Below are 111,323 nucleotides of genomic sequence, written 5' to 3'. Positions count from 1 at the left end.
GAACATTTAATTTTTGGGCTTCAGTGGCGCAATGGTCAGCGCGTTCAGCTGTTAACCGAAAGGTTGGTGGTTCGAGCCCAAACGAGAGAGGTTTTGTGGGGTCTCAGATGTAGCGTGAAAAGTCAAACTTTTTCCATAATACGTGATAACCATTTATTTTCTGATCTGTCGTGGCTCAATGGTTAGCGCGTTCGGCTGTTAACCCATAGCTTGGTGGTTCGAGCCCACCCGGGAGCGGTGTTTTTGGATCTCAAATGTAACGTAAATAGCCAAAGTTTTTCCGCAATACCTGACGACCATTTTTTTTTGGGCGTCCGTGGCGCAATGGTTAGCGCGTTCGGCTGTTAACCGAAAGGTTGGTGGTTCGAGCCCATCCGGGAGCGGTGTTTTGAGGCCTCAGATGTGAAGTAAAAAGTCAAAGTTTTACCTCAATACCTGACGAAAATTTAATTTTTGGGCTTCAGTAGCGCAATGGTTAGCGCGTTCGGCTATTAACCAATAGGTTGGTGGTTCGAGCCCATTCGGGAGAAGTGTTGTGACGTCTCAGATGTAACGTAAAATGTCGGAGTTTTTCCACAATACCTGACGAACATTTAATTTTTGGGCTTCAGTGGCGCAATGGTCAGCGCGTTCAGCTGTTAACCGAAAGGTTGGTGGTTCGAGCCCAAACGAGAGAGGTTTTGTGGGGTCTCAGATGTAGCGTGAAAAGTCAAACTTTTTCCATAATACGTGATAACCATTTATTTTCTGATCTGTCGTGGCTCAATGGTTAGCGCGTTCGGCTGTTAACCCATAGCTTGGTGGTTCGAGCCCACCCGGGAGCGGTGTTTTTGGATCTCAAATGTAACGTAAATAGCCAAAGTTTTTCCGCAATACCTGACGACCATTTTTTTTTTGGGCGTCCGTGGCGCAATGGTTAGCACGTTCGGCTGTTAACCGAAAGGTTGGTGGTTCGAGCCCATCCGGGAGCGGTGTTTTGAGGCCTCAGATGTGAAGTAAAAAGTCAAAGTTTTACCTCAATACCTGACGAAAATTTAATTTTTGGGCTTCAGTGGCGCAATGGTTAGCGCGTTCGGCTATTAACCAATAGGTTGGTGGTTCGAGCCCATTCGGGAGAAGTGTTGTGACGTCTCAGATGTAACGTAGAATGTCGGAGTTTTTCCACAATACCTGACGAACATTTAATTTTTGGGCTTCAGTGGCGCAATGGTCAGCGCGTTCAGCTGTTAACCGAAAGGTTGGTGGTTCGAGCCCAAACGAGAGAGGTTTTGTGGGGTCTCAGATGTAGCGTGAAAATTCGTAACTTTTCAACAATACCTGACAACCATTTAATTTTTGGGTGTCCGTGGCGCAATGGCTAGCGCGTTCGGCTGTTAACCGAAAGGTTGGTGGTTCGAGCCCATCCGGGAGCGGTGTTGTGACGTCTCAGATGTTACGTAAAATGTCAGAGTTTTTCCACAATACCTGACGAACATTTAATTTTTGGGCTTCCGTGGAGCAGTAATTAGCGCGTCCAGCTCTTAATCGAAAGGTTGGTGGTTCGAGCCCACCCGGAAGAGGTGTTGTGGGGTCTCAGATGTAGCGTTAAAAGTCAAAACTTTTCCACAATACGTGACAACCATTTAATTTCTGATCTTCCGTGGCTCAATGGTTAGCGCGTTCGGCTGTTAACCAATAGGTTGGTGGTTCGAGCCCACCCGGGAGCGGTGTTTTTGGATCTCAAATGTAACGTAAATAGCCAAAGTTTTTCCACAATACCTGACGACCATTTAATTTTTGGGCCTCAGTGGCGAATGGTTAGCGCGTTCGGCTGTTAACCGAAAGGTTTGTGGTTCGAGCCCATCCGGGAGCGGTGTTGTGAGGTCTCAGATGGTAAGTAAAAAGTCAGAGTTTTTCCAAAACACCTGACGAACATTTAACTTTTGGGCTTCCGTGGCGCAATGGTTAGCGCGTTCAGCTGTTAATCGAAAGGTTGGTGGTTCGAGCCCGCCCGGAAGAGGTATTGTGTGGTCTCAGATGTAGCGTAAAAAGTCAAAACTTTTCCACAATACGTGACAACCATTTAATTTCTGAGCTTCCGTGGCTCAATGGTTAGCGCGTTCGGCTGTTAATCGAAAGGTTGGTGGTTCGAGCCCATCCGGGAGCGGTATTGTGAGGTCTCAGGTGTAGCATGAAAAGTCAAACTTTTTCCATAATACGTGATAACCATTTATTTTCTGAGCTTCCGTGGCTCAATGGTTAGCACGTTCGGCTGTTAACCAATAGGTTGGTGGTTCGAGCCCACCCGGGAGCGGTGTTTTGGGATCTCAAATGTAACGTAAATAGCCAAGGTTTTTCCACAATACCTGACGACCATTTAATTTTTGGGCCTCAGTGGCGCAATGGTTAGCGCGTTCAGCTGTTAACCGAAAGGTTGGTGGTTCGAGCCCAAACGAGAGAGGATTTGTGGGGGTCTCAGAAGTAGCGTGAAAAGTAACTTTTCAACAATACCTGACAACCATTTAATTATTGGGCGTCCGTGGCGCAATGGTTAGCGCGTTCGGCTGTTAACCAATAGGTTGGTGGTTCGAGCCCATCCGGGAGCGGTGTTGTGAGGTCTTAGATGTGACGTAAAAAGTCAAGGTTTTTACACAATATCTGACGAGCATCTAATTTTTGGGCTTCCGTGGCGCAATGGTTAGCGCGTTCAGCTGTTAATCGAAAGGTTGGTGGTTCGAGCCCACCCGGGAGAGGTGTTGTGGGGTCTCAAATGTAACGTAGAAAGCCAAAGTTTTTCCACAATACCTGACAACCGTTTAATTTCTGAGCTTCCGTGGCTCAGTGGTTAGCGCGTTCAGCCTTTAACCAATAGGTTGGTGGTTCGAGCCCACCCGGGAGCGGTGTTGTGTGATCTCAAATGTAACGTAGAAAGCCAAAGTTTTTCCACAATACCTGACGACCATTTAATTTTTGGGCTTCCGTGGCGCAATGGTTAGCGCGTTCGGCTGTTAACCGAAAGGTTGGTGGTTCGAGCCCATCCGGGAGCGGTGTTGTGAGGCCTCAGATGTGAAGTAAAAAGTCAAAGTTTTACCTCAATACCTGACAACCATTTAATTTCTGAGCTTCCGTGGCTCAATGGTTAGCGCGTTCGGCTGTTAACCAGTAGGTTGGTGGTTCTAGCCCATCCGGGAGCGGTGTTGTGATGTCTCAGATGTAACGTAAAATGTCAGAGTTTTTCCACAATACCTGACGAACATTTAATTTTTGGGCTTCCGTGGCGCAATGGTTAGCGCGTTCAGCTGTTAATCGAAAGGTTGGTGGTTCGAGCCCACCCGGGAGAGGTGTTGTGAGGTCTCAGATGTAGCGTGAAAAGTCAAACTTTTTCCATAATACGTGATAACCATTTAATTTCGGAGCTTCCGTGGCGCAGTAATTAGCGCGTCCAGCTCTTAATCGAAAGGTTGGTGGTTCGAGCCCACCCGGAAGAGGTGTTGTGGGGTCTCAGATGTAGCGTTAAAAGTCAAAACTTTTCCACAATACGTGACAACCATTTAATTTCTGATCTTCCGTGGCTCAATGGTTAGCGCGTTCGGCTGTTAACCAATAGGTTGGTGGTTCGAGCCCACCCGGGAGCGGTGTTTTTGGATCTCAAATGTAACGTAAATAGCCAAAGTTTTTCCACAATACCTGACGACCATTTAATTTTTGGGCCTCAGTGGCGAATGGTTAGCGCGTTCGGCTGTTAACCGAAAGGTTGCTGGTTCGAGCCCATCCGGGAGCGGTGTTGTGAGGTCTCAGATGTGAAGTAAAAAGTCAAGGTTTTACCTCAATACCTGACGAAAATTTAATATTTGGGCTACAGTGGCGCAATGGTCAGCGCGTTCAGCTGTTAACCGAAAGGTTGGTGGTTCGAGCCCTCCCGGGAGCGGTGTTGTGACGTCTCAGATGTAACGTAAAATGTCAGAATTTTTCCAAAACACCTGACGAACATTTAACTTTTGGGCTTCCGTGGCGCAATGGTTAGCGCGTTCAGCTGTTAATCGAAAGGTTGGTGGTTCGAGCCCGCCCGGAAGAGGTATTGTGTGGTCTCAGATGTAGCGTAAAAAGTCAAAACTTTTCCACAATACGTGACAACCATTTAATTTCTCAGCTTCCTTGGCTCAATGGTTAGCGCGTTCGGCTGTTCATCGAAAGGTTGGTGGTTCGAGCCCATCCAGGAGCGGTGTTGTGAGGTCTCAGATGTAGCGTGAAAAGTCAAACTTTTTCCATAATACGTGATATCCATTTATTTTCTGAGCTTGCGTGGCTCAATGGTTAGCGCGTTCGGCTGTTAACCAATAGGTTGGTGGTTCGAGCCCACCCGGGAGCGGTGTTTTGGGATCTCAAATGTAACGTAAATAGCCAAAGTTTTTCCACAATACCTGACGACCATTTAATTTTTGGGCCTCAGTGGCGCAATGGTTAGCGCGTTCAGCTGTTAACCGAAAGGTTGGTGGTTCGAGCCCACCCGGGAGAGGTGTTGTGGGGTCTCAAATGTAACGTAGAAAGCCAAAGTCTTTCCACAATACCTGACAACCGTTTAATTTCTGAGCTTCCGTGGCTCAATGGTTAGCGCGTTCAGCTGTTAAGCAATAGGTTGGTGGTTCGAGCCCAAACGAGAGAGGATTTGTGGGGTCTCAGAAGTAGCGTGAAAAGTCGTAACTTTTCAACAATACCTGACAACCATTTAATTATTGGGCGTCCGTGGCGCAATGGTTAGCGCGTTCGGCTGTTAACCAATAGGTTGGTGGTTCGAGCCCATCCGGGAGCGGTGTTGTGAGGTCTTAGATGTGACGTAAAAAGTCAAGGTTTTTACACATTATCTGACGAGCATCTAATTTTTGGGCTTCCGTGGCGCAATGGTTAGCGCGTTCAGCTGTTAATCGAAAGGTTGGTGGTTCGAGCCCACCCGGGAGAGGTGTTGTGGGGTCTCAAATGTAACGTAGAAAGCCAAAGTTTTTCCACAATACCTGACAACCGTTTAATTTCTGAGCTTCCGTGGCTCAATGGTTAGCGCGTTCAGCTGTTAACCAATAGGTTGGTGGTTCGAGCCCACCCGGGAGCGGTGTTGTCTGATCTCAAATGTAACGTAGAAAACCAAAGTTTTTCCACAATACCTGACGACCATTTAATTTTTGGGCTTCCGTGGCGCAATGGTTAGCGCGTTCGGCTGTTAACCGAAAGGTTGGTGGTTCGAGCCCATCCGGGAGCGGTGTTGTGAGGCCTCAGATGTGAAGTAAAAAGTCAAAGTTTTACCTCAATACCTGACGAAAATTTAATTTATGGGCTTCAGTGGCGCAATGGTTAGCGCGTTCGGCTATTAACCAATAGGTTGGTGGTTCGAGCCCATCCGGGAGAAGTGTTGTGACGTCTCAGATGTAACGTAAAATGTCAGAGTTTTTCCACAATACCTGACGAACATTTAATTTTTGGGCTTCCTTGGCGCAATGGTTAGCGCGTTCAGCTGTTAATCGAAAGGTTGGTGGTTCGAGCCCACCCGGAAGAGGTGATGTGGGGTCTCAGATGTAGCGTAAAAAGTCAAAACTTTTCCACAATACGTGACAACCATTTAATTTCTGAGCTTCAGTGGCGCAATGGTCAGCGCGTTCAGCTGTTAACCGAAAGGTTGGTGGTTCGAGCCCTCCCGGGAGCGGTGTTGTGACGTCTCAGATGTAACGTAAAATGTCAGAGTTTTTCCACAATACCTGACGAGCATTTAATTTTTGGGCTTCCTTGGCGCAATGGTTAGCGCGTTCAGCTGTTAACCGAAAGGTTGGTGGTTCGTGCCCACCCGGGAGAGGTGTTGTGGGGTCCCAGATGTAGCGTAAAAATTCAAAACTTTTCTACAATACTTGATAACCATTTAATTTCTGAGCTTCCATGGCTCAATGGTTAGCGCGTTCGGCTGTTAACTAAAAGGTTGGTGGTTCGAGCCCACCCAAGAGGGGTGTTGTGGGGTCTCAGATGTAGCGTAAAAAGTCAAAACTTTTCCACAATACGTGACAACCATTTAATTTCTGAGCTTCCGTGGCTCAATGGTTAGCGCGTTCGGCTGTTAACCAATAGGTTGGTGGTTCGAGCCCACCCGGGAGCGGTGTTGTGAAGTCTCTAATGTAACGTAAAAAGTCAAAGTTTTTCCACAATACCTGACGACCATTTAATTTCTGAGCTTCCATGGCTCAATGGTTAGCGCGTTCGGCTGTTAACCAAAAGGTTGGTGGTTCGAGCCCACCCGGGAGGGGTGTTGTGGGATCTCAACTGTAACGTAAAAAGCCAAAGTTTTTCCACAATACCGGACGACCATTTCATTTCTGAGCTTCATTGGCTCCATGGTTAGCGCGTTCGGATGTTAACCAAAAGGTTGGTGGTTCGAGCCCACCCGGGAGCGGTGTTGTGAAGTCTCAAATGTAACGTAAAAAGCCAAAGTTTTTCCACAATACCTGACGACCATTTAATTTTTGGGCTTCCGTGGCGCAATGGTTAGCGCGTTCAGCTGTTAACCGAAAGGTTGGTGGTTCGTGCCCACCCGGGAGAGGTGTTGTGGGGTCTCAGATGTAGCGTAAAAATTCAAAACTTTTCTACAATACTTGATAACCATTTAATTTCTGAGCTTCCATGGCTCAATGGTTAGCGCGTTCGGCTGTTAACCAAAAGGTTGGTGGTTCGAGCCCACCCGGGAGGGGTGTTGTGGGGTCTCAGATGTAGCGTAAAAAGTCAAAATTTTCCACAATACGTGTCAACTAAACTATGCCAAATAAACTTTGAAACTTTGATTTCTGAGCTTCCGTGGCTCAATGGTTAGCGCGTTCGGCTGTTAACCAATAGGTTAGTGGTTCGAGCCCACCCGGGAGCGGTGTTGTGAAGTCTCTAATGTAACGTAAAAAGTCAAAGTTTTTCCACAATACCTGACGACCATTTAATTTCTGAGCTTCCATGGCTCAATGGTTAGCGCGTTCGGCTGTTAACCAAAAGGTTGGTGGTTCGAGCCCACCCGGGAGGGGTGTTGTCGGGTCTCAGATGTAGCGTAAAAAGTCAAAACTTTTCCACAATACGTGACAACCATTTAATTTCTGAGCTTCCGTGGCTCAATGGCTAGCGCGTTCGGCTGTTAACCAATAGGTTGGTGGTTCGAGCCCACACGGGAGCGGTGTTGTGAAGTCTCAAATGTAACGTAAAATGTCAGAGTTTTTCCACAATACCTGACGAACATTTAATTTTTGGGCTTCCTTGGCGCAATGGTTAGCGCGTTCAGCTGTTAATCGAAAGGTTGGTGGTTCGAGCCCACCCGGAAGAGGTGATGTGGGGTCTCAGATGTAACGTACAATGTCAGAGTTTTTCCACAATACCTGACGAGCATTTAATTTTTGGGCTTCCTTGGCGCAATGGTTAGCGCGTTCAGCTGTTAACCGAAAGGTTGGTGGTTCGTGCCCACCCGGGAGAGGTGTTGTGGGGTCCCAGATGTAGCGTAAAAATTCAAAACTTTTCTACAATACTTGATAACCATTTAATTTCTGAGCTTCCATGGCACAATGGTTAGCGCGTTCGGCTGTTAACTAAAAGGTTGGTGGTTCGAGCCCTACCAAGAGGGGTGTTGTGGGGTCTCAGATGTAGCGTAAAAAGTCAAAACTTTTCCACAATACGTGACAACCATTTAATTTCTGAGCTTCCGTGGCTCAATTGTTAGCGCGTTCGGCTGTTAACCATTAGGTTGGTGGTTCGAGCCCACCCGGGAGCGGTGTTGTGGGATCTCAAATGTAGCGTAAAAAGTCAAAACTTTTCCACAATACGTGACAACCATTTAATTTCTGAGCTTCCGTGGCTCAATGGTTAGCGCGTTCGGCTGTTAACCAATAGGTTGGTGGTTCGAGCCCACCCGGGAGCGGTGTTGTGGGATCTCAAATGTAACGTAAAAAGCCAAAGTTTTTCCACAATACCTGACGACCATTTAATTTTTGGGCTTCCGTGGCGCAATGGTTAGCGCGTTCAGCTGTTAACCGAAAGGTTGGTGGTTCGTGCCCACCCGGGAGAGGTGTTGTGGGGTCTCAGATGTAGCGTAAAAAGCCAAAGTTTTTCCACAATACCTGACGTCCATTTCATTTCTGAGCTTCCTTGGCTCCATGGTTAGCGCGTTCGGATGTTAACCAAAAGGTTGGTGGTTCGAGCCCACCCGGGAGCGGTGTTGTGAAGTCTCAAATGTAACGTAAAAAGCCAAAGTTTTTCCACAATACCTGACGACCATTTAATTTTTGGGCTTCCGTGGCGCAATGGTTAGCGCGTTCAGCTGTTAATCGAAAGGTTGGTGGTTCGAGCCCACCCGGAAGAGGTGATGTGGGGTCTCAGATGTAACGTACAATGTCAGAGTTTTTCCACAATACCTGACGAGCATTTAATTTTTGGGCTTCCTTGGCGCAATGGTTAGCGCGTTCAGCTGTTAACCGAAAGGTTGGTGGTTCGTGCCCACCCGGGAGAGGTGTTGTGGGGTCCCAGATGTAGCGTAAAAATTCAAAACTTTTCTACAATACTTGATAACCATTTAATTTCTGAGCTTCCATGGCACAATGGTTAGCGCGTTCGGCTGTTAACTAAAAGGTTGGTGGTTCGAGCCCTACCAAGAGGGGTGTTGTGGGGTCTCAGATGTAGCGTAAAAAGTCAAAACTTTTCCACAATACGTGACAACCATTTAATTTCTGAGCTTCCGTGGCTCAATTGTTAGCGCGTTCGGCTGTTAACCATTAGGTTGGTGGTTCGAGCCCACCCGGGAGCGGTGTTGTGGGATCTCAAATGTAGCGTAAAAAGTCAAAACTTTTCCACAATACGTGACAACCATTTAATTTCTGAGCTTCCGTGGCTCAATGGTTAGCGCGTTCGGCTGTTAACCAATAGGTTGGTGGTTCGAGCCCACCCGGGAGCGGTGTTGTGGGATCTCAAATGTAACGTAAAAAGCCAAAGTTTTTCCACAATACCTGACGACCATTTAATTTTTGGGCTTCCGTGGCGCAATGGTTAGCGCGTTCAGCTGTTAACCGAAAGGTTGGTGGTTCGTGCCCACCCGGGAGAGGTGTTGTGGGGTCTCAGATGTAGCGTAAAAAGCCAAAGTTTTTCCACAATACCTGACGTCCATTTCATTTCTGAGCTTCCTTGGCTCCATGGTTAGCGCGTTCGGATGTTAACCAAAAGGTTGGTGGTTCGAGCCCACCCGGGAGCGGTGTTGTGAAGTCTCAAATGTAACGTAAAAAGCCAAAGTTTTTCCACAATACCTGACGACCATTTAATTTTTGGGCTTCCGTGGCGCAATGGTTAGCGCGTTCAGCTGTTAACTAAAAGGTTGGTGGTTCGTGCCCACCCGGGAGAGGTGTTGTGGGGTCTCAGATGTAGCGTAAAAATTCAAAACTTTTCTACAATACTTGATAACCATTTAATTTCTGAGCTTCCATGGCTCAATGGTTAGCGCGTTCGGCTGTTCATCGAAAGGTTGGTGGTTCGAGCCCATCCAGGAGCGGTGTTGTGAGGTCTCAGATGTAGCGTGAAAAGTCAAACTTTTTCCATAATACGTGATAACCATTTATTTTCTGAGCTTGCGTGGCTCAATGGTTAGCGCGTTCGGCTGTTAACCAATAGGTTGGTGGTTCGAGCCCACCCGGGAGCGGTGTTTTGGGATCTCAAATGTAACGTAAATAGCCAAAGTTTTTCCACAATACCTGACGACCATTTAATTTTTGGGCCTCAGTGGCGCAATGGTTAGCGCGTTCAGCTGTTAACCGAAAGGTTGGTGGTTCGAGCCCACCCGAGAGAGGTGTTGTGGGGTCTCAAATGTAACGTAGAAAGCCAAAGTCTTTCCACAATACCTGACAACCGTTTAATTTCTGAGCTTCCGTGGCTCAATGGTTAGCGCGTTCAGCTGTTAAGCAATAGGTTGGTGGTTCGAGCCCAAACGAGAGAGGATTTGTGGGGTCTCAGAAGTAGCGTGAAAAGTCGTAACTTTTCAACAATACCTGACAACCATTTAATTATTGGGCGTCCGTGGCGCAATGGTTAGCGCGTTCGGCTGTTAACCAATAGGTTGGTGGTTCGAGCCCATCCGGGAGCGGTGTTGTGAGGTCTTAGATGTGACGTAAAAAGTCAAGGTTTTTACACAATATCTGACGAGCATCTAATTTTTGGGCTTCCGTGGCGCAATGGTTAGCGCGTTCAGCTGTTAATCGAAAGGTTGGTGGTTCGAGCCCACCCGGGAGAGGTGTTGTGGGGTCTCAAATGTAACGTAGAAAGCCAAAGTTTTTCCACAATACCTGACAACCGTTTAATTTCTGAGCTTCCGTGGCTCAATGGTTAGCGCGTTCAGCTGTTAACCAATAGGTTGGTGGTTCGAGCCCACCCGGGAGCGGTGTTGTCTGATCTCAAATGTAACGTAGAAAACCAAAGTTTTTCCACAATACCTGACGACCATTTAATTTTTGGGCTTCCGTGGCGCAATGGTTAGCGCGTTCGGCTGTTAACCGAAAGGTTGGTGGTTCGAGCCCATCCGGGAGCGGTGTTGTGAGGCCTCAGATGTGAAGTAAAAAGTCAAAGTTTTACCTCAATACCTGACGAAAATTTAATTTATGGGCTTCAGTGGCGCAATGGTTAGCGCGTTCGGCTATTAACCAATAGGTTGGTGGTTCGAGCCCATCCGGGAGAAGTGTTGTGACGTCTCAGATGTAACGTAAAATGTCAGAGTTTTTCCACAATACCTGACGAACATTTAATTTTTGGGCTTCAGTGGCGCAATGGTCAGCGCGTTCAGCTGTTAACCGAAAGGTTGGTGGTTCGAGCCCAAACGAGAGAGGTTTTGTGGGGTCTCAGATGTAGCGTGAAAAGTCGTAACTTTTCAACAATACCTGACAACCATTTAATTTCTGAGCTTCCGTGGCTCAATGTCTAGCGCGTTCGGCTGTTAACCAATAGGTTGGTGGTTCTAGCCCATCCGGGAGCGGTGTTGTGATGTCTCAGATGTAACGTAAAATGTCAGAGTTTTTCCACAATACCTGACGAACATTTAATTTTTGGGCTTCCTTGGCGCAATGGTTAGCGCGTTCAGCTGTTAATCGAAAGGTTGGTGGTTCGAGCCCACCCGGAAGAGGTGATGTGGGGTCTCAGATGTAGCGTAAAAAGTCAAAACTTTTCAACAATACGTGACAACCATTTAATTTCTGAGCTTCAGTGGCGCAATGGTCAGCGCGTTCAGCTGTTAACCGAAAGGTTGGTGGTTCGAGCCCTCCCGGGAGCGGTGTTGTGACGTCTCAGATGTAACGTAAAATGTCAGAGTTTTTCCACAATACCTGACGAGCATTTAATTTTTGGGCTTCCTTGGCGCAATGGTTAGCGCGTTCAGCTGTTAACCGAAAGGTTGGTGGTTCGTGCCCACCCGGGAGAGGTGTTGTGGGGTCCCAGATGTAGCGTAAAAATTCAAAACTTTTCTACAATACTTGATAACCATTTAATTTCTGAGCTTCCATGGCTCAATGGTTAGCGCGTTCGGCTGTTAACTAAAAGGTTGGTGGTTCGAGCCCACCCAAGAGGGGTGTTGTGGGGTCTCAGATGTAGCGTAAAAAGTCAAAACTTTTCCACAATACGTGACAACCATTTAATTTCTGAGCTTCCGTGGCTCAATTGTTAGCGCGTTCGGCTGTTAACCATTAGGTTGGTGGTTCGAGCCCACCCGGGAGCGGTGTTGTGGGATCTCAAATGTAGCGTAAAAAGTTAAAACTTTTCCACAATACGTGACAACCATTTAATTTCTGAGCTTCCGTGGCTCAATGGTTAGCGCGTTCGGCTGTTAACCAATAGGTTGGTGGTTCGAGCCCACCCGGGAGCGGTGTTGTGAAGTCTCTAATGTAACGTAAAAAGTCAAAGTTTTTCCACAATACCTGACGACCATTTAATTTCTGAGCTTCCATGGCTCAATGGTTAGCGCGTTCGGCTGTTAACCAAAAGGTTGGTGGTTCGAGCCCACCCGGGAGGGGTGTTGTGGGATCTCAACTGTAACGTAAAAAGCCAAAGTTTTTCCACAATACCGGACGACCATTTCATTTCTGAGCTTCATTGGCTCCATGGTTAGCGCGTTCGGATGTTAACCAAAAGGTTGGTGGTTCGAGCCCACCCGGGAGCGGTGTTGTGAAGTCTCAAATGTAACGTAAAAAGCCAAAGTTTTCCCACAATACCTGACGACCATTTAATTTTTGGGCTTCCGTGGTGCAATGGTTAGCGCGTTCAGCTGTTAACCGAAAGGTTGGTGGTTCGTGCCCACCCGGGAGAGGTGTTGTGGGGTCTCAGATGTAGCGTAAAAATTCAAAACTTTTCTACAATACTTGATAACCATTTAATTTCTGAGCTTCCATGGCTCAATGGTTAGCGCGTTCGGCTGTTAACCAAAAGGTTGGTGGTTCGAGCCCACCCGGGAGGGGTGTTGTGGGGTCTCAGATGTAGCGTAAAAAGTCAAAATTTTCCACAATACGTGTCAACTAAACTATGCCAAATAAACTTTGAAACTTTGATTTCTGAGCTTCCGTGGCTCAATGGTTAGCGCGTTCGGCTGTTAACCAATAGGTTAGTGGTTCGAGCCCACCCGGGAGCGGTGTTGTGAAGTCTCTAATGTAACGTAAAAAGTCAAAGTTTTTCCACAATACCTGACGACCATTTAATTTCTGAGCTTCCATGGCTCAATGGTTAGCGCGTTCGGCTGTTAACCAAAAGGTTGGTGGTTCGAGCCCACCCGGGAGGGGTGTTGTCGGGTCTCAGATGTAGCGTAAAAAGTCAAAACTTTTCCACAATACGTGACAACCATTTAATTTCTGAGCTTCCGTGGCTCAATGGCTAGCGCGTTCGGCTGTTAACCAATAGGTTGGTGGTTCGAGCCCAAACGGGAGCGGTGTTGTGAAGTCTCAAATGTAACGTAAAATGTCAGAGTTTTTCCACAATACCTGACGAACATTTAATTTTTGGGCTTCCTTGGCGCAATGGTTAGCGCGTTCAGCTGTTAATCGAAAGGTTGGTGGTTCGAGCCCACCCGGAAGAGGTGATGTGTGGTCTCAGATGTAACGTACAATGTCAGAGTTTTTCCACAATACCTGACGAGCATTTAATTTTTGGGCTTCCTTGGCGCAATGGTTAGCGCGTTCAGCTGTTAACCGAAAGGTTGGTGGTTCGTGCCCACCCGGGAGAGGTGTTGTGGGGTCCCAGATGTAGCGTAAAAATTCAAAACTTTTCTACAATACTTGATAACCATTTAATTTCTGAGCTTCCATGGCACAATGGTTAGCGCGTTCGGCTGTTAACTAAAAGGTTGGTGGTTCGAGCCCACCCAAGAGGGGTGTTGTGGGGTCTCAGATGTAGCGTAAAAAGTCAAAACTTTTCCACAATACGTGACAACCATTTAATTTCTGAGCTTCCGTGGCTCAATTGTTAGCGCGTTCGGCTGTTAACCATTAGGTTGGTGGTTCGAGCCCACCCGGGAGCGGTGTTGTGGGATCTCAAATGTAGCGTAAAAAGTCAAAACTTTTCCACAATACGTGACAACCATTTAATTTCTGAGCTTCCGTGGCTCAATGGTTAGCGCGTTCGGCTGTTAACCAATAGGTTGGTGGTTCGAGCCCACCCGGGAGCGGTGTTGTGGGATCTCAAATGTAACGTAAAAAGCCAAAGTTTTTCCACAATACCTGACGACCATTTAATTTTTGGGCTTCCGTGGCGCAATGGTTAGCGCGTTCAGCTGTTAACCGAAAGGTTGGTGGTTCGTGCCCACCCGGGAGAGGTGTTGTGGGGTCTCAGATGTAGCGTAAAAAGCCAAAGTTTTTCCACAATACCTGACGTCCATTTCATTTCTGAGCTTCCTTGGCTCCATGGTTAGCGCGTTCGGATGTTAACCAAAAGGTTGGTGGTTCGAGCCCACCCGGGAGCGGTGTTGTGGGATCTCAAATGTAACGTAAAAAGCCAAAGTTTTTCAACAATACCTGACGACCATTTAATTTTTGGGCTTCCGTGGCGCAATGGTTAGCGCGTTCAGCTGTTAATCGAAAGGTTGGTGGTTCGTGCCCACCCGGGAGAGGTGTTGTGGGGTCTCAGATGTAGCGTAAAAATTCAAAACTTTTCTACAATACTTGATAACAATTTAATTTCTGAGGTTCCATGGCTCAATGGTTAGCGCGTTCGGCTGTTAACTAAAAGGTTGGTGGTTCGAGCCCACCCGGGAGGGGTGTTGTGGGGTCTCAGATGTAGCGTAAAAATTCAAAACTTTTCTACAATACTTGATAACAATTTAATTTCTGAGCTTCCGTGGCTCAATGGTTAGCGCGTTCGGCTGTTAACCAATAGGTTGGTTGTTCGAGCCCACCCGGGAGCGGTGTTGTGGGATCTCAACTGTAACGTAAAAAGCCAAAGTTTTTCCACAATACCGGACGACCATTTCATTTCTGAGCTTCCTTGGCTCCATGGTTAGCGCGTTCGGATGTTAACCAAAAGGTTGGTGGTTCGAGCCCACCCGGGAGCGGTGTTGTGAAGTCTCAAATGTAACGTAAAAAGCCAAAGTTTTTCCACAATACCTGACGACCATTTAATTTTTGGGCTTCCGTGGCGCAATGGTTAGCGCGTTCAGCTGTTAACCGAAAGGTTGGTGGTTCGTGCCCACCCGGGAGAGGTGTTGTGGGGTCTCAGATGTAGCGTAAAAATTCAAAACTTTTCTACAATACTTGATAACCATTTAATTTCTGAGCTTCCATGGCTCAATGGTTAGCGCGTTCGGCTGTTAACCAAAAGGTTGGTGGTTCGAGCCCACCCGGGAGGGGTGTTGTGGGGTCTCAGATGTAGCGTAAAAAGTCAAAATTTTCCACAATACGTGTCAACTAAACTATGCCAAATAAACTTTGAAACTTTGATTTCTGAGCTTCCGTGGCTCAATGGTTAGCGCGTTCGGCTGTTAACCAATTGGTTAGTGGTTCGAGCCCACCCGGGAGCGGTGTTGTGAAGTCTCTAATGTAACGTAAAAAGTCAAAGTTTTTCCACAATACCTGACGACCATTTAATTTCTGAGCTTCCATGGCTCAATGGTTAGCGCGTTCGGCTGTTAACCAAAAGGTTGGTGGTTCGAGCCCACCCGGGAGGGGTGTTGTGGGGTCTCAGATGTAGCGTAAAAAGTCAAAACTTTTCCACAATACGTGACAACCAATTAATTTCTGAGCTTCCGTGGCTCAATGGCTAGCGCGTTCGGCTGTTAACCAATAGGTTGGTGGTTCGAGCCCACACGGGAGCGGTGTTGTGAAGTCTCAAATGTAACGTAAAAAGCCAAAGTTTTTCCACAATACCTGACGACCATTTAATTTTTGGGCTTCCGTGGCGCAATGGTTAGCGCGTTCAGCTGTTAACCGAAAGGTTGGTGGTTCGTGCCCACCCGGGAGAGGTGTTGTGGGGTCTCAGATGTAGCGTAAAAATTCAAAACTTTTCTACAATACTTGATAACCATTTAATTTCTGAGCTTCCATGGCTCAATGGTTAGCGCGTTCAGCTGTTAACCGAAAGGTTGGTGGTCCGTGCCCACCCGGGAGACGTGTTGTGGGGTCTCAGATGTAGCGTAAAAAGCCAAAGTTTTTCCACAATACCTGACGACCATTTCATTTCTGAGCTTCCTTGGCTCCATGGTTAGCGCGTTCGGATGTTAACCAAAAGGTTGGTGGTTCGAGCCCACCCGGGAGCGGTGTTGTGAAGTCTCAAATGTAACGTAAAAAGCCAAAGTTTTTCCACAATAACTTACGACCATTTAATTTTTGGGCTTCCGTGGCGCAATGGTTAGCGCGTTCAGCTGTTAACTAAAAGGTTGGTGGTTCGTGCCCACCCGGGAGAGGTGTTGTGGGGTCTCAGATGTAGCGTAAAAATTCAAAACTTTTCTACAATACTTGATAACCATTTAATTTCTGAGCTTCCATGGCTCAATGGTTAGCGCGTTCGGCTGTTAACCAAAAGGTTGGTGGTTCGAGCCCACCCGGGAGGGGTGTTGTGGTGTCTCAGATGAAGCGTAAAAAGTCAAAATTTTCCACAATACGTGACAACTTAACTATGCCAAATAAACTTTGAAACTCTGAAACTTTGATTTCTGAGCTTCCGTGGCTCAATGGTTAAAGCGTTCGGCTGTTAACCAATAGGTTGGTGGTTCGAGCCCACCCGGGAGCGGTGTTGTGAAGTCTCAAATTTAACGTAAAAAGCCAAAGTTTTTCAACAATACCTGACGACCATTTAATTTTTGGGCTTCCGTGGCGCAATGGTTAGCGCGTTCAGCTGTTAATCGAAAGGTTGGTGGTTCGTGCCCACCCGGGAGAGGTGTTGTGGGGTCTCAGATGTAGCGTAAAAATTCAAAACTTTTGTACAATACTTGATAACAATTTAATTTCTGAGGTTCCATGGCTCAATGGTTAGCGCGTTCGGCTGTTAACTAAAAGGTTGGTGGTTCGAGCCCACCCGGGAGGGGTGTTGTGGGGTCTCAGATGTAGCGTAAAAAGTCAAAACTTTTCCACAATACGTGACAACCATTTAATTTCTGAGCTTCCGTGGCTCAATGGTTAGCGCGTTCGGCTGTTAACCAATAGGTTGGTGGTTCGTGCCCACCCGGGAGCGGTGTTGTGGGATCTCAACTGTAACGTAAAAAGCCAAAGTTTTTCCACAATACCGGACGACCATTTCATTTCTGAGCTTCCTTGGCTCCATGGTTAGCGGCGTTCGGATGTTAACCAAAAGGTTGGTGGTTCGAGCCCACCCGGGAGCGGTGTTGTGAAGTCTCAAATGTAACGTAAAAAGCCAAAGTTTTTCCACAATACCTGACGACCATTTAATTTTTGGGCTTCCGTGGCGCAATGGTTAGCGCGTTCAGCTGTTAACCGAAAGGTTGGTGGTTCGTGCCCACCCGGGAGAGGTGTTGTGGGGTCTCAGATGTAGCATAAAAATTCAAAACTTTTCTACAATACTTGATAACCATTTAATTTCTGAGCTTCCATGGCTCAATGGTTAGCGCGTTCGGCTGTTAACCAAAAGGTTGGTGGTTCGAGCCCACCCGGGAGGGGTGTTGTGGGGTCTCAGATGTAGCGTAAAAAGTCAAAATTTTCCACAATACGTGTCAACTAAACTATGCCAAATAAACTTTGAAACTTTGATTTCTGAGCTTCCGTGGCTCAATGGTTAGCGCGTTCGGCTGTTAACCAATAGGTTAGTGGTTCGAGCCCACCCGGGAGCGGTGTTGTGAAGTCTCTAATGTAACGTAAAAAGTCAAAGTTTTTCCACAATACCTGACGACCATTTAATTTCTGAGCTTCCATGGCTCAATGGTTAGCGCGTTCGGCTGTTAACCAAAAGGTTGGTGGTTCGAGCCCACCCGGGAGGGGTGTTGTGGGGTCTCAGATGTAGCGTAAAAAGTCAAAACGTTTCCACAATACGTGACAACCATTTAATTTCTGAGCTTCCGTGGCTCAATGGCTAGCGCGTTCGGCTGTTAACCAATAGGTTGGTGGTTCGAGCCCACACGGGAGCGGTGTTGTGAAGTCTCAAATGTAACGTAAAAAGCCAAAGTTTTTCCACAATACCTGACGACCATTTAATTTTTGAGCTTCCATGGCTCAATGGTTAGCGCGTTCAGCTGTTAACCGAAAGGTTGGTGGTCCGTGCCCACCCGGGAGAGGTGTTGTGGGGTCTCAGATGTAGCGTAAAAATTCAAAACTTTTCTTCAATACTTGATAACCATTTAATTTCTGAGCTTCCATGGCTCAATGGTTAGCGCGTTCGGCTGTTAACCAAAAGGTTGGTGGTTCGAGCCCACCCGGGAGGGGTGTTGTGGGGTCTCAGATGTAGCGTAAAAAGTCAAAATTTTCCACAATACGTGTCAACTAAACTATGCCAAATAAACTTTGAAACTTTGATTTCTGAGCTTCCGTGGCTCAATGGTTAGCGCGTTCGGCTGTTAACCAATAGGTTAGTGGTTCGAGCCCACCCGGGAGCGGTGTTGTGAAGTCTCTAATGTAACGTAAAAAGTCAAAGTTTTTCCACAATACCTGACGACCATTTAATTTCTGAGCTTCCATGGCTCAATGGTTAGCGCGTTCGGCTGTTAACCAAAAGGTTGGTGGTTCGAGCCCACCCGGGAGGGGTGTTGTGGGATCTCAACTGTAACGTAAAAAGCCAAAGTTTTTCCACAATACCGGACGACCATTTCATTTCTGAGCATCATTGGCTCCATGGTTAGCGCGTTCGTATGTTAACCAAAAGGTTGGTGGTTCGAGCCCACCCGGGAGCGGTGTTGTGAAGTCTCAAATGTAACGTAAAAAGCCAAAGTTTTTCCACAATACCTGACGACCATTTAATTTTTGGGCTTCCGTGGCGCAATGGTTAGCGCGTTCAGCTGTTAACCGAAAGGTTGGTGGTTCGTGCCCACCCGGGAGAGGTGTTGTGGGGTCTCAGATGTAGCGTAAAAATTCAAAACTTTTCTACAATACTTGATAACCATTTAATTTCTGAGCTTCCATGGCTCAATGGTTAGCGCGTTCGGCTGTTAACCAAAAGGTTGGTGGTTCGAGCCCACCCGGGAGGGGTGTTGTGGGGTCTCAGATGTAGCGTAAAAAGTCAAAATTTTCCACAATACGTGTCAACTAAACTATGCCAAATAAACTTTGAAACTTTGATTTCTGAGCTTCCGTGGCTCAATGGTTAGCGCGTTCGGCTGTTAACCAATAGGTTAGTGGTTCGAGCCCACCCGGGAGCGGTGTTGTGAAGTCTCTAATGTAACGTAAAAAGTCAAAGTTTTTCCACAATACCTGACGACCATTTAATTTCTGAGCTTCCATGGCTCAATGGTTAGCGCGTTCGGCTGTTAACCAAAAGGTTGGTGGTTCGAGCCCACCCGGGAGGGGTGTTGTCGGGTCTCAGATGTAGCGTAAAAAGTCAAAACTTTTCCACAATACGTGACAACCATTTAATTTCTGGGCTTCCGTGGCTCAATGGCTAGCGCGTTCGGCTGTTAACCAATAGGTTGGTGGTTCGAGCCCACACGGGAGCGGTGTTGTGAAGTCTCAAATGTAACGTAAAATGTCAGAGTTTTTCCACAATACCTGACGAACATTTAATTTTTGGGCTTCCTTGGCGCAATGGTTAGCGCGTTCAGCTGTTAATCGAAAGGTTGGTGGTTCGAGCCCACCCGGAAGAGGTGATGTGGGGTCTCAGATGTAACGTACAATGTCAGAGTTTTTCCACAATACCTGACGAGCATTTAATTTTTGGGCTTCCTTGGCGCAATGGTTAGCGCGTTCAGCTGTTAACCGAAAGGTTGGTGGTTCGTGCCCACCCGGGAGAGGTGTTGTGGGGTCCCAGATGTAGCGTAAAAATTCAAAACTTTTCTACAATACTTGATAACCATTTAATTTCTGAGCTTCCATGGCACAATGGTTAGCGCGTTCGGCTGTTAACTAAAAGGTTGGTGGTTCGAGCCCACCCAAGAGGGGTGTTGTGGGGTCTCAGATGTAGCGTAAAAAGTCAAAACTTTTCCACAATACGTGACAACCATTTAATTTCTGAGCTTCCGTGGCTCAATTGTTAGCGCGTTCGGCTGTTAACCATTAGGTTGGTGGTTCGAGCCCACCCGGGAGCGGTGTTGTGGGATCTCAAATGTAGCGTAAAAAGTCAAAACTTTTCCACAATACGTGACAACCATTTAATTTCTGAGCTTCCGTGGCTCAATGGTTAGCGCGTTCGGCTGTTAACCAATAGGTTGGTGGTTCGAGCCCACCCGGGAGCGGTGTTGTGGGATCTCAAATGTAACGTAAAAAGCCAAAGTTTTTCCACAATACCTGACGACCATTTAATTTTTGGGCTTCCGTGGCGCAATGGTTAGCGCGTTCAGCTGTTAACCGAAAGGTTGGTGGTTCGTGCCCACCCGGGAGAGGTGTTGTGGGGTCTCAGATGTAGCGTAAAAAGCCAAAGTTTTTCCACAATACCTGACGTCCATTTCATTTCTGAGCTTCCTTGGCTCCATGGTTAGCGCGTTCGGATGTTAACCAAAAGGTTGGTGGTTCGAGCCCACCCGGGAGCGGTGTTGTGAAGTCTCAAATGTAACGTAAAAAGCCATAGTTTTTCCACAATACCTGACGACCATTTAATTTTTGGGCTTCCGTGGCGCAATGGTTAGCGCGTTCAGCTGTTAACTAAAAGGTTGGTGGTTCGTGCCCACCCGGGAGAGGTGTTGTGGGGTCTCAGATGTAGCGTAAAAATTCAAAACTTTTCTACAATACTTGATAACCATTTAATTTCTGAGCTTCCATGGCTCAATGGTTAGCGCGTTCGGCTGTTAACCAAAAGGTTGGTGGTTCGAGCCCACCCGGGAGGGGTGTTGTGGGGTCTCAGATGAAGCGTAAAAAGTCAAAATTTTCCACAATACGTGACAACTTAACTATGCCAAATAAACTTTGAAACTTTGAAACTTTGATTTCTGAGCTTCCGTGGCTCAATGGTTAAAGCGTTCGGCTGTTAACCAATAGGTTGGTGGTTCGAGCCCACCCGGGAGCGGTGTTGTGAAGTCTCAAATTTAACGTAAAAAGCCAAAGTTTTTCAACAATACCTGACGACCATTTAATTTTTGGGCTTCCGTGGCGCAATGGTTAGCGCGTTCAGCTGTTAATCGAAAGGTTGGTGGTTCGTGCCCACCCGGGAGAGGTGTTGTGGGGTCTCAGATGTAGCGTAAAAATTCAAAACTTTTCTACAATACTTGATAACAATTTAATTTCTGAGGTTCCATGGCTCAATGGTTAGCGCGTTCGGCTGTTAACTAAAAGGTTGGTGGTTCGAGCCCACCCGGGAGGGGTGTTGTGGGGTCTCAGATGTAGCGTAAAAATTCAAAACTTTTCTACAATACTTGATAACAATTTAATTTCTGAGCTTCCGTGGCTCAATGGTTAGCGCGTTCGGCTGTTAACCAATAGGTTGGTGGTTCGAGCCCACCCGGGAGCGGTGTTGTGGGATCTCAACTGTAACGTAAAAAGCCAAAGTTTTTCCACAATACCGGACGACCATTTCATTTCTGAGCTTCCTTGGCTCCATGGTTAGCGCGTTCGGATGTTAACCAAAAGGTTGGTGGTTCGAGCCCACCCGGGAGCGGTGTTGTGAAGTCTCAAATGTAACGTAAAAAGCCAAAGTTTTTCCACAATACCTGACGACCATTTAATTTTTGGGCTTCCGTGGCGCAATGGTTAGCGCGTTCAGCTGTTAACCGAAAGGTTGGTGGTTCGTGCCCACCCGGGAGAGGTGTTGTGGGGTCTCAGATGTAGCGTAAAAATTCAAAACTTTTCTACAATACTTGATAACCATTTAATTTCTGAGCTTCCATGGCTCAATGGTTAGCGCGTTCGGCTGTTAACCAAAAGGTTGGTGGTTCGAGCCCACCCGGGAGGGGTGTTGTGGGGTCTCAGATGTAGCGTAAAAAGTCAAAATTTTCCACAATACGTGTCAACTAAACTATGCCAAATAAACTTTGAAACTTTGATTTCTGAGCTTCCGTGGCTCAATGGTTAGCGCGTTCGGCTGTTAACCAATAGGTTAGTGGTTCGAGCCCACCCGGGAGCGGTGTTGTGAAGTCTCTAATGTAACGTAAAAAGTCAAAGTTTTTCCACAATACCTGACGACCATTTAATTTCTGAGCTTCCGTGGCTCAATGGCTAGCGCGTTCGGCTGTTAACCAATAGGTTGGTGGTTCGAGCCCACACGGGAGCGGTGTTGTGAAGTCTCAAATGTAACGTAAAAAGCCAAAGTTTTTCCACAATACCTGACGACCATTTAATTTTTGGGCTTCCGTGGCGCAATGGTTAGCGCGTTCAGCTGTTAACCGAAAGGTTGGTGGTTCGTGCCCACCCGGGAGAGGTGTTGTGGGGTCTCAGATGTAGCGTAAAAATTCAAAACTTTTCTACAATACTTGATAACCATTTAATTTCTGAGCTTCCATGGCTCAATGGTTAGCGCGTTCAGCTGTTAACCGAAAGGTTGGTGGTCCGTGCCCACCCGGGAGAGGTGTTGTGGGGTCTCAGATGTAGCGTAAAAAGCCAAAGTTTTTCCACAATACCTGACGACCATTTCATTTCTGAGCTTCCTTGGCTCCATGGTTAGCGCGTTCGGATGTTAACCAAAAGGTTGGTGGTTCGAGCCCACCCGGGAGCGGTGTTGTGAAGTCTCAAATGTAACGTAAAAAGCCAAAGTTTTTCCACAATAACTTACGACCATTTAATTTTTGGGCTTCCGTGGCGCAATGGTTAGCGCGTTCAGCTGTTAACTAAAAGGTTGGTGGTTCGTGCACACCCGGGAGAGGTGTTGTGGGGTCTCAGATGTAGCGTAAAAATTCAAAACTTTTCTACAATACTTGATAACCATTTAATTTCTGAGCTTCCATGGCTCAATGGTTAGCGCGTTCGGCTGTTAACCAAAAGGTTGGTGGTTCGAGCCCACCCGGGAGGGGTGTTGTGGGGTCTCAAATTTAACGTAAAAAGCCAAAGTTTTTCAACAATACCTGACGACCATTTAATTTTTGGGCTTCCGTGGCGCAATGGTTAGCACGTTCAGCTGTTAATCGAAAGGTTGGTGGTTCGTGCCCACCCGGGAGAGGTGTTGTGGGGTCTCAGATGTAGCGTAAAAATTCAAAACTTTTCTACAATACTTGATAACAATTTAATTTCTGAGGTTCCATGGCTCAATGGTTAGCGCGTTCGGCTGTTAACTAAAAGGTTGGTGGTTCGAGCCCACCCGGGAGGGGTGTTGTGGGGTCTCAGATGTAGCGTAAAAAGTCAAAACTTTTCCACAATACGTGACAACCATTTAATTTCTGAGCTTCCGTGGCTCAATGGTTAGCGCGTTCGGCTGTTAACCAATAGGTTGGTGGTTCGAGCCCACCCGGGAGCGGTGTTGTGGGATCTCAACTGTAACGTAAAAAGCCAAAGTTTTTCCACAATACCGGACGACCATTTCATTTCTGAGCTTCCTTGGCTCCATGGTTAGCGCGTTCGGATGTTAACCAAAAGGTTGGTGGTTCGAGCCCACCCGGGAGCGGTGTTGTGAAGTCTCAAATGTAACGTAAAAAGCCAAAGTTTTTCCACAATACCTGACGACCATTTAATTTTTGGGCTTCCGTGGCGCAATGGTTAGCGCGTTCAGCTGTTAACCGAAAGGTTGGTGGTTCGTGCCCACCCGGGAGAGGTGTTGTGGGGTCTCAGATGTAGCATAAAAATTCAAAACTTTTCTACAATACTTGATAACCATTTAATTTCTGAGCTTCCATGGCTCAATGGTTAGCGCGTTCGGCTGTTAACCAAAAGGTTGGTGGTTCGAGCCCACCCGGGAGGGGTGTTGTGGGGTCTCAGATGTAGCGTAAAAAGTCAAAATTTTCCACAATACGTGTCAACTAAACTATGCCAAATAAACTTTGAAACTTTGATTTCTGAGCTTCCGTGGCTCAATGGTTAGCGCGTTCGGCTGTTAACCAATAGGTTAGTGGTTCGAGCCCACCCGGGAGCGGTGTTGTGAAGTCCCTAATGTAACGTAAAAAGTCAAAGTTTTTCCACAATACCTGACGACCATTTAATTTCTGAGCTTCCATGGCTCAATGGTTAGCGCGTTCGGCTGTTAACCAAAAGGTTGGTGGTTCGAGCCCACCCGGGAGGGGTGTTGTGGGGTCTCAGATGTAGCGTAAAAAGTCAAAACGTTTCCACAATACGTGACAACCATTTAATTTCTGAGCTTCCGTGGCTCAATGGCTAGCGCGTTCGGCTGTTAACCAATAGGTTGGTGGTTCGAGCCCACACGGGAGCGGTGTTGTGAAGTCTCAAATGTAACGTAAAAAGCCAAAGTTTTTCCACAATACCTGACGACCATTTAATTTTTGGGCTTCCGTGGCGCAATGGTTAGCGCGTTCAGCTGTTAACCGAAAGGTTGGTGGTTCGTGCCCACCCGGGAGAGGTGTTGTGGGGTCTCAGATGTAGCGTAAAAATTCAAAACTTTTCTACAATACTTGATAACCTATTAATTTCTGAGCTTCCATGGCTCAATGGTTAGCGCGTTCAGCTGTTAACCGAAAGGTTGGTGGTCCGTGCCCACCCGGGAGAGGTGTTGTGGGGTCTCAGATGTAGCGTAAAAATTCAAAACTTTTCTTCAATACTTGATAACCATTTAATTTCTGAGCTTCCATGGCTCAATGGTTAGCGCGTTCGGCTGTTAACCAAAAGGTTGGTGGTTCGAGCCCACCCGGGAGGGGTGTTGTGGGGTCTCAGATGTAGCGTAAAAAGTCAAAACTTTTCCACAATAGGTGACAACTTAACTATGCCAAATAAACTTTGAAACTCTGAAACTTTGATTTCTGAGCTTCCGTGGCTCAATGGTTAAAGCGTTCGGCTGTTAACCAATAGGTTGGTGGTTCGAGCCCACCCGGGAGCGGTGTTGTGAAGTCTCAAATTTAACGTAAAAAGCCAAAGTTTTTCAACAATACCTGACGACCATTTAATTTTTGGGCTTCCGTGGCGCAATGGTTAGCGCGTTCAGCTGTTAATCGAAAGGTTGGTGGTTCGTGCCCACCCGGGAGAGGTGTTGTGGGGTCTCAGATGTAGCGTAAAAATTCAAAACTTTTCTACAATACTTGATAACAATTTAATTTCTGAGGTTCCATGGCTCAATGGTTAGCGCGTTCGGCTGTTAACTAAAAGGTTGGTGGTTCGAGCCCACCCGGGAGGGGTGTTGTGGGGTCTCAGATGTAGCGTAAAAAGTCAAAACTTTTCCACAATACGTGACAACCATTTAATTTCTGAGCTTCCGTGGCTCAATGGTTAGCGCGTTCGGCTGTTAACCAATAGGTTGGTGGTTCGAGCCCACCCGGGAGCGGTGTTGTGGGATCTCAAATGTAACGTAAAAAGCCAAAGTTTTTCCACAATACCTGACGACCATTTAATTTTTGGGCTTCCGTGGCGCAATGGTTAGCGCGTTCAGCTGTTAACCGAAAGGTTGGTGGTTCGTGCCCACCCGGGAGAGGTGTTGTGGGGTCTCAGATGTAGCGTAAAAATTCAAAACTTTTCTACAATACTTGATAACCATTTAATTTCTGAGCTTCCATGGCTCAATGGTTAGCGCGTTCAGCTGTTAACCGAAAGGTTGGTGGTCCGTGCCCACCCGGGAGAGGTGTTGTGGGGTCTCAGATGTAGCGTAAAAATTCAAAACTTTTCTTCAATACTTGATAACCATTTAATTTCTGAGCTTCCATGGCTCAATGGTTAGCGCGTTCGGCTGTTAACCAAAAGGTTGGTGGTTCGAGCCCACCCGGGAGGGGTGTTGTGGGGTCTCAGATGTAGCGTAAAAAGTCAAAACTTTTCCACAATACGTGACAACCATTTAATTTCTGAGCTTCCGTGGCTCAATGGCTAGCGCGTTCGGCTGTTAATTAATAGGTTGGTGGTTCGAGCCCACACGGGAGCGGTGTTGTGAAGTCTCAAATGTAACGTAAAAAGCCAAAGTTTTTCCACAATACCTGACGACCATTTAATTTTTGGGCTTCCGTGGCGCAATGGTTAGCGCGTTCAGCTGTTAACCGAAAGGTTGGTGGTTCGTGCCCACCCGGGAGAGGTGTTGTGGGGTCTCAGATGTAGCGTAAAAATTCAAAACTTTTCTACAATACTTGATAACCATTTAATTTCTGAGCTTCCATGGCTCAATGGTTAGCGCGTTCGGCTGTTAACCAAAAGGTTGGTGGTTCGAGCCCACCCGGGAGGGGTTTTGTGGGGACTCAGATGTAGCGTAAAAAGTCAAAACTTTTCCACAATACGTGACAACCATTTAATTTCTGAGCTTCCGGGGCTCAATGGTTAAAGCGTTCGGCTGTTAACCAATAGGTTGGTGGTTCGAGCCCACCCGGGAGCGGTGTTGTGAAGTCTCAAATGTAACGTAAAAAGCCTAAGTTTTTCCACAATACCTGACGACCATTTAATTTTTGGGCTTCCGTGGCGCAATGGTTAGCGCGTTCAGCTGTTAACCGAAAGGTTGGTGGTTCGTGCCCACCCGGGAGAGGTGCTGTGGGGTCTCAGATGTAGCTTAAAAATTCAAAACTTTTCTACAATACTTGATAACCATTTAATTTCTGAGCTTCCATGGCTCAATGGTTAGCGCGTTCGGCTGTTAACCAAAAGGTTGGTGGTTCGAGCCCACCCGGGAGGGGTGTTGTGGGGTCTCAGATGTAGCGTAAAAAGTCAAAACTTTTCCACAATACGTGACAACCATTTAATTTCTGAGCTTCCGTGGCTCAATGGCAAGCGCGTTCGGCTGTTAACCAATAGGTTGGTGGTTCGAGCCCACCCGGTAGCGGTGTTGTGAAGTCTCAAATGTAACGTAAAAAACCAAAGTTTTTCCACAATACCTGACGACCCTTTAATTTTTGGGCTTCCGTGGCGCAATAGTTAGCGCGTTCAGCTGTTAACCGAAAGGTTGGTGGTTCGTGCCCACCCGGGAGAGGTGTTGTGGGGTCTCAGATGTAGCGTAAAAATTCAAAACTTTTCTACAATACTTGATAACCATTGAATTTCTGAGCTTCCATGGCTCAATGGTTAGCGCGTTCGGCTGTTAACCAAAAGGTTGGTGGTTCGAGCCCACCCGGGAGGGGTTTTGTGGGGTCTCAGATGTAGCGTAAAAAGTCAAAACTTTTCCACAATACGTGACAACCATTTAATTTCTGAGCTTCCGTGGCTCAATGGTTAAAGCGTTCGGCTGTTAACCAATAGGTTGGTGGTTCGAGCCCACCCGAGAGCGGTGTTGTGAAGTCTCAAATGTAACGTAAAAAACCAAAGTTTTTCCACAATACCTGACGACCATTTAATTTTTGGGCTTCCGTGGCGCAATGGTTAGCGCGTTCAGCTGTTAACCGAAAGGTTGGTGGTTCGTGCCCACCCGGGAGAGGTGTTGTGGGGTCTCAGATGTAGCGTAAAAATTCCAAACTTTTCTACAATACTTGATAACCATTTAATTTCTGAGCTTCCATGGCTCAATGGTTAGCGCGTTCGGCTGTTAACCAAAAGGTTGGTGGTTCGAGCCCACCCGGGAGGGGTTTTGTGGGGTCTCAGATGTAGCGTAAAAAGTCAAAACTTTTCCACAATACGTGACAACCATTTAATTTCTGAGCTTCCGTGGCTCAATGGTTAAAGCGTTCGGCTGTTAACCAATAGGTTGGTGGTTCGAGCCCACCCGGTAGCGGTGTTGTGAAGTCTCAAATGTAACGTAAACAGCCAAAGTTTTTCCACAATACCTGACGACCATTTAATTTTTGGGCTTCCGTGGCGCAATGGTTAGCGCGTTCAGCTGTTAACCGAAAGGTTGGTGGTTCGTGCCCACCCGGGAGAGGTGTTGTGGGGTCTCAGATGTAGCGTAAAAATTCAAAACTTTTCTACAATACTTGATAACCATTTAATTTCTGAGCTTCCATGGCTCAATGGTTAGCGCGTTCGGCTGTTAACCAAAAGGTTGGTGGTTCGAGCCCACCCGGGAGGGGTTTTGTGGGGTCTCAGATGTAGCGTAAAAAGTCAAAACTTTTCCACAATACGTGACAACCATTTAATTTCTGAGCTTCCGTGGCTCAATGGTTAAAGCGTTCGGCTGTTAACCAATAGGTTGGTGGTTCGAGCCCACCCGGTAGCGGTGTTGTGAAGTCTCAAATGTAACGTAAAAAGCCAAAGTTTTTCCACAATACCTGACGACCATTTAATTTTTGGGCTTCCGTGGCGCAATGGTTAGCGCGTTCAGCTGTTAACCGAAAGGTTGGTGGTTCGTGCCCACCCGGGAGAGGTGTTGTGGGGTCTCAGATGTAGCGTAAAAATTCAAAACTTTTCTACAATACTTGATAACCATTTAATTTCTGAGCTTCCATGGCTCAATGGTTAGCGCGTTCGGCTGTTAACCAAAAGGTTGGTGGTTCGAGCCCACCCGGGAGGGGTTTTGTGGGGTCTCAGATGTAGCGTAAAAAGTCAAAACTTTTCCACAATACGTGACAACCATTTAATTTCTGAGCTTCCGTGGCTCAATGGTTAAAGCGTTCGGCTGTTAACCAATAGGTTGGTGGTTCGAGCCCACCCGGTAGCGGTGTTGTGAAGTCTCAAATGTAACGTAAAAAGCCAAAGTTTTTCCACAATACCTGACGACCATTTAATTTTTGGGCTTCCGTGGCGCAATGGTTAGCGCGTTCAGCTGTTAACCGAAAGGTTGGTGGTTCGTGCCCACCCGGGAGAGGTGTTGTGGGGTCTCAGATGTAGCGTAAAAAGTCAAAACTTTTCCACAATACGTGACAACCATTTAATTTCTGAGCTTCCGTGGCTCAATGGTTAAAGCGTTCAACTGTTAACCAATAGGTTGGTGGTTCGAGCCCACCCGAGAGCGGTGTTGTGAAGTCTCAAATGTAACGTAAAAAACCAAAGTTTTTCCACAATACCTGACGACCATTTAATTTTTGGGCTTCCGTGGCGCAATGGTTAGCGCGTTCAGCTGTTAACCGAAAGGTTGGTGGTTCGTGCCCACCCGGGAGAGGTGTTGTGGGGTCTCAGATGTAGCGTAAAAATTCAAAACTTTTCTACAATACTTGATAACCATTTAATTTCTGAGCTTCCATGGCTCAATGGTTAGCGCGTTCGGCTGTTAACCAAAAGGTTGGTGGTTCGAGCCCACCCGGGAGGGGTTTTGTGGGGTCTCAGATGTAGCGTAAAAAGTCAAAACTTTTCCACAATACGTGACAACCATTTAATTTCTGAGCTTCCGTGGCTCAATGGTTAAAGCGTTCGGCTGTTAACCAATAGGTTGGTGGTTCGAGCCTACCCGGTAGCGGTGTTGTGAAGTCTCAAATGTAACGTAAAAAGCCAAAGTTTTTCCACAATACCTGACGACCATTTAATTTTTGGGCTTCCGTGGCGCAATGGTTAGCGCGTTCAGCTGTTAACCGAAAGGTTGGTGGTTCGTGCCCACCCGGGAGAGGTGTTGTGGGGTCTCAGATGTAGCGTAAAAAGTCAAAACTTTTCCACAATACGTGACAACCATTGAATTTCTGAGCTTCCGTGGCTCAATGGTTAAAGCGTTCAACTGTTAACCAATAGGTTGGTGGTTCGAGCCCACCCGAGAGCGGTGTTGTGAAGTCTCAAATGTAACGTAAAAAACCAAAGTTTTTCCACAATACCTGACGACCATTTAATTTTTGGGCTTCCGTGGCGCAATGGTTAGCGCGTTCAGCTGTTAACCGAAAGGTTGGTGGTTCGTGCCCACCCGGGAGAGGTGTTGTGGGGTCTCAGATGTAGCGTAAAAATTCAAAACTTTTCTACAATACTTGATAAACATTTACTTTCTGAGCTTCCATGGCTCAATGGTTAGCGCGTTCGGCTGTTAACCAAAAGGTTGGTGGTTCGAGCCCACCCGGGAGGGGTTTTGTGGGGTCTCAGATGTAGCGTAAAAAGTCAAAACTTTTCCACAATACGTGACAAACATTCAATTTCTGAGCTTCCGTGGCTCAATGGTTAAAGCGTTCGGCTGTTAACCAATAGGTTGGTGGTTCGAGCCCACCCGGGAGCGGTGTTGTGAAGTCTCAAATGTAACGTAAAAAGCCAAAGTTTTTCCACAATACCTGACGACCATTTAATTTTTGGGCTTCCGTGGCGCAATGGTTAGCGCGTTCAGCTGTTAATCGAAAGGTTGGTGGTTCAAGCCCACCCGGGAGAGGTGTTGTGAGGTCTCAGATATAGCGTGAAAAGTCAAACTTTTTCCATAATACGTGATAACCATTTATTTTCTGATCTTTCGTGGCTCAATGGTTAGCGCGTTCGGCTGTTAACCAATAGCTTGGTGGTTCGAGCCCACCCGGGAGCGGTGTTTTTGGATCTCAAATGTAACGTAAATAGCCAAAGTTTTTCCGCAATACCTGACGACCATTTTTTTTTGGGCGTCCGTGGCGCAATGGTTAGCGCGTTCGGCTGTTAACCGAAAGGTTGGTGGTTCGAGCCCATCCGGGAGCGGTGTTGTGAGGTCTCAGATGTGAAGTAAAAAGCCAAAGTTTTTCCACAATACCTGACAACCGTTTAATTTCTGAGCTTCCGTGGCTCAATGGTTAGCGCGTTCAGCTGTTAACCAATAGGTTGGTGGTTCGAGCCCACCCGGGAGCGGTGTTGTGTGTTCTCAAGTGTAACGTAGAAAGCCAAATCTTTTCCACAATACCTGACGACCAATTAATTTTTGGGCTTCCGTGGCGCAATGGTTAGCGCGTTCGGCTGTTAACCAATAGGTTGGTGGTTCGAGCCCATCCGGGAGCGGTGTTGTGAGGTCTCAGATGTGACGTAAAAAGTCAAGGTTTTTACACAATACCTGACGAGCATTTAATTTTTGGGCTACCGTGGCACAATGGTTACCGCGTTCAGCTGTTAATCGAAAGGTTGGTGGTTCGAGCCCACCCGGGAGAGGTGTTGTGGGGTCTCAAATGTAACGTAGAAAGCCAAAGTTTTTCCACAATACCTGACAACAATTTAATTTCTGAGCTTCCGTGGCTCAATGGTTAGCGCGTTCGGCTGTTAACCAATAGGTTGGTGGTTCGAGCCCATCCGGGAGCGGTGTTGTGGGATCTCAAATGTAACGTAGAAAGCCAAAATTTTTGCACAATAAATGACGACCATTTAATTTTTGGGCTTCCGTGGCGCAATGGTTAGCGCGTTCGGCTGTTAACCAATAGGTTGGTGGTTCGACCCCATCCGGGAGCGGTGTTTTGAGGTCTCAGATTTGACGTAAAAAGTCAAGGTTTTTACACAATACCTGACGAGCATTAAACTTTTGGGCTTCCGTGGCGCAATGGTTAGCGCGTTCGGCTGTTAACCAATAGGGTGGTGGTTCGAGCCCATCCGGGAGCGGTGTTGTGAGGTCTCAGATGTGACGTAAAAAGTCAAGGTTTTTACACAATACCTGATGAGCATTTAACTTTTGGGCTTCCGTGGCGCTATGTTTAGCGCGTTCGGCTGTTAACCAATAGGTTGGTGGTTCGAGCCCATCCGGGAGCGGTGTTGTGAGGTCTCAGATGTGACGTAAAAAGTCAAGGTTTTTACACAATACCTGACGAGCATTTAATTTTTGGGCTCCCGTGGCGCAATGGTTAGCGCGTTCAGCTGTAATCGAAAGGTTGGTGGTTCGAGCCCACCCGGGAAAGGTGTTGTGGGGTCTCAAATGTAACGTAGAAAGCCAAAGTTTTTCCACAATACCTGACGACCATTTAATTTTTGGGCTTCCGTGGCGCAATGGTTAGCACGTTCGGCTGTTAACCAATAGGTTGGTGGTTCGAGCCCATCCGGGAGCCGTGTTGTGAGGTCTCAGATGTGACGTAAAAAGTCAAGGTTTTCCACAATACCTGACAACCATTTAATTTCGGAGCTTCCGTGGCTCAATGGTTAGCGCGTTCGGCTGTTAACCAATAGGTTGGTGGTTCGAGCCCACCCGGGAGCGGTGTTGTGGGATCTGAAATGTAACGTAGAAAGCCAAAGTTTTTGCACAATAAATGACGACCATTTAATTTTTGGGCTTCCGTGGCGCAATGGTTAGCGCGTTCGGCTGTTAACCAATAGGTTGGTGGTTCGACCCCATCCGGGAGCGGTGTTGTGAGGTCTCAGATGTGACGTAAAAAGTCAAGGTTTTTACATAATACCTGACGAGCATTTAACTTTTAGGCTTCCGTGGCGCAATGGTTAGCGCGTTCGGCTGTTAACCAATAGGTTGGTGGTTCGAGCCCATCCGGGAGCGGTGTTGTGAGGTCTCAGATGTGACGTAAAAAGTCAAGGTTTTTACACAATACCTAACGAGCATTTAACTTTTGGGCTTCCGTAGCGCAATGGTTAGCGCGTTCGGCTGTTAACCAATAGGTTGGTGGTTCGAGCCCATCCGGGAGCGGTGTTGTGAGGTCTCATATGTGACGTAAAAAGTCAAGGTTTTTACACAATACCTGACGAGCATTTAACTTTTGGGCTTCCGTGGCGCAATGGTTAGCGCGTTCGGCTGTTAACCAATAGGTTGGTGGTTCGAGCCCACCCGAGAGCGGTGTTGTGGGATCTGAAATGTAACGTAGAAAGCCAAAGTTTTTGCACAATAAATGACGACCATTTAATTTTTGGGCTTCCGTGGCGTAATGGTTAGCGCGTTCGGCTGTTAACCAATAGGTTGGTCGTTCGACCCCATCCGGGAGCGGTGTTGTGAGGTCTCAGATGTGACGTAAAAAGTCAAGGTTTTTACATAATACCTGACGAGCATTTAACTTTTGGGCTTCCGTGGCGCAATAATTAGCGCGTTCGGCTGTTAACCAATAGGTTGGTGGTTCGAGCCCATCCGGGAGCGGTGTTGTGAGGTCTCAGATGTGACGTAAAAAGTCAAGGTTTTCCACAATACCTGACAACCATTTAATTTCTGAGCTTCCGTGGCTCAATGGTTAGCGCGTTCGGCTGTTAACCAATAGGTTGGTGGTTCGACCCCATCCGGGAGCGGTGTTGTGAGGTCTTAGATGTGACGTAAAAAGTCAAGGTTTTTACACAATATCTGACGAGCATCTAATTTTTGGGCTTCCGTGGCGCAATGGTTAGCGCGTTCAGCTGTTAATCGAAAGGTTGGTGGTTCGAGCCCACCCGGGAGAGGTGTTGTGGGGTCTCAAATGTAACGTAGAAAGCCAAAGTTTTTCCACAATACCTGACAACCGTTTAATTTCTGAGCTTCCGTGGCTCAATGGTTAGCGCGTTCAGCTGTTAACCAATAGGTTGGTGGTTCGAGCCCACCCGGGAGCGGTGTTGTGTGATCTCAAATGTAACGTAGAAAACCAAAGTTTTTCCACAATACCTGACGACCATTTAATTTTTGGGCTTCCGTGGCGCAATGGTTAGCGCGTTCGGCTGTTAACCGAAAGGTTGGTGGTTCGAGCCCATCCGGGAGCGGTGTTGTGAGGTCTCAGATGTGATGTAAAAAGTCAAGGTTTTTACACAATACCTGACGAGCATTTAATTTTTGGGCTACCGTGGCACAATGGTTACCGCGTTCAGCTGTTAATCGAAAGGTTGGTGGCTCGAGCCCACCCGGGAGAGGTGTTGTGGGGTCTCAAATGTAACGTAGAAAGCCAAAGTTTTTCCACAATACCTGACAACAATTTAATTTCTGAGTTTCCGTGGCTCAATGGTTAGCGCGTTCGGCTGTTAACCAATAGGTTGGTGGTTCGAGCCCATCCGGGAGCGGTGTTGTGAGGTCTCAGATGTGACGTAAAAAGTCAAGTTTTCTGCACAATACCTGACGAGCATTAAGCTTTTGGGCTTCCGTGGCGCAATGGTTAGCGCGTTCGGCTGTTAACCAATAGGTTGGTGGTTCGAGCCCACCCGGGACCGGTGTTGTGTGATCTCAAATGTAACGTAGACAGCCAAAGTTTTTCCACAATACCTGACAACCATTTAATTTCTGAGCTTCCGTGGCTCAATGGTTAGCGCGTTCGGCTGTTAACCAATAGGTTGGTGGTTCGAGCCCACCCGGGAGCGGTGTTGTGGGTGTAAAATAATGAGATATTTTAGGGGCGACCTAGAGGTTAGTTAATTTGTATAAAGTTTTTGATAATAATTTGAATGATTTTGTTAAAATTTTAAGTGTTTTGATTTAGGAATATTTTGTTGTAAATTTGCTTGTAATTCATTGAAAATCAATGCTTTAACTTGTAACTATTAAGTTTTTTTGAGAGCAATGTTCATTGTTAATATTTTAAAATTTGTCATGGTGCTATTTTTGTGCATTTCCTTTCAAGTCGTTTTCGACATTCCTTTTGTAAAACATGTTTTTTCTCTATTCGAATCGGTGAATAACCGTAAAAAACCCTTCAACGTAGGTAAAAAAGAAAATCCCCTACGTCAGTGCTAGTGCGGGTATGTTTGCCCAAAAACAGGTGTTTTTTAAAGATTTGAGCCCATAAGGTCAAAGCCCTTTGTAGAAAGGAATTGTGGGTCCAAAAATACACCTAAGAAAAAATAGAGTAGCTACCAAAAAAGAAAAGAATAAGCAGAATCTCTCGTGCAATCCAACAAGTAAGTTGGCTAAAATATTTGTAAGCGCGTTAGGCCCCCTTAAAAAGGCCCAAGAAAAAGGACTAACTGAGCAACCTGTAAGTGGTTTAAAGTTAAATTTTGTGCGAGCTTGGCCCTAAAAAGCCCTAGAAATAGAAGAAACTTAATTAATTAAAAATAATAAGAAAATTAGTGCTTTTTATAAGGAGTAATTTTGTGCGAATTTAAACCAAAAAATTAAAAATAAACTGTGCGTGAATTAGACATGAAAAATAAATCAAGTGCGATCTTTAATTCTTAAAGAAAGAATAAATCATTAGATTCTGTTAAGTTTTACCCGTTTGTACCGTTTTCTATTTTTTCACCTACCAACACCGATACGAACTCAACCGCGCTTATGGGACCGATGTTTCAGTCCGTCGGAACCATATCTTCAAATTTTTTAAAGCTCTCCCAAAGCTAAATCAGCTACAGTGGGATCTCAAATGTAACGTAGAAAGCCAAAGTTTTTGCACAATAAATGACGACCATTTAATTTTTGGGCTTCCGTGGCGCAATGGTTAGCGCGTTCGGCTGTTAACCAATAGGTTGGTGGTTCGACCCCATCCGGGAGCGGTGTTTTGAGGTCTCAGATTTGACGTAAAAAGTCAAGGTTTTTACACAATACCTGACGAGCATTAAACTTTTGGGCTTCCGTGGCGCAATGGTTAGCGCGTTCGGCTGTTAACCAATAGGTTGGTGGTTCGAGCCCATCCGGGAGCGGTGTTGTGAGGTCTCAGATGTGACGTAAAAAGTCAAGGTTTTTACACAATACCTGACGAGCATTTAACTTTTGGGCTTCCGTGGCGCTATGTTTAGCGCGTTCGGCTGTTAACCAATAGGTTGGTGGTTCGAGCCCATCCAGGAGCGGTGTTGTGAGGTCTCAGATGTGACGTAAAAAGTCAAGGTTTTTACACAATACCTGACGAGCATTTAATTTTTGGGCTCCCGTGGCGCAATGGTTAGCGCGTTCAGCTGTTAATCGAAAGGTTGGTGGTTCGAGCCCACCGGGGAAAGGTGTTGTGGGGTCTCAAATGTAACGTAGAAAGCCAAAGTTTTTCCACAATACCTGACGACCATTTAATTTTTGGGCTTCCGTGGCGCAATGGTTAGCACGTTCGGCTGTTAACCAATAGGTTGGTGGTTCGAGCCCATCCGGGAGCCGTGTTGTGAGGTCTCAGATGTGACGTAAAAAGTCAAGGTTTTCCACAATAACTGACAACCATTTAATTTCGGAGCTTCCGTGGCTCAATGGTTAGCGCGTTCGGCTGTTAACCAATAGGTTGGTGGTTCGAGCCCACCCGGGAGCGGTGTTGTGGGATCTGAAATGTAACGTAGAAAGCCAAAGTTTTTGCACAATAAATGACGACCATTTAATTTTTGGGCTTCCGTGGCGCAATGGTTAGCGCGTTCGGCTGTTAACCAATAGGTTGGTGGTTCGATCCCATCAGGGAGCGGTGTTCTGAGGTCTCAGATGTGACGTAAAAAGTCAAGGTTTTTACATAATACCTGACGAGCATTTAACTTTTGGGCTTCCGTGGCGCAATGGTTAGCACGTTCGGCTGTTAACCAATAGGTTGGTGGTTCGAGCCCATCCGGGAGCGGTGTTCTGAGGTCTCAGATGTGACGTAAAAAGTCAAGGTTTTTACACAATACCTAACGAGCATTTAACTTTTGGGCTTCCGTGGCGCAATGGTTAGCGCGTTCGGCTGTTAACCAATAGGTTGGTGGTTCGAGCCCATCCGGGAGCGGTGTTGTGAGGTCTCAGATGTGACGTAAAAAGTCAAGGTTTTTACACAATACCTGACGAGCATTTAACTTTTGGGCTTCCGTGGCGCAATGGTTAGCGCGTTCGGCTCTTAACCAATAGGTTGGTGGTTCGAGCCCACCCGAGAGCGGTGTTGTGGGATCTGAAATGTAACGTAGAAAGCCAAAGTTTTTGCACAATAACTGACAACCATTTAATTTCGGAGCTTCCGTGGCTCAATGGTTAGCGCGTTCGGCTGTTAACCAATAGGTTGGTGGTTCGAGCCCACCCGGGAGCGGTGTTGTGGGATCTGAAATGTAACGTAGAAAGCCAAAGTTTTTGCACAATAAATGACGACCATTTAATTTTTGGGCTTCCGTGGCGCAATGGTTAGCGCGTTCGGCTGTTAACCAATAGGTTGGTGGTTCGACCCCATCAGGGAGCGGTGTTCTGAGGTCTCAGATGTGACGTAAAAAGTCAAGGTTTTTACATAATACCTGACGAGCATTTAACTTTTGGGCTTCCGTGGCGCAATGGTTAGCACGTTCGGCTGTTAACCAATAGGTTGGTGGTTCGAGCCCATCCGGGAGCGGTGTTCTGAGGTCTCAGATGTGACGTAAAAAGTCAAGGTTTTTACACAATACCTAACGAGCATTTAACTTTTGGGCTTCCGTGGCGCAATGGTTAGCGCGTTCGGCTGTTAACCAATAGGTTGGTGGTTCGAGCCCATCCGGGAGCGGTGTTGTGAGGTCTCAGATGTGACGTAAAAAGTCAAGGTTTTTACACAATACCTGACGAGCATTTAACTTTTGGGCTTCCGTGGCGCAATGGTTAGCGCGTTCGGCTCTTAACCAATAGGTTGGTGGTTCGAGCCCACCCGAGAGCGGTGTTGTGGGATCTGAAATGTAACGTAGAAAGCCAAAGTTTTTGCACAATAAATGACGACCATTTAATTTTTGGGCTTCCGTGGCGTAATGGTTAGCGCGTTCGGCTGTTAACCAATAGGTTGGTCGTTCGACCCCATCCGGGAGCGGTGTTGTGAGGTCTCAGATGTGACGTAAAAAGTCAAGGTTTTCCACAATACCTGACAACCATTTAATTTCTGAGCTTCCGTGGCTCAATGGTTAGCGCGTTCGGCTGTTAACCAATAGGTTGGTGGTTCGACCCCATCCCGGAGCGGGGTTGTGAGGTCTCAGATGTGACGTGAAAAGTCAGGGTTATAAAGATGAAGGTTAATTTGTCTCACTTAATTTAAATTCGAATTTTTAACTAGCACTCTCGGCAACGGCCATATCTTAGGCCGAGTTACGTCGATTTTGAAAATGTTATTAAAAATCGAGGTACATTTTTATTTATTGTTCAATCGAGATGAAATCACTTTTAATGAGTGTTTTATTGGAATTACGCTACATATGAGACCCAACAACACCTCTCCCGGGTGGGCTCGAACCACCAACCTTTCGATTAACAGCTGAACGCGCTAACCATTGCGCCACGCAAGCCCAAAAATTAAATGTTCGTCAGGTATTGTGGATAAGTTATGACTTTTTACGTTACATCTGAGACCCTACAACACCTCTCCCAGGTGGGCTCGAACCACCAACCTTTCGATTGACAGCCGAACGCGCTAACCATTGAGCCACGGAAGCTCAGAAATTAAATGGTTGTCACGTATTGTGGAAAAGTTTTGACTTTTTACGCTACAACTGAGACCCCACAACACCTCTTCCGGGCGGGCTCGAACCACCAACCCTTCGATTAACAGCTGAACACGCTAACCTTTGCGCCACGGAAGCCCAAAAGTTAAACGTTCGTCAGGTGGTTTGGAAAAACTCTGACATTTTACGTTACATCTGTGACGTCACAACACCGCTCCCGGGAGGGCTCGAACCACCAACCTTTCGGTTAACAGCTGAACGCGCTGACCATTGCGCCACTGAAGCCCAAAAATTAAATTTTCGTCAGGTATTGAGGTAAAACCTTGACTTTTTACTTCTCATCTGAGACCTCACACCACCGCTCCCGGATGGGCTCGAACCACCAACCTTTCGGTTAACAGCCGAACGCGCTAACCATTCGCCACGGACGCCCAAAAATTAAATGGTCGTCAGGTATTGTGGAAAAACTTTGGCTATTTACGTTACATTTGAGATCCAAAAACACCGCTCCCGGGTGGGCTCGAACCACCAACCTATTGGTTAACAGCCGAACGCGCTAACCATTGAGCCACGGAAGATCAGAAATTAAATGGTTGTCACGTATTGTGGAAAAGTTTTGACTTTTAACGCTATATCTGAGACCCCACAACACCTCTTCCGGGTGGGCTCAAACCACCAACCTATTGGTTAACAGCCGAACGCGCTAACCATTGAGCCACGGAAGATCAGAAATTAAATGGTTGTCACGTATTGTGGAAAAGTTTTGACTTTTAACGCTATATCTGAGACCCCACAACAACTCTTCCGGGTGGGCTCAAACCACCAACCTTTCGATTAAGAGCTGGACGCGCTAATTACTGCGCCACGGAAGCCCAAAAATTAAATGTTCGTCAGGTATTGTGGAAAAACTCTCACATTTTACGTTACATCTGAGACGTCACAACACCGCTCCCGGGAGGGCTCGAACCACCAACTTTTCGGTTAACAGCTGAACGCGCTGACCATTGCGCCACTGAAGCCCAAAAATTAAATTTTCGTCAGGTATTGAGGTAAAACTATGACTTTTTACTTCACATCCGAGACCTCATAACACCGCTCCCGGATGGGATCGAACCACCAACCTTTCGATTGACAGCCGAACGCGCTAACCATTGAGCCACGGAAGCTCAGAAATTAAATGGTTGTCACGTATTGTGGAAAAGTTTTGACTTTTTACGCTACATCTGAGACCCCACAACACCTCTTCCGGGTGGGCTCGAACCACCATTCTTTCGATTAACAGCTGAACGCGCTAACCATTGCGCCACGGAAGCCCAAAAATTAAATGTTCGTCAGGTATTGTGGAAAAACTCTGACATTTTACGTTACATCTGAGACATCACAACACCGCTCCCGGATGGGCTAGAACCTCCAACCTATAGGTTAACAGCCGAACGCGCTAACCATTGAGCCACTGAAGCCCAAAAATTAAATTTTCGTCAGGTATTGAGGTAAAACTTTGACTTTTTACTTCACATCTGAGGCCTCACAACACCGCTCCCGGATGGGCTCGAACCACCAACCTTTCGGTTAACAGCCGAACGCGCTAACCATTGCGCCACGGACGCCCAAAAAAAATGGTCGTCAGGTATTGCGGAAAAACTTTGGCTATTTACGTTACATTTGAGATCCAAAAACACCGCTCACGGGTGGGCTCGAACCACCAAGCTATTGGTTAACAGCCGAACGCGCTAACCATTGAGCCACGAAAGATCAGAAAATAAATGGTTATCACGTATTATGGAAAAAGTTGGACTTTTCACGCTACATCTGAGACCTCACAACACCTCTCCCGGGTGGGCTTGAACCACCAACCTTTCGATTAACAGCTGAACGCGCTAACCATTGCGCCACGGAAGCCCAAAAAATAAATGCTCGTTAGGTATTGAGGTAAAACTTTGACTTTTTACTTCACATCCGAGACCTCACAACACCGCTCCCGGATGGGCTCGAACCACCAAGCTATTGGTTAACAGCCGAACGCGCTAACCATTGAGCCACGAAAGATCAGAAAACAAATGGTTATCACGTATTATGGAAAAAGTTTGACTTTTCACGCTTCATCTGAGACCTCACAACACCTCTCCCGGGTGGGCTCGAATACCAACCTTTCGATTAACAGCTGAACGCGCTAACCATTGCGCCACGGAAGCCCAAAAATTAAATGCTCGTCAGGTATTGTGGAAAAACTCTGACATTTTACGTTACATCTGAGACGTCACAACACCGCTCCCGGGAGGGCTCGAACCACCAACCTTTCGGTTAACAGCTGAACGCGCTGACCATTGCGCCACTGAAGCCCAAAATTTAAATTTTCGTCAGGTATTGAGGTAAAACCTTGTCTTTTTACTTCACATCTGAGACCTCACAACACCGCTCCCGGATGGGCTCGAACCACCAACCTTTCGGTTAACAGCCGAACGCGCTAACCATTCGCCACGGACGCCCAAAAATTAAATGGTCGTCAGGTATTGTGGAAAAACTTTGGCTATTTACGTTACATTTGAGATCCAAAAACACCGCTCCCGGGTGGGCTCGAACCACCAACCTATTGGTTAACAGCCGAACGCGCTAACCATTGAGCCACGGAAGATCAGAAATTAAATGGTTGTCACGTATTGTGGAAAAGTTTTGACTTTTAACGCTACATCTGAGACCCCACAACACCTCTTCCGGGTGGGCTCGAACCACCAACCTTTCGATTAAGTGCTCGACGCGCTAATTATTGCGCCACGGAAGGCCAAAAATTAAATGTTCGTCAGGTATTGTGGAAAAACTCTGACATTTTACGTAACATCTGAGACGTCACGACACCGCTCCCGGATGGGCTCGAACCACCAACCTTTCGGTTAACAGCCGAACGCGCTAGCCATTGCGCCACGGACGCCCAAAAATTAAATGGTTGTCAGGTTTTGTTGAAAAGTTACGACTTTCACGCTACATCTGAGACCCCACAAAACCTCTCTTTTGGGCTCGAACCACCAACCTTTCGGTTAACAGCTGAACGCGCTAACCATTGCGCCACGGAAGCCCAAAAATTAAATGGTCGTCAGGTATTGTGGAAAAACTTTGGCTATTTACGTTACATTTGAGATCCAAAAACACCGCTCCCGGGTGGGCTCGAACCACCAAGCTATTGGTTAACAGCCGAACGCGCTAACCATTGAGCCACGAAAGATCAGAAAATAAATGGTTATCACGTATTATGGAAAAAGTTTGACTTTTCACGCTACATCTGAGACCTCACAACACCTCTCCCGGGTGGGCTCGAACCACCAACCTTTCGATTAACAGCTGAACGCGCTAACCATTGCGCCACGGAAGCCCAAAAAATAAATGCTCGTTAGGTATTGAGGTAAAACTTTGACTTTTTACTTCACATCCGAGACCTCACAACACCGCTCCCGGATGGGCTCGAACCACCAACCTTTCGATTAACAGCCGAACGCGCTAACCATTGAGCCACGGAAGCTCAGAAATTAAATAGTTGTCACGTATAGTGGAAAAGTTTTGACTTTTTACGCTACATCTGAGACCCCACATCACCTCTTCCGGGTGGGCTCGAACCACCAACCTTTCGATTAACAGCTGAACGCGCTAACCATTGCGCCACGGAAGCCCAAAAAATAAATGTTCGTCAGGTATTGTGGAAAAACTCTGACATTTTACGTTACATCTGAGACATCACAACACCGCTCCCGGATGGGCTATAACCACCAACCTATTGGTTAACAGCCGAACGCGCTAACCATTGAGCCACGGAAGCTCAGAAATTAAATGGTTGTCAGGTATTGTTGAAAAGTTACGACTATTCACGCTACATCTGAGACCCCACAAAACCTCTCTCGTTTGGGCTCGAACCACCAACCTTTCGGTTAACAGCTGAACGCGCTGACCATTGCGCCACTGAAGCCCAAAAATTAAATGTTCGTCAGGTATTGTGGAAAAACTCTGACATTTTACGCTACATCTGAGACGTCACAACACTTCTCCCGGATGGGCTCGAACCACCAACCTATTGGTTAATAGCCGAACGCGCTAACCATTGCGCCACTGAAGCCCAAAAATTAAATTTTCGTCAGGTATTGAGGTAAAACTTTGACTTTTTACTTCACATCTGAGGCCTCACAACACCGCTCCCGGATGGGCTCGAACCACCAACCTTTCGGTTAACAGCCGAATGCGCTAACCATTCGCCACGGACGCCCAAAAATTAAATGGTCGTCAGGTATTGTGGAAAAACTTTGGCTATTTACGTTACATTTGAGATCCAAAAACACCGCTCCCGGGTGGGCTCGAACCACCAACCTATTGGTTAACAGCCGAACGCGCTAACCATTGAGCGATGAAAGCTCATAAAATAAATGGTTGTCACGTATTGTGGAAAAGTTTTTACTTTTTACGCTACATATGAGACCCAACAACACCTCTCCCGGGTGGGCTCGAACCACCAACCTTTCGATTAACAGCTGAACGCGCTAACCATTGCGCCACGCAAGCCCAGAAATTAAATGTTCGTCAGGTATTGTGGAAAAACTCTGACATTTTACGTTACATCTGAGACGTCACAACACTTCTCCCGGATAGGCTCGAACCACCAACCAATTGGTTAACAGCCGAACGCGCTAACCATTGAGCCACAGAAGCTCAGAAATTAAATGGTTGTTAGGTTTTGTGGATAAGTGTGACATTATGCTTTGTATTATTAGTAGGCCAGTTTATGAACAGCCCCATATTAGCTTAATATCTATTATTTATCTAATCTCTCGTGTATAAAAAGGCCCCCTCTCTGTGTTAAAAATTCAGTCTATCTCGGACCTCGATCATGTATAAATCATTGTAAATAAAACCATAGTTTTAAAGTATCAACTCCTGTGTAGTCGTACAAACACACAACATGGTGTCAGAAGTTCGTTAATGTGGTATTTAGTCGCGCGATATCACGGTTAGCTTTAATTCGTTAATCAGTAATCGACTAGATTTGCGGTCTACCTCGACACGGAAAATGCAGAACGCCGCAGCCTTTCAAGTGCAACCGCCTTGCCAATTCAACTTTTCGAATTCCAATGAGTGGCCCCGATGGAGGAGGAGGTTCGAGAGATTCAGATCCGCGTCCGGTCTTAGTTCCAAGACAGGAGAGGAACAAGTCAACGCGTTAATATACATGATGGGCGACAAAGCTGATGACGTATTCTTGTCATTTACGTTTGCCACCGATGCAGAGAAGTCTGACTTCTGCGTTCAGCTGTTAATCGAAAGGTTGGTATTCGAGCCCACCCGGGAGAGGTGTTGTGAGGTCTCAGATGAAGCGTGAAAAGTCAAACTTTTTCCATAATACGTGATAACCATTTATTTTCTGATCTTTCGTGGCTCAATGGTTAGCGCGTTCGGCTGTTAACCAATAGCTTGGTGGTTCGAGCCCACCCGGGAGCGGTGTTTTTGGATCTCAAATGTAACGTAAATAGCCAAAGTTTTTCCGCAATACCTGACGACCATTTTTTTTGGGCGTCCGTGGCGCAATGGTTAGCGCGTTCGGCTGTTAACCGAAAGGTTGGTGGTTCGAGCCCATCCGGGAGCGGTGTTGTGAGGCCTCAGATGTGAAGTAAAAAGTCAAAGTTTTACCTCAATACCTGACGAAAATTTAATTTTTGGGCTTCAGTGGCGCAATGGTTAGCGCGTTCGGCTATTAACCAATAGGTTGGTGGTTCGAGCCCATCCGGGAGAAGTGTTGTGACGTCTCAGATGTAACGTAAAATGTCGGAGTTTTTCCACAATACCTGACGAACATTTAATTTTTGGGCTTCCGTGGCGCAATGGTTAGCGCGTTCGGCTGTTAACCTATAGGTTGGAGGTTCTAGCCCATCCGGGAGCGGTGTTGTGATGTCTCAGATGTAGCGTAAAAAGTCAAAACTTTTCCACAATACGTGACAACCATTTAATTTCTGAGCTTCCGTGGCTCAATGGTTAGCGCGTTCGGCTGTCAATCGAAAGGTTGGTGGTTCGATCCCATCCGGGAGCGGTGTTGTGAGGTCTCGGATGTGAAGTAAAAAGTCATAGTTTTACCTCAATACCTGACGAAAATTTAATTTTTGGGCTTCAGTGGCGCAATGGTCAGCGCGTTCAGCTGTTAACCGAAAAGTTGGTGGTTCGAGCCCTCCCGGGAGCGGTGTTGTGACGTCTCAGATGTAACGTAAAATGTGAGAGTTTTTCCACAATACCTGACGAACATTTAATTTTTGGGCTTCCGTGGCGCAGTAATTAGCGCGTCCAGCTCTTAATCGAAAGGTTGGTGGTTTGAGCCCACCCGGAAGAGGTGTTGTGGGGTCTCAGATATAGCGTTAAAAGTCAAAACTTTTCCACAATACGTGACAACCATTTAATTTCTGATCTTCCGTGGCTCAATGGTTAGCGCGTTCGGCTGTTAACCAATAGGTTGGTGGTTCGAGCCCACCCGGGAGCGGTGTTTTTGGATCTCAAATGTAACGTAAATAGCCAAAGTTTTTCCACAATACCTGACGACCATTTAATTTTTGGGCGTCCGTGGCGAATGGTTAGCGCGTTCGGCTGTTAACCGAAAGGTTGGTGGTTCGAGCCCATCCGGGAGCGGTGGTGTGAGGTCTCAGATGAGAAGTAAAAAGTCAAGGTTTTACCTCAATACCTGACGAAAATTTAATTTTTGGGCTTCAGTGGCGCAATGGTCAGCGCGTTCAGCTGTTAACCGAAAGGTTGGTGGTTCGAGCCCTCCCGGGAGCGGTGTTGTGACGTCACAGATGTAACGTAAAATGTCAGAGTTTTTCCAAAACACCTGACGAACATTTAACTTTTGGGCTTCCGTGGCGCAATGGTTAGCGCGTTCAGCTGTTAATCGAAGGGTTGGTGGTTCGAGCCCGCCCGGAAGAGGTGTTGTGGGGTCTCAGTTGTAGCGTAAAAAGTCAAACCTTTTCCACAATACGTGACAACCATTTAATTTCTGAGCTTCCGTGGCTCAATGGTTAGCGCGTTCGGCTGTCAATCGAAAGGTTGGTGGTTCGAGCCCACCTGGGAGAGGTGTTGTAGGGTCTCAGATGTAACGTAAAAAGTCATAACTTATCCACAAAACCTAACAACCATTTAATTTCTGAGCTTCTGTGGCTCAATGGTTAGCACGTTCGGCTGTTAACCAATTGGTTGGTGGTTCGAGCCTATCTGGGAGAAGTGTTGTGACGTCTCAGATGTAACGTAAAATGTCAGAGTTTTTCCACAATACCTGACGAACATTTAATTTTTGGGCTTGCGTGGCGCAATGGTTAGCGCGTTCAGCTGTTAATCGAAAGGTTGGTGGTTCGAGCCTACCCGGGAGAGGTGTTGTTGGGTCTCATATGTAGCGTAATTCCAATAAAACACTCATTAAAAGTGATTTCATCTCGATTGAACAATAAATAAAAATGTACCTCGATTTTTAATAACATTTTCAAAATCGACGTAACTCGGCCTAAGATATGGCCGTTGCCGAGAGTGCTAGTTAAAAATTCGAATTTAAATTAAGTGAGACAAATTAACCTTCATCTTTATAACCTTGACTTCTTACGTCACATCTGAGACCTCACAACACCGCTCCGGGATGGGCTCGAACCACCAACCTATTGGTTAACAGCCGAACGCGCTAACCATTGAGCCACGGAAGCTCAGAAATTAAATTGTTGTCAGGTATTGTGGAAAAACTTTGGCTTTCTACGTTACATTTGAGACCCCACAACACCTCTCCCGGGTGGGCTCGAACCACCAACCTTTCGATTAACAGCTGAACGCGGTAACCATTGTGCCACGGTAGCCCAAAAATTAAATGCTCGTCAGGTATTGTGTAAAAACCTTGACTTTTTACGTCACATCTGAGACCTCACAACACCGCTCCCGGATGGGCTCGAACCACCAACCTATTGGTTTACAGCCGAACGCGCTAACCATTGCGCCACGGAAGCCCAAAAATTAAATGGTCGTCAGGTATTGTGGAAAAACTTTGGCTTTCTACGTTACATTTGAGATCACACAACACCGCTCCCGGGTGGGCTCAAACCACCAACCTATTGGTTAACAGCTGAACGCGCTAACCATTGAGCCACGGAAGCTCAGAAATTAAACGGTTGTCAGGTATTGTGGAAAAACTTTGGCTTTTTACGTTACATTTGAGACCCCACAACACCTCTCCCGGGTGGGCTCGAACCACCAACCTTTCGATTAACAGCTGAACGCGCTAACCATTGCGCCACGGAAGCCCAAAAATTAGATGCTCGTCAGATATTGTGTAAAAACCTTGACTTTTTACGTCACATCTGAGACCTCACAACACCGCTCCCGGATGGGCTCGAACCACCAACCTATTGGTTAACAGCCGAACGCGCTAACCATTGCGCCACGGAAGCCCAAAAGTTAAATGCTCGTCAGGTATCGTGTAAAAACCTTGACTTTTTACGTCACATCTGAGACGTCACAACACCGCTCCTGGATGGGCTCGAACCACCAACCTTTCGGTTAACAGCCGAACGCGCTAACCATTGCGCCACGGACGCCCAAAAATTAAATGGTTGTCAGGTATTGTTAAAAAGTTACGACTTTTCACGCTACTTCTGAGACCCCCCAAATCCTCTCTCGTTTGGGCTCAAACCACCAACCTTTCGGTTAACAGCTGAACGCGCTAACCATTGCGCCACGGAAGCCCAAAAATTAAATGGTCGTCAGGTATTGTGGAAAAACTTTGGCTATTTACGTTACATTTGAGATCCAAAAACACCGCTCCCGGGTGGGCTCGAACCACCAAGCTATTGGTTAACAGCCGAACGCGCTAACCATTGAGCCACGAAAGATCAGAAAATAAATGGTTATCACGTATTATGGAAAAAGTTTGACTTTTCACGCTACATCTGAGACCTCACAACACCTCTCCCGGGTGGGCTCGAACCAGCAACCTTTCGATTAACAGCTGAACGCGCTAACCATTGCGCCACGGAAGCCCAAAAAATAAATGCTCGTTAGGTATTGAGGTAAAACTTTGACTTTTTACTTCACATCCGAGACCTCACAACACCGCTCCCGGATGGGCTCGAACCACCAACCTTTCGATTAACAGCCGAACGCGCTAACCATTGAGCCACGGAAGCTCAGAAATTAAATAGTTGTCACGTATAGTGGAAAAGTTTTGACTTTTTACGCTACATCTGAGACCCCACATCACCTCTTCCGGGTGGGCTCGAACCACCAACCTTTCGATTAACAGCTGAACGCGCTAACCATTGCGCCACGGAAGCCCAAAAAATAAATGTTCGTCAGGTATTGTGGAAAAACTCTGACATTTTACGTTACATCTGAGACATCACAACACCGCTCCCGGATGGGCTATAACCACCAACCTATTGGTTAACAGCCGAACGCGCTAACCATTGAGCCACGGAAGCTCAGAAATTAAATGGTTGTCAGGTATTGTTGAAAAGTTACGACTATTCACGCTACATCTGAGACCCCACAAAACCTCTCTCGTTTGGGCTCGAACCACCAACCTTTCGGTTAACAGCTGAACGCGCTGACCATTGCGCCACTGAAGCCCAAAAATTAAATGTTCGTCAGGTATTGTGGAAAAACTCTGACATTTTACGCTACATCTGAGACGTCACAACACTTCTCCCGGATGGGCTCGAACCACCAACCTATTGGTTAATAGCCGAACGCGCTAACCATTGCGCCACTGAAGCCCAAAAATTAAATTTTCGTCAGGTATTGAGGTAAAACTTTGACTTTTTACTTCACATCTGAGGCCTCACAACACCGCTCCCGGATGGGCTCGAACCACCAACCTTTCGGTTAACAGCCGAATGCGCTAACCATTCGGCACGGACGCCCAAAAATTAAATGGTCGTCAGGTATTGTGGAAAAACTTTGGCTATTTACGTTACATTTGAGATCCAAAAACACCGCTCCCGGGTGGGCTCGAACCACCAACCTATTGGTTAACAGCCGAACGCGCTAACCATTGAGCGATGAAAGCTCAGAAAATAAATGGTTGTCACGTATTGTGGAAAAGTTTTTACTTTTTACGCTACATATGAGACCCAACAACACCTCTCCCGGGTGGGCTCGAACCACCAACCTTTCGATTAACAGCTGAACGCGCTAACCATTGCGCCACGCAAGCCCAGAAATTAAATGTTCGTCAGGTATTGTGGAAAAACTCTGACATTTTACGTTACATCTGAGACGTCACAACACTTCTCCCGGATAGGCTCGAACCACCAACCAATTGGTTAACAGCCGAACGCGCTAACCATTGAGCCACAGAAGCTCAGAAATTAAATGGTTGTTAGGTTTTGTGGATAAGTGTGACATTATGCTTTGTATTATTAGTAGGCCAGTTTATGAACAGCCCCATATTAGCTTAATGTCTATTATTTATCTAATCTCTCGTGTATAAAAAGGCCCCCTCTCTGTGTTAAAAATTCAGTCTATCTCGGACCTCGATCATGTATAAATCATTGTAAATAAAACCATAGTTTTAAAGTATCAACTCCTGTGTAGTCGTACAAACACACAACATGGTGTCAGAAGTTCGTTAATGTGGTATTTAGTCGCGCGATATCACGGTTAGCTTTAATTCGTTAATCAGTAATCGACTAGATTTGCGGTCTACCTCGACACGGAAAATGCAGAACGCCGCAGCCTTTCAAGTGCAACCGCCTTGCCAATTCAACTTTTCGAATTCCAATGAGTGGCCCCGATGGAGGAGGAGGTTCGAGAGATTCAGATCCGCGTCCGGTCTTAGTTCCAAGACAGGAGAGGAACAAGTCAACGCGTTAATATACATGATGGGCGACAAAGCTGATGACGTATTCTTGTCATTTACGTTTGCCACCGATGCAGAGAAGTCTGACTTCTGCGTTCAGCTGTTAATCGAAAGGTTGGTATTCGAGCCCACCCGGGAGAGGTGTTGTGAGGTCTCAGATGAAGCGTGAAAAGTCAAACTTTTTCCATAATACGTGATAACCATTTATTTTCTGATCTTTCGTGGCTCAATGGTTAGCGCGTTCGGCTGTTAACCAATAGCTTGGTGGTTCGAGCCCACCCGGGAGCGGTGTTTTTGGATCTCAAATGTAACGTAAATAGCCAAAGTTTTTCCGCAATACCTGACGACCATTTTTTTTGGGCGTCCGTGGCGCAATGGTTAGCGCGTTCGGCTGTTAACCGAAAGGTTGGTGGTTCGAGCCCATCCGGGAGCGGTGTTGTGAGGCCTCAGATGTGAAGTAAAAAGTCAAAGTTTTACCTCAATACCTGACGAAAATTTAATTTTTGGGCTTCAGTGGCGCAATGGCTAGCACGTTCGGCTATTAACCAATAGGTTGGTGGTTCGAGCCCATCCGGGAGAAGTGTTGTGACGTCTCAGATGTAACGTAAAATGTCGGAGTTTTTCCACAATACCTGACGAACATTTAATTTTTGGGCTTCCGTGGCGCAATGGTTAGCGCGTTCGGCTGTTAACCTATAGGTTGGAGGTTCTAGCCCATCCGGGAGCGGTGTTGTGATGTCTCAGATGTAGCGTAAAAAGTCAAAACTTTTCCACAATACGTGACAACCATTTAATTTCTGAGCTTCCGTGGCTCAATGGTTAGCACGTTCGGCTGTCAATCGAAAGGTTGGTGGTTCGATCCCATACGGGAGCGGTGTTGTGAGGTCTCGGATGTGAAGTAAAAAGTCATAGTTTTACCTCAATACCTGACGAAAATTTAATTTTTGGGCTTCAGTGGCGCAATGGTCAGCGCGTTCAGCTGTTAACCGAAAAGTTGGTGGTTCGAGCCCTCCCGGGAGCGGTGTTGTGACGTCTCAGATGTAACGTAAAATGTGAGAGTTTTTCCACAATACCTGACGAACATTTAATTTTTGGGCTTCCGTGGCGCAGTAATTAGCGCGTCCAGCTCTTAATCGAAAGGTTGGTGGTTTGAGCCCACCCGGAAGAGGTGTTGTGGGGTCTCAGATATAGCGTTAAAAGTCAAAACTTTTCCACAATACGTGACAACCATTTAATTTCTGATCTTCCGTGGCTCAATGGTTAGCGCGTTCGGCTGTTAACCAATAGGTTGGTGGTTCGAGCCCACCCGGGAGCGGTGTTTTTGGATCTCAAATGTAACGTAAATAGCCAAAGTTTTTCCACAATACCTGACGACCATTTAATTTTTGGGCGTCCGTGGCGAATGGTTAGCGCGTTCGGCTGTTAACCGAAAGGTTGGTGGTTCGAGCCCATCCGGGAGCGGTGGTGTGAGGTCTCAGATGAGAAGTAAAAAGTCAAGGTTTTACCTCAATACCTGACGAAAATTTAATTTTTGGGCTTCAGTGGCGCAATGGTCAGCGCGTTCAGCTGTTAACCGAAAGGTTGGTGGTTCGAGCCCTCCCGGGAGCGGTGTTTTTGGATCTCAAATGTAACGTAAATAGCCAAAGTTTTTCCGCAATACCTGACGACCATTTTTTTTGGGCGTCCGTGGCGCAATGGTTAGCGCGTTCGGCTGTTAACCGAAAGGTTGGTGGTTCGAGCCCATCCGGGAGCGGTGTTGTGAGGCCTCAGATGTGAAGTAAAAAGTCAAAGTTTTACCTCAATACCTGACGAAAATTTAATTTTTGGGCTTCAGTGGCGCAATGGTTAGCGCGTTCGGCTATTAACCAATAGGTTGGTGGTTCGAGCCCATCCGGGAGAAGTGTTGTGACGTCTCAGATGTAACGTAAAATGTCGGAGTTTTTCCACAATACCTGACGAACATTTAATTTTTGGGCTTCCGTGGCGCAATGGTTAGCGCGTTCGGCTGTTAACCTATAGGTTGGAGGTTCTAGCCCATCCGGGAGCGGTGTTGTGATGTCTCAGATGTAGCGTAAAAAGTCAAAACTTTTCCACAATACGTGACAACCATTTAATTTCTGAGCTTCCGTGGCTCAATGGTTAGCGCGTTCGGCTGTCAATCGAAAGGTTGGTGGTTCGATCCCATCCGGGAGCGGTGTTGTGAGGTCTCGGATGTGAAGTAAAAAGTCATAGTTTTACCTCAATACCTGACGAAAATTTAATTTTTGGGCTTCAGTGGCGCAATGGTCAGCGCGTTCAGCTGTTAACCGAAAAGTTGGTGGTTCGAGCCCTCCCGGGAGCGGTGTTGTGACGTCTCAGATGTAACGTAAAATGTGAGAGTTTTTCCACAATACCTGACGAACATTTAATTTTTGGGCTTCCGTGGCGCAGTAATTAGCGCGTCCAGCTCTTAATCGAAAGGTTGGTGGTTTGAGCCCACCCGGAAGAGGTGTTGTGGGGTCTCAGATATAGCGTTAAAAGTCAAAACTTTTCCACAATACGTGACAACCATTTAATTTCTGATCTTCCGTGGCTCAATGGTTAGCGCGTTCGGCTGTTAACCAATAGGTTGGTGGTTCGAGCCCACCCGGGAGCGGTGTTTTTGGATCTCAAATGTAACGTAAATAGCCAAAGTTTTTCCACAATACCTGACGACCATTTAATTTTTGGGCGTCCGTGGCGAATGGTTAGCGCGTTCGGCTGTTAACCGAAAGGTTGGTGGTTCGAGCCCATCCGGGAGCGGTGGTGTGAGGTCTCAGATGAGAAGTAAAAAGTCAAGGTTTTACCTCAATACCTGACGAAAATTTAATTTTTGGGCTTCAGTGGCGCAATGGTCAGCGCGTTCAGCTGTTAACCGAAAGGTTGGTGGTTCGAGCCCTCCCGGGAGCGGTGTTGTGACGTCACAGATGTAACGTAAAATGTCAGAGTTTTTCCAAAACACCTGACGAACATTTAACTTTTGGGCTTCCGTGGCGCAATGGTTAGCGCGTTCAGCTGTTAATCGAAGGGTTGGTGGTTCGAGCCCGCCCGGAAGAGGTGTTGTGGGGTCTCAGTTGTAGCGTAAAAAGTCAAACCTTTTCCACAATACGTGACAACCATTTAATTTCTGAGCTTCCGTGGCTCAATGGTTAGCGCGTTCGGCTGTCAATCGAAAGGTTGGTGGTTCGAGCCCACCTGGGAGAGGTGTTGTAGGGTCTCAGATGTAACGTAAAAAGTCATAACTTATCCACAAAACCTAACAACCATTTAATTTCTGAGCTTCTGTGGCTCAATGGTTAGCACGTTCGGCTGTTAACCAATTGGTTGGTGGTTCGAGCCTATCTGGGAGAAGTGTTGTGACGTCTCAGATGTAACGTAAAATGTCAGAGTTTTTCCACAATACCTGACGAACATTTAATTTTTGGGCTTGCGTGGCGCAATGGTTAGCGCGTTCAGCTGTTAATCGAAAGGTTGGTGGTTCGAGCCTACCCGGGAGAGGTGTTGTTGGGTCTCATATGTAGCGTAATTCCAATAAAACACTCATTAAAAGTGATTTCATCTCGATTGAACAATAAATAAAAATGTACCTCGATTTTTAATAACATTTTCAAAATCGACGTAACTCGGCCTAAGATATGGCCGTTGCCGAGAGTGCTAGTTAAAAATTCGAATTTAAATTAAGTGAGACAAATTAACCTTCATCTTTATAACCTTGACTTTTTACGTCACATCTGAGACCTCACAACACCGCTCCGGGATGGGCTCGAACCACCAACCTATTGGTTAACAGCCGAACGCGCTAACCATTGAGCCACGGAAGCTCAGAAATTAAATTGTTGTCAGGTATTGTGGAAAAACTTTGGCTTTCTACGTTACATTTGAGACCCCACAACACCTCTCCCGGGTGGGCTCGAACCACCAACCTTTCGATTAACAGCTGAACGCGGTAACCATTGTGCCACGGTAGCCCAAAAATTAAATGCTCGTCAGGTATTGTGTAAAAACCTTGACTTTTTACGTCACATCTGAGACCTCACAACACCGCTCCCGGATGGGCTCGAACCACCAACCTATTGGTTTACAGCCGAACGCGCTAACCATTGCGCCACGGAAGCCCAAAAATTAAATGGTCGTCAGGTATTGTGGAAAAACTTTGGCTTTCTACGTTACATTTGAGATCACACAACACCGCTCCCGGGTGGGCTCAAACCACCAACCTATTGGTTAACAGCTGAACGCGCTAACCATTGAGCCACGGAAGCTCAGAAATTAAACGGTTGTCAGGTATTGTGGAAAAACTTTGGCTTTTTACGTTACATTTGAGACCCCACAACACCTCTCCCGGGTGGGCTCGAACCACCAACCTTTCGATTAACATCTGAACGCGCTAACCATTGCGCCACGGAAGCCCAAAAATTAGATGCTCGTCAGATATTGTGTAAAAACCTTGACTTTTTACGTCACATCTGAGACCTCACAACACCGCTCCCGGATGGGCTCGAACCACCAACCTATTGGTTAACAGCCGAACGCGCTAACCATTGCGCCACGGAAGCCCAAAAGTTAAATGCTCGTCAGGTATCGTGTAAAAACCTTGACTTTTTACGTCACATCTGAGACGTCACAACACCGCTCCTGGATGGGCTCGAACCACCAACCTTTCGGTTAACAGCCGAACGCGCTAACCATTGCGCCACGGACGCCCAAAAATTAAATGGTTGTCAGGTATTGTTAAAAAGTTACGACTTTTCACGCTACTTCTGAGACCCCCCAAATCCTCTCTCGTTTGGGCTCGAACCACCAACCTTTCGGTTAACAGCTGAACGCGCTAACCATTGCGCCACTGAGGCCCAAAAATTAAATGGTCGTCAGGTATTGTGGAAAAACTTTGGCTATTTACGTTACATTTGAGATCCCAAAACACCGCTCCCGGGTGGGCTCGAACCACCAACATATTGGATAACAGCCGAACGCGCTAACCATTGAGCCACGGAAGCTCAGAAAATAAATGGTTATCACGTATTATGGAAAAAGTTTGACTTTTCACGCTACATCTGAGACCTCACAACACCGCTCCCGGATGGGCTCGAACCACCAACCTTTCGATTAACAGCCGAACGCGCTAACCATTGAGCCACGGAAGCTCAAAAATTAAATGGTTGTCACGTATTGTGGAAAAGTTTTGACTTTTTACGCTACATCTGAGACTACACAATACCTCTTCCGGGCGGGCTCGAACCACCAACCTTTCGATTAACAGCTGAACGCGCTAACCATTGCGCCACGGAAGCCCAAAAGTTAAATGTTCGTCAGGTGTTGTGGAAAAACTCTGACATTTTACGTTACATCTGAGACGTCACAACACCGCTCCCGGGAGGGCTCGAACCACCAACCTTTCGGTTAACAGCTGAACGCGCTGACCATTGCGCCACTGAAGCCCAAAAATTAAATTTTCGTCAGGTATTTAGGTAAAACCTTGACTTTTTACTTCACATCTGAGACCTCACAACACCGCTCCCGGATGGGCTCGAACCACCAACCTTTCGGTTAACAGCCGAACGCGCTAACCATTCGCCACGGACGCCCAAAAATTAAATGGTCGTCAGGTATTGTGGAAAAACTTTGGCTATTTACGTTACATTTGAGATCCAAAAACACCGCTCCCGGGAGGGCACGAACCACCAACCTATTGGTTAACAGCCGAACGCGCTAACCATTGAGCCAAGGAAGATCAGAAATTAAATGGTTGTCACGTATTGTGGAAAAGTTTTGACTTTTAACGCAACATCTGAGACCTCACAACACCTCTCCCGGGTGGGCTCGAACCACCAACCTTTCGATTAACAGCTGAACGCGCTAACCATTGCGCCACGGAAGCCCAAAAATTAAATGCTCGTCAGGTATTGTGGAAAAACTCTGACATTTTACGTTACATCTGAGACGACACAACACCGCTCCCGGGAGGGCTCGAACCACCAACCTTTCGGTTAACAGCTGAACGCGCTGACCATTGCGCCACTGAAGCCCAAAAATTAAATTTTCGTCAGGTATTGAGGTAAAACTTTGACTTTTTACTTCACATCTGAGGCCTCACAACACCGCTCCCGGATGGGCTCGAACCACCAACCTTTCGGTTAACAGCCGAACGCGCTAACCATTGCGCCACGGACGCCCAAAAAAAATGGTCGTCAGGTATTGCGGAAAAACTTTGGCTATTTACGTTACATTTGAGATCCAAAAACACCGCTCCCGGGTGGGCTCGAAACACCAAGCTATTGGTTAACAGCCGAACGCGCTAACCATTGAGCCACGAAAGATCAGAAAATAAATGGTTATCACGTATTATGGAAAAAGTTTGACTTTTCACGCTACATCTGAGACCTCACAACACCTCTCCCGGGTGGGCTCGAACCACCAACCTTTCGATTAACAGCTGAACGCGCTAACCATTGCGCCACGGAAGCCCAAATATTAAATGCTCGTCAGGTATTGTGGAAAAACTCTGACATTTTACGTTACATCTGAGACGTCACAACACCGCTCCCGGGAGGGCACGAACCACCAACCTTTCGGTTAACAGCCGAACGCGCTAACCATTCGCCACGGACGCCCAAAAATTAAATGTTCGTCAGGTATTGTGGAAAAACTCTGACATTTTACGTTATATCTGAGACGACACAACACCGCTCCTGGGAGGGCTCGAACCACCAACCTTTCGGTTAACAGCTGAACGCGCTGACCATTGCGCCACTGAAGCCCAAAAATTAAATTTTCGTCAGGTATTGAGGTAAAACTTTGACTTTTTACTTCACATCCGAGACCTCACAACACCGCTCCCGGATGGGCTCGAACCACCTACCTTTCGATTAACAGCCGAACGCGCTAACCATTGAGCCACGAAAGATCAGAAAATAAATGGTTATCACGTATTATGGAAAAAGTTTGACTTTTCACGCTACATCTGAGACCTCACAACACCTCTCCCGGGTGGGCTCGAACCACCAACCTTTCGATTAACAGCTGAACGCGCTAACCATTGCGCCACGGAAGCCCAAATATTAAATGCTCGTCAGGTATTGTGGAAAAACTCTGACATTTTACGTTACATCTGAGACGTCACAACACCGTTCCCGGGAGGGCTTGAACCACCAACCTTTCGGTTAACAGCCGAACCCGCTAACCATTCGCCACGTACGCCCAAAAATTAAATGTTCGTCAGGTATTGTGGAAAAACTCTGACATTTTACTTCACATCTGAGGCCTCACAACACCGCTCCCGGATGGGCTCGAACCACCAACCTTTCGGTTAACAGCCGAACGCGCTAACCATTCGCCACGGACGCCCAAAAATTAAATGGTCGTCAGGTATTGTGGAAAAACTTTGGCTATTTATGTTACATTTGAGATCCAAAAACACCGCTCCCGGGTGGGCTCGAACCACCAACCTTTCGATTAACAGCTGAACGCGCTAACCATTGCGCCACGGAAGCCCAAATATTAAATGCTCGTCAGGTATTGTGGAAAAACTCTGACATTTTACGTTACATCTGAGACGTCACAACACCGCTCCCGGGAGGGCTCGAACCACCAACCTTTCGGTTAACAGCCGAACCCGCTAACCATTCGCCACGGACGCCCAAAAATTAAATGTTCGTCAGGTATTGTGGAAAAACTCTGACATTTTACTTCACATCTGAGGCCTCACAACACCGCTCCCGGATGGGCTCGAACCACCAACCTTTCGGTTAACAGCCGAACGCGCTAACCATTCGCCACGGACGCCCAAAAATTAAATGGTCGTCAGGTATTGTGGAAAAACTTTGGCTATTTATGTTACATTTGAGATCCAAAAACTCCGCTCCCGGGTGGGCTCGAACCACCAACCAATTGGTTAACAGCCGAACGCGCTAACCATTGAGCCACACAAGCTCAGAAATTAAATGGTTGTTAGGTTTTGTGGATAAGTTATGACTTTTTACGTTACATCTGATACCCTACAACACTTCTCCCAGGTGGGCTCGAACCACCATCCTTTCGGTTAACAGCCGAACGCGCTAACCATTGCGCCAAGGAAGCCCAAAAATTAAATGGTAGTCAGGTATTGTGGAAAAACTTTGGTTTTCTACGTTACATTTGAGATCCCACAACACCGCTCCCGGGTGGGCTCGAACCACCAACCTTTCGATTAACAGCTGGACGCGCTAATTATTGCGCCACGGAAGCCCAAAAATTAAATGTTCGTCAGGTATTGTGGAAAAACTCTGACATTTTACGTAACATCTAAGACGTCACAACACCGCTCCCGGATGGGCTCGAACCACCAACCTTTCGGTTAACAGCCGAACGCGCTAACCATTGCGCCACGGACGCCCAAAAAAAAAATGGTCGTCAGGTATTGTGGAAAAAAACTTGACTTTTTACGTCACATCTGAGACGTCACAACACCGCTCCCGGATGGGCTCGAACCACACACCTATTGGTTAACAGCCGAACGCGCTAACCTTTGAGCCACGGAAGCTCAGAAATTAAATGGTTGTCAGGTATTGTAGATAAGTTATGACTTTTTACGTTACATCTGAGACCGTACAACACCTCTTCCGGTTGGGCTCGAACCACCAACCTTTCTGTTAACAGCCGAACGCACTAACAATTGCGCCAAGAAGGCCCAAAAATTTAATGGTCGTCAGGTATTGTGGTAAAACTTTGGCTTTTTACGTTACATTAGAGATCCCACAACACCGCTCCCGGGTGGGCTCGAACCACCAACCTTTCGGTTAACAGCTGGACGCGCTAACCATTGAGCCACGGAAGCTCAGAAATTAAATGGTTGTCACGTATTGTGGAAAAGTTTTGACTTTTTACGCTACATCTGAGACCCCACAACACCTCTCCCGGGTGGGCTCGAACCTTCAAAATTTCGATTAACAGCTGAACGCGCTAATCATTGCGCCACGGAAGCCCAAAAATTAAATGTTCGTCAGGTATTGTGGAAAAACTCTGACATTTTACGTTACATCTGAGACGTCACAACACCGCTCCCGGATGGGCTCGAACCACCAACCTTTCGGTTAACAGCTGAACGCGCTGACCATTGCGCCACGGAAGCCCAAAAATTAAATGGTCGTCAGGTATTGTGCAAAAATTTTGGCTTTCAACGTTACATTTGAGATCCCAAAACACCGCTCCCGGGTGGGCTCGAACCACCAACCTATTTGTTAACAGCCGAATTCGCTAACCATTGAGCCACGGAAGCTCAGAATTTAAATGGTCGTCAGGTGTTGTGGAAAAAACCTTGACTTTTTTACTCACATCTGAGACGTCACAACACCGCACCCGGATGGGCTCGATACACACACCTATTGGTTAACAGCCGAACGCGCTAACCTTTGAGCCACGGAAGCTCAGAAATTAAATGGTTGTCAGGTATTGTAGATAAGTTATGACTTTTTACGTTACATCTGAGACCCTACAACACCTCTTCCGGTTGGGCTCGAACCACCAACCTTTCGGTTAACAGCCGAACGCACTAACAATTGCGCCAAGAAGGCCCAAAAATTTAATGGTCGTCAGGTATTGTGGCAAAACTTTGGCTTTCTACGTTACATATGAGATCCCACAACACCGCTCCCGGGTGGGCTCGAACCACCAACCTATTGGTTAACAACCGAACGCGCTAACCATTGAGCCACGGAAGCTCAGAAATTAAATGGTCGTCACGTATTGTGGAAAAACTTTGGCTTTCTACGTTACATTTGAGATCCCACAACACCGCTCCCGGGTGGGCTCGAAAAACCAACCTATTGGTTAACAGCCGAACGCGTTAACCATTGCGCCACGGAAGCCCAAAAATTAAATGGTCGTCAGGTATTGTGGAAAAACTTTGGCTTTCTACGTTACGTTTGAGATCCCACAACGCCGCTCCCGGGTGGGCTCGAACCACTAACCTATTTGTTAACTGCTGAACGCGCTAACCATTGCGCCACGGAAGCCCAAAAATTAAATGCTCGTCAGGAATTGTGTAAAAACCTTGACTTTTTACGTCACATCTGAGACCTCACAACACCGCTCCCGGATGGGCTCGCACCACCAACCTATTGGTTAACAGCCGAAAGTGCTAACCATTGAGCCACGGAAGCTCAGAAATTAAATGGTTGTCACGTATTGTGGAAAAGTTTTGAATTTTTACGCTACATCTGAGACCCTACAACACCTCTTCCGGTTGGGCTCGAACCACCAACCTTTCGGTTAACAGCCGAACGCACTAACAATTGCGCCAAGAAGGCCCAAAAATTTAATGGTCGTCAGGTATTGTGGCAAAACTTTGGCTTTCTACGTTACATATGAGATCCCACAACACCTCTCCCGGGTGGGCTCGAACCTTCAACCTTTCGATTAACAGCTGAACGCGCTAATCATTGCGCCACGGAAGCCCAAAAATTAAATGGTCGTCAGGTATTGTGGAAAAACTTTGGCTTTCTACGTTACGTTTGAGATCCCACAACACCGCGCCCGGGAGGGCTCGAACCACCAACCTATTGGTTAACAGCCGAACGCCCTAACCATTGCGCCACGGAAGCCCAAAAATTAAATGATCGTCAGGTATTGTGGAAAAACTTTGGCTTTCTACGTTACATTTGAGATCCCACAACGCCGCTCCCGGGTGGGCTCGAACCACTAACCTATTGGTTAACAGCCGAACGCGCTAACCATTCAGCCACGGAGGCTCAGAAATTAAATGGTTGTCACGTATTGTGGAAACGTTTTGACTTTTTACGCCACATCTGAGACCCCACAACACCTCTCCCGGGTGGGCTCGAACCATTAACCTTTCGATTAACAGCTGAACGCGCTAACCATTGCGCCACGGAAGCCCAAAAATTAAATGCTCGTCAGGTATTGTGTAAAAACCTTGACTTTTTACGTCACATCTGAGACCTCACAACACCGCTCCCGGATGGGCTCGCACCACCAACCTATTGGTTAACAGCCGAAAGCGCTAACCATTGAGCCACGGAAGCTCAGAAATTAAATGGTTGTCACGTATTGTGGAAAAGTTTTGAATTTTTACGCTACATCTGAGACCCTACAACACCTCTTCCGGTTGGGCTCGAACCACCAACCTTTCGGTTAACAGCCGAACGCACTAACAATTGCGCCAAGAAGGCCCAAAAATTTAATGGTCGTCAGGTATTGTGGCAAAACTTTGGCTTTCTACGTTACATATGAGATCCCACAACACCGCTCCCGGGTGGGCTCGAACCACCAACCTATTGGTTAACAGCCGAACGCGCTAACCATTGAGCCACGGAAGCTCAGAAATTAAATGGTCGTCACGTTTTGTGGAAAAACTTTGGCTTTCTACGTTACATTTGAGATCCCACAACACCGCTCCCGGGTGGGCTCGAAAAATCAACCTATTGGTTAACAGCCGAACGCGTTAACCATTGCGCCACGGAAGCCCAAAAATTTAATGGTCGTCAGGTATTGTGGAAAAACTTTGGCTTTCTACGTTACGTTTGAGATCCCACAACGCCGCTCCCGGGTGGGCTCGAACCACTAACCTATTTGTTAACTGCTGAACGCGCTAACCATTGCGCCACGGAAGCCCAAAAATTAAATGCTCGTCAGGTATTGTGTAAAAACCTTGACTTTTTACGTCACATCTGAGACCTCACAACACCGCTCCCGGATGGGCTCGCACCACCAACCTATTGGTTAACAGCCGAAAGCGCTAACCATTGAGCCACGGAAGCTCAGAAATTAAATGGTTGTCACGTATTGTGGAAAAGTTTTGAATTTTTACGCTACATCTGAGACCCTACAACACCTCTTCCGGTTGGGCTCGAACCACCAACCTTTCGGTTAACAGCCGAACGCACTAACAATTGCGCCAAGAAGGCCCAAAAATTTAATGGTCGTCAGGTATTGTGGCAAAACTTTGGCTTTCTACGTTACATATGAGATCCCACAACACCTCTCCCGGGTGGGCTCGAACCTTCAACCTTTCGATTAACAGCTGAACGCGCTAATCATTGCGCCACGGAAGCCCAAAAATTAAATGGTCGTCAGGTATTGTGGAAAAACTTTGGCTTTCTACGTTACGTTTGAGATCCCACAACACCGCGCCCGGGAGGGCTCGAACCACCAACCTATTGGTTAACAGCCGAACGCCCTAACCATTGCGCCACGGAAGCCCAAAAATTAAATGATCGTCAGGTATTGTGGAAAAACTTTGGCTTTCTACGTTACATTTGAGATCCCACAACGCCGCTCCCGGGTGGCCTCGAACCACTAACCTATTGGTTAACAGCCGAACGCGCTAACCATTCAGCCACGGAGGCTCAGAAATTAAATGGTTGTCACGTATTGTGGAAACGTTTTGACTTTTTACGCTACATCTGAGACCCCACAACACCTCTCCCGGGTGGGCTCGAACCATTAACCTTTCGATTAACAGCTGAACGCGCTAACCATTGCGCCACGGAAGCCCAAAAATTCAATGTTCGTCAGGTATTGTGGAAAAACTCTGACATTTTATGTTACATCTGAGACGTCACAACACCGCTCCCGGGAGGGCTCAAACCACCAGTCTTTTGAACAGCAGCTGAACGCGCTAGCCATTGCGCAACGGAAGCCCAAAAATTAAATGGTCGTCCGGTATTGTGGAAAAACTTTGACTTTTTACGTAACATCTGAGACCTCATAGCACCGCTCCCGGGTGTGCTCGAACCACCAACCGTTCTGTTAACAGCCGAACGCGCTAACGATTGCGCCACGGAAGCCCAAAAATTAAATGGTCGTCCGGTATTGTGGAAAAACCTTGACTTTGTACGTCACATCTGAGACGTCACAACACCGCTCCCGGATGGGCTCGAACCACCAACCTATTGGTTAACAGGCGAACGCGCTAACCATTGAGCCACGGAAGCTCAGAATTTAAATGGTTGTCACGTATTGCGGAAAAGTTTTGACTTTCTACGTTACATTTGAGATCCCACACCACCGGTCCCGGGTGGGCTCGAACCACCAACCTATTGGTTAACAGCCGAACGCGCTAACCATTGAGCCACGGAAGCTCAGAAATTAAATGGTTGTCACGTATTGTGGATAGGTTTTGACTTTTTACACTACATCTGAGACCCCACAACACCTCTTCCGGGTGGGCTTGAACCGCCAGCCTTTCGATTAACAGTTGAACGCGCTAATAATTGCGCCACGGAAGCCCAAAAATTAAATGTTCGTCAGGTATTGTGGAAAAACTCTGACATTTTACGTTACATCTGAGACGTCACAACACCGCTCCCGGATGGGCTCGAACCACCAACCTTTCGGTTAACAGCTGAACGCGCTGACCATTGCGCCACGGAAGCCCAAAAATTAAATGGTCGTCAGGTATTGTGGAAAGATTTTGGCTTTCAACGTTACATTTGAGATCCCAAAATACCGCTCCCGGGTGGGCTCGAACCACCAACCTATTGGTTAACAGCCGAATTCGCTAGCCATTGAGCCACGGAAGCTCAGACTTTAAGTGGTTGTCACATATTGTGGAAAAGTTTTGACATTTTACGTTACATCTGAGACGTCACAACACCGCTCCCGGATGGGCTCGAACCACCAACCTTTCGGTTAACAGCTGAACGCGCTAATCATTGCGCCACGGAAGCCCAAAAATTAAATGTTCGTCAGGTATTGTGGAAAAACTCTGACAGTTTACGTTACATCTGAGACCTCACAACACCGCTCCCGGATGGGCTCGAACCACCAACCTATTGGTTAACAGCCGAACGCGCTAACCATTGCGCCACGGAAGACCAAAAATTAAATGGTCGTCAGGTGTTGTGGAAAAAACCTTGACTTTTTACGTCACATCTGAGACGTCACAAAACCGCTCGCGGATGGGCTCGAACCACACACCTATTGGTTAACAGCCGAACGCGCTAACCTTTGAGCCACGGAAGCTCAGAAATTAAATGGTTGTCAGGTATTGTGGATAAGTTATGACTTTTTACGTTACATGTGTGACCCTACAACACCTCTTCCGGTTGGGCTCGAACCACCAACCTTTCGGTTAACAGCCGAACGCGCTAACCATTGCGCCAAGGAAGCCCAAAAATTTAATGGTCGTCAGGTATTGTGGCAAAACTTTGGCTTTCTACGTTACATTTGAGATCACACACCACCGCTCCCGGGTGGGCTCGAACCACCAACCTATTGGTTAACAGCCGAACGCGCTAACCATTGAGCCACGGAAGCTCAGAAATTAAATGGTTGTCACGTATTGTGGAAAAGTTTTGACTTTTTACGCTACATCTGAGACCCAACAACACCTCTTCCGGGTGGGCCTGAACCACCAGCCTTTCGATTAACAGTTGAACGCGCTAATAATTGCGCCACGGAAGCCCAAAAATTAAATGTTCGTCAGGTATTGTGGAAAAACTCTGACATTTTACGTTACATCTGAGACCTCACAACACCGCTCCCGGATGGGCTCTAACCACCAACCTATTGGTTAACAGCCGAACGCGCTAACCATTCAGCCACGGAAGCTCAGAAATTAAATGGTTGTCACGTATTGTGGAAAAGTTTTGACTTTTTACGCTACATCTGAGACCCCACAACACCTCTCCCGGTTGGGCTCGAACCACCAACCTTTCGATTAACAGCTGAACGCGCTAACCATTGCGCCACGGAAGCCCAAAAATTCAATGTTCGTCAGGTATTGTGGAAAAACCTTGCCTTTTTACGTCACATCTGAGACCTCACAACACCGCTCCCGGATGGGCTCGAACCACCAACCTATTGGTTAACAGCCGAACGCGCTAACCATTGAGCCACGGAAGCTCAGAAATTAAATGGTTGTCACGTATTGTGGATAAGTTTTGACTTTTTACGCTACATCTGAGACCCCACAACACCTCTTCCGGGTGGGCCTGAACCACCAGCCTTTCAATTAACAGTTGAACGCGCTAATAATTGCGCCACGGAAGCCCAAAAATTAAATGTTCGTCAGGTATTGTGGAAAAACTCTGACATTTTACGTTGCATCTGAGACCTCACAACACCGCTCCCGGATGGGCTCTAACCACCAACCTATTGGTTAACAGCCGAACGCGCTAACCATTCAGCCACGGAAGCTCAGAAATTAAATGGTTGTCACGTATTGTGGAAAAGTTTTGACTTTTTACGCTACATCTGAGACGCCACAACACCGCTCCCGGATGGGCTCGAACCACCAACCTATTGGTTAACAGCCGAACGCGCTAACCATTGCGCCACGGAAGCCCAAAAGTTCAATATTCGTCAGGTATTGTGGAAAAACTCTGACATTTTATGTTACATCTGAGACGTCACAACACCGCTCCCGGAAGGGCTCAAACCACCAGTCTTTTGAATAGCAGCTGAACGCGCTAACCATTGCGCCACGGAAGCCCAAAAATTAAATGGTCGTCCGGTATTGTGGAAAAACCTGGACTTTTTACGTAACATCTGAGACCTCATAGCACCGCTCCCGGATGGGCTCGAACCACCAACCTATTGGTTAACAGCCGAACGCGCTAACCATTGAGCCACGGAATCTCAGAAATTAAATGGTTTTCACGTATTGCGGAAAAGTTTTGACTTTTTACGCTACATCTGAGACCCCACAACACCTCTCTCGGGTGGGCTCGAACCTTCAACCTTTCGATTAACAGCTGAACGCGCTAATCATTGCGCCACGGAAGCCCAAAAATTAAATGGTCGTCAGGTATTGTGTAAAAACATTGGCTTTCTACGTTACGTTTGAGATCCCACAACACCGCTCCCGGATGGGCTCGAACCACCAACCTATTGGTTAACAGCCGAACGCGCTAACCATTGAGCCACGGAAGCTCAGAAATTAAATGGTCGTCACGTATTGTGGAAAAACTTTGGCTTTCTACGTTACATTTGAGATCCCACAACACCGCTCCCGGGCGGGCTCGAACCACCAACCTATTGGTTAACAGCCGAACGCGTTAACCATTGCGCCACGGAAGCCCAAAAATTAAATGGTCGTCAGGTATTGTGGAAAAACTTTGGCTTTCTACGTTACGTTTGAGATCCCACAACGCCGCTCCCGGGTGGGCTCGAACCACTAACCTATTTGTTAACTGCTGAACGCGCTAACCACTGCGCCACGGAAGCCCAAAAATTAAATGCTCGTCAGGTATTGTGGAAAAACCTTGACTTTTTACGTCACATCTGAGACCTCACAACACCGCTCCCGGATGGGCTCGAACCACCAACCTATTGGTTAACAGCCGAAAGCGCTAACCATTGAGCCACGGAAGCTTTGGTATCGTCTCACTTATTTTTATTATGTTACTTATGATTTTTGCACTAAACTTTGGAGGCTCATAACTCTTGTTCTACAAGAGATACTGGGATCTCCTTTGGATATGTTATAGTACTCTTTGCTCCCCATACAAGGATACTTTAAACTTGAGGCTACCTCAATATCGTCTTCAACTTAATTTTTGTCTCACTTGTTGTTAGAAGGTTACTTTTGATTTTTGAAAATAAAGTTTGCAGGCTCGTAACTCTGGTTCTACCAGAGATACGGGGATGTAAATAATGTGACCTTGACACAAATGTTCGGATAATTATAAAGGTCTTTGCATGTTCCAAGCAAAAAAAAAAACTTCGCGGTTTCGAACCTGTGGCCTTCCGGGAGTGAGGCGGATGCGATAACCGCTACACTAAAGATATGTTATTATTTTTAATCGAAAGAACAGGGTCAAGTAATTAAGCAATACGTGAACAAACAAACCCCTCCATAGAAAATGCATTAGACTATACTTTGCAGGCCCATAACTCTGTGTCTACTAGAGATACCGGGATGTCCTTAGGATATGTTATAGTCCAAATTGTCCTTCAGCTAACCATACTAAAAACTTTGGGCTACGACAAACAGGGGCCGAGTACTTAAGCAAAACGTAAAGAAACAAACCCCCTCCATAGGAAATGAGTTAGACTATATTTTGCAGGCTCGTAACTCTGTTTCCACTGGAGATACGGGGATGTCCTTAGGATGTGATATAGTCCAAATTATCGTAATGCAAATTGGTCTATAACATACTCAAAGGACATCCCCGTATCTCCAGTGGAAACAGAGTTACGAGCCTGCAAAGTATAGTCTAACTCATTTCCTATGGAGGGGGTTTTTTCTTTACGTTTTGCTTAAGTACTCGGCCCCTGTTTGTCGTAGCCCAAAGTTTTTAGTATGGTTAGATGGGGGACAATTTGGAGTATAACATATCCTAAGGACATTCCCGTATATCTAGTAGACACAGAGTTATGGGCCTGCAAAGTATAGTCTAATGCATTTCTTATGGAGGGGTTTGTTTGTTTACGATTAGCTTAATTACTCGACTACTGTTTGTCGTAGCTCAATATTGTTAGTATGGTTAGATGGGGGACAAATTGGACTATAACATACTCAAAGGACATCCCCGTATCTCCAGTGGAAACAGAGTTACGAGCCTGCAAAGTATAGTCTAACTCATTTCCTATGGAGGGGGTTTGTTTCTTTACGTTTTGCTTAAGTACTCGGCCCCTGTTTGTCGTAGCCCAAAGTTTTTAGTATGGTTAGATGGGGGACAATTTGGAGTATAACATATCCTAAGGACATTCCCGTATCTCTAGTAGACACAGAGTTATGGGCCTGCAAAGTATAGTCTAATGCATTTCCTATGGAGGGGTTTGTTTGTTTACGATTAGCTTAATTACTCGACTACTGTTTGTCGTAGCTCAATTTTTTTAGTATGGTTAGATGGGGGACAAATTGGACTATAACATACTCAAAGGACATCCCCGTATCTCCAGTAGAAACAGAGTTACGAGCCTGCAAAGTATAGTCTAATGCATTTTCTATGGATTTTTGGGCTTCCGTGGCGCAGTGGTTAGCGCGTTCAGCAGTTAACAAATAGGTTAGTGGTTCGAGCCCACCCGGGAGCGGCGTTGTGGGATCTCAAACGTAACGTAGAAAGCCAAAGTTTTTCCACAATACCTGACGACCATTTAATTTTTGGGCTTCCGTGGCGCAATGGTTAACGCGTTCGGCTGTTAACCAATAGGTTGGTGGTTCGAGCCCGCCCGGGAGCGGTGTTGTGGGATCTCAAATGTAACGTAGAAAGCCAAAGTTTTTCCACAATACGTGACGACCATTTAATTTCTGAGCTTCCGTGGCTCAATGGTTAGCGCGTTCGGCTGTTAACCAATAGGTTGGTGGTTCGAGCCCATCCGGGAGCGGTGTTGTGAGGTCTCAGATGTGACGTAAAAAGTCAAGGTTTTTCCACAATACCTGACGAACATTTAATTTTTGGGCTTCCATGGCGCAATGGTTAGCGCTTCGGCTGTTAACCGAAAGGTTGGTGGTTCGAGCCCACCCGGGAGAGGTGTTGTGGGGTCTCAGATGTAGCGTTAAAAGTCAAAACGTTTCCACAATACGTGACAACCATTTAATTTCTGAGCCTCCGTGGCTCAATGGTTAGCGCGTTCGGCTGTTAACCAATAGGTTGGTGGTTCGAGCCCACCCGGGCGCGGTGTTGTGGGATCTCAAACGTAACGTAGAAAGCCAATGTTTTTCCACAATACCTGACGACCATTTAATTTTTGGGCTTCCGTGGCGCAATGATTAGCGCGTTCAGCTGTTAATCGAAAGGTTGAAGGTTCGAGCCCACCCGAGAGAGGTGTTGTGGGGTCTCAGATGTAGCGTAAAAAGTCAAAACTTTTCCGCAATACGTGAAAACCATTTAATTTCTGAGCTTCCGTGGCTCAATGGTTAGCGCGTTCGGCTGTTAACCAATAGGTTGGTGGTTCGAGCCCATCCGGGAGCGGTGTTGTGACGTCTCAGATGTGACGTAAAAAGTCCAGGTTTTTCCACAATACCGGACGACCATTTAATTTTGGGGCTTCCGTGGCGCAATCGTTAGCGCGTTCGGATGTTAACAGAAAGGTTGGTGGTTCGAGCACACCCGGGAGCGGTGCTATGAGGTCTCAGATGTTACGTAAAAAGTCCAGGTTTTTCCACAATACCGGACGACCATTTAATTTTTGGGCTTCCGTGGCGCAATGGTTAGCGCGTTCGGCTGTTAACCAATAGGTTGGTTGTTCGAGCCCATCCGGGAGCGGTGTTGTGAGGTCTCAGATGTGACGCAAAAAGTCAAGGTTTTTACACAATACCTGACGAGCATTTAATTTTTGAGCTTCCGTGGCTCAATGGTTAGCGCGTTCGGCTCTTAACCTAAAGGTTGGTGGTTCGTGCCCATCCGGGAGCGGTGTTGTGGCGTCTCAGATGTAACGTAAAATGTCAGAGTTTTTCCACAATACCTGACGAACATTTAATTTTTGGGCTTCCGTGGCGCAATGGTTAGCGCGTTCGGCTCTTAACCTAAAGGTTGGTGGTTCGTGCCCATCCGGGAGCGGTGTTGTGGCGTCTCAGATGTAAGGTAAAATGTCAGAGTTTTTCCACAATACCTGACGAACATTTAATTTTTGGGCTTCCTTGGCGCAATTATTAGCGCGTTCAACTGTTAATCGAAAGACTGGTGGTTCAAGCCCACCCGGAAGAGGTGTTGTGGGGTCTCAAATGTAACGTAGAAAGCCAAAGTTTTGCCACAATACCTGACGACCATTAAATTTTTGGGCTTCCTTGGCGCAATTGTTAGTGCGTTCGGCTGTTAACCGAAAGGTTGGTGGTTCTTGCCCAACCGGAAGAGGTGTTGTAGGGTCTCAGATGTAACGTAAAAAGTCATAACTTATCTACAATACCTGACAACCATTTAATTTGTGAGCTTCCGTGGCTCAAAGGTTAGCGCGTTCGGCTGTTAACTAATAGGTGTGTGGTTCGAGCCCATCCGGGAGCGGTGTTGTGACGTCTCGAATGTGATGTAAAAAGTCAAGGTTTTTTCCACAACACCTGACGACCATTTAAATTTTGGGCTTCCGTGGCGCAATGGTTAGCGCGTTCGGCTGTTAACCAATAGGTTGGTGGTTCGAGCCCATCCGGGAGCGGTGTTGTGAGGTCTCAGATGTAACGTAAAATGTCAGAGTTTTTCCACAATACCTGACGAACATTTAATTTTTGGGCTTCCGCGTTCAGCTGTTAATCGAAAGGTTGAAGGTTCGAGCCCACCCGGGAGAGGTGTTGTAGGGTCTCAGATGTAACGTAAAAAGTCTTAACTTATCTACAATACCTGACAACCATTTAATTTCTGAGCTTCCGTGGCTCAAAGGTTAGCGCGTTCGGCTGTTAACCAATAGGTGTGTGGTTCCAGCCCATCCGGGAGCGGTGTTGTGACGTATCAGATGTGAAGTAAAAAGTCAAGGTTTTTTCCACAACACCTGACGACCATTTAAATTCTGAGCTTCCGTGGCTCAATGGTTAGCGAATTCGGCTGTTAACAAATAGGTTGGTGGTTCGAGCCCACCCGGGAGCGGTGTTTTGGGATCTCAAATGTAACGTTGAAAGCCAAAATTTTTCCACAATACCTGACGACCATTTAATTTTTGGGCTTCCGTGGCGCAATGGTCAGCGCGTTCAGCTGTTAACCGAAAGGTTAATGTTCGAGCCCATCCGGGAGCGGTGTTGTGACGTCTCAGATGTAACGTAAAAAGTCTTAACTTATCTACAATACCTGACAACCGTTTAATTTCTGAGCTTCCGTGGCTCAAAGGTTAGCGCGTTCGGCTGTTAACCAATAGGTGTGTGGTTCGAGCCCATCCGGGAGCGGTGTTGTGACGTATCAGATGTGAAGTAAAAAGTCAAGGTTTTTTCCACAACACCTGACGACCATTTAAATTCTGAGCTTCCGTGGCTCAATGGTTAGCGAATTCGGCTGTTAACAAATAGGTTGGTGGATCGAGCCCACCCGGGAGCGGTGTTTTGGGATCTCAAATGTAACGTTGAAAGCCAAAATTTTTCCACAATACCTGACGACCATTTAATTTTTGGGCTTCCGTGGCGCAATGGTCAGCGCGTTCAGCTGTTAACCGAAAGGTTAATGTTCGAGCCCATCCGGGAGCGGTGTTGTGACGTCTCAGATGTAACGTAAAATGTCAGAGTTTTTCCACAATACCTGACGAACATTTAATTTTTGGGCTTCCTTGGCGCAATTATTAGCGCGTTCAACTGTTAATCGAAAGGCTGGTGGTTCAAGCGCACCCGGAAGAGGTGTTGTGGGGTCTCAGATGTAGCGTAAAAAGTCAAAACGTATCCACAATACGTGACAACCATTTAATTTCTGAGCTTCCGTGGCTCAAAGGTTAGCGCGTTCGGCTGTTAACCAATAGGTGTGTGGTTCGAGCCCATCCGGGAGCGGTGTTGTGACGTCTCAGATGTAACGTAAAATGTCAGAGTTTTTCCACAATACCTGACGAACATTTAATTTTTGGGCTTCCGTGGCGCAATGATTAGCGCGTTCAGCTGTTAATCGAAAGGTTGAAGGTTCGAGCCCACCCGGGAGAGGTGTTGTGGGGTCTCAGATGTAGCGTAAAAAGTCAAAACATTTCCACAATACGTGACAACCATTTAATTTCTGAGCTTCCGTGGCTCAATGGTTAGCGCGTTTGGCTGTTAACCAATAGGTTGGTGGTTCGAGCCCATCCGGGAGCGGTGTTGTGAGGTCTCAGATGTGACGTAAAAAGTCAAGGTTTTTACACAATACCTGACGAGCATTTAACTTTGGGCTTCCGTGGCTCAATGGTTAGCGCGTTCGGCTGTTAACCAATAGGTTGGTGGTTCGAGCCCATCCGGGAGCGGTGTTGTGAGGTCTCAGATGTGACGTAAAAAGTCAAGGTTTTTACACAATACCTGACGAGCATGTAACTTTGGGCTTCCGTGGCTCAATGGTTAGCGCGTTCGGCTGTTAACCAATAGGTTGGTGGTTCGAGCCTATCCGGGAGCGGTATTGTGACGTCTCAGATGTGACGTTAAAAGTCAAGGTTTTTCCAAAATACCTGACGACCATTTAATTTTTGGGCTTCCGTGGCGCAATGGTTAGCGCGTTCAGCTGCTATTCAAAAGACTGGTGGTTTGAGCTCTCCCGGGAGCGGTGTTGTGACTTCTCAAATGTAACATAAAATGTCACAGTTTTTCCACAATACCTGTCGAACATTGAATTTTTGGGCTTCCGTGGCGCAATGGTTAGCGCGTTCGGCTCTTAACCTAAAGGTTGGTGGTTCGTGCCCATCCGGGAGCGGTGTTGTGGCGTCTCAGATGTAACGTAAAATGTCAGAGTTTTTCCACAATACCTGACGAACATTTAATTTTTGGGCTTCCTTGGCGCAATTATTAGCGCGTTCAACTGTTAATCGAAAGACTGGTGGTTCAAGCCCACCCGGAAGAGGTGTTGTGGGGTCTCAAATGTAACGTAGAAAGCCAAAGTTTTGCCACAATACCTGACGACCATTAAATTTTTGGGCTTCCTTGGCGCAATTGTTAGTGCGTTCGGCTGTTAACCGAAAGGTTGGTGGTTCTTGCCCAACCGGAAGAGGTGTTGTAGGGTCTCAGATGTAACGTAAAAAGTCATAACTTATCTACAATACCTGACAACCATTTAATTTGTGAGCTTCCGTGGCTCAAAGGTTAGCGCGTTCGGCTGTTAACTAATAGGTGTGTGGTTCGAGCCCATCCGGGAGCGGTGTTGTGACGTCTCGAATGTGATGTAAAAAGTCAAGGTTTTTTCCACAACACCTGACGACCATTTAAATTTTGGGCTTCCGTGGCGCAATGGTTAGCGCGTTCGGCTGTTAACCAATAGGTTGGTGGTTCGAGCCCATCCGGGAGCGGTGTTGTGAGGTCTCAGATGTAACGTAAAATGTCAGAGTTTTTCCACAATACCTGACGAACATTTAATTTTTGGGCTTCCGCGTTCAGCTGTTAATCGAAAGGTTGAAGGTTCGAGCCCACCCGGGAGAGGTGTTGTAGGGTCTCAGATGTAACGTAAAAAGTCTTAACTTATCTACAATACCTGACAACCATTTAATTTCTGAGCTTCCGTGGCTCAAAGGTTAGCGCGTTCGGCTGTTAACCAATAGGTGTGTGGTTCCAGCCCATCCGGGAGCGGTGTTGTGACGTATCAGATGTGAAGTAAAAAGTCAAGGTTTTTTCCACAACACCTGACGACCATTTAAATTCTGAGCTTCCGTGGCTCAATGGTTAGCGAATTCGGCTGTTAACAAATAGGTTGGTGGTTCGAGCCCACCCGGGAGCGGTGTTTTGGGATCTCAAATGTAACGTTGAAAGCCAAAATTTTTCCACAATACCTGACGACCATTTAATTTTTGGGCTTCCGTGGCGCAATGGTCAGCGCGTTCAGCTGTTAACCGAAAGGTTAATGTTCGAGCCCATCCGGGAGCGGTGTTGTGACGTCTCAGATGTAACGTAAAAAGTCTTAACTTATCTACAATACCTGACAACCGTTTAATTTCTGAGCTTCCGTGGCTCAAAGGTTAGCGCGTTCGGCTGTTAACCAATAGGTGTGTGGTTCGAGCCCATCCGGGAGCGGTGTTGTGACGTATCAGATGTGAAGTAAAAAGTCAAGGTTTTTTCCACAACACCTGACGACCATTTAAATTCTGAGCTTCCGTGGCTCAATGGTTAGCGAATTCGGCTGTTAACAAATAGGTTGGTGGATCGAGCCCACCCGGGAGCGGTGTTTTGGGATCTCGAATGTAACGTTGAAAGCCAAAATTTTTCCACAATACCTGACGACCATTTAATTTTTGGGCTTCCGTGGCGCAATGGTCAGCGCGTTCAGCTGTTAACCGAAAGGTTAATGTTCGAGCCCATCCGGGAGCGGTGTTGTGACGTCTCAGATGTAACGTAAAATGTCAGAGTTTTTCCACAATACCTGACGAACATTTAATTTTTGGGCTTCCTTGGCGCAATTATTAGCGCGTTCAACTGTTAATCGAAAGGCTGGTGGTTCAAGCGCACCCGGAAGAGGTGTTGTGGGGTCTCAGATGTAGCGTAAAAAGTCAAAACGTATCCACAATACGTGACAACCATTTAATTTCTGAGCTTCCGTGGCTCAAAGGTTAGCGCGATCGGCTGTTAACCAATAGGTGTGTGGTTCGAGCCCATCCGGGAGCGGTGTTGTGACGTCTCAGATGTAACGTAAAATGTCAGAGTTTTTCCACAATACCTGACGAACATTTAATTTTTGGGCTTCCGTGGCGCAATGATTAGCGCGTTCAGCTGTTAATCGAAAGGTTGAAGGTTCGAGCCCACCCGGGAGAGGTGTTGTGGGGTCTCAGATGTAGCGTAAAAAGTCAAAACATTTCCACAATACGTGACAACCATTTAATTTCTGAGCTTCCGTGGCTCAATGGTTAGCGCGTTTGGCTGTTAACCAATAGGTTGGTGGTTCGAGCCCATCCGGGAGCGGTGTTGTGAGGTCTCAGATGTGACGTAAAAAGTCAAGGTTTTTACACAATACCTGACGAGCATTTAACTTTGGGCTTCCGTGGCTCAATGGTTAGCGCGTTCGGCTGTTAACCAATAGGTTGGTGGTTCGAGCCCATCCGGGAGCGGTGTTGTGAGGTCTCAGATGTGACGTAAAAAGTCAAGGTTTTTACACAATACCTGACGAGCATGTAACTTTGGGCTTCCGTGGCTCAATGGTTAGCGCGTTCGGCTGTTAACCAATAGGTTGGTGGTTCGAGCCCATCCGGGAGCGGTATTGTGACGTCTCAGATGTGACGTTAAAAGTCAAGGTTTTTCCAAAATACCTGACGACCATTTAATTTTTGGGCTTCCGTGGCGCAATGGTTAGCGCGTTCAGCTGCTATTCAAAAGACTGGTGGTTTGAGCTCTCCCGGGAGCGGTGTTGTGACTTCTCAAATGTAACATAAAATGTCACAGTTTTTCCACAATACCTGTCGAACATTGAATTTTTGGGCTTCCGTGGCGCAATGGTTAGCGCGTTCAGCTGTTAATCGAAAGGTTGGTGGTACGAGCCCACCCGGGAGAGGTGTTGTGGGGTCTCAGATGTAGCGTAAAAAGTCAAAACTTTTCCACAATACGTGACAACCATTTAATTTCTGGGCTTCCGTGGCTCAATGATTAGCGCGTTCGGCTGTTAACCAATAGGTTGGTGGTTCGAGCCCACCCGGGAGCGGTGTTGTGGGATCTCAAATGTAACGTAAAAATTCAAGGTTTTTCCACAATACCTGACGAACATTTAATTTTTGGGCTTCCTTGGGGCAATGGTTAGCGCGTTCGGCTGTTAACCGAAAGGTTGGTGGTTCGATCCCAACCGGGAGAGGTGTTGTAGGGTATCAGTTGTAACGTAATAAGTCATAACTTATCCACAATACCTGACAACCATTCAATTTCCGAGCTTCCGTGGCTCAATGGTTATCGCGTTCGGCTGTTAACCAATAGGTTTGTGGTTCGAGCCCATCCGGGATGCGGTGTTGTGAGGTCTCAGATGTAACGTAAAATGTCAGAGTTTTTCACAATACCTGACGAACATTTAATTTTTGGGCTTCCGTGGCGCAATGATTAGCGCGTTCAGCTGTTAATCGAAAGGTTGAAGGTTCGAGCCCACCCGGGAGAGGTGTTGTGGGGTCTCATATGTAGCGTAAAAAGTCAAAACTTATCCACAATACGTGACATTCATTTAATTTCTGAGCTTCCGTGGCTCAATGGTTAGCGCGTTCGGCTGTTAACCAATAGGTTGGTGGTTCGAGCTCATCCGGGAGCGGTGTTGTGAGGTCTCAGATGTGACGTAAAAAGTCAAGGTTTTTACGCAAAACCTGACGAGCATTTAATTTTTGGGCTTCCGTGGCGCAATGGTTAGCGCGTTCTGCTGTTGACCCATAGGTTGGTGGTTCGAGCCCACCCGGGAGCGGTGTTGTGGGATCTCAAATGTAACGTAGAAAGCCAAAGTTTTTCCACAATACCTGACGACCATTTAATTTCTGAGCTTCCGTGGCTCAATGGTTAGCGCGTTCAGCTGTTAATCGAAAGGTTGGTGGTTGTGGGGTCTCAAATGTAACGTAGAAAGCCAAAGTTTTTCCACAATACCTGACGACCATTTAATTTTTGGGCTTCCGTGGCGCAATGGTTAGCGCGTTCGGCTGTTAACCGAAAGGTTGGTGGTTCAAGCCCATCCGGGAGCGGTGTTGTGACGTCTCAGATGTTACGTAAAAAGTCAAGGTTTTTCCACAATACCTGACGACCATTTAATTTTTGGGCTTCCGTGGCTCAATGGTTAGCGCGTTCGGCTGTTAACCAATAGGTTGGTGGTTCGAGGCCACCCGGGAGCGGTGTTGTGGGATCTCACATGTAACGTAGAAAGCCAAAGTTTTTCCACAATACCTGACGACCATTTAATTATTGGGCTTCCGTGGCGCAATGGTTAGCGCGTTCGGCTGGTAACCGAAAGGTTGGTGGTTCAAGCCCACCCGTGAGCGGTGTTGTGGGATCACGAATGTAACGTAGAAAGCCAAAGTTTTTCCACAATACGTGACAACCATTTAATTTCTGAGCTTTCGTGGCTCAATGGTTAGCGCGTTCGGCTGTTAGCCAATAGGTTGGTGGTTCGAGCCCACCCGGGAGCGGTGTTGTGGGATCTCAAATGTAACGTAGAAAGCCAAAGTTTTTCCACAATACCTGACGACCATTTAATTTTTGGGCTTCCGGGGCGCAATGGTTAGCGCGTTCAGCTGTTATTCTAAAGACTGGTGGTTTGAGCCCTTTCGGGAGCGGTGTTGTGAGGTCTCAGATGTGACGTAAAAAGTCAAGGTTTTTCCACAATACCTGACGAACATTGAATTTTTGGGCTTCCGTGGCGCAATGGTTAGCGCGTTCAGCTGTTAATCGAAAGGTTGGTGGTTCGAGCCCACCCGGGAGAGGTGTTGTGGGGTCTCAGATGTAGCGTAAAAAGTCAAAACGTTTCCACAATACGTGACAACCATTTAATTTCTGAGCCTCCGTGGCTCAATGGTTAGCGCGTTCGGCTGTTAACCAATAGGTTAGTGGTTCGAGCCCACCCGGGAGCGGCGTTGTGGGATCTCAAATGTAACGTAGAAAGCCAAAGTTTTTCCACAATACCTGACGATCATTTAATTTTTGGGCTTCCGTGGCGCAATGGTTAGCGCGTTCAGCTGTTAATCGAAAGGTTGAAGGTTCGAGCCCACCCGGGAGAGGTGTTGTGGGGTCTCAGATGTAGCGTAAAAATTCAAAACTTTTCCACAATACGTGACAACCATTTAATTTCTGAGCCTCCGTGGCTCAATGGTTAGCGCTTTCGGCTGTTAACCAATAGGTTGGTGGTTCGAGCCCATCCGGGAGCGGTGTTGTGAGGTCTCAGATGTGACGTAAAAAGTCAAGGTTTTTACACAATACCTGACGAGCATTTAATTTTTGGGCTTCCGTGGCGCAATGGTTAGCGCGTTCAGCAGTTAACAAATAGGTTAGTGGTTCGAGCCCACCCGGGAGCGGCGTTGTGGGATCTCAAACGTAACGTAGAAAGCCAAAGTTTTTCCACAATACCTGACGACCATTTAATTTTTGGGCTTCCGTGGCGCAATGGTTAGCGCGTTCGGCTGTTAACCGAAAGGTTGGTGGTTCAAGCCCATCCGGGAGCGGTGTTGTGACGTCTCAGATGTTACGTAAAAAGTCAAGGTTTTTCCACAATACCTGACGACCATTTAATTTTTGGGCTTCCGTGGCTCAATGGTTAGCGCGTTCGGCTGTTAACCAATAGGTTGGTGGTTCGAGGCCACCCGGGAGCGGTGTTGTGGGATCTCACATGTAACGTAGAAAGCCAAAGTTTTTCCACAATACCTGACGACCATTTAATTATTGGGCTTCCGTGGCGCAATGGTTAGCGCGTTCGGCTGGTAACCGAAAGGTTGGTGGTTCAAGCCCACCCGTGAGCGGTGTTGTGGGATCACGAATGTAACGTAGAAAGCCAAAGTTTTTCCACAATACGTGACAACCATTTAATTTCTGAGCTTTCGTGGCTCAATGGTTAGCGCGTTCGGCTGTTAGCCAATAGGTTGGTGGTTCGAGCCCACCCGGGAGCGGTGTTGTGGGATCTCAAATGTAACGTAGAAAGCCAAAGTTTTTCCACAATACCTGACGACCATTTAATTTTTGGGCTTCCGGGGCGCAATGGTTAGCGCGTTCAGCTGTTATTCTAAAGACTGGTGGTTTGAGCCCTTTCGGGAGCGGTGTTGTGAGGTCTCAGATGTGACGTAAAAAGTCAAGGTTTTTCCACAATACCTGACGAACATTGAATTTTTGGGCTTCCGTGGCGCAATGGTTAGCGCGTTCAGCTGTTAATCGAAAGGTTGGTGGTTCGAGCCCACCCGGGAGAGGTGTTGTGGGGTCTCAGATGTAGCGTAAAAAGTCAAAACGTTTCCACAATACGTGACAACCATTTAATTTCTGAGCCTCCGTGGCTCAATGGTTAGCGCGTTCGGCTGTTAACCAATAGGTTAGTGGTTCGAGCCCACCCGGGAGCGGCGTTGTGGGATCTCAAATGTAACGTAGAAAGCCAAAGTTTTTCCACAATACCTGACGATCATTTAATTTTTGGGCTTCCGTGGCGCAATGGTTAGCGCGTTCAGCTGTTAATCGAAAGGTTGAAGGTTCGAGCCCACCCGGGAGAGGTGTTGTGGGGTCTCAGATGTAGCGTAAAAATTCAAAACTTTTCCACAATACGTGACAACCATTTAATTTCTGAGCCTCCGTGGCTCAATGGTTAGCGCTTTCTGCTGTTAACAAATAGGTTAGTGGTTCGAGCCCACCCGGGAGCGGCGTTGTGGGATCTCAAACGTAACGTAGAAAGCCAAAGTTTTTCCACAATACCTGACGACCATTTAATTTTTGGGCTTCCGTGGCGCAATGGTAAACGCGTTCGGCTGTTAACCAATAGGTTGGTTTTTCGAGCCCACCCGGGAGCGGTGTTGTGGGATCTCAAATGTAACGTAGAAAGCCAAAGTTTTTCCACAATACGTGACGACCATTTAATTTCTGAGCTTCCGTGGCTCAATGGTTAGCGCGTTCGGCTGTTAACCAATAGGTTGGTGGTTCGAGCCCATCCGGGAGCGGTGTTGTGAGGTCTCAGAAGTGACGTAAAATGTCAAGGTTTTTCCACAATACCTGACGAACATTTAATTCTTGGGCTTCCTTGGCGCAACGGTTAGCGCGTTCGGCTGTTAACCGAAAGGTTGGTGGTTCGAGCCCAACCGGAAGAGGTGTTGTAGGGTCTCAGATGTAACGTAATAAGTCATAACTTATCCACAATACCTGACAACCATTTAATTTCTGAGCTTCCGTGGCTCAATGGTTAGCGCTTTCGGCTGTTAACCAATAGGTTGGTGGTTCGAGCCCATCCGGGAGCGGTGTTGTGAGGTCTCAGATGTGACGTAAAAAGTCAAGGTTTTTACACAATACCTGACGAGCGTTTAATTTTTGGGCTTCCGTGGCGCAATGGTTAGAACGTTCAGCTTTTATCCAATAGGGTGGTGGTTCGAGCCCACCCGGGAGCGGTGTTGTGGGATCTCAAATGTAACGTAGAAAGACAAAGTTTTTCCACATTTCCTGACGACCATTTATTTTTTGGGCTTCCTTGGCGCAATGGTTAGCGCGTTCGGCTGTTAACCGAAAGGTTGGTGGTTCGAGCCCAACCGAGAGAGGTGTTGTAGGGTCTCAGATGTAACGTAATCAGTCATAACTTATCCACAATAACTGACAACCATTTAATTTCTGAGCTTCCGTGGCTCAATGGTTAGCGCGTTCGGCTGTTAACCAATAGGTGGGTTGTTCGACCCCATCCGGGAGCGGTGTTGTCAGGTCTCAGATGTGACGCAAAAAGTCAAGGTTTTTACACAATACCTGACGAGCATTTAATTTTTGGGCTTCCGTGACTCAATGGTTAGCGCGTTCGGCTGTTAACCAATAGGTTGGTGGTTCGAGCCCACCCGGGAGCGGTGGTGTGGGATCTCATATGTAACGTAGAAAGCCAAAGTTTTGCCACAATACCTGACGACCATTAAATTTTTGGGCCTTCTTGGTGCAATTGTTAGTGCGTTCGGCTGTTAACCGAAAGGTTGGTGGTTCGAGCCCAACCGGAAGAGGTGTTGTAGGGTCTCAGATGTAACGTAAAAAGTCATAACTTATCTACAATACCTGACAACCATTTAAATTCTGAGCTTCCGTGGCTCAATGGTTAGCGAATTCGGCTGTTAACAAAAAGGTTGGTGGTTCGAGCCCACCCGGGAGCGGTGTTTTGGGATCTCAAATGTTACGTTGAAAGCCAAAATTTTTCCACAATACCTGACGACCATTTAATTTTTGGGCTTCGGTGGCGCAATGGTCAGCGCGTTCAGCTGTTAACCGAAAGGTTGGTGGTTCGAGCCCATCGGGGAGCGGTGTTGTGACGTCTCAGATTTAACGTAAAATGTCAGAGTTTTTCCACAATACCTGACGAACATTTAATTTTTGGGCTTCCGTGGCGCAATGATTAGCGCGTTCAGCTTTTAATCGAAATTTTGAAGGTTCGAGCCCACCCGGGAGAGGTGTTGTGGGGTCTCAGATGTAGCGAAAAAAGTCAAAACTTTTCCACAATACGTGACAACCATTTAATTTCTGAGCTTCCGTGGCTCAATGGTTAGCGCGTTCGGCTGTTAACCAATAGGTTGGTGGTTCGAGCCCATCCGGGAGCGGTGTTGTGAGGTCTCAGATGTGAAGTAAAAAGTCAAAGTTTTACCTCAATACCTGACGACCATTTAATATTTGGCCTCCGTTGCGCAATGGTTAGCGCGTTCGGCTGTTAACCGAAAGGTTGGTGGTTCGAGCCCACCCGGGAGCGGTGTTGTGGGATCTCTAATGTAACGTAAAAAGCCAAAGTTTTTCCACAATACCTGACGACCATTTTTTTTTGGGCGTCCGTGGCGCAATGGTTAGCGCGTTCGGCTGTTAACCGAAAGGTTGGTGGTTCGAGCCCATCCGGGAGCGGTGTTGTGACGTCTCAGATGTAACGTAAAATGTCAGAGTTTTTCCACAATACCTGACGAACATTTAATTTTTGGGCTTCCGTGGCGCAATTATTAGCGCGTTCAACTGTTAATCGAAAGGCTGGTGGTTCAAGCGCACCCGGAAGAGGTGTTGTGGGGTCTCAGATGTAGCGTAAAAAGTCAAAACTTATCCACAATACGTGACAACCATTTAATTTCTGAGCTTCCGTGGCTCAATGGTTAGCGCGTTCGGCTGTTAACCAATAGGTTGGTGGTTCGAGCCCACCCGGGAGCGGTGGTGTGGGATCTCAAATGTAACGTAGAAAGCCAAAGTTTTGCCACAATACCTGATGACCATTGAATTTTTGGGCTTCCTTGGCGCAATGGTTAGCGCGTTCGGCTGTTAACCGAAAGGTTGGTGGTTCGAGCCCAACCGGAAGAGGTGTTGTAGGGTCTCAGATGTAACGTAAAAAGTCATAACTTATCCACAATACCTGACAACCATTTGATTTCTGAGCTTCCGTGGCTCAAAGGTTAGCGCGTTCGGCTGATAACAAATAGGTTGGTGGTTCAGCCCATCCGGGAGCGGTGTTGTGAGGTCTCAGATGTGACGTAAAAAGTCAAGGTTTTTTCCACAACACCTGACGACCATTTAATTTTTGGGCTTCCGTGGCGCAATGGTTAGCGCGTTCGGCAGTTAACCAATAGGTTGGTGGTTCGAGCCCATCCGGGAGCGGTGTTGTGAGGTCTCAGATGTAACGTAAAATGTCAGAGTTTTTCCACAATACGTGACAACCATTTAATTTCTGAGCTTCCGTGGCTCAATGGTTAGCGAATTCGGCTGTTAACAAAAAGGTTGGTGGTTCGAGCCCACCCGGGAGCGGTGTTTTGGGATCTCAAATGTTACGTTGAAAGCCAAAATTTTTCCACAATACCTGACGACCATTTAATTTTTGGGCTTCGGTGGCGCAATGGTCAGCGCGTTCAGCTGTTAACCGAAAGGTTGGTGGTTCGAGCCCATCGGGGAGCGGTGTTGTGACGTCTCAGATGTAACGTAAAATGTCAGAGTTTTTCCACAATACCTGACGAACATTTAATTTTTGGGCTTCCGTGGCGCAATGATTAGCGCGTTCAGCTTTTAATCGAAATTTTGAAGGTTCGAGCCCACCCGGGAGAGGTGTTGTGGGGTCTCAGATGTAGCGAAAAAAGTCAAAACTTTTCCACAATACGTGACAACCATTTAATTTCTGAGCTTCCGTGGCTCAATGGTTAGCGCGTTCGGCTGTTAACCAATAGGTTGGTGGTTCGAGCCCATCCGGGAGCGGTGTTGTGAGGTCTCAGATGTGAAGTAAAAAGTCAAAGTTTTACCTCAATACCTGACGACCATTTAATATTTGGCCTCCGTTGCGCAATGGTTAGCGCGTTCGGCTGTTAACCGAAAGGTTGGTGGTTCGAGCCCACCCGGGAGCGGTGTTGTGGGATCTCTAATGTAACGTAAAAAGCCAAAGTTTTTCCACAATACCTGACGACCATTTTTTTTTGGGCGTCCGTGGCGCAATGGTTAGCGCGTTCGGCTGTTAACCGAAAGGTTGGTGGTTCGAGCCCATCCGGGAGCGGTGTTGTGACGTCTCAGATGTAACGTAAAATGTCAGAGTTTTTCCACAATACCTGACGAACATTTAATTTTTGGGCTTCCGTGGCGCAATTATTAGCGCGTTCGGCTGTTAACCGAAAGGTTGGTGGTTCGAGCCCATCCGGGAGCGGTGTTGTGACGTCTCAGATGTAACGTAAAATGTCAGAGTTTTTCCACAATACGTGACAACCATTTAATTTCTGAGCTTCCGTGGCTCAATGGTTAGCGCGTTCGGCTGTTAACCAATAGGTTGGTGGTTCGAGCCCACCCGGGAGCGGTGGTGTGGGATCTCAAATGTAACGTAGAAAGCCAAAGTTTTGCCACAATACCTGATGACCATTGAATTTTTGGGCTTCCTTGGCGCAATGGTTAGCGCGTTCGGCTGTTAACCGAAAGGTTGGTGGTTCGAGCCCAACCGGAAGAGGTGTTGTAGGGTCTCAGATGTAACGTAAAAAGTCATAACTTATCCACAATACCTGACAACCATTTGATTTCTGAGCTTCCGTGGCTCAAAGGTTAGCGCGTTCGGCTGATAACAAATAGGTTGGTGGTTCAGCCCATCCGGGAGCGGTGTTGTGAGGTCTCAGATGTGACGTAAAAAGTCAAGGTTTTTTCCACAACACCTGACGACCATTTAATTTTTGGGCTTCCGTGGCGCAATGGTTAGCGCGTTCGGCAGTTAACCAATAGGTTGGTGGTTCGAGCCCATCCGGGAGCGGTGTTGTGAAGTCTCAGATGTAACGTAAAATGTCAGAGTTTTTCCACAATACGTGACAACCATTTAATTTCTGAGCTTCCGTGGCTCAATGGTTAGCGCGTTCGGCTGTTAACCAATAGGTTGGTGGTTCGAGCCCATCCGGGAGCGGTGTTGTGAGGTCTCAGATGTGAAGTAAAAAGTCAAAGTTTTACCTCAATACCTGACGACCATTTAATATTTGGCCTCCGTTGCGCAATGGTTAGCGCGTTCGGCTGTTAACCGAAAGGTTGGTGGTTCGAGCCCACCCGGGAGCGGTGTTGTGGGATCTCTAATGTAACGTAAAAAGCCAAAGTTTTTCCACAATACCTGACGACCATTTTTTTTTCGGCGTCCGTGGCGCAATGGTTAGCGCGTTCGGCTGTTAACCGAAAGGTTGGTGGTTCGAGCCCATCCGGGAGCGGTGTTGTGACGTCTCAGATGTTACGTAAAATGTCAGAGTTTTTCCACAATACCTGACGAACATTTAATTTTCGTGCTTCCGTGGCGCAATAATTAGCGCGTCCAGCTGTTAATCGAAAGGTTGGTGGTTCGAGCCCACCCGGGAGCGGTGTTGTGGGATCTCAAATGTAACGTAGAAAACCAAAGTTTTTCCGCAATACCTGACTAAAATTTAATTTTTGGGCTTCCTTGGCGCAATGGTTAGCGCGTTCGGCGGTTAACCGAAAGGATGGTGGTTCGAGCCCACCTGGGAGAAGTGTTGTAGGGTCTCAGATGTAACGTAAAAAGTCATAACTTATCCACAAAACCTAACAACCATTTAATTTCTGAGCTTCTGTGGCTCAATGGTTAGCGCGTTCGGCTGTTAACCAATTGGTTGGTGGTTCGAGCCTATCCGGGAGAAGTGTTGTGACGTCTCAGATGTAACGTAAAATGTCAGAGTTTTTCCACAATACCTGACGAACATTTAATTTTTGGGCTTGCGTGGCGCAATGGTTAGCGCGGTTAGCTGTTAATCGAAAGGTTGGTGGTTCGAGCCCACCCGGGAGAGGTGTTGTTGGGTCTCATATGTAGCGTAAAAAGACAAAACTTTTCCACAATACGTGACAACCATTTATTTTCTGAGCTTTCGTGGCTCAATGGTTAGCGCGTTCGGCTGTTAACCAATAGGTTGGTGGTTCGAGCCCACCCGGGAGCGGTGTTTTTGGATCTCAAATGTAACATAAATAGCCAAAGTTTTTCCACAATACCTGACGACCATTTAATTTTTGGGCGTCCGTGGCGAATGATTAGCGCGTTCGGCTGTTAACCGAAAGGTTGGTGGTTCGAGCCCATCCGGGAGCGGTGTTGTGAGGCCTCAGATGTGAAGTAAAATGTCAGAGTTTTTCCACAATACCTGACGAACATTTAATTTTTGGGCGTCCGTGGCGAATGGTTAGCGGGTTCGGCTGTTAACCGAAAGGTTGGTGGTTCGAGCCCTCCCGGGAGCGGTGTTGTGACGTCTCAGATGTAACGTAAAATGTCAGAGTTTTTCCACAATACCTGACGAGCATTTAAAATTTGGGCTTCCGTGGCGCAATGGTTAGCGCGTTCAGCTGTTAATCGAAAGGTTGGTGGTTCGAGCCCACCCGGAAGAGGTGTTGTGGGGTCTCAGATGTAGCGTAAAAAGTCAAAACTTTTCCACAATACGTGACAACCATTTAATTTCTGAGCTTCCGTGGCTCAATGGTTAGCGCGTTCGGCTGTTAATCGAAAGGTTGGTGGTTCGAGCCCATCCGGGAGCGGTGTTGTGACGTCTCAGATGTTACGTAAAATGTCAGAGTTTTTCCACAATACCTGACGAACATTTAATTTTCGGGCTTCCGTGGCGCAATAATTAGCGCGTCCAGCTGTTAATCGAAAGGTTGGTGGTTCGAGCCCACCCGGGAGCGGTGTTGTGGGATCTCAAATGTAACGTAGAAAACCAAAGTTTTTCCACAATACCTGACTACCATTTAATTTTTGGGCTTCCTTGGCGCAATGGTTAGCGCGTTCGGCTGTTAACCGAAAGGATGGTGGTTCGAGCCCACCTGGGAGAAGTGTTGTAGGGTCTCAGATGTAACGTAAAAAGTCATAACTTATCCACAAAACCTAACAACCATTTAATTTCTGAGCTTCTGTGGCTCAATGGTTAGCGCGTTCGGCTGTTAACCAATTGGTTGGTGGTTCGAGCCTATCCGGGAGAAGTGTTGTGACGTCTCAGATGTAACGTAAAATGTCAGAGTTTTTGCACAATACCTGACGAACATTTAATTTTTGGGCTTGCGTGGCGCAATGGTTAGCGCGTTCAGCTGTTATTCTAAAGACTGGTGGTTTGAGCCCTTTCGGGAGCGGTGTTGTGAGGTCTCAGATGTGACGTAAAAAGTCAAGGTTTTTCCACAATACCTGACGAACATTGAATTTTTGGGCTTCCGTGGCGCAATGGTTAGCGCGTTCAGCTGTTAATCGAAAGGTTGGTGGTTCGAGCCCACCCGGGAGAGGTGTTGTGGGGTCTCAGATGTAGCGTAAAAAGTCAAAACGTTTCCACAATACGTGACAACCATTTAATTTCTGAGCCTCCGTGGCTCAATGGTTAGCGCGTTCGGCTGTTAACCAATAGGTTAGTGGTTCGAGCCCACTCGGGAGCGGCGTTGTGGGATCTCAAATGTAACGTAGAAAGCCAAAGTTTTTCCACAATACCTGACGATCATTTAATTTTTGGGCTTCCGTGGCGCAATGGTTAGGGCGTTCGGCTGTTAACCAATAGGTTGGTGGTTCGAGCCCTCCCGGGCGCGGTGTTGTGGGATCTCAAACGTAACGTAGAAAGCCAAAGTTTTTCCACAATACCTGACGACCATTTAATTTCTGAGCTTCCGTGGCTCACTGGTTAGCGCGTTCGGCTGTTAACCAATAGGTTGGTGGTTCGAGCCCATCCGGGAGCGGTGTTGTGAGGTCTCAGAAGTGACGTAAAATGTCAAGGTTTTTCCACAATACCTGACGAACATTTAATTCTTGGGCTTCCTTGGCGCAACGGTTAGCGCGTTCGGCTGTTAACCGAAAGGTTGGTGGTTCGAGCCCAACCGGGAGAGGTGTTGTAGGGTCTCAGATGTAACGTAATAAGTCATAACTTATCCACAATACCTGACAACCATTTAATTTCTGAGCTTCCGTGGCTCAATGGTTAGCGCTTTCGGCTGTTAACCAATAGGTTGGTGGTTCGAGCCCATCCGGGAGCGGTGTTGTGAGGTCTCAGATGTGACGTAAAAAGTCAAGGTTTTTACACAATACCTGACGAGCGTTTAGTTTTTGGGCTTCCGTGGCGCAATGGTTAGAACGTTCAGCTTTTATCCAATAGGGTGGTGGTTCGAGCCCACCCGGGAGCGGTGTTGTGGGATCTCAAATGTAACGTAGAAAGACAAAGTTTTTCCACATTTCCTGACGACCATTTATTTTTTGGGCTTCCTTGGCGCAATGGTTAGCGCGTTCGGCTGTTAACCGAAAGGTTGGTGGTTCGAGCCCAACCGAGAGAGGTGTTGTAGGGTCTCAGATGTAACGTAATCAGTCATAACTTATCCACAATACCTGACAACCATTTAATTTCTGAGCTTCCGTGGCTCAATGGTTAGCGCGTTCGGCTGTTAACCAATAGGTTGGTGGTTCGAGCCCATCCGGGAGCGGTGTTGTGAGGTCTCAGATGTAACGTAAAATGTCAGAGTTTTTCCACAATACCTGACTACCATTTAATTTTTGGGCTTCCTTGGCGCAATGGTTAGCGCGTTCGGCTGTTAACCGAAAGGATGGTGGTTCGAGCCCACCTGGGAGAAGTGTTGTAGGGTCTCAGATGTAACGTAAAAAGTCATAACTTATCCACAAAACCTAACAACCATTTAATTTCTGAGCTTCTGTGGCTCAATGGTTAGCGCGTTCGGCTGTTAACCAATTGGTTGGTGGTTCGAGCCTATCCGGGAGAAGTGTTGTGACGTCTCAGATGTAACGTAAAATGTCAGAGTTTTTGCACAATACCTGACGAACATTTAATTTTTGGGCTTGCGTGGCGCAATGGTTAGCGCGTTCAGCTGTTATTCTAAAGACTGGTGGTTTGAGCCCTTTCGGGAGCGGTGTTGTGAGGTCTCAGATGTGACGTAAAAAGTCAAGGTTTTTCCACAATACCTGACGAACATTGAATTTTTGGGCTTCCGTGGCGCAATGGTTAGCGCGTTCAGCTGTTAATCGAAAGGTTGGTGGTTCGAGCCCACCCGGGAGAGGTGTTGTGGGGTCTCAGATGTAGCGTAAAAAGTCAAAACGTTTCCACAATACGTGACAACCATTTAATTTCTGAGCCTCCGTGGCTCAATGGTTAGCGCGTTCGGCTGTTAACCAATAGGTTAGTGGTTCGAGCCCACTCGGGAGCGGCGTTGTGGGATCTCAAATGTAACGTAGAAAGCCAAAGTTTTTCCACAATACCTGACGATCATTTAATTTTTGGGCTTCCGTGGCGCAATGGTTAGGGCGTTCGGCTGTTAACCAATAGGTTGGTGGTTCGAGCCCTCCCGGGCGCGGTGTTGTGGGATCTCAAACGTAACGTAGAAAGCCAAAGTTTTTCCACAATACCTGACGACCATTTAATTTCTGAGCTTCCGTGGCTCACTGGTTAGCGCGTTCGGCTGTTAACCAATAGGTTGGTGGTTCGAGCCCATCCGGGAGCGGTGTTGTGAGGTCTCAGAAGTGACGTAAAATGTCAAGGTTTTTCCACAATACCTGACGAACATTTAATTCTTGGGCTTCCTTGGCGCAACGGTTAGCGCGTTCGGCTGTTAACCGAAAGGTTGGTGGTTCGAGCCCAACCGGGAGAGGTGTTGTAGGGTCTCAGATGTAACGTAATAAGTCATAACTTATCCACAATACCTGACAACCATTTAATTTCTGAGCTTCCGTGGCTCAATGGTTAGCGCTTTCGGCTGTTAACCAATAGGTTGGTGGTTCGAGCCCATCCGGGAGCGGTGTTGTGAGGTCTCAGATGTGACGTAAAAAGTCAAGGTTTTTACACAATACCTGACGAGCGTTTAGTTTTTGGGCTTCCGTGGCGCAATGGTTAGAACGTTCAGCTTTTATCCAATAGGGTGGTGGTTCGAGCCCACCCGGGAGCGGTGTTGTGGGATCTCAAATGTAACGTAGAAAGACAAAGTTTTTCCACATTTCCTGACGACCATTTATTTTTTGGGCTTCCTTGGCGCAATGGTTAGCGCGTTCGGCTGTTAACCGAAAGGTTGGTGGTTCGAGCCCAACCGAGAGAGGTGTTGTAGGGTCTCAGATGTAACGTAATCAGTCATAACTTATCCACAATACCTGACAACCATTTAATTTCTGAGCTTCCGTGGCTCAATGGTTAGCGCGTTCGGCTGTTAACCAATAGGTTGGTGGTTCGAGCCCATCCGGGAGCGGTGTTGTGAGGTCTCAGATGTAACGTAAAATGTCAGAGTTTTTCCACAATACCTGACGAACATTTAATTTTTGGGCTTCCGTGGCGCAATGGTTAGCGCGTTCGGCTGTTAACCAATAGGTGGGTTGTTCGAGCCCATCCGGGAGCGGTGTTGTCAGGTCTCAGATGTGACGCAAAAAGTCAAGGTTTTTACACAATACCTGACGAGCATTTAATTTTTGGGCTTCCGTGGCTCAATGGTTAGCGCGTTCGGCTGTTAACCAATAGGTTGGTGGTTCGAGCCCACCCGGGAGCGGTGGTGTGGGATCTCATATGTAACGTAGAAAGCCAAAGTTTTGCCACAATACCTGACGACCATTAAATTTTTGGGCCTTCTTGGCGCAATTGTTAGTGCGTTCGGCTGTTAACCGAAAGGTTGGTGGTTCGAGCCCAACCGGAAGAGGTGTTGTAGGGTCTCAGATGTAACGTAAAAAGTCATAACTTATCTACAATACCTGACAACCATTTAAATTCTGAGCTTCCGTGGCTCAATGGTTAGCGAATTCGGCTGTTAACAAAAAGGTTGGTGGTTCGAGCCCACCCGGGAGCGGTGTTTTGGGATCTCAAATGTTACGTTGAAAGCCAAAGTTTTGCCACAATACCTGACGACCATTAAATTTTTGGGCTTCCTTGGCGCAATGGTTAGCGCGTTCGGCTGTTAACCAATAGGTTGGTGGTTCGAGCCCATCCGGGAGCGGTGTTGTGAGGTCTCAGATGTACCGTAAAATGTCAGAGTTTTTCCACAATACCTGACGAACATTTAATTTTTGGGCTTCCGTGGCGCAATTATTAGCGCGTTCAACTGTTAATCGAAAGGCTGGTGGTTCAAGCGCACCCGGAAGAGGTGTTGTGGGGTCTCAGATGTAGCGTAAAAAGTCAAAACTTATCCACAATACGTGACAACCATTTAATTTCTGAGCTTCCGTGGCTCAATGGTTAGCGCGTTCGGCTGTTAACCAATAGGTTGGTGGTTCGAGCCCACCCGGGAGCGGTGGTGTGGGATCTCAAATGTAACGTAGAAAGCCAAAGTTTTGCCACAATACCTGAAGACCATTAAATTTTTGGGCTTCCTTGGCGCAATGGTTAGCGCGTTCGGCTGTTAACTGAAAGGTTGGTGGTTCGAGCCCAACCGGAAGAGGTGTTGTAGGGTCTCAGATGTAACGTAAAAAGTCATAACTTATCCACAATACCTGACAACCATTTGATTTCTGAGCTTCCGTGGCTCAAAGGTTAGCGCGTTCGGCTGATAACAAATAGGTTGGTGGTTCAGCCCATCCGGGAGCGGTGTTGTGAGGTCTCAGATGTGACGTAAAAAGTCAAGGTTTTTTCCACAACACCTGACGACCATTTAATTTTTGGGCTTCCGTGGCGCAATGGTTAGCGCGTTCGGCAGTTAACCAATAGGTTGGTGGTTCGAGCCCATCCGGGAGCGGTGTTGTGAGGTCTCAGATGTAACGTAAAATGTCAGAGTTTTTCCACAATACGTGACAACCATTTAATTTCTGAGCTTCCGTGGCTCAATGGTTAGCGCGTTCGGCTGTTAACCAATAGGTTGGTGGTTCGAGCCCATCCGGGAGCGGTGTTGTGAGGTCTCAGATGTGAAGTAAAAAGTCAAAGTTTTACCTCAATACCTGACGACCATTTAATATTTGGCCTCCGTTGCGGAATGGTTAGCGCGTTCGGCTGTTAACCGAAAGGTTGGTGGTTCGAGCCCACCCGGGAGCGGTGTTGTGGGATCTCTAATGTAACGTAAAAAGCCAAAGTTTTTCCACAATACCTGACGACCATTTTTTTTTGGGCGTCCGTGGCGCAATGGTTAGCGCGTTCGGCTGTTAACCGAAAGGTTGGTGGTTCGAGCCCATCCGGGAGCGGTGTTGTGACGTCTCAGATGTTACGTAAAATGTCAGAGTTTTTCCACAATACCTGACGAACATTTAATTTTCGGGCTTCCGTGGCGCAATAATTAGCGCGTCCAGCTGTTAATCGAAAGGTTGGTGGTTCGAGCCCACCCGGGAGCGGTGTTGTGGGATCTCAAATGTAACGTAGAAAACCAAAGTTTTTCCACAATACCTGACTACCATTTAATTTTTGGGCTTCCTTGGCGCAATGGTTAGCGCGTTCGGCTGTTAACCGAAAGGATGGTGGTTCGAGCCCACCTGGGAGAAGTGTTGTAGGGTCTCAGATGTAACGTAAAAAGTCATAACTTATCCACAAAACCTAACAACCATTTAATTTCTGAGCTTCTGTGGCTCAATGGTTAGCGCGTTCGGCTGTTAACCAATTGGTTGGTGGTTCGAGCCTATCCGGGAGAAGTGTTGTGACGTCTCAGATGTAACGTAAAATGTCAGAGTTTTTCCACAATACCTGACGAACATTTAATTTTTGGGCTTGCGTGGCGCAATGGTTAGCGCGGTCAGCTGTTAATCGAAAGGTTGGTGGTTCGAGCCCACCCGGGAGAGGTGTTGTTGGGTCTCATGTGTAGCGTAAAAAGACAAAACTTTTCCACAATACGTGACAACCATTTATTTTCTGAGCTTTCGTGGCTCAATGGTTAGCGCGTTCGGCTGTTAACCAATAGGTTGGTGGTTCGAGCCCACCCGGGAGCGGTGTTTTTGGATCTCAAATGTAACATAAATAGCCAAAGTTTTTCCACAATACCTGACGACCATTTAATTTTTGGGCTTCAGTGGCGCAATGGTCAGCGCGTTCAGCTGTTAACCGAAAGGTTGGTGGTTCGAGCCCTCCCGGGAGCGGTGTTGTGTCGTCTCAGATATAACGTAAAATGTCAGAGTTATTCCACAATACCTGACGAACATTTAATTTTTGGGCGTCCGTGGCGAATGGTTAGCGCGTTCGGCTGTTATCCGAAAGGTTGGTGGTTCGAGCCCTCCCGGGAGCGGTGTTGTGACGTCTCAGATGTAACGTAAAATGTCAGAGTTTTTCCACAATACCTGACGAGCATTTAATATATGGGCTTCCGTGGCGCAATGGTTAGCGCGTTCAGCTGTTAATCGAAAGGTTGGTGGTTCGAGCCCACCCGGGAGAAGGGTTGTGAGGTCTCAGATGTAGCGTGAAAAGTCAAACTTTTTCCATAATACGTGATAACCATTTATTTTCTGATCTTTCGTGGCTCAATGGTTAGCGCGTTCGGCTGTTAACCAATAGCTTGGTGTTTCGAGCCCACCCGGGAGCGGTGTTTTTACCTCTCCGAGTGACGTATGTCACGGAGAGGTTCTAATTTCGACGTGTCTGGGTGTGTGTGTGTGTGTGTGTGTGTCTGTCTGTTGTTACACCCACGTGACCGCGTTCGCAGTTTGCAAATCGGAGCAAACTGTTCTCAATTTCCGGAAATTTCGAAAATTGTATTACACTTACAGGCTATTACTCCATTGCCTGTCTAACATCACCAGCCTCTGGTCTTTGTCCATCCCACATGGACACCAGTCTGTACACACTGGCTTCTAATTACAATCATCTGCTGCTCTTTGTCCATCCCACATGGACACCAGTCTGTACACACTGGCTTCTAGTCCCCACCCTCTTGTGGTCTTTGTCCATCCCACATGGACACCAGTCTGTCCACACTGGCTTCTAATCACCACCGTCATCTGCTCTTTGTCCATCCCACATGGACACCAGTCTGTACACCTGGCTTCTAACACCACCATCTTCTGGTCATTGTTTTTGTCCATCCCACATGGACGACAGTCTGTACACACTGGTTTCTACACACCACCATCTTCTGGTCATTGTTTTTGTCCATCCCACATGGACACCAGTCTGCACACCTGGCTTCTACTCCATCATCATCGTTAAGGTTATGACATACGCGGCGATCGGCCAGGGTTACGAGAAACGTCCGGCCTCCCTAAGGTGGGGCTTCCACCAAAGGTTCACGCAATTGCGCTGTTCTTATCCATGGCTGCGATTCGAAACCCTTATATACTACCTATTTTAGTAAGGCGAAGCAACCGGCGTATGCTTCATTTCAAACGCCAATATTAGTCAAGTCTCTCAAGAATGTTTAATTGTTCTTTTTTAAAACGATGTAACGTTCAATAAGGCGAATAACTAACGAAGAAAATATTAAATATTAATTATATTTATTTTAATATTTAAGATAATCTTGTTTCTCAATTCAAAATTAATACGGAAAGAGTTAAAAGCAGTCTATGTTTTTGTCTGTATGTGTCCGTCCGTTGTTACAGTAGTGCGCTGCGTTAGAAGTTCGTTTTGTTTTGATGTGTAAAGAAATCCAACACAACCATAATATTCCCTTTATCCTTAATATAAACTGAATATGTGGAAATATTTTTCGTAATTATGATGCATTTAGTACTTTTGTAGCTTTAAAGCTCTATTTCATTTTGATATTCCAAAGTTTTTTTTTAATATTATTATTTAAAATGGATGTTTATATATTACTTAAGCTATACTACATCTGTTTATAGCATAATCCTTTCTAAAATCATAGTGAATACAAGCACAACGCTGCTATGTTGGTCAAATGAACTCTTATTTGTCAATAGGCCTAGTGAACCAAAAAGTAAAAGTTTGGGTTTGGTTATCGTTTCTGTATGCAGAGACATTAACGGTTCAGAGTGAGCCGAAAGTTAAATACACTTTTAAAAAATTAGGCTTAGATTTATAATCATGGTGGAAATCTGGGTCGCGTTCAGCAGAGCCTCGCGTTGCTGAACGCGGCCCAGGGATTTTGTTTTTGAATTTTGACGTCACGGTGCTTAGCGCTGAGCTAGCGCGGTCTTCAAAGAAAATAGTCTGCTTTTTTGATAAGGTGACGTAAAACGCATAGTTCTCAGCTTGGCGAAAAAACCATGGAGGAATTAATACAAATAGCTCTATGGGACTATAGCTATTTAATTGGCGTGAAACCAGTTTATCACGCGAGAATTTTAAGAGATATGTTAGTTTCTAATTTTAATTATAAAAGTTGTTATCTATCTCTATAAATATGTTATCCTACAATTTTTGTTAAGCCTTGGTACCTTGCACGCTTTATTGCGCTAGCGTCATTTATAAAACGCCGATGACCCGTTTTTCCCCCATCGGATGATTTTAATGTGTACAAGTATATCATTATTGGATGTAAAATGTCGTCTGATTTACAGTAAATTTGCTATGCTTTGTATACTGCTTTAATATTTCATAAATTTTAACTTAAGAAACATTTCCATATCTGGGTAAATAAGTTTGTAAGTAGTCGTCCTGACTCGGAGAGGTAATATTTTGGTTTTCCCAACTTGTTGGATCTCAAATGTAACGTAAATAGCCAAAGTTTTTCCGCAATACCTGACGACCATTTTTTTTGGGCGTCCGTGGTGCAATGGTTAGCGCGTTCGGCTGTTAACCGAAAGGTTGGTGGTTCGAGCCCATCCGGGAGCGGTGTTGTGAGGCCTCAGATGTGAAGTAAAAAGTCAAAGTTTTACCTCAATACCTGGCGAAAATTTAATTTTTGGGCTTCAGTGGCGCAATGGTCAGCGCGTTCAGCTGTTAACCGAAAGGTTGGTGGTTCGAGCCCTCCCGGGAGCGGTGTTGTGACGTCTCAGATGTAACGTAAAATGTCAGAGTTTTTCCAAAATACCTGACGAGCATTTAATTTTTGGGCTTCCGTGGCGCAATGGTTAGCGCGTTCGGCTGTTAACCGAAAGGTTGGTGGTTCGAGCCCATCCGGGAGCGGTGTTGTGACGTCTCAGATGTTACGTAAAATGTCAGAGTTTTTCCACAATACCTGACGAACATTTAATTTTCGGGCTTCCGTGGCGCAATAATTAGCGCGTCCAGCTGTTAATCGAAAGGTTGGTGGTTCGAGCCCACCCGGGAGCGGTGTTGTGGGATCTCAAATGTAACGTAGAAAACCAAAGTTTTTCCACAATACCTGACTACCATTTAATTTTTGGGCTTCCTTGGCGCAATGGTTAGCGCGTTCGGCTGTTAACCGAAAGGATGGTGGTTCGAGCCCACCTGGGAGAAGTGTTGTAGGGTCTCAGATGTAACGTAAAAAGTCATAACTTATCCACAAAACCTAACAACCATTTAATTTCTGAGCTTCTGTGGCTCAATGGTTAGCGCGTTCGGCTATTAACCAATTGGTTGGTGGTTCGAGCTAACCGGGAAAAGTGTTGTGACGTCTCAGATGTAACGTAAAATGTCAGAGTTTTTCCACAATACCTGACGAACATTTAATTTTTGGGCTTGCGTGGCGCAATGGTTAGCGCGGTCAGCTGTTAATCGAAAGGTTGGTGGTTCGAGCCCACCCGGGAGAGGTGTTGTTGGGTCTCATGTGTAGCGTAAAAAGACAAAACTTTTCCACAATACGTGACAACCATTTATTTTCTGAGCTTTCGTGGCTCAATGGTTAGCGCGTTCGGCTGTTAACCAATAGGTTGGTGGTTCGAGCCCACCCGGGAGCGGTGTTTTTGGATCTCAAATGTAACATAAATAGCCAAAGTTTTTCCACAATACCTGACGACCATTTAATTTTTGGGCTTCAGTGGCGCAATGGTCAGCGCGTTCAGCTGTTAACCGAAAGGTTGGTGGTTCGAGCCCTCCCGGGAGCGGTGTTGTGTCGTCTCAGATATAACGTAAAATGTCAGAGTTATTCCACAATACCTGACGAACATTTAATTTTTGGGCGTCCGTGGCGAATGGTTAGCGCGTTCGGCTGTTAACCGAAAGGTTGGTGGTTCGAGCCCTCCCGGGAGCGGTGTTGTGACGTCTCAGATGTAACGTAAAATGTCAGAGTTTTTCCACAATACCTGACGAGCATTTAATATATGGGCTTCCGTGGCGCAATGGTTAGCACGTTCAGCTGTTAATCGAAAGGTTGGTGGTTCGAGCCCACCCGGGAGAGGGGTTGTGAGGTCTCAGATGTAGCGTGAAAAGTCAAACTTTTTCCATAATACGTGATAACCATTTATTTTCTGATCTTTCGTGGCTCAATGGTTAGCGCGTTCGGCTGTTAACCAATAGCTTGGTGTTTCGAGCCCACCCGGGAGCGGTGTTTTTACCTCTCCGAGTGACGTATGTCACGGAGAGGTTCTAATTTCGACGTGTCTGGGTGTGTGTGTGTGTGTGTGTCTGTCTGTTGTTACACCCACGTGACCGCGTTCGCAGTTTGCAAATCGGAGCAAACTGTTCTCAATTTCCGGAAATTTCGAAAATTGTATTACACTTACAGGCTATTACTCCATTGCCTGTCTAACATCACCAGCCTCTGGTCTTTGTCCATCCCACATGGACACCAGTCTGTACACACTGGCTTCTAATTACAATCATCTGCTGCTCTTTGTCCATCCCACATGGACACCAGTCTGTACACACTGGCTTCTAATCCCCACCCTCTTGTGGTCTTTGTCCATCCCACATGGACACCAGTCTGTCCACACTGGCTTCTAATCACCACCGTCATCTGCTCTTTGTCCATCCCACATGGACACCAGTCTGTACACCTGGCTTCTAACACCACCATCTTCTGGTCATTGTTTTTGTCCTCCCACATGGACGACAGTCTGTACACACTGGTTTCTACACACCACCATCTTCTGGTCATTGTTTTTGTCCATCCCACATGGACACCAGTCTGCACACCTGGCTTCTACTCCATCATCATCGTTAAGGTTATGACATACGCGGCGATCGGCCAGGGTTACGAGAAACGTCCGGCCTCCCTAAGGTGGGGCTTCCACCAAAGGTTCACGCAATTGCGCTGTTCGTATCCATGGCTGCGATTCGAAACCCTTATATACTACCTATTTTAGTAAGGCGAAGCAACCGGCGTATGCTTCATTTCAAACGCCAATATTAGTCAAGTCTCTCAAGAATGTTTAATTGTTCTTTTTTAAAACGATGTAACGTTCAATAAGGCGAATAACTAACGAAGAAAATATTAAATATTAATTATATTTATTTTAATATTTAAGATAATCTTGTTTCTCAATTCAAAATTAATACGGAAAGAGTTAAAAGCAGTCTATGTTTTTGTCTGTATGTGTCCGTCCGTTGTTACAGTAGTGCGCTGCGTTAGAAGTTCGTTTTGTTTTGATGTGTAAAGAAATCCAACACAACCATAATATTCCCTTTATCCTTAATATAAACTGAATATGTGGAAATATTTTTCGTAATTATGATGCATTTAGTACTTTTGTAGCTTTAAAGCTCTATTTCATTTTGATATTCCAAAGATTTTTTTTAATATTATTATTTAAAATGGATGTTTATATATTACTTAAGCTATACTACATCTGTTTATAGCATAATCCTTTCTAAAATCATAGTGAATACAAGCACAACGCTGCTATGTTGGTCAAATGAACTCTTATTTGTCAATAGGCCTAGTGAACCAAAAAGTAAAAGTTTGGGTTTGGTTATCGTTTCTGTATGCAGAGACATTAACGGTTCAGAGTGAGCCGAAAGTTAAATACACTTTTAAAAAATTAGGCTTAGATTTATAATCATGGTGGAAATCTGGGTCGCGTTCAGCAGAGCCTCGCGTTGCTGAACGCGGCCCAGGGATTTTGTTTTTGAATTTTGACGTCACGGTGCTTAGCGCTGAGCTAGCGCGGTCTTCAAAGAAAATAGTCTGCTTTTTTGATAAGGTGACGTAAAACGCATAGTTCTCAGCTTGGCGAAAAAACCATGGAGGAATTAATACAAATAGCTCTATGGGACTATAGCTATTTAATTGGCGTGAAACCAGTTTATCACGCGAGAATTTTAAGAGATATGTTAGTTTCTAATTTTAATTATAAAAGTTGTTATCTATCTCTATAAATATGTTATCCTACAATTTTTGTTAAGCCTTGGTACCTTGCACGCTTTATTGCGCTAGCGTCATTTATAAAACGCCGATGACCCGTTTTTCCCCCATCGGATGATTTTAATGTGTACAAGTATATCATTATTGGATGTAAAATGTCGTCTGATTTACAGTAAATTTGCTATGCTTTGTATACTGCTTTAATATTTCATAAATTTTAACTTAAGAAACATTTCCATATCTGGGTAAATAAGTTTGTAAGTAGTCGTCCTGACTCGGAGAGGTAATATTTTGGTTTTCCCAACTTGTTGGATCTCAAATGTAACGTAAATAGCCAAAGTTTTTCCGCAATACCTGACGACCATTTTTTTTGGGCGTCCGTGGTGCAATGGTTAGCGCGTTCGGCTGTTAACCGAAAGGTTGGTGGTTCGAGCCCATCCGGGAGCGGTGTTGTGAGGCCTCAGATGTGAAGTAAAAAGTCAAAGTTTTACCTCAATACCTGGCGAAAATTTAATTTTTGGGCTTCAGTGGCGCAATGGTCAGCGCGTTCAGCTGTTAACCGAAAGGTTGGTGGTTCGAGCCCTCCCGGGAGCGGTGTTGTGACGTCTCAGATGTAACGTAAAATGTCAGAGTTTTTCCAAAATACCTGACGAGCATTTAATTTTTGGGCTTCCGTGGCGCAATGGTTAGCGCGTTCAGCTTTTAATCGAAAGGTTGGTGGTTCGAGCCCACCCGGAAGAGGTGTTGTGGGGTCTCAGATGTAGCGTACAAAGTCAAAACTTTTCCACAATACGTGACAACCATTTAATTTCTGAGCTTCCGTGGCTCAATGGTTAGCGCGTTCGGCTGTTAATCGAAAGGTTGGTGGTTCGAGCCCATCCGAGAGCGGTGTTGTGTCGTCTCAGATGTAACGTAAAATGTCAGAGTTTTTCCACAATACCTGACGAGCATTTAATTTTTGGGCTTCCGTGGCGCAATGGTTAGCGCGTTCAGCTGTTAATCGAAAGGTTGGTGGTTCGAGCCCACCCGGGAGAGGTGTTGTGAGGTCTCAGATGTAACGTAAAATGTCAGAGTTTTTCCACAATACCTGACGAGCATTTAATATATGGGCTTCCGTGGCGCAATGGTTAGCGCGTTCAGCTGTTAATCGAAAGGTTGGTGGTTCGAGCCCACCCGGGAGAGGGGTTGTGAGGTCTCAGATGTAGCGTGAAAAGTCAAACTTTTTCCATAATACGTGATAACCATTTATTTTCTGATCTTTCGTGGCTCAATGGTTAGCGCGTTCGGCTGTTAACCGAAAGGTTGGTGGTTCGAGCCCAAACGAGAGAGGATTTGTGGGGTCTCAGATGTAGCGAGAAAAGTCGTAACTTTTCCACAATACCTGACGAACATTTAATTTTTGGGCTTCCGTGGCGCAGTAATTAGCGCGTCCAGCTCTTAATCGAAAGGTTGGTGGTTCGAGCCCACCCGGAAGAGGTGTTGTGGGGTCTCAGATGTTGCGTTAAAAGTCAAAACTTTTCCACAATACGTGACAACCATTTAATTTCTGAGCTTCCGTGGCTCAATGGTTAGCGCGTTCGGCTGTTAACCAATAGGTTGGTGGTTCGAGCCCATCCGGGAGCGGTGTTGTGAGGTCTCAGATGTGAAGTAAAAAGTCAAAGTTTTACCTCAATACCTGACGACCATTTAATATTTGGCCTCCGTTGCGCAATGGTTAGCGCGTTCGGCTGTTAACCGAAAGGTTGGTGGTTCGAGCCCACCCGGGAGCGGTGTTGTGGGATCTCTAATGTAACGTAAAAAGCCAAAGTTTTTCCACAATACCTGACGACCATTTTTTTTTGGGCGTCCGTGGCGCAATGGTTAGCGCGTTCGGCTGTTAACCGAAAGGTTGATGGTTCGAGCCCATCCGGGAGCGGTGTTGTGACGTCTCAGATGTTACGTAAAATGTCAGAGTTTTTCCACAATACCTGACGAACATTTAATTTTCGGGCTTCCGTGGCGCAATAATTAGCGCGTCCAGCTGTTAATCGAAAGGTTGGTGGTTCGAGCCCACCCGGGAGCGGTGTTGTGGGATCTCAAATGTAACGTAGAAAACCAAAGTTTTTCCACAATACCTGACTACCATTTAATTTTTGGGCTTCCTTGGCGCTATGGTTAGCGCGTTCGGCTGTTAACCGAAAGGATGGTGGTTCGAGCCCACCTGGGAGAAGTGTTGTAGGGTCTCAGATGTAACGTAAAAAGTCATAACTTATCCACAAAACCTAACAACCATTTAATTTCTGAGCTTCTGTGGCTCAATGGTTAGCGCGTTCGGCTATTAACCAATTGGTTGGTGGTTCGAGCTAACCGGGAGAAGTGTTGTGACGTCTCAGATGTAACGTAAAATGTCAGAGTTTTTCCACAATACCTGACGAACATTTAATTTTTGGGCTTGCGTGGCGCAATGGTTAGCGTGGTCAGCTGTTAATCGAAAGGTTGGTGGTTCGAGCCCACCCGGGAGAGGTGTTGTTGGGTCTCATGTGTAGCGTAAAAAGACAAAACTTTTCCACAATACGTGAAAACCATTTATTTTCTGAGCTTTCGTGGCTCAATGGTTAGCGCGTTCGGCTGTTAACCAATAGGTTGGTGGTTCGAGCCCACCCGGGAGCGGTGTTTTTGGATCTCAAATGTAACATAAATAGCCAAAGTTTTTCCACAATACCTGACGACCATTTAATTTTTGGGCATCAGTGGCGCAATGGTCAGCGCGTTCAGCTGTTAACCGAAAGGTTGGTGGTTCGAGCCCTCCCGGGAGCGGTGTTGTGTCGTCTCAGATATAACGTAAAATGTCAGAGTTATTCCACGATACCTGACGAACATTTAATTTTTGGGCGTCCGTGGCGAATGGTTAGCGCGTTCGGCTGTTAACCGAAAGGTTGGTGGTTCGAGCCCTCCCGGGAGCGGTGTTGTGACGTCTCAGATGTAACGTAAAATGTCAGAGTTTTTCCACAATACCTGACGAGCATTTAATATATGGGCTTCCGTGGCGCAATGGTTAGCACGTTCAGCTGTTAATCGAAAGGTTGGTGGTTCGAGCCCACCCGGGAGAGGGGTTGTGAGGTCTCAGATGTAGCGTGAAAAGTCAAACTTTTTCCATAATACGTGATAACCATTTATTTTCTGATCTTTCGTGGCTCAATGGTTAGCGCGTTCGGCTGTTAACCAATAGCTTGGTGTTTCGAGCCCACCCGGGAGCGGTGTTTTTACCTCTCCGAGTGACGTATGTCACGGAGAGGTTCTAATTTCGACGTGTCTGGGTGTGTGTGTGTGTGTGTGTGTGTCTGTCTGTTGTTACACCCACGTGACCGCGTTCGCAGTTTGCAAATCGGAGCAAACTGTTCTCAATTTCCGGAAATTTCGAAAATTGTATTACACTTACAGGCTATTACTCCATTGCCTGTCTAACATCACCAGCCTCTGGTCTTTGTCCATCCCACATGGACACCAGTCTGTACACACTGGCTTCTAATTACAATCATCTGCTGCTCTTTGTCCATCCCACATGGACACCAGTCTGTACACACTGGCTTCTAATCCCCACCCTCTTGTGGTCTTTGTCCATCCCACATGGACACCAGTCTGTCCACACTGGCTTCTAATCACCACCGTCATCTGCTCTTTGTCCATCCCACATGGACACCAGTCTGTACACCTGGCTTCTAACACCACCATCTTCTGGTCATTGTTTTTGTCCATCCCACATGGACGACAGTCTGTACACACTGGTTTCTACACACCACCATCTTCTGGTCATTGTTTTTGTCCATCCCACATGGACACCAGTCTGCACACCTGGCTTCTACTCCATCATCATCGTTAAGGTTATGACATACGCGGCGATCGGCCAGGGTTACGAGAAACGTCCGGCCTCCCTAAGGTGGGGCTTCCACCAAAGGTTCACGCAATTGCGCTGTTCTTATCCATGGCTGCGATTCGAAACCCTTATATACTACCTATTTTAGTAAGGCGAAGCAACCGGCGTATGCTTCATTTCAAACGCCAATATTAGTCAAGTCTCTCAAGAATGTTTAATTGTTCTTTTTTAAAACGATGTAACGTTCAATAAGGCGAATAACTAACGAAGAAAATATTAAATATTAATTATATTTATTTTAATATTTAAGATAATCTTGTTTCTCAATTCAAAATTAATACGGAAAGAGTTAAAAGCAGTCTATGTTTTTGTCTGTATGTGTCCGTCCGTTGTTACAGTAGTGCGCTGCGTTAGAAGTTCGTTTTGTTTTGATGTGTAAAGAAATCCAACACAACCATAATATTCCCTTTATCCTTAATATAAACTGAATATGTGGAAATATTTTTCGTAATTATGATGCATTTAGTACTTTTGTAGCTTTAAAGCTCTATTTCATTTTGATATTCCAAAGATTTTTTTTAATATTATTATTTAAAATGGATGTTTATATATTACTTAAGCTATACTACATCTGTTTATAGCATAATCCTTTCTAAAATCATAGTGAATACAAGCACAACGCTGCTATGTTGGTCAAATGAACTCTTATTTGTCAATAGGCCTAGTGAACCAAAAAGTAAAAGTTTGGGTTTGGTTATCGTTTCTGTATGCAGAGACATTAACGGTTCAGAGTGAGCCGAAAGTTAAATACACTTTTAAAAAATTAGGCTTAGATTTATAATCATGGTGGAAATCTGGGTCGCGTTCAGCAGAGCCTCGCGTTGCTGAACGCGGCCCAGGGATTTTGTTTTTGAATTTTGACGTCACGGTGCTTAGCGCTGAGCTAGCGCGGTCTTCAAAGAAAATAGTCTGCTTTTTTGATAAGGTGACGTAAAACGCATAGTTCTCAGCTTGGCGAAAAAACCATGGAGGAATTAATACAAATAGCTCTATGGGACTATAGCTATTTAATTGGCGTGAAACCAGTTTATCACGCGAGAATTTAAGAGATATGTTAGTTTCTAATTTTAATTATAAAAGTTGTTATCTATCTCTATAAATATGTTATCCTACAATTTTTGTTAAGCCTTGGTACCTTGCACGCTTTATTGCGCTAGCGTCATTTATAAAACGCCGATGACCCGTTTTTCCCCCATCGGATGATTTTAATGTGTACAAGTATATCATTATTGGATGTAAAATGTCGTCTGATTTACAGTAAATTTGCTATGCTTTGTATACTGCTTTAATATTTCATAAATTTTAACTTAAGAAACATTTCCATATCTGGGTAAATAAGTTTGTAAGTAGTCGTCTTGACTCGGAGAGGTAATATTTTGGTTTTCCCAACTTGTTGGATCTCAAATGTAACGTAAATAGCCAACGTTTTTCCGCAATACCTGACGACCATTTTTTTGGGCGTCCGTGGTGCAATGGTTAGCGCGTTCGGCTGTTAACCGAAAGGTTGGTGGTTCGAGCCCATCCGGGAGCGGTGTTGTGAGGCCTCAGATGTGAAGTAAAAAGTCAAAGTTTTACCTCAATACCTGGCGAAAATTTAATTTTTGGGCTTCAGTGGCGCAATGGTCAGCGCGTTCAGCTGTTAACCGAAAGGTTGGTGGTTCGAGCCCTCCCGGGAGCGGTGTTGTGACGTCTCAGATGTAACGTAAAATGTCAGAGTTTTTCCAAAATACCTGACGAGCATTTAATTTTTGGGCTTCCGTGGCGCAATGGTTAGCGCGTTCAGCTTTTAATCGAAAGGTTGGTGGTTCGAGCCCACCCGGAAGAGGTGTTGTGGGGTCTCAGATGTAGCGTACAAAGTCAAAACTTTTCCACAATACGTGACAACCATTTAATTTCTGAGCTTCCGTGGCTCAATGGTTAGCGCGTTCGGCTGTTAATCGAAAGGTTGGTGGTTCGAGCCCATCCGAGAGCGGTGTTGTGTCGTCTCAGATGTAACGTAAAATGTCAGAGTTTTTCCACAATACCTGACGAGCATTTAATTTTTGGGCTTCCGTGGCGCAATGGTTAGCGCGTTCAGCTGTTAATCGAAAGGTTGGTGGTTCGAGCCCACCCGGGAGAGGTGTTGTGAGGTCTCAGATGTAACGTAACATGTCAGAGTTTTTCCACAATACCTGACGAGCATTTAATATATGGGCTTCCGTGGCGCAATGGTTAGCGCGTTCAGCTGTTAATCGAAAGGTTGGTGGTTCGAGCCCACCCGGGAGAGGGGTTGTGAGGTCTCAGATGTAGCGTGAAAAGTCAAACTTTTTCCATAATACGTGATAACCATTTATTTTCTGATCTTTCGTGGCTCAATGGTTAGCGCGTTCGGCTGTTAACCAATAGCTTGGTGTTTCGAGCCCACCCGGGAGTGGTGTTTTTGGATCTCAAATGTAACGTAAATAGCCAAAGTTTTTCCGCAATACCTGACGACCATTTTTTTTGGGCGTCCGTGGCGCAATGGTTAGCGCGTTCGGCTGTTAACCGAAAGGTTGGTGGTTCGAGCCCATCCGGGAGCGGTGTTGTGAGGCCTCAGATGTGAAGTAAAAAGTCAAAGTTTTACCTCAATACCTGACGAAAATTTAATTTTTGGGCTTCAGTGGCGCAATGGTCAGCGCGTTCAGCTTTTAACCGAAAGGTTGGTGGTTCGAGCCCTCCCGGGAGCGTTGTTGTGACGTCTCAGATGTAACGTAAAATGTCAGAGTTTTTCCAAAATACCTGACGAGCATTTAATTTTTGGGCTTCCGTGGCGCAATGGTTAGCGCGTTCAGCTTTTAATCGAAAGGTTGGTGGTTCGAGCCCACCCGGAAGAGGTGTTGTGGGGTCTCAGATGTAGCGTACAAAGTCAAAACTTTTCCACAATACGTGACAACCATTTAATTTCTGAGCTTCCGTGGCTCAATGGTTAGCGCGTTCGGCTGTTAATCGAAAGGTTGGTGGTTCGAGCCCATCCGAGAGCGGTGTTGTGTCGTCTCAGATGTAACGTAAAATGTCAGAGTTTTTCCACAATACCTGACGAGCATTTAATTTTTGGGCTTCCGTGGCGCAATGGTTAGCGCGTTCAGCTGTTAATCGAAAGGTTGGTGGTTCGAGCCCACCCGGGAGAGATGTTGTGAGGTCTCAGATGTAGCGTGAAAAGTCAAACTTTTTCCACAATACGTGACAACCATTTAATTTCTGATCTTCCTTGGCTCAATGGTTAGCGCGTTCGGCTGTTAACCAATAGGTTGGTGGTTCGTGCCCACCCGGGAGCGGTGTTTTTGGATCTCAAATGTAACGTAAATAGCCAAAGTTTTTCCACAATACCTGACAACCATTTAATTTTTGGGCGTCCGTGGCGAATGGTTAGCGCGTTCGGCTGTTAACCGAAAGGTTGGTGGTTCGAGCCCATCCGGGAGCGGTGTTGTGAGGTCTCAGATGTGAAGTAAAAAGTCAAGGTTTTACCTCAATACCTGACGAAAATTTAATTTTTGGGCTTCAGTGGCGCAATGGTCAGCGCGTTCAGCTGTTAACCGAAAGGTTGGTGGTTCGAGCCCATCCGGGAGCGGTGTTGTGACGTCTCAGATGTAACGTAAAATGTCAGAGTTTTTCCACAACACCTGACGAACATTTAACTTTTGGGCTTCCGTGGCGCAATGGTTAGTGCGTTCAGCTGTTAATCGAAAGGTTGGTGGTTCATGCCCGCCCGGAAGAGGTATTGTGTGGTCTCAGATGTAGCGTAAAAAGTCAAAACTTTTCCACAATACGTGACAACCATTTAATTTCTGAGCATTCGTGGCTCAATGGTTAGCGCGTTCGGCTGTTAATCGAAAGGTTGGTGGTTCGAGCCCATCCGGGAGCGGTGTTGTGAGGTCTCAGATGTAGCGTGAAAAGTCAAACTTTTTCCATAATACGTGATAACCATTTATTTTCTGAGCTTCCGTGGCTCAATGGTTAGCGCGTTCGGCTGTTATCCAATAGGTTGGTGGTTCGAGCCCACCCGGGAGCGGTGTTTTGGGATCTCAAATGTAACGTAAATAGCCAAAGTTTTTCCACAATACCTGACGACCATTTAATTTTTGGGCCTCAGTGGCGCAATGGTTAGCGCGTTCAGCTGTTAACCGAAAGGTTGGTGGTTCGAGCCCAAACGAGAGAGGATTTGTGGGGTCTCAGAAGTAGCGTGAAAAGTCGTAACTTTTCAACAATACCTGACAACAATTTAATTTCTGAGCTTCCGTGGCTCAATGGTTAGCGCGTTCAGCTGTTAACCGAAAGGTTGGTGGTTCGAGCCCATCCGGGAGCGGTGTCGTGAGGTCTCAGATGTGACGTAAAAAGTCAAGGTTTTTACACAATACCTGACGAGCATTTAACTTTTGGGCTTCCGTGGCGCAATGGTTAGCGCGTTCGGCTGTTAACCAATAGGTTGGTGGTTCGAGCCTATCCGGGAGCGGTGTTGTGAGGTCTCAGATGTGACGTAAAAAGTCAAGGTTTTCCACAATACCTGACAACCATTTAATTTCTGAGCTTCCGTGGCGCAATGGTTAGCGCGTTCGGCTGTTAACCAATAGGTTGGTGGTTCGACCCCATCCGGAAGCGGTGTTGTGAGGTCTCAGATGTGACGTAAAAAGTCAAGGTTTTTACATAATACCTGACGAGCATTTAACTTTTGGGCTTCCGTGGCGCAATGGTTAGCGCGTTCGGCTGTTAACCAATAGGTTGGTGGTTCGAGCCCATCCGGGAGCGGTGTTGTGAGGTCTCGGATGTGACGTAAAAAGTCAAGGTTTTTACACAATACCTAACAAGCATTTAAGTTTTGGGCTTCCGTGGTGCAATGGTTAGCGCGTTCGGCTGTTAACCAATAGGTTGGTGGTTCGAGCCCATCCGGGAGCGGTGTTGTGAGGTCTCAGATGTGACGTAAAAAGTCAAGGTTTTTACACAATACCTGACGACCATTTAATTTTTGGGCTTCCGTGGCGCAATGGTTAGTGCAATCAGCTGTTAACCGAAAGGTTGGTGGTTCGAGCCCAAACGAGAGAGGATTTGTGGGGTCTCAGATGTAGCGAGAAAAGTCGTAACTTTTCCACAATACCTGACGAACATTTAATTTTTGGGCTTCCGTGGCGCAGTAATTAGCGCGTCCAGCTCTTAATCGAAAGGTTGGTGGTTCGAGCCCACCCGGAAGAGGTGTTGTGGGGTCTCAGATGTTGCGTTAAAAGTCAAAACTTTTCCACAATACGTGACAACCATTTAATTTCTGATCTTCCTTGGCTCAATGGTTAGCGCGTTCGGCTGTTAACCGAAAGGTTGGTGGTTCGAGCCCATCCGGGAGCGGTGTTGTGAGGTCTCAGATGTGAAGTAAAAAGTCAAGGTTTTACCTCAATACCTGACGAAAATTTAATTTTTGGGCTTCAGTGGCGCAATGGTCAGCGCGTTCAGCTGTTAACCGAAAGGTTGGTGGTTCGAGCCCTCCCGGGAGCGGTGTTGTGACGTCTCAGATGTAACGTAAAATGTCAGAGTTTTTCCACAACACCTGACGAACATTTAACTTTTGTGCTTCCGTGGCGCAATGGTTAGCGCGTTCAGCTGTTAATCGAAAGGTTGGTGGTTCGAGCCCGCCCGGAAGAGGTATTGTGTGGTCTCAGATGTAGCGTAAAAAGTCAAAACCTTTCCACAATACGTGACAACCATTTAATTTCTGAGCTTCCGTGGCTCAATGGTTAGCGCGTTCGGCTGTTAATCGAAAGGTTGGTGGTTCGAACCCATCCGGGAGCGGTGTTGTGAGGTCTCAGATGTAGCGTGAAAAGTCAAACTTTTTCCATAATACGTGATAACCATTTATTTTCTGAGCTTCCGTGGCTCAATGGTTAGCGCGTTCGGCTGTTAACCCGAAAGGTTGGTGGTTCGAGCACATCCGGGAGCGGTGTTGTGAGGTCTCAGATGTGAAGGAAAAAGTCAAGGTTTTACCTCAATACCTGACGAAAATTTAATTTTTGGGCTTCAGTGGCGCAATGGTCAGCGCGTTCAGCTGTTAACCGAAAGGTTGTTGGTTCGAGCCCTCCCGGGAGCGGTGTTGTGACGTCTCAGATGTAACGTAAAATGTCAGAGTTTTTCCACAACACCTGACGAACATTTAACTTTTGTGCTTCCGTGGCGCAATGGTTAGCGCGTTCAGCTGTTAATCGAAAGGTTGGTGGTTCGAGCCCGCCCGGAAGAGGTATTGTGTGGTCTCAGATGTAGCGTAAAAAGTCAAGATTTTTCCATAATACGTGATAACCATTTGTTTTCTGAGCTTCCGTGGCTCAATGGTTAGCGCGTTCGGCTGTTATCCAATAGGTTGGTGGTTCGAGCCCACCCGGGAGCGGTGTTTTGGGATCTCAAATGTAACGTAAATAGCCAAAGTTTTTCCACAATACCTGACGACCATTTAATTTTTGGGCCTCAGTGGCGCAATGGTTAGCGCGTTCAGCTGTTAACCGAAAGGTTGGTGGTTCGAGCCCAAACGAGAGAGGATTTGTGGGGTCTCAGAAGTAGCGTGAAAAATCGTAACTTTTCAACAATACCTGACAACCATTTAATTCTTGGGCGTCCGTGGCGCAATGGTTAGCGCGTTCGGCTGTTAACCGGAAGGTTGGTGGTTCGAGCCCATCCAGGAGCGGTGTTGTGACGTCTCAGATGTGACGTAAAAAGTCAAGGTTTTTACACGATACCTGACGAGCATTTAACTTTTGGGCTTCCGTGGCGCAATGGTTAGCGCGTTCGGCTGTTAACCAATAGGTTGGTGGTTCGAGCCCATCCGGGAGCGGTGTTGTGAGGTCTCAGATGTGACGTAAAAAGTAAAGGTTTTTACACAATATCTGACGAGCATCTAATTTTTGGGCTTCCGTGGCGCAATGGTTAGCGCGTTCAGCTGTTAATCGAAAGGTTGGTGGTTCGAGCCCACCCGGGAGAGGTGTTGTGGGGTCTCAAATGTAACGTAGAAAGCCAAAGTTTTTCCACAATACCTGACAACAATTTAATTTCTGAGCTTCCGTGGCTCAATGGTTAGCGCGTTCGGCTGTTAACCAATAGGTTGGTGGTTCGAGCCCATCCGGGAGCGGTGTCGTGAGGTCTCAGATGTGACGTAAAAAGTCAAGGTTTTTACACAATACCTGACGAGCATTTAACTTTTGGGCTTCCGTGGCGCAATGGTTAGCGCGTTCGGCTGTTAACCAATAGGTTGGTGGTTCGAGCCCATCCGGGAGCGGTGTTGTGAGGTGTCAGATGTGACGAAAAAATTCAAGGTTTTCCACAATACCTGACAACCATTTAATTTCTGATCTTCCGTGGCTCAATGGTTAGCGCGTTCGGCTGTTAACCAATAGGTTGGTGGTTCGAGCCCACCCGGGAGCGGTGTTGTGGGATCTGAAATGTAACGTAGAAAGCCAAAGTTTTTGCACAATAAATGACGACCATTTAATTTTTGGGCTTCCGTGGCGCAATGGTTAGCGCGTTCGGCTGTTAACCAATAGGTTGGTGGTTCGACCCCATCCGGGAGCGGTGTTGTGAGGTCTCAGATGTGACGTAAAAAGTCAAGGTTTTTACATAATACCTGACGAGCATTTAACTTTTGGGCTTCCGTGGCGCAATGGTTAGCGCGTTCGGCTGTTAACCAATAGGTTGGTGGTTCGAGCCCATCCGGGAGCGGTGTTGTGAGGTCTCAGATGTGACGTAAAAAGTCAAGGTTTTTACACAATACCTGACGAGCATTTAACTTTTGGGCTTCCGTGGCGCAATGGTTTGCGCGTTCGGCTGTTAACCAATAGGTTGGTGGTTCGAGCCCATCCGGGAGCGGTGTTGTGAGGTCTCAGATGTGACGTAAAAAGTCAAGGTTTTTACACAATATCTGACGAGCATCTAATTTTTGGGCTTCCGTGGCGCAATGGTTAGCGCGTTCAGCTGTTAATCGAAAGGTTGGTGGTTCGAGCCCACCCGGGAGAGGTGTTGTGGGGTCTCAAATGTAACGTAGAAAGCCAAAGTTTTTCCACAATACCTGACAACCGTTTAATTTCTGAGCTTCCGTGGCTCAATGGTTAGCGCGTTCAGCTGTTAACCAATAGGTTGGTGGTTCGAGCCCACCCGGGAGCGGTGTTGTGTGATCTCAAATGTAACGTAGAAAGCCAAAGTTTTTCCACAATACCTGACGACCATTTAATTTCTGATCTTCCTTGGCTCAATGGTTAGCGCGTTCGGCTGTTAACCAATAGGTTGGTGGTTCGTGCCCACCCGGGAGCGGTGTTTTAAGATCTCAAATGTAACGTAAATAGCCAAAGTTTTTCCACAATACCTGACGACCATTTAATTTTTGGGCGTCCGTGGCGAATGGTTAGCGCGTTCGGCTGTTAACCGAAAGGTTGGTGGTTCGAGTTCATCCGGGAGCGGTGTTGTGAGGTCTCAGATGTGAAGTAAAAAGTCAAGGTTTTACCTCAATACCTGACGAAAATTTAATTTTTGTGCTTCAGTGGCGCAATGGTCAGCGCGTTCAGCTGTTAACCGAAAGGTTGGTGGTTCGAGCCCTCCCGGGAGCGGTGTTGTGACGTCTCAGATGTAACGTAAAATGTCAGAGTTTTTCCACAACACCTGACGAACATTTAATTTTTGTGCTTCCGTGGCGCAATGGTTAGCGCGTTCGGCTGTTAACCGAAAGGTTGGTGGTTCGAGCCCATCCGGGAGCGGTGTTGTGAGGTCTCAGATGTGAAGTAAAAAGTCAAGGTTTTACCTCAATACCTGACGAAAATTTAATTTTTGGGCTTCAGTGGCGCAATGGTCAGCGCGTTCAGCTGTTAACCGAAAGGTTGGTGGTTCGAGCCCTCCCGGGAGCGGTGTTGTGACGTCTCAGATGTAACGTAAAATGTCAGAGTTTTTCCACAACACCTGACGAACATTTAACTTTTGTGCTTCCGTGGCGCAATGGTTAGCGCGTTCGGCTGTTAATCGAAAGGTTGGTGGTTCGAGCCCATCCGGGAGCGGTGTTGTGAGGTCTCAGATGTAGCGTGAAAAGTCAAACTTTTTCCATAATACGTGATAACCATTTATTTTCTGAGCTTCCGTGGCTCAATGGTTAGCGCGTTCGGCTGTTATCCAATAGGTTGGTGGTTCGAGCCCACCCGAAAGCGGTGTTTTGGGATCTCAAATGTAACGTAAATAGCCAAAGTTTTTCCACAATACCTGACGACCATTTAATTTTTGGGCCTCAGTGGCGCAATGGTTAGCGCGTTCAGCGGTTAACCGAAAGGTTGGTGGTTCGAGCCCATCCGGGAGCGGTGTTGTGAGGTCTCAGATGTGACGTAAAAAGTCAAGGTTTTTACACAATATCTGACGAGCATCTAATTTTTGGGCTTCCGTGGCGCAATGGTTAGCGCGTTCAGCTGTTAATCGAAAGGTTGGTGGTTCGAGCCCACCCGGGAGAGGTGTTGTGGGGTCTCAAATGTAACGTAGAAAGCCAAAGTTTTTCCACAATACCTGACAACAATTTAATTTCTGAGCTTCCGTGGCTCAATGGTTAGCGCGTTCGGCTGTTAACCAATAGGTTGGTGGTTCGAGCCCATCCGGGAGCGGTGTCGTGAGGTCTCAGATGTGACGTAAAAAGTCAAGGTTTTTACACAATACCTGACGAGCATTTAACTTTTGGGCTTCCGTGGCGCAATGGTTAGCGCGTTCGGCTGTTAACCAATAGGTTGGTGGTTCGAGCCCATCCGGGAGCGGTGTTGTGAGGTCTCAGATGTGACGTAAAAAGTCAAGGTTTTTACACAATACCTAAAGAGCATTTAACTTTTGGGCTTCCGTGGCACAATGGTTAGCGCGTTCAGCTGTTAATCGAAAGGTTGGTGGTTCGAGCCCACCCGGGAGAGGTGTTGTGTTGTCTCAAATGTAACGTAGAAAGCCAAAGTTTTTCCACAATACCTGACAACAATTTAATTTCTGAGCTTCCGTGGCTCAATGGTTAGCGCGTTCGGCTGTTAACCAATAGGTTGGTGGTTCGAGCCCATCCGGGAGCGGTGTCGTGAGGTCTCAGATGTGACGTAAAAAGTCAAGGTTTTTACACAATACCTGACGAGCATTTAACTTTTGGGCTTCCGTGGCGCAATGGTTAGCGCGTTCGGCTGTTAACCATTAGGTTGGTGGTTCGAGCCCATCCGGGAGCGGTGTTGTGAGGTCTCAGATGTGACGTAAAAAGTCAAGGTTTTCCACAATACCTGACAACCATTTAATTTCTGAGCTTCCGTGGCTCAATGGTTAGCGCGTTCGGCTGTTAACCAATAGGTTGGTGGTTCGAGCCCACCCGGGAGCGGTGTTGTGGGATCTGAAATGTAACGTAGAAAGCCAAAGTTTTTGCACAATAAATGACGACCATTTCATTTTTGGGCTTCCGTGGCGCAATGGTTAGCGCGTTCGGCTGTTAACCAATAGGTTGGTGGTTCGACCCCATCCGGGAGCGGTGTTGTGAGGTCTCAGATGTGACGTAAAAAGTCAAGGTTTTTACATAATACCTGACGAGCATTTAACTTTTGGGCTTCCGTGGCGCAATGGTTAGCGCGTTCGGCTGTTAACCAATAGGTTGGTGGTTCGAGCCCATCCGGGAGCGGTGTTGTGAGGTCTCGGATGTGACGTAAAAAGTCAAGGTTTTTACACAATACCTAACAAGCATTTAACTTTTGGGCTTCCGTGGTGCAATGGTTAGCGCGTTCGGCTGTTAACCAATAGGTTGGTGGTTCGAGCCCATCCGGGAGCGGTGTTGTGAGGTCTCAGATGTGACGTAAAAAGTCAAGGTTTTTACACAATACCTGACGAGCATTTAACTTTTGGGCTTCCGTGGCGCAATGGTTTGCGCGTTCGGCTGTTAACCAATAGGTTGGTGGTTCGAGCCCATCCGGGAGCGGTGTTGTGAGGTCTCAGATGTGACGTAAAAAGTCAAGGTTTTTACACAATATCTGACGAGCATCTAATTTTTGGGCTTCCGTGGCGCAATGGTTAGCGCGTTCAGCTGTTAATCGAAAGGTTGGTGGTTCGAGCCCACCCGGGAGAGGTGTTGTGGGGTCTCAAATGTAACGTAGAAAGCCAAAGTTTTTCCACAATACCTGACAACCGTTTAATTTCTGAGCTTCCGTGGCTCAATGGTTAGCGCTTTCAGCTATTAACCAATAGGTTGGTGGTTCGAGCCCACCCGGGAGCGGTGTTGTGTGATCTCAAATGTAACGTAGAAAGCCAAAGTTTTTCCACAATACCTGACGACCATTTAATTTTTGGGCTTCCGTGGCGCAATGGTTAGCGCGTTCGGCTGTTAACCAATAGGTTGGTGGTTCGAGCCCATCCGGGAGCGGTGTTGTGAGGTCTCAGATGTGA

The 111,323-nt window shown here is 46.6% G+C and overlaps 14 non-coding genes across 14 annotated transcripts; 10 read left to right on the top strand and 4 right to left on the bottom strand.

Moving 5' to 3' along the window:
* Positions 1 to 35,973: 35,973 nt before the first annotated feature.
* On the top strand, positions 35,974 to 36,046 carry TRNAK-CUU (transfer RNA lysine (anticodon CUU)). The gene has a single exon. It is a non-coding gene; the product is annotated as a tRNA-Lys (tRNA).
* A 662-nt stretch (positions 36,047 to 36,708) lies between these two features.
* On the top strand, positions 36,709 to 36,781 carry TRNAK-CUU (transfer RNA lysine (anticodon CUU)). Its single transcript has one exon. It is a non-coding gene; the product is annotated as a tRNA-Lys (tRNA).
* Positions 36,782 to 37,471: 690 nt separating this feature from the next.
* Positions 37,472 to 37,544, bottom strand: TRNAD-GUC (transfer RNA aspartic acid (anticodon GUC)). Its single transcript has one exon. It is a non-coding gene; the product is annotated as a tRNA-Asp (tRNA).
* A 1,102-nt stretch (positions 37,545 to 38,646) lies between these two features.
* TRNAD-GUC (transfer RNA aspartic acid (anticodon GUC)) lies at positions 38,647 to 38,719 on the bottom strand. Its single transcript has one exon. It is a non-coding gene; the product is annotated as a tRNA-Asp (tRNA).
* Positions 38,720 to 43,538: 4,819 nt separating this feature from the next.
* On the top strand, positions 43,539 to 43,611 carry TRNAD-GUC (transfer RNA aspartic acid (anticodon GUC)). The gene has a single exon. It is a non-coding gene; the product is annotated as a tRNA-Asp (tRNA).
* Positions 43,612 to 44,566: 955 nt separating this feature from the next.
* TRNAD-GUC (transfer RNA aspartic acid (anticodon GUC)) lies at positions 44,567 to 44,639 on the top strand. Its single transcript has one exon. It is a non-coding gene; the product is annotated as a tRNA-Asp (tRNA).
* An 838-nt stretch (positions 44,640 to 45,477) lies between these two features.
* On the bottom strand, positions 45,478 to 45,550 carry TRNAY-GUA (transfer RNA tyrosine (anticodon GUA)). Its single transcript has one exon. It is a non-coding gene; the product is annotated as a tRNA-Tyr (tRNA).
* A 4,970-nt stretch (positions 45,551 to 50,520) lies between these two features.
* TRNAD-GUC (transfer RNA aspartic acid (anticodon GUC)) lies at positions 50,521 to 50,593 on the top strand. The gene has a single exon. It is a non-coding gene; the product is annotated as a tRNA-Asp (tRNA).
* Positions 50,594 to 51,548: 955 nt separating this feature from the next.
* TRNAD-GUC (transfer RNA aspartic acid (anticodon GUC)) lies at positions 51,549 to 51,621 on the top strand. Its single transcript has one exon. It is a non-coding gene; the product is annotated as a tRNA-Asp (tRNA).
* Positions 51,622 to 52,459: 838 nt separating this feature from the next.
* TRNAY-GUA (transfer RNA tyrosine (anticodon GUA)) lies at positions 52,460 to 52,532 on the bottom strand. Its single transcript has one exon. It is a non-coding gene; the product is annotated as a tRNA-Tyr (tRNA).
* A 15,257-nt stretch (positions 52,533 to 67,789) lies between these two features.
* Positions 67,790 to 67,862, top strand: TRNAK-CUU (transfer RNA lysine (anticodon CUU)). The gene has a single exon. It is a non-coding gene; the product is annotated as a tRNA-Lys (tRNA).
* A 2,702-nt stretch (positions 67,863 to 70,564) lies between these two features.
* TRNAK-CUU (transfer RNA lysine (anticodon CUU)) lies at positions 70,565 to 70,637 on the top strand. The gene has a single exon. It is a non-coding gene; the product is annotated as a tRNA-Lys (tRNA).
* Positions 70,638 to 74,786: 4,149 nt separating this feature from the next.
* Positions 74,787 to 74,859, top strand: TRNAT-GGU (transfer RNA threonine (anticodon GGU)). Its single transcript has one exon. It is a non-coding gene; the product is annotated as a tRNA-Thr (tRNA).
* A 1,397-nt stretch (positions 74,860 to 76,256) lies between these two features.
* TRNAT-GGU (transfer RNA threonine (anticodon GGU)) lies at positions 76,257 to 76,329 on the top strand. Its single transcript has one exon. It is a non-coding gene; the product is annotated as a tRNA-Thr (tRNA).
* The last annotated feature ends 34,994 nt before the right edge of the window (positions 76,330 to 111,323 follow it).

This window comes from Phalangium opilio, unplaced genomic scaffold, assembly GCF_054372755.1.
Source record: "Phalangium opilio isolate 3A_F unplaced genomic scaffold, DU_Popi_V2 ptg000390l_1, whole genome shotgun sequence".
In the NCBI taxonomy this organism is placed as follows: Eukaryota; Metazoa; Arthropoda; class Arachnida; order Opiliones; family Phalangiidae; genus Phalangium; species Phalangium opilio.
Note: the sequence above shows the minus strand (reverse complement) of the source record. Positions and strands in the feature narration are given on the sequence as shown.